This window comes from Biomphalaria glabrata, chromosome 4 (genome assembly GCF_947242115.1).
Source record: "Biomphalaria glabrata chromosome 4, xgBioGlab47.1, whole genome shotgun sequence".
NCBI classification, from domain to species: Eukaryota; Metazoa; Mollusca; class Gastropoda; family Planorbidae; genus Biomphalaria; species Biomphalaria glabrata.
The window spans coordinates 27,192,308-27,336,486 of record NC_074714.1 but is presented as its reverse complement, the minus strand read 5'-3'; the positions used below and the strand labels follow the sequence as shown (position 1 = coordinate 27,336,486).

Here is a 144,179-nt window from a genome sequence, read left to right as displayed (position 1 = left end):
TCTAGTCTATATGCCTATCTAGTCAAGTCACGTAACTGTAAACTAATACTTAGACTTAGGACTTTGGGCACTTTGGTATATTAATATAATAATTATTATACTCATAGTACTCATACTCATATAGATTTTAGTTCTATTCTAATTCAAATATTTTGAGGTTAGAAAAAATTGACCTAGACTTATAAGATATACTAAGACTTAGTAAACTTAGATCTAGATCTAATAAAAGATAGCCTAGAATAGTCTAGATTCTAAATCTAGAATAGATGTTAGTTGTTATTAGAAAATTTAGTAGATATAGAATAATATTTAATATATTGTTAATACAGACTAATCTTTAATTTTTTCATACTATAGGCACTATAAGCGATAGCCTCCGATAGGTCATTTAGATTAAATAATTCTAGATCTAGTAACTAGTTATAGTCATAGACCTATAGACTTATAAATCTTTTATAATATAGATATTTACTTTGTAGAGACTAATGTACAACATTAGGCCTACACTCCAGATCTTGACAATCTAGTCTAGAGTTTAGAATGTTTAAATTTACACAAATAAATAAAATCAAACGTTTATATTGGTTTTAAAATCAGATATTGAGATATGTCTAGAAAAATATGTATATACACATCTATATAGTATATCTATATAATAGACTAACGGCTAACCCTATAGCTGCTATAGACTATAGCCCTATATTGACATTGTTTTTTTGTTTTTTTTAATTGTTCCTTCAGAGTTGAAGATATCTACTTGGTAGTCTAAACCTCAAAGGAGCTTAGGGAAGTGATGGCAGTTGCAGGGTATGAACCAGACGACCATGCAGAGACCAACGAGGTGACCAAACAGTCCATCGTGCATACCCCATAACCAGGTCCAGGTAGCGTTAGATCTTTATTCACCAATACTCAATATAGGCCTATGTTAGATTTTATTTTTTTTAAATTTTAAAGACTCTAGGCTCTATGAACTCTATGTAATAGAATTAAATAGATCTATACAGATCTAGAAATTCTAGATCTATAAACTAGACATAGATCTAGATTATATTTAGATCTAGCTAGAATATCTAGAGGTCTTAATACTAATTATTATATTATACATTTTTCTACAATTTGATTTAGGATTCATTCTATAGGCTTAGCTAAGGCTTAGGCTTTTTAAAATTTCATTGTGTGGATACTGTTAAAGAAAAAATACAGAGTCTCATCATTAGGCTATAGCAACAGTTTTTCTTATACACCATACCATAAACATTTCAGGATTTGTCTTTATTGTAATTTTATTTTGTTTGTATTTTTTTTTTTTAGAATGTCAGTTTTCTTTAAGGGCAGCTGACAATAAGAATTGTCTATGTATGCACTACAGATGCTGTTCAATATCTTTTCATGAGGAAGCCTGCTCAAAAAGGTACGAAGAATAAATTTTTCTTTAAGATTACTGATCCCCCCGCATCCCCCAAACCAAATGAAAATTTTAATGAGATCAAATTGATTAAATAAAAAAAATGTAAAATAAATGTTAATCTTGTGAAACAATGTTCGAGATCAATATCTTCAGCTTTTTGTCATTTCACTGAGATTTAAGTTCATTATTAATTTGCATAAAAAATTATAATGAACATTTATACAATGAAAATAGGGCCTACATAGAATTGTTTTTGACCTAATGTCATTATATAGCAACAATCCTTCTTGTATACTTTACCTTAAACATTTTGTGTTTTGCCTCTATTGTAATATTATTTTTTTTTGCATTCTTTAAACATTTTTTATGTTTTTATTTTTATTATTTTTTTTTTTTAACAGATCGCCACATTTTCTTTAGGGGAAGTTGACATTAATCTTTTAGGTTAATAATAACCTATGCATGCAGTACAGATGCTGTTCATCATCTTTTCATAAGCAAGCCCGCTCAAGAAGGTAAGAATTAAATTTCGCTTTTAGATTACTGATCAGCAATCTGAAAGTAAATTGTTAATGGGATGGAATTGATTAAATGTAAATAAAGAAATGCTATCCTAATTTTGAAATATGCTGGTTGTGTTTTTTTTTTTTTTTTGTTATGTTTATGTGATAATTGTTTATTTTAATTCTAGAATAACTTTTCAGCCAACTTTTTTTTTAAATTACCATAGAACTCTAATTACAACAGAATATAGTTGTATTAGTAAGAGCCTGTGATAAAGTTAATATAAATAAATTGGACAAAATATAATATTGAATGAATTGAAGCCTAGCTCGATCTAGTCTGCCATTGCACTTTTAGCATAGTCAAATACCAGTGCCACATTTGCTGACACCAATTCATAACATTTAATTTAAGGAGAAGATTGAACTCCAAATTTTGAAATACCATTAATTTTTGTGTTGCTTAATAGGCTTTAGAAGCAACCTAATTTTTGAGCACCGTTTATCATCAAGGGCTGGAAATATAACCGTTAAATAGTATGTCCACATAGATAAATGTAAGGTCTTCTGATGTTTAATTGTTAGATTCTTTTTATTATTAATACAGCTTGAAGGTAGTTTTATTACATGACTATAATATTTATTTGTTTGTTTGTTCCAGCTGCTGCATGGAAGTCAAAATATGAATTATTGCCACCAGTCTTGAAGTCAGCTTGTAAAGAATGCTAAGAATTGAATGAAAATGCTGTCTTGATATCTTGTTTGTGCTGTTATATTTGTCTTTTGTGTTGGTTAATTATTCCATGAATAAAAAAAAAAAAAGTTAATTGTGTAAGATTGATTTAAGAATAAATGATCAGAGCATGCAAGTCTTATAGAGTATGTTACCAAAAATTGTATTGTTTGATAGTGTTCAAACCCAAAAATGTAATTTAACTTGTCCATTACTTTATAAATATGTTGACATTATAGCTAGATGTATATAGAAATCATGCACTGATTCAATTATTATAATTTCCAAACAATTATGTCAAATAATTCTATTGCTAGATCTAAATCATCAGTGTGAAAGTAGACCTATGTAAAAGGTTAAAAATCTCATACTAAACCATTGAGCTGCATTTGAACAAAAAGGGCATTATAAACAAAAAATCACTAATGAATTTGTTTTAAACTTCTACAGTATTGAAAAACATTAAAGATTATTCCTAATTAAGCCATAATAAAATTTAATGACTGAACCATCGGAGACAGTATTTGCATGATAATACCTAATTGAGCCCTAATAAATATTTCAGTTACTAAACCATTAGGGCCAGCATCGGACCGATAATGGCACAATAAGGGTTATCCCTAATTGAACCCTAATTAATATTTCAATTACTAAACCATTAGGGCCAGCATTGGACCGATAATGGCACAATAAGGGTTATCCCTAATTGAACCCTAATAAATATTTCAGTTACTAAACCATTCAGGCCAGCATCGGACCGATATTGGCACAATAAGGGTTATCCCTAATTAAACCCCAATGAAAATCTCAGTTACTAAACCATTGGGGCTTGATTAGGGCGCGATTCTGGAAATCCCCAATGAATCCGGAAGTAGGTTTACCCATTCTGGGCCGATATTGGCACGATTAGGGTAACCAGCCTAGCTAACTAGTTGTTTTTCTTGTGACTGCTGTCAATTACAGTCAATCAGCTTCGATCTGTTCTAACACTAGATAATTTTCAAACAAAAGAAAAAGCTTGTTCACAGATGAATGTGGTTCCAAATGATGTGAAAGTTTAGCAGCAAATTAAAAAAAAAAACGCGAAAGAACTGATTGGAACTTCTCTTTCATGCTTTGAGGTATTTCCTCTGGAGCTGATGCAGCTTCTGCACTACGTGTTGAGCTGAGGGTATTGAAAACTGGTTCCGATTTTTTGACGTCTAATAATTTGCTTTCGAATTCCACAATCAAGGAATCAAAATGAACTAGAAATAGTTTCACCTTTCACAAATGAAAATGACAAAACCTGATTCATGTGCGTAGCCGGGGGGGGGCGGGTTCAATTTCCCCCCCCCCCCCCCCGCTAGGGGTGTCGGAATTTAGTGACTGATTTTTTGCTTTGATTCTGTTTATTTTAGATGAGATTTTAATACTGAACCATCACTTACCCCAGCACAGCATAGTTTAAAACCCCCTACCAAGAGGGTTTGAGTTTCAAAACCCCTACCAGGGGTTTTTGCAGTTAAATGCCCCTCTTCTATGAAACAAAACAAAAAAATGCAAACGACAATCCCCAAATTCCTAGAGCACAGTTAAGGAAGATTTTGATTTTAAAACCTCCTCCAAAATTTACGATAACCTCCCCTCTTCAATATAAAAAAAGCAAATTACACACCACCAATTGGCTACGCTCAAATAATTTTAGTGTCTAATTTACTTTTTTTTTATATTGAAGAGGTATTTTTTAGCATCAAACCCCTCTGAAGGGATGTTTTTAAACTCAAAACCCCTTTTGGCAACGCTCATAGCATTTTGAGTGTAGGCCTATAATTTGCTTTTTTTCTTACATTGAAGATGTATTTTTTTAGCTTCAAACCCCGCTTGCGGGGGTTTTAAACTCAAAACCCCTCTGGCTACGCTCATAGAATTTTGATTGAGTAATTTTCTTTTTTCATATTGAAGAGGGGATTTATCATAAATTTTGGAAGGGGGTTAAAAATCAAAATCTTCCTTAACTGTGCTTGTGAAATTTGGGGGGTTGTCGTTTGCATTTTTTTTTTTTTGTTTTAAAGAAGAGGGGAATTTAACTGCAATAACCCCTGGTAGGGGGGTTTTAAACTTAAACCCCCCTGGTAGGGGTTGTAAACTCAAAAACCCTTGTAGGGGGGTTTGAAACTCAAAACCTCCCTTGCTGTAATGGGGCAAGTGATAGTTTAGTATTAAAATCTCACCTAAAATAAACAAAATGAAAGCAAAAAATCAGTCACTAAATTCCGGACCCTCCTCCCCCCCACTGCGTGGGGGATTTCATTTCTGGGGGGGGGGGGGGGGTAAACCGGCTACGCCCATGCATGGGGTGACACCCAAGTCGGAAAAATTTACTTTTCCAAAATACAACTTTTAAAAACAAAAATGTACTAACTCAAATGTCTCTGACAGTTCAGCATGAAAATGTCCCAAACCTTCTTAATTTAATTCTGTCTGACATCTTCCATTATGAGGAAAATAATACGTTGTAGACGCCAGGAGAAAAGAGTTTCTGAAGCTCAGAAATGAAGAAAAACGCTTGGCTTCGCCCCGGACAACTCTGAGTAAGCTTAAGACGCTTCTCGAAACATCTTATTTGATCAGTTGAGTGGCGAACATTACATTTATTTTTTTTTTGTTGTAAAATACCTTTGCGGGAAAAGATTTCTCTACTGATAACATTATCTCGGTATGTTATTCGTAAGATTCTTTTCAGTCATCACTGCTCAGCCTCTTTTCAACTTCCACGTCTTGAAGTGTAAGTGACCGTTGGGACAATGTTTGTATTGAGTAGTGTAGCAGTGGCGCCACTAGGGTCGGTGTCACCAAGTGCAGTAACCTCAGGTCAGGGTGTCATCCCCCCCCCCCCCAGGGAAAAATAATCTCCGTCTAAAAAAAAAAAAAAACACAACTCTTGTTTATTTTGTTTATGTTGAACAATAAAACTCTAATAAGCTAATGAATTGATTTGTTACACCCAAAAAATGTTTTTTTTATTCTATTTTAAAATGTTTTTAGCATTTTACCAAAAGTTATTACATAAATTTAAACTGCACAATTATTAAACTGAGAAACATTGAGTTGAGCATTTTTTATTAGAGATTACTTAAAAGCTCCCTATGGAAAAGGTTTTAAATTATACACGTGTTTATCAGCTTCCGAAAATGCAAATCAAGAACTGAACAGGTTACGTCCTGTGAAACATCATCGAGCAAAGCATGGAATACAAACCTGCTGTAGGTCAACTATTATGTCTATTTGTGTGTTCGGTACCATAGCCTTTCTATGCGAAGTTTCTTCGTTGCTGTTTCCCATAAAATAAATTTGTAGAAATTGGGCTCGCTCATTTGTAATAGCAACGTTAATGATCCGATAGAATGATAGACCTGACCTTGCACTTTAAAAGTTGGCATAAACTATTCAAAACTAAAAGTCAGAGTAAAACATAGTCATATTTTGGACATAGGGCCGGCCTCAGGCATTGACAAACTATGCAGCTGCCTAGGGCCTACGATTGTTGCACTGGGGCCTTGTACAGGACTTATATTCTATTATGTAACATAAGAAATAGCAAAAATAATCCTCAAAGTTATTGTAATAAATCGCATATTTTAGTTTTTTCGCTGTTAATTTATATTTTTCTATTTTATTTGGGCTACCAAATTCACTTTGCCTAGGGCCTCCAATCTAAGGCCGGCCCTGACTGGTTATTCCGAAAAGTAATTGAAGATTTGGAAACAAAACATTCCGGTGTTCGGTAACGTAGTATATACACACACACATAAATATATTTTTTTTCGCCTGGGGGGGGGGGGTAAGTTAAAAAAAAAATCCTGGCTACGCCCATGACCCTATGGTGGGTGTCACCCAGTGCGGGCCGAACCCCCCCCCCCGTGACGTCACTGAGTATGTGGATTTTGTTTGTTCAGATAGGCCTTACTTTTGGAAAGACTGCTCCTGCTTTCCAATCCGACATGCAACCCCATGATATGCAACTCAAATCACTTTTGATAACACTGCCTAAATAGGCATTTCTATTTGTTCAAGATCTGTATGACCAATGTTGATGGGGGTACTGGGTAACCTACACCCAATATGCACAACTTTATTTGAGGGCGTCTTTTTCCGTCATCTTGTGTATACATTTAATTGTATTTCAAAATAATGCTGTGTCGTCTCCAAAATCCAACTCGGTTTGGTTTACACCATGGGAACCCGAATGCAGCCTGTTTAATGTATTTCTTTGACAACTGCAAGAAAGAGAAATGGGGATAAGATAAATCATAATCTCATATCCGTCTCAAAGAATTCCACCATCTGTTGTGACACAACAGCTTGGTTTGCTTTAGACATGTCGCTGAATCTGAACATATTGTTGCAAGATACTCTTTTCTCTTGCATTTATACAGAGAAATTGAAAATACAGCATGATCTAAGAAAAAATAAAAAATATGCAAAATTAGGGGGGAAAAAAAGAAAGACAATATGCTTTGAAAATATGTGTCATTTATGCTTTTTACTGAGTATGTCGAGTGCAGCCTTTAAGGAAAATAGCAAAAAATAGAAAGGTTTTTCACAAAGTGGGTCGTTCAGGATTCCTCCAATCCAAGTCTTAGCAAGTAACCTGTCTGCTAAATTTCATTTAATTCCGTACAGCAGTTGAGATCGATTGGTACCGGTACATCAATCAGTGAGTTATTTTGCGCTTTTAATATAGATAATAAGACTGCAATATTTAGGCATTGTCTTTGATTCAGAAAATGAGTGCAGTGTTTCATTAGACCAAGATTCAAATATACAGCTTATAGATGTATGAGCTGTCACAAAAAGAGTCATTTACTAATTACCATACAGCATAAATGCCTAAAACACCACAATTCCCAATCAATTAAATATAGAGAAACAAATTATACTTTTCTTCCCTTCAAGTACCGGTACCTATATAAAAGTATAAAAAGTTAAAAGGAGGAGGATCTAGGTAGTCATTGATAAGTGATAATTATAATAAGTGCATATACCATGACAATGGCGTGTTAATTCATTAAACTTGATTCTATATTAGATATTGTAATTCAATGTCAAAAGTCATCCTTCAAGGTTCCGTGGATGGAAGCTGATTTGTCAATGGCCCAGCCTCTTCTTAATATCCTGCTAAGAACAGCTGCTGACAGGAAAGTCAAGGAACAGATGATGATGAATTCAATGACTTTACTGCACCTGCTCAATTAATTAAAGTTATTATTTTATCCCGTGTTCACTGGATCTATTGCATGTGCTCAACTGTGACTAAGGAAAGTACTACATTCAGATGGTTTTCATCACACATTAAAAAGTACAAGTACATTGGAAAATAAAACAAAACAGCTATTTATTATCACCATTTAATTTTTTTTCCAACTTTTTTTTTAGACCTTGCCAGTTTTGCTTTGTGTTTTTTAACAGCTCTTTGATTCATCCAGTCAGGGTAGTGACCATGTTCATTTTGCTTGGTTTTATTATTATAGGAAACAACAGGCTTATCAACATCCATAGTAGTACCTAAAAATACAGTTAAATATTCAGTCAACAAAACTGAATTACTAAAGTACACATTAGTAGCATTTTATTAGATTTTTTTTTAAAGATGTTAATTCAATTATATTTGTATAATAATCTGTTCAATGTTATACAAAACTAGTTTTACACAATCTATTAATGAAGTTATAAAAACATGCAAATAAATTGTATTGCGAAAAATTTGGGAGACAGCCTAAGATGCTAATATAGTTGTGTTGTCTTTATATGAGAAACGAGTCCTTGTAATCACAACAAATTTCCGTAAGGATCAATAAAGCAGTCTTAGTCTTACATTGTTTTGCATTTTAGAGTCACAATAAGAAGAAAACAGTTTGTATGTTTATTTTTACTATGCTACACAATAAACTCAAAATATCTTTTTCAATTGTAATGACGAACAGTCTAAGTATGAAGAACAGTACTGGTATCTGGTAGGGTACTTAATTTTTTCTTTTACAAACTAGGCATTAGGGGTTAGGTGGTTATAAGTCTAGGTATTTTACAAATTAAATTTGCGAACCCAATTTCAAAGTATTGGCGGCACAAAAGGGTTAACTGTAGGTTCACTTGACACACGTGAACTCAGGCGATGGACAAGGGACAGTACTACTATTACAAGCAAATATGAACAATGTTATGGTCATGTGATCGAAAGTCTGTGTGGACCAGAGACACAGTGTGTAAGAAAGCAGAGTTCAAGAGAGGACACAGAGGAGACCCGAGACTGTCAGTCTGGCTATGAAGTCGGTCCTGTTTGGGTCCTCAAGTGTTAGACACGAGTCCAGAAAGAGATAGAGACAGTAGAGTTTTGTACGGTGATGTACTGAGTAACATTTTAGTTGTTGTGTTTGTTGCCAATTGTCTAGTGCAGTGATGCCCAAAGTACGGCCCGCGGGCCAGAACCGGCCCGCGTCGTGGTTGCATCCGGCCCGCCGAAAAGTCGGCACATAAAGTAATAAATTCTCTCCCCTTCAAAAAAAAGTTTAAAATATATCTTTACCTTTGTTAGGGCCCTCACTTGTTTCTCTGATGGATTGGTACCATGACCTTTAACGAGTATGAGTTTGTGCAATGGAACTCTGAATGTAGAATCTACCCGGATAAGTGAATGGATCTTTTTTGTGGAACATGATAATAAGCCAACATAGTTTGTTTTGTAAAGAAAGTCTGGATGTTTAAAAAAAACAACATATACAGTGGCATTATAAAACAAATATTAAGGCCTTCTTGGTTTGAGCCTTCTTGGTTTGAGCTGCGTATAAAAGATTGGTTAAACTACGCCTAGAGATTTGACCAAAAAGAGACAAGAAAATAGTTGGTGGTAAAAGTAGCTACAATGCTGCTCTCATTTAAAGTAGAAATGAAGCAACATTTTTTAGACGCGTAAAAAATGATAGACTTTAACTATCCCATTAATTAATGTAAGAACTAGATCCAATAGTTTCAAATGGTTTCAAGTGAATTTTGATTTCATATTTTACCATTATGTTGATGTGGCCCGCAACACGCGTGTCGAAAGTTAAAATGGCCCGCAGGTCAAATTAGGTTGAGCATCACTGGTCTAGTGTTATCTACTTATCCATTCATTAAAATACCAGATTATTGTGGAGCTCTTGTTGTCAGGTTATTGATGTGTTTAACAGTGTTTACAGAAGGCCTGATTAGGAGAGATCGTAACAGTATGCTGAAGAATCATGTTTAAGTGAAGCAATAACAGAAAAAAACATTTTTATTCTCCAAGTAGAAATTATGAAAAGATTGAATATATGCTTAGCACACAATATAACTTAATTTCAATAATAGATTCAAAAGTAGACTTAATATGTACGGCAGCTTAAAATTTATTGACAGACTCCACTTATTGTCTTCTCTTGTAAAATAAGCTTATCCAATAGTCAAGAAAGATACACAACCTTCTATTGGAAAGATCCCTGCTTATTTTTTTTTAGTACCATTAGAAAATTTTCTCATAATGTTAACATGGTCTTTATTGTAGACCAAAGATGCATCATTCTTTGTACAGCAATTGAAACAGACTGAGTAACCAGCGTGACAGTTTACTCACTTAAACTAAGCCATGCAGCTTTTATGCTTGTGACCCTCCCCACCACATATAGCCTATACAATAATACTTCTGCTTCATATCCCTAGTACTTAAAGCACCTCATTGGATTAGGGATGTAGAGCCTCATGCCTTAACATACTCTGGTGGTGTCCTAGTTTCAAAATGTGAAAATAATGACGGTTTTGACCTTGTCACCATCCCTAAGCAAGGTAATGAGTCAGGCATGGAAGACTCCTTCAATTCCCTCCACTACCCTTCTCTGAACGTTCCAGAAGGTCTCTTGCACTGTTTACATCCCTGCTGGTACTCAGATTCTTGTGGGGCATGATTTCCACTTCGGGATTGTACAAGGTTTTTGCATCGCACGAGTCCATCAGCATGCAGCTTTCTATCCACCCTCAACAAGTAGTTTGGCTGATCTGTGCATCTCTCCGACTGTAGTTTCTGGAATCCTATGTAACACAAAAAGGTTTAACCTTTACACTCAGATCCTTTACCATTTTGTGCATTCAGGACAAATATTTTGGAGGGGGGGGGGGTAATGGATCTATAGAAAATATTTTATATATTCAGTTCCTCTGATCACCACCAGCTAATGAATCCAACAATGGGATAAGCCTCTCAGAAGCTCACCCGGGCTACACAGGTGCTATACTCTGACTGGCAGCTGTTGCATTTCATGAGTCCTGTACAGCATACCCTCTAGCCATGACCCTTCAGCATAGGTTGACGAGCCATGCTGGTACCAAGTGTATGCAGCCAGTTTGGCCTGGGCCATCATCTCATCTCATCATCTTTCCTTGAGTTCCACTCATGGAACTCCTTTGAGTTCCTCATGGAACATAGGGCCTCAGTAAAAACACGCCACTATCCACTGTCTCTTGCTAGTTTTTTTTTTATGGCTTTCCAGCTCTTTCCTGTCCTCTCGGCTTCATCTAGTCACCATGTTCTTTTTGGTCTTCCTCTACATCATGTTCCCTGGGGGGTCCACTCTAGGCCAAACTAGCTCTCTTGTTGGTATCTTTCTAAGGGTGTGACCAATCCATCTCTACTTTCACTCTAAGATCTGCACCTCTATATTTTTCTACACACTCATCTCCCAGTGTATTTTAAAGATATTTCTCGGACATCTAGGCCTCATGCAGTAACCAATTGCCAGATAGGCACCCACTCAAATCAAATACCAGGATCTCTTTATCCCTCCTTAACTATTGCAGTCCATGGCAAACGTACTGGTCTCTCGACAGAGGGAGTTTTTTTAAGAAAAGGAGAAAGATTGAAGAGAAAGGTGAGAAGAATAAAGTAGAGAGGAGTTTCCACGACTCCCCTTCAAAACTTTTAATATAAAAGATGAGGGGGGGCATAGGTCAGGAGTACTATTTTTCTCTACCTATCTCCATGTCACCTGACATTTATGAAATGGGGGAGGAGTCTCATTTATTTGCCTTTCACTGTGTTCTCTTGTAACACTCCAGGGCTATAAGCACTGCTCTCTCTCTCTCTCTCTCTCCTCAAGCTGAGAGGAGTCACATTCTACATTATCTCTTTAGCGCATGTTGGGCTCATCCTTTAAGTGCCAAAAAACAACTAAACAATGTACTAAATGAAACTGGCACTAAAACTGGCATTGCCAAAACATCACATACCCACACTATGTCTCCAGGCATAAGCAATCATAATGTCAATAAGAAGATTAGGGAGTTCTTGACCTAAAGAAAGTGTTTTTTATTCAAACTCTTATAATTATAAATGTTTTAAAATTATTTTTCTAATGACATTACATAAAACTTGCCTTCATGTTTATTACTGTCTTGTTCAACTTTTAAGTCTTTAACAGTTCTTGCTATAAAATAAGAAATAACTTAAAATAAAATAATTATTGGCTTCTAAAAAAAACAAAAACAAAACATCAGGTACTCAAATTTTTTCAAAACAATTATTTGTATACTCTAAAATCTAAAAAGCTAAGTAAAATAAGAAAACAAAATTTTTTTTGTATTAAACAAAGCTTATGTGTAGTTGTATAAATGAGTTTGGATCAATTATGTAATTAAATTTGTAATAGATCTAGACAAACAATAATAAATCTGTGCAATTACAAATATTTTCACTATTTCATCCTTTTAGCTTTCTCAATACGCTATGATCCTACGAATTGTCTTGACCCCTTGAATAGGGGTGAGGATAGAAAGATGAGGGTATCTGGGTGATTGCTTTTTAAATGCATTTATAAAAAAAAAAAACGACCTGAATTTGAAAGAGGGCTAAAGCCTCCTCCAGCCAGTACACTAACCACTGTGCCAGGGAAGTGCTTATAAAAATTGTATCTATTGTTAGTTTTTAACTTTTTCAACTTATAAAACCTTATCAGTCAAGTACAATTTCTTTCCCTTGTCACACACATTTTGGCTTCTTAATTGTAAAATGATCTATAAGCCCTTAAGGATAAAACACTTCTGCCCAGAGTAATTGATATTTCATGTTTAGAACTTGAATACCAGTTTTAACTGAAAATTTTGTTGCAAGGAAAAAGTGTGCATTGTTGTGCTTTTTTTTCTTAAAAGTTTCCTTCAGCAAAAATCCTCTATTAAACTCATTTAAGGACTTTAAACTTCATTAGTACGGTACTCTAAACTTCAACTTAAAGGAATATTGCTTTTTATAATGCTACAAAATGACTATTTTTTCATGAATTTCAGAGGTTAGAATGTAAACCTATCAAAACCATTTCTTAGTGAGCACTTAGGAGTTAGGGCAAATATTATAATACTATTATTATTACTATAGATCTTGTTACATTTTTAAAGGATCAATAATTAGTATTACTTGTCTATCTTTGATTAATCTTCTCTCTCCTCCATTTCTGGTAGCTGGTCGAATTTCAATAATAATAATGTCTAGTTTTACTGCTTTGTCAGCATCTAAATTTTGTTGCTTTTCAACTAATTCATAAAAGACGTGAAATGTAAATAAATAAGAAATCATATTTTTAAAAAAACTTACTTGTCACTAACTCATCGAGAACTGAAGAATGAGAAACTACTTTTTTTAATTTTTCAAGATCTTTTTTTGCATAAAACTGCCTTTTCACATTTCTCATTTTCCTTCTATGTTTGCTTCGAATGCTTTTTGCCATGGTATCTGAAGTAAAATGAACACATTTTTTTTTTCACCCTTCAATCATGATAAGGCAAGCAATTTATACAGAATATAACAGAGAAAACATTTCTTTAGACCATCACTTTCAGACCAAGGGAAAAAAAATTCACCAAAGTCCTCAATCAAATGCTCCTTTCCTGTTCCTCGCCCATTTTGTTTTTGGCATATACATGAATTTGTTTTCATTAATTAATATATTATAACCAACCTATGTTCTGGATCTATTCTTCCTAGTCAAGTCTAATGACATACTGATCTATCTAGAATCCAGTTTAAACAAGCAACACCATGTTTCACCTAATCACCTCACGGACGAACTTATAGATCTAGATTCAGCCACTACCATCTCTTCAAACTCTCATGCTCATATAGGCACTCAGATGCATCCTTCCACTCACTGAAGCATTCTCCACTCAGATAAATTTTTTGAGTGGACATTAATTAATTTGCATGCATTGCAATATATTATATAGTAAATATATATATTAATATAAGTTTGCCCGTAGTTGGAGAAAAACAAAGCCAGAATCTTGATTTTGATTGCTAGATCTATAAATCTAGTCTATATTTAATATTATAATATACTAGATTGACTATCTTATCTTATATAATACAGACGTTACTTCAAAACTTAAATTCAGCCAAGTCACTGGTTTTCCTGGCTAGCTCAGGCAACCCATCCCATGCTCTAATAGCACTAGGGAAGAAGGAGTGTTTGTACAAATTTGTCCTAGCATATGGGACAAGGAATGTGCCTTTATCTTTGTGTCTTTCAGAGTATTTTATTAAATTTTGTTTTTGTATTTGAAGATTATGATTCAGTGTTTTATGTATGATTGCTACTTTACTTTTGAGCCTTCTGTCCTGAAGGCTTTCTAAATTTAGTGATTTTACTAAAGGTGTTACTCTAGTCAAATGTGAATATTCATTTGTTATGAATCTCACTGCTCTATTTTGTGTCTGTTCCAGTTTTTTAATGTTTTCTTGAGTTGAGGGGTCCCAAACGGAGGATGCATATTCTATTATTGGCCTAACCAAGGTTAAATAACATTTTAGTTTTATGTTCTTATTTGATTTATAGAAATTTCTTTTAATAAATCCTAATGCTTTGTTTGATTTTTTTGTAGTTTCATCAATATGTGGATTCCATGACAGTTTTTCATTTATTATAACACCTAGGTATTTTGCGTTTTTAGTCTGTGTTACTGGTTTGCCATGAATAAGATAAGTGGAATTAATTTGTTTTAGTTTTTTTGTTACTCTTAACAACTGACATTTTTCTGGGTGGAAAGACATGCTCCAATTTGATTCACATTTCTGTAATTCATCTAATTCTCTTTGTAAAATATCTGTGTCTTGTGTTGTTTTTATTGTTCTATATATTATGCAATCGTCTGCAAATAATCTGACTTTTGTTCCTGAAGTAATGCAATTTGGTAAATCATTTATGTAAATTAAAAATAGTAGTGGACCCAAGACTGTTCCTTGAGGTACACCTGAGTTTACAGTTATCGGTGTTGATTTAGAGCCATTTATTATTACAGTTTGTTCTCTCCCTATCAGAAAATCTTTAATCCACTGATGCAGTGGACCATTAATGCCGAAATATTTTAATTTTTTAAGCAATCTATGGTGGTGAACTTTGTCAAAAGCCTTAGAAAAATCTAGTAAGATAGCATCTATTTGTTCACTATTATCTAAACCTTTTGAAAAATCATCAATTAGTCCTATTAGTTGTGTTTCACATGATCTATATTTCCTAAAGCCATGTTGGTATGGTGTGAGGACATTATGTTTGTCTAAGTGGTTTATGATGTTGCTACATATTATGTGTTCTAGGATTTTACATGTGATGCTGGTAAGTGATACTGGTCTGTAGTTTCCTGGGTCAGATTTTTCTCCTTTTTTAAATAGGGGGGTGACATTAGCTTCTTTCCAGTCCTTTGGTACTCTGCCCTGGTTAAGTGAAGCCTGAAAGAGTATTTTGAACACTGGGGCTAGCTCATTGCTTAGTTCTTTGAGTAATCTAGCTGGAATACCATCAGGTCCAGAAGCTTTATTTGGTTTGGTGTTGGCTAATAGTTTTTGAATTCCATTTTCTTGTACTACTATATCTTCTATGTTGTTTACTTGGTTCAAATTCAGTAATATGTCTTTGTCTCCTGGGGCTGAGAATGCTGATGCAAAGTATTTGTTTAGGATGTTTGCTTTAGTTTCATTATCATTATGTATTATGTTATGTTCATCTTTTAATGGCACTATGCCTGTTGTTTCCATTTTCTTAGACTTAATGTATGACCATAGGTTTTTGTTGTTATCTTTAGATATTACATTGTTTATGTATTCGCTCTGCAGCTGTCTGCTTACTTTTTGGGTTAAGTGTTTAATTTTTATATACTTTTTGTAAACTCTTTCTGCATTAGTTTCTTTAAATTTTTTATATAGGTTTTCCTTCTGTTTACAAAGCTTCTTTAGTCTATTATTAAACCAGCATTTATTTATTTTGTTTGATGTGTATTTAGTTGGTATATGATTTTCTATAATGCTAGTCGAGATTTAGATAGTAGATCATTCAATTCTAGTGGATATAACTACTATTTACTATCTTTCTATATACTATATCTATCTATATATATGTGTTTAAGTTTACTGTAATCTATATTATATATAATTCTCTTCGGCGCTCAAGAGTTTTGACGAGAAAAAGAAGGAAAGATCACTCTCTTATTTCTGCAGATAGTCACCCCACGAAAACAAGAAGGGAGAGGAGAACAAGTATTCACTGGTCACTACTAATGGCTGCCTGGTCGTGCGGTTTGCACACTGGACTGTCATTTGGATTTATCAAACCCTGCCCACTCCCATCCCCCTTTGTCCTTCAACTCACATAGGTTGCAGTGGCCTAAGGCCGGCCCTGCAAAATAGCGGCGTATGCTAGGCCGCCAGTCAGCTAGTACTTACAATATATGTCCCAACAAAGTCTATATTCTAGATCTATAAAGAATCTGTCTATAATCTATTTAGTAAAGTTAGTCTATAAATATAGATCTGTGGATCTGTCTATAGATACTATTTAATACTAGAGAGAATCTTACTAGATTGAATAGATTTAGATCTTGTAGTAGTAATCTAAAATATTCTAAAATATCTAGATTTAGTTGATAGATGATTAGTAGAGACCTTTTCTAGTAGCTATGTAATTATCTCTAATAGTCTGGTTATAACTAGGTGTTGGTTCACTAAAAAGTACGTTTTTCATAAGATTGTTATTTAAATGTGACAATTTACATTACATTGCATTAAGAAATGGCTAAAAATTTTGATATTTTGAGCTCATAAGGTGCTAAGGAAATATTGAAATTGTAAAAAATGTGTGAAATTACTACACAAAATGGAGGCTTTTGATGTAACACGGAACACCATGGTTTGATTGAATTAATATCATTCTAAAACCAAGAGGCATAAAACTTCCATCTTTGTTGGGATATGTTAACAAGATCCTCATATTTCAATGTCATTATTTAGTTTTTCTTAAGGTTATCAAAATATTGATTAAACATGGCCACAAAAATGTGTTTGAGGCGCATCGCGATGTGTCCCACTTTATACGGAATTACAATCCTCTATGAATTGTAAACAAGAAATAAATAATATGCTCAACATTGCATTTCTGTTACAACAAACATGCATAACGAGCTTAAAATAGGTCGAGGTGTCCCAAAATGAAGCGCCTCTGCTGCATGTGTTAAGAATGGGATTATTTTTCCAACGACACTACTTTTTATGAATGAGAGTTCTTTTGAGCATCACAGGTATTGTGTAGAACAAAAGAGTGCCGTTTCCGCTGGAAATACTAGCGTAGTAATTAACAGGAGTACTTAAATAATAGCATGTCCCACAATTAACTCTTAACAGACTGCAGGTTTTTCTAGAAATTTGTCAGCGACTGGGGGTCTGTTACTTGGCAGGGCATAACTTTGTTAAATTACAGTTTTATATTGAGTGTTATACATCAATTTGTTTGAAATTGAAAGCTCTTTCAATTTATCTATGTTTGAAATCATTTTAAAATATATTTTTTCTTTTTAAAGAAATAATTATGTCATAAATTTTTTTTCGATAATTAATTTTTTTTTAAAATTCACATTCACAAAGAAGACAAAAAATAAATAAATAAATATATGATAATGATATTTACATTTTATTAAAATACATTCAATTCTGTATACAACTGACAAAAATGAAGTTAATTCATTGACAAATAAATTTTTTACAAATTTTTGAAAACAATAATCATTTTCTAGAAAAATGATGACATCGACATGATTTTTTACTAGTTAGAAAATTATTATTTTTTATTTACTTAAACATCAAAATTATATTATAAACTATCCAAAAATAGAGTAAAACTTGTTAGTTACACATCTTATTATATAGTACAGTGAGAAATAGAACAAAAAAACAGGATTTTATAGTAATTTGTGGTACTGAGACAAACAGTTTCTTTCTTTTTGAAAACATAAAAACACATCACACACCTTGCATTTAACACTAGTTCTTCTAACTATTTTTTCATTACTGTAACATAATTTACAGTTCCCTCTCTTATCCATAAACTGTGGATCCATTGCATGCTTAAAATGAACAGAGGGCTTAGACGCGATTGGTACAGGATCATCAATACCTATATCTCCTAACTCTCTAATTAATTCTTCAGTAAAATTAAGTTGGCCATATCTTGTGGGTCTATTCAGCTCAGGTACATCTTTATTTTTATCCCTCCAGTCTTGAAAAAGAATATAGGAATTAACCCTAGCTATATCTAACATATGAAAAAAAATAGTCTTCCAATATTTATTTGTTTTACGAAGTACATTATATTTATTAATTAGCTGGTCACTTTTGTCAACACCTCCCATGTATTTATTATAGTCATGTACAATAGTTGGTTGATTCACAGTCAAATTTTCAAACTGTCCATTCGTTTTAGTCCGTCGTTTAGCTGTTACACTGTCATTGGCATCATGAATAGTCGACATTAATGATATGGTCTTATTGTCTCTCCACTAAACTGTCAATAACTGTCCATCCCTGATCCATCTCATGTCTCCCCTTTTAGATTTTTTTTCAAAATTTTTAACATCTTTTATAGCATTAGGAAAACCTTTTCTGGTCCTAAGAACAGTTCCACATGCTCCAATCCCTATAAACCAAAGATCTTTTAATAATTGGACACTAGTATAAAAGTTATCAAAAAAAAGCCTATACCCTTGCCTAGATATAGATTTAGTTAACTTCATCACCACCCCATAAGCTAATCCAAAAGGGCCATTATCCTGTTGCTTTCCTAAATATATATCAAAATCATAGGTATACCCACTTAAAGAATCAGCAAGGATCCACAGTTTCATGCCCCACTTTGTTGGCTTGTCTCGAATGTATTGTCGAAATGCATATTTACCTTTATTCCGAACCATTCTTTCATCAATAGAGACATTTTGATGAGGTTGGTAAAGCTTTATACATTTCATTCTAATGTATGTCGTTAACATTCTCACTTTACAGAGTTTATCATTGGGATCCTCTGTAAGTGGATTTGACACTTTAATAAAACACATTATTGCCTTGAATCTGTCACGTGACATAAAGGCTCTTGCCCAAAGTCCATTGTATAGAGATTTGGTTGACCAGAATCGCTCAATGTTGGGGACCTGAACAATGCCAGCATACATGATAAGTCCACAGAATCTGTAGAATTCGTCAGGGCTTAGTTCATACCAACTCTGGAACACACTTGGTTTCTGCAGTCCATGTTCAGTTGCATAGGTGTTGGTGTACTGACAGATTTGCAAAACAATATCCATTGTAAAATAAAGTTTAAAAAAGTCAATAGCTCTGAAAAATTGTTTAGCAGAGTCTCGTGTCCTAACTTGGTCAAGCTGTATACCAGGGACCCTTTCTGGAAGAAAGCTTGCTGGGGCCTCTGGCATAGTGTCCAGCACATCATAGCCATAGTTTCTGTTGATATACAAAAAAAAAAAAAAATGAGAAAAATTGACAAATGTACTTTGAAAATACAAAATTAAAAAACTTGAGGACTAGATTTCTAAATATAAAATTATTTACATTTGTATAATTATTAGATATCAACAGCTGACAAGCTACAAAGTGTAACAAAGGCTTGAATCAGCTGATCATGTAAACAAAGATGACTAGCATAGATGAGCTTATCAGAAGGCTTGATATTTTTCAAACTAAATATTTTTTTATGAAATAAAACAATGGGATTAACTAATAATTATTAAAAGAACAGAACAATTTCAATTACACATTGAAACGTTTTAGATATCTAGATCAGTAGATCTAGATCTAGACGATCGGTCTTGCTCTAGCCTAGGTCTAAAAATAATAATGGTTACTTACACGTTTGGCTGTGTCGCATTCAGAGTGCTGTTGGGAGGAATATTCTCTTCATCTGAATCATCTGAAGAGTCAATGAGTTCCCAGACTTCATCATCACTTGAATCTACATCAGTTTCAGGCTGATAATCCGAATCTGAGTCCATTTTCGGCTTAGTTTTAGCGAGCGTCAACAAGCGTGTGGCTTTCTAAAATCCAAAATGGCGTCGTGCCATCGTTCTCGTATTTACGTTTTTATAATGAACGAGAAATAATATATAAATAGAATTTGCAAATTTTTTTTGCACCAAACTATTTTATCTTCATTATATTTCATAGGGAAGCATATTTCATTTAAAAAAAATAATTTTTAAATAGTTTTATTTGTTGTCAAAAGTATGGTACACCAGAGTACCATTTCTTTGTTAGCCGTCTGCAGGGAGTTAACCATTGATGCGCCTGAAGCGTCGATACTATCAATTGCCGGCAATCTTGCACAAAAATCTCATTTAATCTGTTTTTTATGATCTTTTGTGAATCAACAACCCATCAGGTACGTAGATATTTCATTATTCTACTGAAATATAAGCTTATTACAAATACGTTTGATTGCAATATCCTAATCGAAGTGCTTTTTTATTACGAGGTTACTAAATTTAACCATTCAATCATGACGTCACGTGAAGCGTCTTGAATACAATTTAGTCTTAAATAGTAAAGTTAATCAATTTTAAAGCCTGTTACTAAACAAAAAGTTTATATTTTTAAAACAATTATGTTAATGTAATAGTAAACGTGTGTAGGGATTTTAAATAATTAATTTTTTTTTATTTTGAGAAGTAAATTGGATTAGGCGTTGAGGCGCTCCATGGGACCCCGTGTTGGTGTTTTCCATGCATAAATTATGGCGTCACATGTAGCGTCTAATACGAGTTCAGGATTTATTAAGTTTTCTGTATTCATGGAAAGTTTCAATTAAGATTAAATGATTTTAATATATTGTTATAACTCTGCCATGCGCACTGCCATCCAGGCTAGTGCTAGAAGGTGCGCACTGTGATAGACTAGACCTAAAAGGATGTCAACATTAGGAAGACACTAGAACGGAGAGAAGAACAGTACATCAGGGATTGTGAAGAGTCTGAATGTGTGGGAAACTAAGAGGCCAACTTTAGTGCTGCCTGAAGGTTGTAGTAGGGACCTGGAGCAAAGCGGGGAAGGCTGTCGTTGGTCCACATTCGGGTTAAGTAGCAAAGGACTATACTTAGTAATAAGACTTTGAGGAAGCTGAAGGATGTTATGTGTTTACCCTAGTGAATAAACACAACTATTTATTTCCTGTTAAACTGTGTTGAGTTGCATGCCTATTCGTTAAGTGCCTAGCTGAGAGTTGCAACAATTGGTGTCAGAAGTGGGATTATAGACAACTCAACAAGAGGAGGTAGGCTTTGATTACAATGACATATTTGAAGCTATTACATCAGCTCTCAATTAAAGAGATAAGACGAGCTTCGGGACCGAGGTTTAAAATCCCTAGGTAGCAGGGAAACGCTCACGGCTCATCTGCGGCAAGCCCTGATCAATGAAGAAGAAGATCCGGAGACCTACACAATTGAAATTGAACTTGGGATTGTTGAGTTCATTGGCAAGATCCAGGACTTTGTGGATGCATTTGATGAACAACTGAACATGATTGGGAACATGATGAGAAACATGAGCAGGAACATAATGTTGAACAAAGTTGATAAAAGTGTATTGCAAGTAGAAGGCCAAATAGACCAAAGTGATAAAATTGTGTCGCAAGCAAAAGGAGGAATAAACTCGTTAGGGAAGGAGCAGTTACCTGGTCAGGACTGTGGCTGCACAAACAGTGGTGATGGAGGCGCTGGGGATTGGAGCGCTGTCTGTGACTGTGTTGTGGGCAAGTCTGATGGGGATGACTTTCAGGGTGAGAAACGTCACAACGATTGCTGCAACGATCTCAATGGGATGTGCCAATTCGAAAGGAGAGAGACAAATGAAGAAACAAGAGAAGTCTGTTATGTGCCTGAAACTTTTGTTCCAGGTATACCTGCAACGAGCAGGACAGATCAAGACAACGTTGGGTCTGCGACCAAGCTGGCTGCTATGGACCTTAAAGGCCTCTGTTTATCTGTCAGTATCTTTGATGAGAACTCATACCATGAAAGCCTCAAGACCGTTTCTGATTCCTTGCCTTGGATGTCGGGTGATATTGCGAATACGGGCCCCAACAATGGCCGAGGCAGAAACAACGAATTGGACTTTGGCAGCGGCATAAGAGAGAACTCCTTACTTGGCAACTGCATCCAGGCGATTGACATGAACTGTATATGCGGCGTCCTGCGGGGACAGTGCCCATGCCAAGAAACCCAGCTACAAGACCTGAACTTGACAGAAATGTGTACTTCTGCACACATCAGTGAGAGTGACTTGAACGGTGGTGAATTAATCCCAACGAAACCTGATGTAGCGGTGGATGAACATTACAAGGATGCTTCATGGGCATACCTTACAGATGAAGCTGAGAAAGACTATGTGCTTGAAACCATGGCTAGCTGTGAGCCTACAGCTGTGTCACGACACGTCCATGGAAAAGGTCCGCTGACTCAGCGTCTTAGAACAACAACCCTGGAATCTACGGTGATTGCCACAACCTCCATTTGTGTTACGTGGCTGGCAACCCTAACCTCCAGTAACTCTCCCTGTGTCAGCCGGCTGGCATCAGTGACTATCATCATGAGATCGAAGCAGCGACCACAATATCGTCTCAAGCATAGACTGGCCAACTGGAAGAAGAGGAAGCGACGACCATGGAAAACCGTGCAGATGGCTTCAATGGCAACAGGCACCCTACCGTCTGTGGTTCCCACCAATCGACCTCCACCTAAACTGTCAACCCTCCACTGCACTGTTTCTTTTTGGGACGAAAAGCTCTAAGAAGGGGGCAATGTTATAACTCTGCCATGCGCGCCGCCATCCAGGCTAGTGCTAGAAGGTGCGCACTGTGATAGACTAGACCTAAAAGGATGTCAACAATAGAGAGGAGAACGATTTCCGCCGAAGTTGAGAGCCGAAGTGAAAAGACTGTGCCTAAGAAAGATGATGTTTTATGAACTTGTGATGTCGTGTAAATAAAGATATATGTGCCTCGTTGAGTTGGCTCAGTTAAGTTATTACAATATAATATGTAATAAACTATTTTCATAATTAATCATTTTAAATGAACATTTTTTTACATCTTTCATTTTATAATTTTTGTAATTTTACTTTTGAGGCATTTCAGTGGACAATACTCCGTTTGTTTACAAATGGTGTCCTAGTTTGCGTCTGTTAAGTCCAAAAAGATTTTAGTGATATTTTGTTAAAGATTTTACAGTGTCAGATAATATTAGCTACATCTAAAAGAAATAAAGCGGTACTGTTTAAGAAATATTAAATAATTAAAATTTACTTATTACAGTAAATAAGATTTAGATCTATTTGATTTTTCGTTTGAGGCGCATCTCGGACACTTGTCTTTAAAACTTTTAAGAACTAAACTATAGATCTAGACCTCTAGATTTACTCTAGGACTAGATCTAGATCTAATTATGTAATTCATTATCTAGATTTACTCTAGATCTAGACCTAGAGTAGAGTACAAGAGTCTTGGAAGGTGTTCAAACTTCAGAAACAAAATGGTAAGTACTAGTATTTATTTATTTTTAAATAGCACTTTACAATTATCTGAGAAAAAACATTATTCATTTTAAAATTACTTAATTGCATGGTTCATACAGCTTAAGTAAAATTAAATTCCAGACATTTTCCAGCCTTTCAAAAAAAATTTCCTGACTCAAAAAATTCATCAAATGGTACCAATTTTTAAAAGACAAATAATATATGATTAAATAAAAAACATTTTCTTTACTTACATAAAGAGATTAATATATACATATATTATATACAGATGATGAGAAACTCAACAGTCTAAAAGCTCCTGGAGCTTTGACTGTATTGTTCTTTCTAGAACAACCAGTTCAGCTAACTTGACTTTAGCCTCGTGGCGCATGTCATTAGACTTTGACAAAAGCTTGAAATTTTGTTTTGCTTCTGCCTCATCTGCATATTTGTCAGCCAATGACCTTAAAAATTTTTCTTCTTCCATGAGCTTTTCCCGTTTTGCTTTTAAGTCTGACAGCTCATCATCATGTCTTTTCCTTTTCAAATTTTTGGCCATCTCAGCTTTTTTTTAGTCTTCTCTTTTCACAAATATTGATGATAGTTCTGACGTCCAGAGGCAGCAGCTGTCAGTAAAGGTTTGGTAATGGCTACATCTAAAACACCACCATTTACTTTCAAAAAGTCACATATTCTTCTCTGTGCAACTAAAGTTTCCTTATGCATATTTTCAATCATGACTTCTTTGTTATACGAAAACCCTCTTTCAACTGTCGCCTGGCCATGAGATAGCAAAAGTAAGGGTCTCAAAATATCCCAGAGAGCTGCATCAAGTGGTTTAAAATTGTTGTATAAAAAATCATCTAAACGCTCTGTTGCTGGATGAAACAATTCAAACTTTGGTTTCACATTGTTTTCTTCCAAAGCTTCCAGGCATTTGATGAATTTGTTGTAAATCTGGTCACAGTCATTTAAAGAAATCCTTCCAGAATCTGCCAGAATTGTTAACAAATCCCTAAATCAGGAAGCTGCTAGTTGGGGAGATGATGCAATCAATGATGGATTCAGACAGGACAGTTTCTGTACCAAACGAATCATAACTGGTGATTTGTCTAGTAATTTAGCCACTAGACTTGAAATAAATTGCCTGCACTCATTTTTTAGAGTCATTATTTGCAGATCTGTTGCCTTAATCTTCTGCAACACCTTAGACGAAGCAATTCCTATTTCAATTTTTGAATAGGCCAAAAAGATGTCCTTACTTTTAAGATCAAGAGCAATAAGATCATGTGGACTTTTTAATTTGCTCAGTGTTTCAGCCTGAAGTATCCTTCTTAGCAAAGATTTAATTGTGGTGAACAAATCTTCAGCAATGAATGGCATCATAGGTGAATCCGTCTGATATTTAGTCAGAAAAGGCTGGAGTTCTTGTGCAATGGACAAAAAAATTTGAGCCTTGGCTTCTAGCAGAGCATCAGCAGCAAAGTCCACAAGATTTTTGAATGACTTACATGTGGGTTCTTTAGATTTATCACCCTTTATTTACACTTTCACTGCTGGCCATATTTGTAGAGCTCTCTGAATAGTAGGAACATTCTCCAGCCATCTGTGTCCACAAAATCTCAAAGCAAATGTACTTGTCCCTGTAAGATTAATAAAATCTTCCCGTCTAGCTGGACTGTCTTTAAACAACCAGTGTAATGCTGACAGCCAGGATCCAATATCCCAGGATGTGGCAGAATGGCCTGCTTTAAATGAGTTGTGAACAATGTGAAGTCCACAAGATCCCACATTCAAAAGTTTTACAGAAGACTCTTGCATACGCTCTGCCTGAAAGATGTCAAAAACTTTCCAGTTGACGTTTGGACCATCCATGGAAAGCTGTAGCAGTCCACCTCTATTAAAGAATCTGCTAGATTCTCTTAATTTATCTAGGAGGTCATCAGCCCTTGAATGGCCTAGAAAATATGACAAGTGGTATCTTGTTGTTATACTACTGCCATTCCAATAACGCACATGAATATCTAGCTGCCTTGATTGTAGTGGGCCATTTAGTGTCTCATCAAACAAAAGCACAATCTTTTTCAGAGATGACAGCCTTTCATTGTAATTCAGCCAAGTATGGGGATATGCCAAACGTTGACATATATGCTGCCTTCCTTTCTGAGCAGGAAAAAACAGAAACTATTGCTGAGTCAGGAAACATTTTTTTGTACAGATCCGAACTACTGTTGCTACTATTAAAAGAATGGTGCTTTTCCACCAAGTTCAAAGAGTGAAGCACTTAAACAGTCAAAACACTATCTCCAGTGGCAAGGAGTGGTTTTTTAGAAGATGAAGTTGTGGGTGAGTTGGCTAAAGAAGATGGTTCAGTAGATGCATGCGAGGATGTTGCTTTTCTGAAACGATGAAAAAAAAAAAGTAAATACAAGCTAAATTTTTAAAAAGTAAATTTGTACACATCTTGGTTATATTATTGAATTTAGAAACTACCAGATCTATTCAAGTTCCAAAATTTAGATGAATAAATAATAAGAATCACTATACTAGATCTAGAGTCCCCCTTTTTTTTTCATAATCTCACTACAATCACAATGTGACTACTGTCATAGAATAATACTCTTTTAAGTTTACTAAACTACATTCTAGATCAGAAGATCTAATATATCTACTAGATCTAGGATAGATCTATAGCTTTTCTAGAGATCTATTTGAGTTCTTAGAATGTCTTAGATGAAATGACTAGGTCTAGATCAAGAATAAAATAAATCTATAATAAATTTTAATGTAAGATTTAGACTTGACCTAGATTTTTTAGATTGAGACTTTTAATTAATTCAAGTCTAATAAGTAATATACATCTAGATCTACAACTTAAACTAGGTTACATGTAGATCTATATGTTACAATATGTAACATTAGTACATAGATCTAGAATCTACTAACAGATTCTAATTCAATTGTAAATAAATATATAGATCTAGATTATCTAGATCTAATATATAGCTCTAGTTGATAAAAAATACTCACCTGAATGTAGTAAAATAGTCAACCATCACAGGTATCTTTCCTTCTTCAACCCTCTGAATGTGATCAACTTCTCGTTTGTGGTTTAGACCTTTTGCATGGCTTTTTAAAACATGTTCACCCATATTAGAAACATCAAAGGTTTTTTTTACAAATATGGCAGACAGCATTGTGAATATTTTTAGGATCACTTTGTAACCATAGTTTATATTCTATTTTTTCAAGCCACTGATTCGAAAAATAACATTTTCCCATTTTCACACAAGTCACAGAAAAAACAAAATAGGCTGTGTCTAAGAGTTACGATGTTATCAACTGACAAGACAATGCAGGAATCATCAATGATAGGGATTCAAATAAACGGATGTTTTAGTAGATCTAGTCATGCGCAGAACGCGCCTTTCCGCCGGATGCATTACTACATTTAAATATAGATTTCTAAGCTAGCCGCTATCATAAAACGAAATCGACTTTTTTTTTTTGCGAGAAATATTTTTTCTTTTTTTTTTCAATTCCAGACTTTTTCCAGACATTTTTGTTCAGTCGGAGTGAAAAGTACTGATTTTCCAGACTTTTTTCAGACTGAAATTCATTTTTTAAAATTCCAGACTTTCCAGACCCCGTACGAACCCTGTAATTGATTTCTAAATGAAATTGTTTCTTTTTCTTCAGTAGTGCAATCTCAGTCAAATCTTGAAGACTCTTTGGATGTCAGTCCCATATAAATATGCTCTAATTCAAAGGTAAAGAGCTTTTACATATAAGCATTTAAAAAATTTTCATTGAATCTTATGTTACCTGTATTGTATAAGTTGTTTTTTAATAATATACCCTGCTAAATAATTTTAGACTCATTTTAGAAATTAAGTATTTCAGCCCCATGTTGTTGTTTTTTCAGGCCCAAACAATTTCCTTCACTAATCAAAAGTACATTTTAAATAGCTTTGAGGTTGTCAAGTATGGGTAAATATTCTATTCAGGTATAATTTTTTGCACTGTGTACTTTTTACTTTCAATAAACAAGTTCAAAGTATGTTTTAGATTGAAGTATTAACTTTTCAACATTGCTGGTAATTTTTTCTAACAGGAGTTGTGATAGAAGTCCTCGATGATCAGCGCAGAAATAATTTTTTAAAAAGTCATAGAAATAAAAGAAATATAATATTTGTATATCCAGAAGTGCAGGACATACAGTTAGTGTATGCAGACATAATTGTTACTGAAGTGATGTTGATACCAAATGGCAATAGTTTGAGAGTGGAAGGTTTTGATTTCTGAATTTGTCAAATAAAATTTTTGTAGTTTTTATGCGTTTTCTTTTTTTTTTAAAAACCTTTTTCTGTGTGTTAGACTAACAAAAGATATAAAATATATATTTGTCAATAATTAAAAATAATAATGATCATTCACTTGTGCACAGATAAGACAAAAATGTAAACTTATAAACATTATTTTTAAAAATGTTGTCCCATGAAGCACCCGCGACATTTTGTGAAATTAAAGCAGCATTTTTACAAATGGGTACTTTTTGACTAGAATAGTGAACTGAATAATAAGTCTAATGGATCACTTTAGTGCAAAAATAAAATAATTTCTATATTCTCACAGAATATCTTTAAAAAAAAACTTTAACTTGTAGTGTCACAGGTCCCAATTTTTGAATTGAGCTCAAATCCACTTTTTCTATGCAAAAGCATAAATTTCAGTATCTAAAGACTAATAACAATAAAGACAGTTATATTATGCTAAAATACAATGAATTTATCAATTGGTCGTTGTTAAATTATCAAGTGGTGTCCCGGTGATGCACCTGTGACGCAAAAGGGGTACCCCTTGAATAGACACTGCTGTCAAAATCTACATCTTGCAATTCATTTTCTATTGATAAATTTTTATTCTTAAAGTGAACTGGTTGAAGAAGTGAATACAGTTGAAATGAAACCAAAAACTTCAACTTTAATTTTTAGCATAATGTGACACTTTTTGGCACCAGTACTGGAGAAACACTTATATACTAATATATCTTACGATGAGTATGACTATACTATAGCAACTTATAGTATTTATCTAGTGAGTCTAGTCTATAATTATAATCTAGATTTAGATCTAGACAATCAATCACAATCTACTAAATCTAGTTCTGCTTCTAGTCTAGTCAGTAGACTAGTCTGTTAAAGTGTTATGACTTAATTGACTTAAATCGACTTAAGACATTATGTAGTCATTGATTTGATTGATTATTAAATTATAATAGAATTAAATAGATCTATATTGTATAGTAGATTCTTATAACTGAACACCGACTTTCGGGAACCATGTCAATTTTTTATTTTATTTTTTCTATTTGGTGAAGGTTTAACTTACAAAAAAACTGAAAGCAGCATGTAGTGTCACAAACTATACAACAGGCAGTGGAGGGTGGGAGAGTCATGAAAAGAATTTATAAGCATCTATCGGGGGGAGGGGATAATAAAGGTGTCACAAAACGAATATCCAAATTATGAAAACAAGAAGAGGGTCCTTGGATAGGAATTAAAAGAAAGACAGAGAGAAAATACAAGTAGCCTAGTTGAAAATATCATGTTTATTAAATTAAAATAATTAATTTATATATCTCTCTCTCTTTTCTATATATATATTATATATATATATATTATTATATATAGATTTCTATATCTATATATATATATAAAGTATAAAAAGAGAGAGAGAGAGTATTTGAAGAAATAGACTACAAATACATATTGCAAAAGTGAATCTACTTCTTTTACTACAATCTAAATATTTTTTAAGTAACACAGATATAATATTATAATTTATTAGCAATTACATCTAGTGGTGTTCAACACCGGTGCCCACTGTTCAACTAAAGGTAGGTACTTCGATAAACTGACCTAGTTCCATTTTTTTTATCTCCCAAAAAATGGCTGAAAAGTGTGTCAGCACATTTTACCCCTTTTTTAGGGGTGGTCATTTCCATCAGAGTTTTAGCACATTGTATTTTATTTAAGGACTAACTATGATTACTTTTTGTAAACATAAGATATCAGAGATCATTTTTATTTGCTTTTGAAGCCAATCTGTTAAATTTTTCTTAACAAAACTTTTTTCCTATAAAAGTTACAACAATGCTGTTTGCTACAATAATTTATCACATTATGAAATGTGTATATTTCAAATTTCATTAAATTCTCTTAGCGCACTTTAAAGATATTTGATATTAAAATTAACAAAGACAAAGAAGGGCAAAAATTATTTTTTTTAATAAAATAAAAGTGTTTATGGTTACAACAATCTCACTAATTCTATTGAATTTAGCATGTTAATATATATCTGTGTGCTAAGTTTGAACTTTGTAGCTTGGCGCACTCTTTAGATATTAATTTTCAAAGTTGATGGTTAACATCTATTTTTAGTAACAACCAACACTGTGATTTACTGGAAATGGTCAATTTCTGTCTATCCAGAGCTATTTTTAGAAGCACACATAAGAATTTTTCATTTAGATTAACTTTTATAGTGTTTGAATGCTAGATTATGGAGAGGGAATGTGTCTTTATTATAATGACTTTGTAATCTGCAAATTTTAAAGTAAAAGTTTAATTACTTTAAAAAATAATATTAAATATTTTTTTTAAAAATTCATATTTTTAGCTCAGCGAACTAATACTTAGTTAATTTTTTCTTCTGTGTGTTGTTTTTTTCTATTAATATACATGTAAATTAATAGTTAATAAATGAGTATATTATATTTTTAAAATAATGAGCTATTATTGCACAAAAATTCAAGTAAAAAATCTTTTAATAACTTCTAAAAAAAATCGCAAGGTTTCTTGTTTATTTTATTGTCTGATGCAAGAAATTTTTCATTTACAATCTAATTTTTAAAGCATTTAAATTAAGGCATTTTAAAAAGATTAATTGCCAGTGCTCTACAAAAAGGTTAAAACTGTTTTTTTATGAAGTTTATGAAACTTATAGTCATTAAATTTTAGGAAATATTTTTCTGTGCAGTGCTATTTTCATTTAGAACTTATAAGAATTATCTATTCTATCTGATGCACATAAATAGCTATTTAAATACAGTATTATTATAATTAAACAAAATAAAACACAATACAGATCTCTGATTGGTTTTATTTGTAATTTTTGGGCTCATATGATGACAAAATCACATATATTTTTATTTTTTGTCGAACGCTTCTTTTATATTATATATATATTAATTCACTTTTTTCAAAGATTGTATTGCTTGGTCTTATTTTTTAAATTTATTTTAACAGAATACTGGTTAATGTAAAAGAGTGTGAAGTTTCAACCCCATATCTTTAAGACTTTTTATAATACAGTTAATTTAAGTTCAACTGTCATTTGTTTCGGTCACAGATTTTTTTTTGCTTTACAAAGGCTAAAGAAGGCTAATTTTTGGCCACTAAAAATTTAATAACTTCCCTCACAATTAACTCAACAATATACAATTGGTATCATTGGAAAGCATTTCTCAAGGTCTATCTAACTAAATAGGTTCCGACCATTGCATTGTGATCATTTTGAAATTTTTATCGAAGTACCTACTAAAGGAGAAAGCCCAAAAACTGCGTTCAAAATAGGAGCATGAAGTGACCCAATTTACTTTAAAATAAAATCTTGACTATGGGTGGTAATACAAAGGAACACAGTACACAGCCATTTTTATAGTCCTTTAGTTGCAGAATAAGAATCTGCTAAAATCTGCTTTCAGTTTTTTTGTAAGTTGAACCTTCACCAAATAAAAAATTGACCTAGTTGAAGTTCCCGAAAGTCGGTGTTTAGTCTCTACTACTAGTCTAGTTTAGTTATAGAATCTACCATAGTTCCCGAACACGGTGTGCCTAATATAAGAATCTACTGTCTTTAGATCTAAATTATAAGTCTAAATTCTAGATCATCTAGTCTAGATCTCTAGGGAAAAAAAATCTCACACTAGATCTAATCGACTAATGATTCACTAATCAATTACTAACAGTAACATTACAGTAACACACTAACACTGTAACTGTAACTGTAACACAATACTTACAAAGCGGCGAGCGTTACCGTTATAATGATAATAATGCGACGTTATTAGATCAATTACTTGAATTACCGATCTGGATTAGATTGAGATTTAAAAAAAAGAACGAATGTAGACCAGATCTAGAGTCTAGGGCCTAAATCTACTAGATTTAAATTTAGATGATTTCCTAATTATAATTAGATCTAGATCTAGTATCTAGGCTATCCAGAATCTGAGTAAGTAGATCTAGGTATAAGACGAGATTTATCAATCTATCTAGACTTTAGATCTCGATGGATTGTCTGGGTTTTTATTATTTTATTGGTGATTCTGAAGGACAGCATGGCTGGACTATTTTTGTTTAGTTTTTTACTATGTTTCCGAAGCGCGGGTTTTTCTCTTAGATTTTTATGTTTTTAAGAAAAATAAATCTACTAGATCTCGAAATTAAGTAGGAAAGGCCCATCAGCGAAGTGGCATTAGAACGTAGAGTCACTATTGCGGAACAGTTTGCAGCTACTTTTAGTTTTCAATTTTTTGCTCCGTAATTGTTAGACCTATGGAAAAACTAAAAGTATCTAGGCATTGCCCATCCATTTTCCGATAAAAATAGACGCTTTGTTTAGTTTTTCAACAGATATTTAAATTTTACATTCAATTCGACTAAGATATGGGTAGTCACAATTACGGAACAGGATTTTTAAAGAAGTCACAATTGCGGAACACGGTAAAAATGTCGGAACAAAGCCTACATCAAGCATATATTTTATTACTCTAATACTTGAACTCCTTATCCTTTACATTAATTTTATTTTATTAATGCTTAAGGCAACACATTGTCACTTTTAGATTCTCTACCTCTTCTTTAATTGTATTTGACGTCACACTACCCTGATTTTCCTTACGAGTTTTTTTTTCCAACTATCCTTTTATTCTTTTTTGTTATATTAATATCTATATTATAAAGTAGAATGTGAGGGGTATGTATGTATGTATGTATGTATGTATGTTACTTATAGACATCAAAACCGCTTGGCCAATCTTGATAAAACTAGGCAGGAATGTTCCTTGGGTACCAACTTAGACCGTAGTGTATGTATTGTAGCCCTAAAACAAACTTAAGACCCTCAAAAAAAATAAAGTTGTCCGACTCTATTACAGCTGTAGTATTTTATGGATCTAGGCCATGTCTACAATGTTGACATGAGAAAAGATAGAAAGGATTTAGACCTAGATCTAATTTTAAGAAATACACTTTGCGCAGATAGTTTTTTACTTTGACACATGAAAATACAAAAGAAGATCCATTGATTTCATTATATAATAAAAGTAACCTTCATCAAAAGCATTTTTTACATTAATTAGTTCCTTATATCTGTGATTACAGATTTCCTGACGAACATTCTTTCATTAGACAATTCCGTAATGAATCGCGTACTAAATATTAATTCGTTTAATTGTTTACTTTATAATCCCATCCCTAGATCTAAAACTCTAATTCAACTCTAAGATGATAAAACTTCTCTTCGAACAGATAGTTTTATACTTTAACACATAAACATATTAATTAAAGTCCATTCATTTCATATTTTGATCAAATAAACATTCAAATTTGGTTTTCTAAAGCTACATTCGTTTACGAAAGCTGCGAAGCCGAGTAGAGATAGGCCTAGATCTATATTCATTCATGAATCGCGTACTAAACATTATTTCGTTTAATTGTTCACTTTATAATCCCATTCATTTAACAAAGCTATCGCTCTTTTCGTTTTTAATAGATAAGAATGTATCGACTTCCTTCGGGTAAACCCATTTTCTCAAAACTAATTTTATTTTCGTAGCGAAACAGAAATAACGTGAAAGGATCATTAGCTACGTTTAACATACATCTAAATCCAATCCACTAGATTATCCAAAAGCATTTTTTACATAAATTAGTTCCTGATATCTACAGATTTCCTGGCGAACATTCTTTCATTAGACATTACCAAATGGTTACACATTAACACATCTCTCTTCTGAGGTCTGAGTCTATTCCTAGGCCTAGGTCTAAAACTCTTACTGAACTCTAAGATGATAAAACTTCTTTTCGCAAAGATAGTTTTATGCTTTAACACATAAACATACTAATTATTGTCCATTCGTTTGATATTTTAATCAAATTAACATTCAAATTTGTTTTTCTAAAGCATTTTTAATACATTCGTTCGCTGTTCGCTAAAGCTGCGTAGCCGTGTTAAGATAGGCCTATATTCATTCATGAAAAAAAGTTCACGCATGCGCAGCACAGAACTCTAGATTAGTGTAGATCTAGATCTACGTCTACCTCAAGATCTACTTTATACTTTATACACATGAACATACAAAATTTAGTCTATTCATCTCAAATTTTAATCAAATATATGTAGGCCTACAAGCAAATGTTTTAATTTGAAAAAAAAATGGATTTAAGCCTATTAGCTATTTTGATTTGATAGCTTCATTCACACTATTTTTACATTGACACATTCGCTTTACTTATTACATTATTATTTCGTTTTATTGTTTACAAAACACTCTCAGTGACTATATCAAAAGTAATGCGCAAATAAAGACCCGCGGGTCGCGGGTAACATATGTCTAGTTATCTATATTATAAAGTAGAATGTGAGGGGTATGTATGTATGTATGTATGTATGTATGTATGTATGTTACTTATAGACATCAAAACCGCTAGACCAATCTTGATAAAACTAGGCAGGAATGTTCCTTGGGTACCAACTTAGACCGTAGTGTATGTATTGTAGCCCTAAAACAAACTTAAGACCCTCAAAAAAAATAAAGTTGTCCGACTCTATTACAGCTATAGTATTTTATGGATCTAGGCCATGTCTACAATGTTGACATGAGAAAAGATAGAAAGGATTTAGACCTAGATCTAATTTTAAGAAATACACTTTGCGCAGATAGTTTTTTACTTTGACACATGAAAAGACAAAAGAAGATCCATTGATTTCATTATATAATAAAATTAACCTTCAATTTTGTGTTTCAAAAGCATTTTTTACATTAATTAGTTCCTTATATCTGTGATTACAGATTTCCTGACGAACATTCTTTCATTAGACAATTCAGTAATGAATCGCGTACTAAAAATTAATTCGTTTAATTGTTTACTTTATAATCCCATCCCTAGATCTAAAACTCTAATTCAACTCTAAGATGATAAAACTTCTCTTCGCACGGATAGTTTTATACTTTAACACATAAACATATTAATTAAAGTCCATTCATTTCATATTTTGATCAAATAAACATTCAAATTTGGTTTTCTAAAGCTACATTCGCTTACGACAGCTGCGAAGCCGAGTTGAGATAGGCCTAGATCTATATTCATTCATGAATCGCGTACTAAAAATTATTTCGTTTAATTGTTCACTTTATAATACCATCCCTAGATCTAAAACTCTAATCCAACTATTTTAACGTATAAATATATTAATTAAAGTCCATTCATTTCATATTTTGATCAAATAAACATTCAAATTTGGTTTTCTAAAGCTACATTCGTTTACGAAAGCTGTGAAGCCGAGGTGAGATAGGCCTAGATCTATATTCATTCATGAATCGCGTACTAAAAATTATTTCGTTTAATTGTTCACTTTATAATCCCATTCATTTAACAAAGCTATCGCTCTTTTCGTTTTTAATAGATAAGAATGTATCGACTTCGGGTAAACCATTTTCGCAAAACTAATTTTATTTTCGTAGCGAAAGAGAAATAACGTGAAAGGATCATTAGCTACGTTTAACATACATCTAAATCCAATCCACTAGATTATTCAAAAGCAAATGTTTTAATTTAAAAAAAAATGGATTTTCCCCTATTAGCTATTTTGATCTGATAGCTTCATTCACACTATTTTTACATTGACACATTCGCTTTACTTATTACATTATTATTTCGTTTAATTGTTTACAAACACTCTCAGTGACTATATCGACAGTAATGCGCAAATAAAGACCCGCGGGTCGCGGGTAACATATGTCTAGTTATTATATATATAAAAAATGGTATTATGATTTGTCTTCTTTTTGATGGACGTATGGTAATCATAAATTATATATTATATGTTATATTATTCTCTAAATGTTTTTAAATTTATGTATACCATGGGCGTAGCCAGGATTTTTTTCGGGGGGGGGGGGGGTTTGGGGAGGGGGTGAATTTTTTTCTCCCCCCCCCCCCGGCGAAAAAAAATTATATCTATTTATGTGTGTGTGTGTGCGTACAAAATCTTTATTACATTCTGACCCTTCATTCTTTCGGAAGACGTTTATTGTGCCCTAGAATAGGTTCTTCTATGAGTTAGTGGAAAAATTGTAGATTCTCCGCCATTACTAGCAAAGGGGTCTGGGGGAGCGCTAGGAGCTCCCCCAGCTCGGCCCCGCCGCCAAGCACTATTTCTGATATTGAAAACCAAGCATATTCTGAGGTATCTACAGCGCATTTTCCTGCTATTAAAAAGTTCTATTTCAAAAACCTAATGTGTTATTCTTACTGACTTAGACCCTCCTTCGTCGTTCGGCGCATTTACCATCAAGCTGTTTTCATAAAATAGGAGACTCCCCGCCATTACTAGCAAGGGGGTCTGGGGGAATGCTAGGAGCTCCCCATCGCGGGGCGAAGCCCCGCCGCCAATCACTATTTCTGGTATTGAAAGCCAACAAAATGCATATTCTGAGGTATCTACACTACATTTTCCTGCTATTAATAAGTTTTATTTCAAAAACCTAATGTGATATTCTTACTGACTTAGACCCTCCTACGCCGTTCGGAGCATTTGACGTGAAGCTGTTTCCATAAAAATCTGTCACTGGTAATGTCTGAAGCCTCTTCCCACCTACTATGAGGACCTCCATGAATGAGTGGCGTCAAGTTGTACTAGGATATCATTGCAACTCTTCTTATGCTTAATTCATTTTGTCGGAGAACATGTCCCGCAAACCTCATGCGTCGTTCTCTTACAATCTTACTAAGGGGTCGACTCCCAGTCGGCATAGGATTTCCTTGATTTAGATCCGATCTCTATAACTGTCTCTGTCAGGACTGAGTTCTGGTCAGCCTGGGTCTCCTGTTTACTGTAGAGGAGAAGGGGGGCAATTCAGGTGGTTGATTTCAAAACTGTTATTGTTTTGGGTTGTTTTTGTTTGGTGAGATGTTTTGTTGAACAATGTAACTCATGATAAAGCAGTGTGTTTTTGTTCCTAGTCCAGGACAGTTGGACTTTTTGGATATATATAGTCTAAGTGTAGACTCTAACTATTTTTCTGTATTATAGTGAAAATAATGTAATTAAACATGTTATATGTCGGTAAAGTGGCATTCTGAATCTTATTTTGTCACTGTACGTGTCATTATGGTATTATCCAGGACTTGGGTACATTTAGCATGACACATACAGATATTAGTGGAAGTAGGCTTTGACATTTTGGGGGCCCGTCCAAAACAACTACATGTGATGGCTGCATCAATCTCCAGTGAAGTATCTGCTGTATCCAGACAGCATATATCTCTCAGTACTGCAACCTGAAGTATCTACTGCACCCAGGCAACGCATATCGCTGAGTACAGTAACCTGAAGTATCTGCTGCACCCAGACAACGCATATCTCTGAGTACAGTAACCTGAAGTATCTGCTGCACCCAGACAGCGCATATCTCCAAGTGTGTACTAATGAAAGAGCTCAAGTCCATAAGGAGCGGAAACTCGTCGTCTGTATTTTAAGCTGTTACTATCTAATAATAATGATTTAACATGCCGAATGTGTTCACTATTAGCAAGTAATAGTAGCACCCCCTCGTACGTCTAAACATAAGTGTATATGCATGGCCAATTTCGTTCCTCATAATTGGATTACCAATACGCTCATTCCTTGGATTATACTGAAGAAGCTGCTGCTGGATCTCATACTTATATGAATTTAACTTTTGTGGTACATTCTATTTGGATTATACTGAAGAAGCTACTGCTGGATATAATACTTATATGAATTTAACTTTTGTGATACATTCCAAGTACCGGTACCGCGCGTAGGTATAAAGCCATGTTGGGATTACCTGTTGGATTATCTACCTGAAATAGACTAAGAGAAATCACATTATTGGATAACCTTGGACTATTGTCTTTAACCTGTTGGAGTACCAGTTGAACAACATAAGTATGAGCAGAGGTATTAGTATTATTTTAATTTTGCTTTAATTGTTTTTGTATGTATATCATTTTGTGAGGTAATATTGTAATAAAGGACACTGCTGTAGGAAAATGTCAGAGTTTATACCTCGTCCATTTGAGGAGATAGTAGCCCAGGCTCAGATGTTGGGGTTTAAGGGCAAAACGTTAAAGAAATTTATAGAGGCCCAACAGAAAATTGACTTAGATAGACTGACAAGGGAAGCGGAGGAGAGAAGACATATAAGAGAGATGGAGGACAAACAACTAGCAAGACAACATGAAATGGATAAGAAAGACATGACAGTTAACGACAACCCCCAACAGAGTAAACAGTTAGACAAAAACCTAAAATGCATGACAGACAACGAGGACTTGTTATTCTACTTAGAACTGTTTGAAACGACTGCTACTGCTAACGACATACCCAAGACAAGATGGCCACTTGTCCTCACTCACAAGTTAAATGAAAAACTAAAATTGTTTATGATACAAACAAAACTGATACATAACACTGACTATGATTTTGTTAAGGGGGAGCTCCTAAAACAAGCCCAACTCACAGAAGAAGCCTGCCGAACACTGTGGCATGAACTTTCCCCAAAGACGGACGACATGAAAGATTTTTATGTCCATTTGAAAAGGACATTTGACAACTGGCTTAAAACATCACAAACCCCAATGACAGTAGACGGTATAATTGACCTTATAATGAGAGACAGACTTTACAGTGTGCTATCTTCTGAGGCCCTGAAAGATATTTTGCTACGAAAGCCTACTTCAGCCCAAGAGGTCTTAGACTGTATTGATCAATTTAGAGATGCCACGAAAGGCTCCACACATATTGTAAAGGGAAGTAACAAAGTAACTAGCAACGATATCCCATATGTAGCTTTTGGTGCCACTGGTCAATCTAACAGTCGTCGCCCGAATAATATAAACACAGAGGGTACACAAGTGATATGCTATAGATGTGGAAAGGGCGGACACATTGCTCGATGGTGTCGGGTAAAGATAAATGAGAATAGAGGTCCAACACAGCAATGACTAAGAGTATTACCAGAAAGGGGGCAACAAGTGGGATTGTTTGCATGTCACACTGATACATTTAATGTTTTGGATTATAAAGATAAATCAGTTGGTGGATTGAAAATAGTGGAGGGATTTTTAGGAGATCGAAGGGTATCTGTCCTACGAGATACGGGGGCGAGCATAATTGGGGTCCGAGAAAGTTTGATAGAAGAAAGTCAGAAGATAGATGGGTTTTTCACTTTAAAATTAATAGATGGACAAACTTTTCAGTATCCACTTGCTTGGATAGACATTGATACTCCATTTTTAAAAGGAGTCTTTGTAGCGGCCATGTTCAAGGACCCAATAGCAGATATTATTATTGGAAATGTTGATCAGGCTAAAGCATTTTTATATGGGAATGCTGTTACTAGGGCAATGGCGAAAGCAGAAGACAATAGGGTCAAATCGGAAGATAATGACAGGATTGGTTTAAGTAAATGGATGGAATTGGACAGTGATTTTAGAGAGGATCAAAGAAATGATAGTTCGTTAGTTAGATTATGGGAAAAAGCGAAAGCAGGAACGGTCGAAGATAAGAAAAAGGGATTGGTATCATTTATAGTGGAAGAAGGTCTACTTTACAAAGAATTTGAGAGAAAAGATACCCCTGGGGTAATAGAACGACAACTTGTAATCCCTACGAATAGACGTGAACTAATATTAGAAATAGCACACTCTACACCTTTAGCGGGACATATGTCTATAAATAGAACCAGGTATCGGGTATATTCGCATTTCTTTTGGCCTGGGGTAGATAAAGATATAAAAACATACATTAAATGTTGTGACCTTTGTCAAAGAGGTAGACACCCAGGAAAAGCTGGAAAGGTAGAACTAGGGCGCATGAATATTATTTCCACTCCATTTGCTAAAGTTGCTATTGATATCATAGGACCACTCCAAATGACAGATCGGAAGAATAGATTCATTTTAACGTTGGTTGATTTGGCAACAAGATGGCCGGAAGCTGTACCACTACCTAATACAACAACACCAGTAGTAATAGAAGCTCTAAGTGCTATTTTTACTAGAATAGGATTCCCGGAACAGATACTCTCTGATAATGGATCTCAATTCAGATCCGAATTATACAAAGAAATATGTCAGTTTTTTAAAATAAAGATTGTTAAATCAACACCATTTCACGCCATGTCAAATGGGGGCGTAGAACGCTTTAACGGGACTTTGAAGTGCATGCTGAGAAAGACGGCCGAAGCAGAACCTAAGAATTGGGATAGAGTTATAAATGCACTTCTGTTTGCGTACAGAGAGGTACCAAATGAGTCTACTAACATTTCCCCTTATGAAATGTTGTATGGAAGGAAAGTCAGGGGGCCTATGTCAATTCTAAAGGATCTTTTTACTAATCAACAGGTAGAACCAGAAATAAAGAATGTGTTTGACTATTTATTAGACCTAAAAAGTAGGCTGGCTGTGGCTTGTCAAATAGCTCAGAATAATAGCTCAAAACGTAAGGAAAATTATAAAAGGTATTATGATAGAAATAGCAAAGAAAAAGATATTCAAACAGGTGATTCTGTCCTTTTACTGAAACCACAGAGACAGAATAAGTTAGCCTTGCACTGGGAGGGGCCTTATAAAGTAGAAAAAAGAATTAACAAGTTTAATGTAAAAATAAAGAAAGGCAATCGAGTAAAAATTCTTCATGTTAACAGATTAGTAAAATATCACGAAAAAAACAACACGGAATGTACGGGTAAGGAAAATAGTGATCTACAACTCTCGGGAAGTGCGTCTCATGTATTGTATGGGGGTCAAGGGGAAGAATTATTACATGCGTGCATAGCGTCCCTTGTAACCGACCAGGAAGATGATAACCAAGAGGATGAAGTTACTGAGTTACCTACTCTTGAGAGTACAAATTCCAGGGAACATATTAGTATCAATACTGAATTAACCGAATCCCAAAGAGAACAGATTCAGACGCTAGTTGAGAAGTATAAAGATATAATTACTGATATACCGGGTAAAGCGAAGGTTAAATCATTCAACATTGAGCTCACAACAGAAAAGCCTATTACACTGAGGCCATACGCAGTTCCTATTCATATGAGAGATGTCTTAGACAAGGAGATAGAGAACATGATTGAAATGGACATTATTGAAGAGTCTCAATCGCCCTATGCCTTTCCTGTCGTTTTGGTTAAGAAAAAAGATTCAACAGTACGTACTTGCATAGATTTTCGGAAATTAAACGCGGTTACCAAATTTGACGCGGAGGCTATTCCAGACCAAGAAGATCTTTTCTTACAACTTAATAGTTCCAAATTTTTTACAAAGATAGATCTAACAAAAGGCTTCTGGCAAATACCAATAGAAGAGAATAGTAGGAAGTACACTGCATTCAGGGTACCAAGTGGTCACTTTCAATTTAAATATCTACCGTTTGGTCTGCTTAATTCTCCTAGTTTTTTTAATCGGACTGTTAGGACCATTCTTAAAGGACTGGAAAATGTTGTGTTTTATTTTGATGACATTTGTGTATTCGGGCATGACTGGTCATCACACTTAATAGCACTAGAGAAAGTGTTGTCCAGGCTAAAAGAATATGGGTTTACTATCAAGCCAAGCAAACTCGAAATCGCGTATCCTAAAATAACTTTCTTGGGTAATATTGTAGGTGAAGGAAACATATACCCAGAACCCAATAACAGAGACAAGGTATTAAATATAAAAGCACCAAAAACGAAAAAAGAGGTTCGATGTTTGCTAGGTATTGCTAATTTTTATAGCAGATTTATTCCAGCGTTCGCGGAAACAGTATTTCCAATTACTGGATTGTTAAAAAAAGGGACACCGACGAGGGTCAATTGGACTCCAGAATGTGACCGGGCATTAAGAAAAATTCAAATGTGCATGACACGAGATCCTATACTGAAATTACCAGACGTTAATAGACCATTTATTGTGAAAACAGACGCGTCGGACATAGCCATATCATGTTGCCTTTTGCAGGAAGTAAAAGGAATATTCCATCCTGTTAAGTTCTTGAGCAGAAAACTGTTGCCCAGAGAACAACGGTATTCTGTAATAGAGAGAGAATGCCTTGCCATTGTTTGGGGGGTGCAACGCTTGTCCAGATATTTATATGGCGCTAAATTCACAATTCAGTGTGACCATAGACCACTGGCCTTTTTGAAGAGCGCAACATATGGGAATAATAGAATTTGTCGTTGGGCTCTATTATTACAATCATTTAACTTTAATGTAGAACATCTAAAGGGCAAACTAAATGTAATTGCTGACTTTCTATCTAGACTAACAGAAGAGACCAACATGACATTGATTACAGATAACTGACATTTAATAGTTATTCATTTCAAAGTTATTTGTTTGCTAGGATTGGGGATGTGTAATTAACCGCCTTTTACAAAAGGTAGAATATATGTTTGCATACTATTTTTTGTTTACATGTTGATATATATATATAATTATAATTGCTTAGTATGTTGTATATAACATTTACATTTCGGAAAATATGCTTGTTCACTGACTATTTTTTTTGTTTACATGTTGATATATATGTATATATATATTTATACATATAATTATTATTGCCTAGCAGGTTGTGTATAGTATTGACATTTCATGTGGATACATCGTTTTTTTTTGTGTTTTTTTTTTACAAACTGTAGGCTATGTTTTAGTACCAAGATTACTTTTGTTTGCATGTTGATATATGTACATTTGGAAAATCTCTTTATTGGAAGTTTGTCTGTTTTAAATGAACCCAGAAACAGACAAAAATTAAAGGGGGGAGAAATGTCAGGACTGAGTTCTGGTCAGCCTGGGTCTCCTGTTTACTGTAGAGGAGAAGGGGGGCAATTCAGGTGGTTGATTTCAAAACTGTTATTGTTTTGGGTTGTTTTTGTTTGGTGAGATGTTTTGTTGAACAATGTAACTCATGATAAAGCAGTGTGTTTTTGTTCCTAGTCCAGGACAGTTGGACTTTTTGGATATATATAGTCTAAGTGTAGACTCTAACTATTTTTCTGTATTATAGTGAAAATAATGTAATTAAACATGTTATATGTCGGTAAAGTGGCATTCTGAATCTTATTTTGTCATTGTACGTGTCATTATGGTATTATCCAGGACTTGGGTACATTTAGCATGACACATACAGATATTAGTGGAAGTAGGCTTTGACAGTCTCCTAAAATCTGTCTTAGCCATTTTTGTTGAGCTTGAACCCCAACCCCCCCCCCTGGCTACGCCCATGATGTATACTAATACAAACTCATATTTAAATTCCGATATCTAAATCAATATGTAAATATTAAGCTAAATGATAGTAAATGCGCAGGTCAAATAAATAACATCTATAGTGTTCCACAATTGTGACTATCTTCAAAAAGGTAAAAACAGGATAAACACCTCCTAATTTTTTTAAAATTGAATTCCTGGTAGATAGCTATGAAATGATTTTTTTTTCTCATCCATTTATAAACCGAAAAATATGTGTATCATGCAGATGATGTGTCCTTATCATTTTTAAAAAGCCTTAAGCCATGACCTATGCAGTTCTCCTGGTACGTGAAAAATAATGGACGATTCCACACCTGTCAACTTTAACCTGGAGTCAAAATTAATTTTCTGCTGTGAAAGAAAAACCCTTATATTGGAAATGTAGAGAAATGGACCATGCGCAGTACCATTACAGTAGTTAAGCAGAAAATTTCAAAATAAAATAGATTTTAACTAATTTCGACGAGCTGTTCCGCAAACATGCCTGCTCCGCAATAGTGACTCTACTAGCGAACACCTCACCGTAATTTGTATCCATTCTTATTTATTTCAAAAGTAACTGCAGAACTAATAAAATGGTATTACAAAGATTTCATTTTTCTACATTTCCCACATATTCACTTTCGTTTTCGCTCATACATAAAGCATTACTGAAGGTCAAAGTTGACATATATGGAAATTTCATTGTCAAAACGTTTCCGGATAAACGAGAATATATAGGTCCCAACTTTAAGCGATTTTAAAGCACCAATGGACATCGGCCGAAAAAAAAAAAAGCATATTATGCTTCTAAATCAATGAGGAAATAGTTAGCTAGAATAGCTAAGGCTATTCATTCCGTTGAAAAAAAAATATTATGGGGTGTTCGCTCAAAATGACCTTTTTAACTGAAAACCTATTCAGCGAAACCCTTATTATAAGCTTAAAAATCCATTAATAATAATTTAGTTACTGATTTAATCTGTTTTTCTTTTTGTCTTATCTATTGTTATTGTTTGTAAACTGAAATATTAAAATAATAGGCCTATTTTTAACCTTAACCCAATGTCTTCGATTTCGAAGATTAAGGATGAGTGCATTACGTGTTTCACTTGACTACGCCCAGTTACGACAAGCTTATTTTCCCGCATTTTCTTTCCGTCTAAAATGTTTGACTCGCAGCTCTCCAACAGGCATATATGCTGGCAGTTACTTTCCTCTATGCCACTGAGGGTGAAATGACGCTTCAGTTGATCTTAACAGCTTTATACGGTGGATGGGGGGGGGCGCTCTGTTTTGTCGCTCTCCTTTTTTTTAAAACTGGCTGGTTAACCTCTTGTTATTAATAAATGATATTAATATGTGTATAAATGTTTAAAAGAAGTGCAGAATTCATTTTCACAGGGCTCCCCCACCATTCTGAGATTAGGATTTCAGAAGATTTCCAATAGTTTTTCAGGAGAAAATATTCGATTTCAGGATCGGAAAAAACGCGAACTATATATTTAGTAATAAATATAAGAATTACCATATAATATACATGTATAAAATTACAAGATCTCCCCTAAGCCTTTCGTCTCCATGCCCGAAACCCAAGCTGTTGTAGATCTGTCTCCGTACATCATTAATCCATCGCATTCGGGATCTGCCTTTGGGCCAATCAGTGTGTGTGTGTGTGTGGGGGGGGGGAGATCTTAATATCTTATCTTATATAATACAGACGTTACTTCAAAAAAAGAAGATGATTACGTCCTACGCGTCATGCATATGACTTAAATTCTGCCAAGTCACTGGTTTTCCTGGCTAGCTCAGGCAACCCATTCCATGCTCTAATAGCACTAGGGAAGAAGGAGTATTTGTACAAATTTGTCCTAGCATATGGGACGAGGAACGTGCCTTTATCTTTGTGTCTTTCAGAGTATTTTATTAAACTTTGTTTTTGTATTTGAAGGTTATGGTTCAGTGTTTTATGTATGATTAAATTGCTACTTTACTTTTGAGCCTTCTGTCCTGAAGGCTTTCTAAATTTAGTGATTTTACTAAAGGTGTTACTCTAGTCAAATATGAATATTCGTTTGTTATGAATCTCACTGCTCTATTTTGTGTCTGTTCCAGTTTCTTAATGTTTTCTTGAGTTGAGGGGTCCCAAACGGAGGATGCATATTCTATTTTTGGCCTAACCAAGGTTAAATAACATTTTAGTTTTATGTTCTTATTTGATTTATAGAAATTTCTTTTAATAAATCCTAATGCTTTGTTTGATTTTTTTGTAGTTTCATCAATATGTGGATTCCATGACAGTTTTTCATTTATTATAACACCTAGGTATTTTGCGTTTTTAGTCTGTGTTACTGGTTTGCCATGAATAAGATAAGTGGAATTAATTTGTTTTAGTGTTTTTTTTTTGTTACTCTTAACAACTGACATTTTTCTGGGTGGAAAGACATGCTCCAATTTGATTCACATTTCTGTAATTCATCTAATTGTCTTTGTAAAATATCTGTGTCTTGTGTTGTTTTTATTGTTCTATATATTATGCAATCGTCTGCAAATAATCTGACTTTTGTTCCTGAAGTAATGCAATTTGGTAAATCATTTATGTAAATTAAAAATAGTAGTGGACCCAAGACTGTTCCTTGAGGTACACCTGAGTTTACTGTTATCGGTGTTGATTTAGAGCCATTTATTATTACAGTTTGTTCTCTCCCTATCAGAAAATCTTTAATCCACTGATGCTGTGGACCATTAATGCCAAAATATTTTAATTTTTTAAGCAAACTATGGTGGTGAACTTTGTCAAAAGCCTTAGAAAAATCTAGTAAGATAGCATCTATTTTTTCACTATTATCTAAACCCTTTGAAAAATCATCAATTAGTCCTATTAGTTGTGTTTCACATGATCTATATTTCCTAAAGCCATGTTGGTATGGTGTGGGGACATTATGTTTGTCTAAGTGGTTTATGATGTTGCTACATATTATGTGTTCTAGGATTTTACATGTGATGCTGGTAAGTGATACTGGCCACCAGAAATGATAGCCTGATAGAGTTTCTTGTGCCCTCCTTCTTTCTTTCTTCCATTCTTCCTTTCTTGCTCAGACATAAATCTGGGGCAAGTAGTTGTTTTTTTTCTGTTGTCCATAGACAATTGTGGCTGTTCATTACTTGCGCTCCCCACCCGCCATCTAGTCCAACAAGGGTCGAGCCATTCGGGTGTCCAGAATGAACCCACCAGGGCTATACCGGTGCTTTACCCAGTCAGCTGCTGCATCCGACATGTGTCTGTAGCTGTACGAGGTCACCCTGATCGACCTTTATGCACATCACACACTGTTCCGTGAATTTCAAATTTGTCTCGTAGACGTTTAATTGTTAACCTTGAAGGTGGTTCTGTACCAGACTCACGTCTCCAGTATCTTCGAACCGCAGCAACATTCTCAAACTTCCAGTACCACTTTATTATCTGCTTCCGCTCTTCAAAACTCAAACGCACGTCCGCCATGTTGCAGTTACTTCCTTGCCACTCCGGTACTGTGTGTGGTACAGAACCACCTTCACATTTATTTTTCTAATTAGACATTAAGCTTTCCATGTGCTGAAATTTAGCATTATTGGTTCTCAATACTTTGTTCTATGATATTTCTATTTCTATGCCATAAAGAAGGGGATGCAAAAGAAAGCAGCCCTGTTAGATAGCCCTAATGAAGTTGCCATAAAGAAGGGGATGCAAAAGAAAGCAGCCCTGTTAGATAGCCCTAATGAAGTTGCCATCAAGAAGGGGATGCAAAAGAAAGCAGCCCTGTTAGATAGCCTAAATGAAGTTGCCATAAAGAAGGGGATGCAAAAGAAAGCAGCCCTGTTAGATAGCCCTAATGAAGCTGTCATAAAGAAGGGGATGCAAAAGAAAGCAGCCCTGTTAGATAGCCCTAAAACAGGAGCATTCAGATACACGAACAGTGGCTAACTTTGCCGCTTCGGAATCCGATTGTTCGCGGACTCAAAAAGAAACCAAACTAGTTTTTCATGTAACTACATTATTTACATCCTTTGTCTTTCAAGACAGAAGGAGACAGTCGGCAACCTCGTCATGGTTAACCAAAATGTCCATTTGTAGCGTACGTACTCGTTATTTAAACATCCAGTTACGGATTTACGGCAGTGCGTCGACCCTGTGCATATATTTCCGCAAACCTAAAAATATACAAAATACACATTTTTTTGTTTGCATATTTAATAATTATCTATATTATAAAGTAGAATGTGAGGGGTATGTATGTATGTATGTTACTTATAGACATCAAAACCGCTTGACCAATCTTGATAAAACTAGGCAGGAATGTTCCTTGGGTACCAACTTAGACCTTAGTGTATGTATTGTAGCCCTAAAACAAACGTAAGACCCTCAAAAAAAAATAAAGTTGTCCGACTCTATTACAGCTATAGTATTTTATGGATCTAGGCCATGTCTACAATGTTGACATGAGAAAAGATAGAAAGGATTTAGACCTAGATCTAATTTTAAGAAATACACTTTGCGCAGATAGTTTTTTACTTTGACACATGAAAATACAAAAGAAGATCCATTGATTTCATTATATAATAAAATTAACCTTCAATTTTGTGTTTCAAAAGCATTTTTTACATTAATTAGTTCCTTATATCTATGATTACAGATTTCCTGACGAACATTCTTTCATTAGACAATTCCGTAATGAATCGCGTACTAAATATTAATTCGTTTAATTGTTTACTTTATAATCCCATCCCTAGATCTAAAACTCTAATTCAACTCTAAGATGATAAAACTTCTCTTCGAACAGACAGTTTTATACTTTAACACATAAACATATTAATTAAAGTCCATTCATTTCATATTTTGATCAAATAAACATTCAAATTTGGTTTTCTAAAGCTACATTCGTTTACGAAAGCTGCGAAGCCGAGTTGAGATAGGCCTAGATCTATATTCATTCATGAATCGCGTACTAAAAATTATTTCGTTTAATTGTTTACTTTATAATCCCATCCCTAGATCTAAAACTCTAATCCAACTCTAAGATGATAAAACTTCTCTTCGCACAGATAGTTTTATACTTTAACACATAAACATATTAATTAAAGTCAATTCATTTCATATTTTGATCAAATAAACATTCAAATTTGGTTTTCTAAAGCTACATTCGTCTACGAAAGCTGCGAAGCCGAGTTAAAGGCCTAGATCTATATTCATTCATGAATCGCGTACTAAAAATTATTTCGTTTAATTGTTCATTTTATTGTCCCATTTATTCAACAAAGCTATCGCTCTTTTCGTTTTTAATAGATAAGAATGTATCGACTTCGGGTAAATCATTTTCGCAAAACTAATTTTATTTTCGTAGCGAAAGAGAAATAACGTGAATGGATCATTAGCTACGTTTAACATACATCTAAATCCAATCCACTAGATTATTCAAAAGCAAATGTTTTAATTTTAAAAAATGGATTTAAGCCTATTAGCTATTTTGATTTGATAGCTTCATTCACACTATTTTTACATTGACACTTTCGCTTTACTTATTACATTATTATTTCGTTTAATTGTTTACAAAACACTCTCAGTGACTATATCGAAAGTAATGCGCAAATAAAGACCCGCGGGTCGCGGGTAACATATGTCTAGTAATCTATATTATAAAGTAGAATGTGAGGGGTATGTATGTATGTATGTATGTATGTATGTATGTATGTATGTATGTATGTTACTTATAGACATCAAAACCGCTTGACCAATCTTGATAAAACTAGGCAGGAATGTTCCTTGGGTACCAACTTAGACCGTAGTGTATGTATTGTAGCCCTAAAACAAACTTAAGACCCTCAAAAAAAATATAGTTGTCCGACTCTATTACAGCTATAGTATTTTATGGATCTAGGCCATGTCTACAATGTTGACATGAGAAAAGATAGAAAGGATTTAGACCTAGATCTAATTTTAAGAAATACACTTTGCGCAGATAGTTTTTTTACTTTGACACATGAAAATACAAAAGAAGATCCATTGATTTCATTATATAATAAAATTAACCTTCAATTTTGTGTTTCAAAAGCATTTTTTACATTAATTAGTTCCTTATATCTGTGATTACAGATTTCCTGACGAACATTCTTTCATTAGACAATTCCGTAATGAATCGCGTACTAAATATTAATTCGTTTAATTGTTTACTTTATAATCCCATCCCTAGATCTAAAACTCTAATTCAACTCTAAGATGATAAAACTTCTCTTCGCACAGATAGTTTTATACTTTAACACATAAACATATTAATTAAAGTCCATTCATTTCATATTTTGATCAAATAAACATTCAAATTTGGTTTTCTAAAGCTCCATTAATTTACGAAAGCTGCGAAGCCGAGTTAAAGGCCTAGATCTATATTCATTCATGAATCGCGTACTAAAAATTATTTCGTTTAATTGTTCACTTTATAATCCCATTCATTTAACAAAGCTATCGCTCTTTTCGTTTTTAATAGATAAGAATGTATCGACTTCGGGTAAACCCATTTTCTCAAAACTAATTTTATTTTCGTAGCGAAAGAGAAATAACGTGAAAGGATCATTAGCTACGTTTAACATACATCTAAATCCAATCCACTAGATTACCCAAAAGCATTTTTTACATAAATTAGTTCCTGATATCTGTGACTACAGATTTCCTGGCGAACATTATTTCATTAGACATTACATAATGGTTACACATTAACACATCTCTCTACTGAGTCTATTCCTAGGCCTAGGTCTAAAACTCTTATTGAACTCTAAGTCTAAGATGATAAAACTTCTTTTCGCAAAGATAGTTTTATGCTTTAACACATAAACATACTAATTATTGTCCATTCATTTCATATTTTAATCAAATTAACATTCAAATTTGTTTTTCTAAAGCATTTTAATACATTCGTTCGCTGTTCGCTAAAGCTGCGTAGCCGTGTTGAGATAGGCCTATATTCATTCATGAAATAAGGTCACGCATGCGCAACACATTTAACTCTAGATTAGTGTAGATTTAGATCAATGTCTACCTCAAGATCTACTTTATACACATGAACATACAAAATTTAGTCTATTCATCTCAAATTTTAATCAAATATATGTAGGCCTACAAGCAAATGTTTTAATTTGAAAAAAAAAAATGGATTTAAGCCTATTAGTTATTTTGATTTGATAGCTTCATTCACGCCATTTTTACATTGACACATTCGCTTTACTTATTACATTATTATTTCGTTTAATTGTTACAAAACACTCTCAGTGACTACATCGACAGTAATGCGCAAATAAAGACCCGCGGGTCGCGGGTAACATATGTCTAGTTATTATTAAAGTAGAAAAATAAGATTACATCTTTCTTCTAAAATATGGCATATTATCTTTCATGGGCGTAGCCAGGGGGGGGGGTTCTTGGGGTTCAACCCCCCCCCCCCCCGAAATGAAATCCCCCCCGCAGGGGGGGGGGGGAACGGAATTAAGTGACTGATTTTTGCTTTCATTTTGTTTATTTTAGGTGAGATTTTAATACTAAATCATCACTTACCACAGCACAGCCGAGGCAGTTTTGAGTTAAAAACCCTCTACCTGGGGGTTTTGAGTTTAAATCCCCCTACCAGGGGATTTTGAGATTTAAAAAACCCTATCAGGGGGTTTTGAGATACAAATCCTTCTACCAGGGGGCTTTGAGTTTAAAAACCCCTACAGGGGGTTTTGAATTTTAAACCCCCTACCAGAGGTTTTTGCAGTTTAATCCCCCTCTTCTCTAAAGCAAAAAAAAAAAATGCAAACAACAATCCCCAAATTCCAACAGCACAGATGAGGAGGGTTTTGAGTTTCAACCCCCCCCCCCCCCTCCAGTTGGGGTTTGAAGCTAAAAAGTAGCCTACCTCTTCAATATAAAAAAAAAGCAAATTACACACTATAAAATCTATGAGCGTAGCCAAAGGGGTTTTGAGTGTAAATCCCCCTCCTCCAGATGGCTTTTTCTTTAAAGTTTAAAACCCCTCCAGATGGTTTTGAGTTTAAAATTCCCTTACAGAGCGTTTAGAGTTGAAAACCTCTCTCTTCAATATTATTTTAAAGCAAACTACAGTCACCAAATTCTAAGATCGTAGCTAAATGGGGTTTTGAATTAAAAACAAAACAAAAAAACTCCAGAGATTTCTTAGTTCAAAACCCCTCAACAGATGATTTGACGAAAAAACTTTCCTTTTCGATATAAAATCTAAAGCGAAATACAGGCATGTAATTCCAAGAGCGTAGTCAAGAAAGGTTACAAATTTCTACCAGTGGCTTGGGCTCCATTAATAAAGTGTGAATAGTCTTCTGCCGAAATTGAAAATCATTAAATGTGTCTCAACAAAGATGGTTAAAACAGATTTTAGGAGTCAGTCATAGAGATCGGGTCTAAATCAAAGAAATCATATGCCGAACTGGGAGTCGAAACCTTAGTAAGGTTGTGACAGAGCGTCGCATGAGGTTTTGCGGGACATGTTCTCCGACAAAATGAATTACGCAAAATAAGAGTTGCGGAAACAGCTTGTCGGAAAATGCGCCGAACGGCGCGAGAGGGTCTAAGTCAGTAAGAATAGCACATTAGGTTTTTTGAAATAAAACTTTTTAATAGCAAGATAATGCACTGTAGCTACCTCAGAATATGTATTTTGTTGGCTTTAATTACCAGAAATAGTGCTCGGCGGCGGGGCTTCGCCCCGCTTTGGGGAAGCACTGCGAACTCCCCCAGACCCCCTTGCGAGCAAGGGCGGGGAGTCTACAATAAACAATAAACGTCTTCCGAAAGGGTCAGAATGTAATAAAGATTAATTATGTACACACACACACACATATTTTTTTTTTCGCCGGGACCCCCCCCCCCAAAACCCTCCCCGAAAAAAAATCCTGGCTACGCCCATGTTATCTTTAGATATTATTTTTTTTAAAAGGTATGCTTTGCTGTTAAAATGATTCAATCGGAGAGTCATACTCTAAAAAAAAAAAAAACGAGGGCAGAAACAAATGTATTTCAATACGTATTTAAAAGAAACAAAACAGTTAACACACGATTAGATTTATTTTTTTTAGCAAAGATACGTAGGTCTATAATTAATTAATAATATATTAATTAAAATTCCCCAATTAAAAACATAAAATACCATCTAAACATTAATATTATTCCAAGACTAATTTGTACAAAAAAATATAAATCTATATTACATAGATCTAAGATTTGCCGTACTAAAAGAGGAGAGAGAGAGAGAGGGTGGGGGGGGCAGTGACCGGGCGCGCTCTGCTAGTAGAGCGCGCGCGAGCAGGTGAGGTCACGTCAGTACGTCATCATACGTGCCGATAGACAGCTGCCAAATAACTGACCTGAAAAACTAGGGTCCTTCGATGTAAAGTTTTACCGCACTTTTCCATGACAAAATTTTAGGAGGATTTTAAGGATGAAATTTATGATGCATATAGCCTTTGGATGGGGCGTAAACCCCTTTGGATGGGGTTGAAGATTAGTCCATATATATTATATAATACTATGGCGTAACTATGGGCAAATGAATTATTGACCCAGATACCTCAGAGGGTTAGGGTTAATAATGTAATATCAAATGCACGCATAGTTAACACAGTGGCGTCCCAGGGGGCTGTGACATCGCCATGGTATACCAACAGTACACCAATGATTTTCAATCTGATAGTCCTTTTTGCTCCATCACAAAATTCACTGATGATGCGGCTTTTCTTGCCCTGCTCTCAGATAGCTCAGATGTAAATAAATTTTTCAGAGAAATAGGACATCTTGAAAAATACTATGAAGATAATTTTTTATTATTAAATGTAAAAAAAAAAACACAACAACAACAAAGAAATGATAATCGAATTTCGTAGGAAAAAGAAGGAAAATGATATTGTTTCTGTAGCTGGAGAGACTATTGAAATAGTGCAAACTTTTAAATACCTTGGTACTACCCTAGATAATAAACTAAATTTTACTGCAAATACAGATTATATCAGCAAAAAGGGGCAACAAAGATTAGGATTACTGAGAAAACTGTCCTTGTTTAATACCCTTCAGGTATTTTTGCCGATTCGGTGGGGTAAAGGGGGGGGGGCGATTGCATGTACTGCCTTCCCCACTCTATCCCTCTGAGTGGGGGGCGGTCATATTTTTATGGAGAAATCATTGTATGTGAACAAAATTAGTCGAATATCTATATAATATAAACTACGTATTGATATGTGAACCCATTGTACATTATGTCGCACCACACTCTAATCTCAAATTTTATGATTAGTAAATATAAAATGAAAAATGGTTGTACCAGGTGGGAGGGGCGATACATGCAATTGTTATGACATGATTAGGATTAAGTTATTTGTTTTGGGAATAAGGGGAAAGTTTTACTTAGCGACAAGTGACGTGATAGATCTTTAAAAAAACAAGAACGCTCTAAGTGACGCTAAAAAGAAGACGCTTCGTGTAGAGCAGTAGAAAGAACAAAGAATAGAAATACGGATTTACGGAAAGACACTGGACGGATCCCTTCTTAAGTATTAAAGTATTTATGATTGTTTTGATACTAGCGTCGACTACTATTTGTTGATTGTTTGGCATTTCGCCGGTGTTCCTGATTTGGTTGAAGATTACCTCATGATCATTGCATTGATTACATTCAACACGCGGAAGAGCCATAACACAATCACCTTCCCCCCATGGGACAAACCAATACTTGTTCTTTTTGTATTATAGTTAAGAAATTACAAAATAAAAAAAATCTTTCACTAATATAATTTATACATGCTATAAAATTAAACTTTTATATCGAGTCAACCCACTCCTATTATTTAATGCCAAATGCAATCATTAGCAGAAATTATAAAAAGGAGTGAGGATTAATCATTTTCACTCTATCGCCCCTCCCCTTTCCAGACAGAGTTTATGTAACTTCACATGAATTTATCTTAATTATTTTAAGAAAGACTTTGCTTTGGAAAAGTTAGAATTCAAACGAAATTTTTCAGTATAAGAGTCACGATTGAGATGAGTTCTAAACCCAGATAATTAATTCCTAGTCGCCTTTTTCCAACCTTTACTCAATCTGATATTTTTCTGGTTAAAAAATTTTGGACTATAACTCACAATTTATACTTGAATTTTATTGAATATTATTTATCGAATAATTTTTTTTCGGCGGCGATCCTCAAAGCCTTAATCTTAAGATGTGGGGTATCTTATCTTTTCAAGGAACAAATCGGTTTTATTTGCAATGTATTAGGCCTAAGGGCCTAAAAATTCATATTAAAATATTTTTCAACATTATTCAAAAGGTCCTTTATAATAGGATGAATCCTGAGCTTTAGGTCAGGAGAATGCGTTTCTTCAGTGAAGAATGCAAGAAAACGCTTTTCGTGTCGGGACTTCGACCCAGTGGCGTAGCTACCAATGTGCGGGTGGTGCGGACCAAGTGGAGAGGGGCACCAAAATTCCCCCAGTGTGTATTAATTTCCTATTTCCCTGAGCTTTTCAGTAAAAACGACTAATTGAATGGACACGAACAAACATAAACTACTGTATTTTAAACATGAACTAACGATTTATAAACTAGTCATGTCGCTATTTTTTTCATCTCCTTGACTATTTCAATGTAAGCTATAGAATAGTTTGATTCTAATTTACCAGATTTATTTCGGACACACGGTTCATGATGTTACTACACTGATCAATGCTCTGTAATATAAAGAAGAAGATATGCCAATCCTTTTTTTTTACTTCATTGATTAGTCCACTAGATATTGAGTTTACAAATATATTACTAAACTCTAGTTGTAAACAATTGTCTTAGTTTATTCATTACTTTATGATTTTTATAGTTTAATTAATTTTGGAAATAATTCTATTGTAATGTCAATATTTTGAAATAAGCTAAACTTTGTTTTCTACCATTTTTTAAATAACTAACTAGTTAATTATAATACTGTAACGTAAACAAAATGATGAACAGTGCTCAAGGCTGACTAGTCTGGCTGGTGCCTCAAAACCATTTTAAGCTCAGACGGAGAAATCGGGATCTCTGAAACGGCTGACGGCATGGATCAAAGAGTCTAGAGGGTGAAAATCTGTTACTTATTGCGCATGCGCCACTTATCTTTTGTTGAAAATAATGAAAAGTAACCATTCAGAATTCAGAAAGGTAAAATGTCAACATCTCAACTGATGAATAGAATGACACTTGAGGAGCATCAAAGTTCTATTAAAATTTCATTATTAACTTTGAATAAATATAATTGTATGGAGCTGAAACCGAGAAAGTAAGTTTATTTCTTTAAAACTTTTAATTACAAGAAAAAGATATAGGCCTAAGTGCTTATCGTATTTTTATGATAAAATCGTTTGCCTTTTTTTCTCCTTTTTATTAAATTATTAGATACTTATTTACTTTATTTAGTTCCAGATTACTAAAAAGCCGAAAATTCTAAAGCATTTTTAGTTTATATTCTGTTATATTTTTAAAAAAAACTTATTTTTCTCTCTTTGAACAAGTGCTCTGTAAAAAATTAAAATAAACTAAAATATAATTTTTATAGATGAAAAGACAACAACCAAGCGGAGCTGAAAAGAGGACGAAGAAACCGGCAAGAAAAGAAGAACAAAAAAAAAAAAAAAAAACAGGAAGGTGCGTTTCTGAAATTTCTTAAGCCTAAAGAAGTATCGAGACAATTTCAAGTCACATCATTACCAGAGACCACCGACTATAGGCGAGCTGTTATTGGGTATGAATTAATTGAACAATTAAAAGCAACAAAGCAAGATGAGACGGTTATAATTGAATCCAGAAAAAATGATGAGGCCGACATCCTGAATGATGAAAAAGAAGAAAATACTTCAATACCGCAGGCTAAAGGACAGCACACAAGCATGTCTTTAGTACTCTCCTCAAAAATTCATACTGAAGAAGCTGAACAGTGTAAACAATATAGAAACAATATAGAAAGCAGGATAATAAACTCTTGACTGAACGACATTGGAGATCGGCCTGATGTCATTACAGGTAATATTCGCATACACCTTGTCACTCAAGGTTCTGAAACAGTTTAGCGTATGGACAGTCAATTCAGAGAGGTGTATAGACATCAAGAATCAGCAAAAGGAAAGGCTAGAAAGCTTTCAAAGGCTTGGTTTTTCCGGCAAATGTCAAACGGCGAGAAAGTTCTTAGAAAGTGGATGTGTTATTCGCCAAAAAAAGAATCCTTATTTTGCGTCCTCTGCATACACTTCTCAACAAGATCAAGTACCAAATCTTCATTTAAATCCAAAGATGGATTCAAAGATTGGTGGAGGTTATCCCCGAAAATAGAAAAGCATGAGACCAGCAGAGCTCACATTTAGTCATCGCTTGCTTGGAGGGAACTTGAAGCTCGCCTGAGAGTAGGGAACAGTATTGACAACAAGGCCCAAGATTTGATTATACAAGAGACGAAAACCTGGAGAGACTACCTGAAGAGAATCTTGGACATCATTCGTTTTCTCTCAAAGCGAAATCTGGCACTACGTGGGCATCGCGAGCGAGCTGAAGAAGTGTTGGAAGGGCAAAATCAAGGCAATTTCTTGGAGTTAGTAAAATTACTATCAAAGTACGGTCCACTATTGAGGGAGCATGTGCTTCGAACTAAGCTTTGTTCCAGACCGAATACATACATGTCTCCACAAATACAAAATGAATTTATTACAATATTGGGGGATCACGTTAAAAAACATATCATACAGCAAGTAAAACAAGCCAAATATTTCTCTATTATTTTTTACAGTAGCCTACGCCTGACATCTCAAAGCTGGATCAAACTTCCCAAATTTTACGGTACGTTGTCATGGATAATGACGGGGTGCAAGTTCGTGAGTCTTTTATTGACTTCATCGACACAAAGGACAAGCATGCTGCTGGAACCGCTGAGATGATTCTAGAGAAATTGCGTTCGGATGGCTTAGATATAATGGACTGCAGGGGTCAAGGCTATGATAATGTTGCGGTCATGAAAGTCAAAACTACGGTCTCCGAAAACGTAGAAGTCAATCCCAAAGCGCCATTCATTGCCTGCTCAAACCATTCTCTTAATTTTGCAGGAATTCGAGATGCTGAAGCTGAAGTCAATTCGGTAACATTTTTTGGTACATTGGACTGTTTACACGCCTTTTTCTCAACTTCAACACACCGCTGGGATATCCTCATCAAAATAACCGGAACTAGCCTTAAACGTTTAGTTGAGACCCGCTGGAGCGCCAGAGGAGAAGCCGTCAAGATGGTTAGGGATAAATTTTCTAAAATTATAGAAACTCTGGAGACATTAACTAGCAGAGATGAAAATTCATCGACTAGATCTGAAACAGGTGGATTATTAGTTGCTATTCAGTTTTTTAATTTTCTCACCTATCTTGGATTTTGGGCTCCTGTATTAACTGAAATTAATGATGCGCAAGTCTACCTTCAAAAAAAAAAAGGATTGTCTTTTCGAGACTGCTCACTCAAGCTAAAAACATTAGAGACATTTTAAGTAGTAATCGAGAGGACATCGCTGAAGCCAGCATTACCTTTACCGAAAGCGTGTGTTCAGATCTGAGAATCAGTACAGAACCTCAAAAACGTATTGGCCATAAGAAAAAGATGCCTGGTGAGAAAAGCGACTACTCTGTACTTACACACAAAGAAGAGCTACGAAGGGAAAGTTATTCTACCTTGGATAGGATTGTTCAAGAAATAATCACCCGATTCGAGCAACTTCATGATGTAGCAGATAGATATGAATTTTTGTCGCCTTCCCAGCTATTAAATCCTCAGGTCGAAATCAATCTCGATAGTACTCCTAACGACATTGATAAAAACGAATTTCTGCTGGAGCGAAAGAGGCTTCAACGGTTTGTCACAGTTTCATCAGAAGCCTCTGAACTTCCAAAACAGGGCCCTGTTGAGCTCTTGAAATAAAAAAAAATATCAGCTAGATGATTCAGTCCCGAATATCGTCATCATGATTCGCATATTTTTTACTATTGCGGTAAACGTCGCTACATGCGAGAGAAGATTTTCCAAACTTAAACTGATCGAGAAATACTTGCGATCAACGATGACAAATTTACGACTCACTAATTTGGCCATTTTGTCCCTTGAACAAGAGCTGGTGGAAAAAATTGATTTCGATAAAATTATTGATACTTTTGCCAGCAAGAAAGCGCGTAGTATGTTTATGTAAAAGTGATTTTTTGAATTAACAATATAGTTCGTCCATCGTGGTTCGATGATGACCACTTTATCATCCAGGGGGCTGAGGGCTTTGCACTGGGGTTTTATGCCTCCTCATGTGGCTGGTGAGACCTATGTGAGCCCGGAATGTTCGACCGCACACTGGGCAGGTTATTCCAGCTGGAGCTAGTGTCGTTTGTCTTGCTTTTCTTTTCTACCTTTTTTCTTCTGCCAGCGTTGTTCTTTTTTCCTCAGCAACCTGTGCGCCAGTTTTCACAGCGCGACGCCATGATGCTCTGTCATGTGCCTCTGTCTCCCAGGTGTCTGGGTCTATGCTGAACGCCTTCAGAGAAGCTTTGAGGGTGTCCCTGAAGCGCTTTCTTTGACCACCTTGCAAGCGCTTTCCTTCGCTTAGTTGGCCATACAAGAGTTGTTTAGGGATGAAGTGGTCTTCCATTCTGTAGACGTGACCTGCCTATCGCAGCTGGGACTGCATCAGGATTGTGTGGATGCTTTGCAGACACGCTCTTTGAAGGACTTCTGTATCTGGTATTTTGTCTTGCCATTTGACATTCAGTATTTTTCTCAGACATGTCATGTGGAAGTGGTTTAGTTTCTTTGCATGTTTATTGTACACTGTCCATGTTTCTGAGGCATAGAGCAATGTAGGGAGGATGACGGCTCTATAGACCCCTAGCTTTGTGTTTGTGGTGATACCACGTCTGTTCCAGACATTTGTAGACAGTCTGCCATAGGATGCACTGGCCTTGGTGATACCCAGGTCGATTTCACTATCGATTTTTCCATTTCTGGAGATTGTGCTGCCAAGATATGTGAATTTGTCCACTGCGTTTATATCCTGTCCATTTATAGTGATGCTTGGATCCGAGTAGGCTTTCCCAGGAGCAGGTAGATATAAGACTTCAAAAACAAATGCAGCAGTAATCAGAGACTTGCTATTTGCTGACGACTGTGCCCTAAATGCCTGCTCTGAAAACGATCTGCAGAGCATCATCAGTGACTTCTCAAGAGCATGCTCAGACTTTGGCCTTACCAATTAACAATATTTTATTACTGAATACATTTTATTTTGAACAAAAAAGTAAGGTTTTGCAATGTTATTATTTAGTTGTTTTTTTTTTGGGGGGGGGGGGCATCAAGGTAAGGTACCACACCAGGCATCATATACTCTAGCTACGCCACTGCTTCGACCCGAACCCAACTGATGAATATAGAGCTATAAATGTCAGGAGAATACGTTTCTGCGGTGAAGAATGCAAGAAATCGCTTTTGGCGTCGGGGCTTTGACACGAACCCCAGTGATAAATTATGATCTGTAGATGTCAGAAGGATGCGTTTCTGCAGTGAAAAATGCAAAAAAAAAAAACGCTTTAAGCGAACCCCACTGGCGAAGCTTACAGCGCTTCCCCAGACCCCAAGCTTGCAAGAGAAAGGTCTCAACATAACTTGTTTTTTCGCCGAAGGTTGGGAAACACGTCTTTATTTTATTCTCATATATATTTTTTTTTCTCCCCCCCCCCCAAGCGAAATTTTCTTTTTATATGTGTCACAACACTGCACATGCAAGATGTCACAATGTGTTGTGATGCCGGGGATTTTACTTGAATTAAAATTAGTTAAATAAATGACGATCTAGAATCACAATAAAAGATTCTTTGTTAAAACAAAATTCTGGAACTTTATTTAAATATAAAACGTAAGTACAGCTTATGTACAAATTACAGATCAATCAACACAAAATATCACAAAGGCTTTTAAAACAGAGCTCTTAGAAGACCGACTGACTACTAGGAAAATATTTTATCGACTGGCGTTCTTTCTACTCTCGCCAATTCTCTGGCGCTAACTCTTTTAAAAAAATGTCTTTGTTTAATTTCAAATCAACCAATAGATTTGCAACATCATAATCACGTCTTGGGTAAAACCTGAGGTGCTGTCAAGGGTCTAGATTTGTGGGGTAATTCCTGAGGCTCAGTAAGGGTTTATATTTCTTTTAAATGTGAAATGTACAAATAATTCTATAATGGCATCTGTGACATATTACCCCCCCCCTCCATTTAGCATTTGTATGGTAATAGAAATGCTCATATGTATTAAAAATATTTAAATATACACAAAATACCATACATGAAATTATAGAAAAATGGTTGAGGTAACATATGACAATGCTCTGAAAAATAAAGTCAACTTGGAGATAACAATAAAAAAAATGTAAATGCAGTGTCAGGTATATGAGAATAGAATTATTGATGACTTTGAACACCTGTTTCACTATTCAAGTGGTTATGAAAATGAGACAATGCTTGTCATGAACAATATCAAAAGTTGTATAAAGCATAATACTTGAATAAGTTATGAAGCTTCATGATGAAATTAAAATATGACAATACAAAACTGATATACTACACCTGTGGAAGAAAAATATATACACAATTATGTAAAGAATTAAATACATCTGGAAAGTGTGTCAGCGAAGACATTCTCACGTCCAGGAATTGTCTTGACCTCAAATTGGTAGTCTGTGAGTTGTAGACTCCAACGAGTTAAACGACTGTTCGCTAACTTCTTTGAGTTCAGAAATGCTAGTGGTGCATGATCAGTTAGGAGTGTGAAATGAGCACCTAGTAGATATCTGGAGAACTTGGCTATGGCCCATACAATGGCTAGACATTCACGTTCGATGGTAGAGTATCTGGTTTCAGCTGGTGACAACTTCCTGCTGATGAAAAATACTGGGTGCAAAGTCTCTTGGCATTTCTGTGAAGTGTCTTGGTATTTCTGCATTAGGCATGCACCTATAGCTGAAGATGAAGCATCTGTGGCGAGGTAAAATTGCTTCTCTGGATTCGGAAGTTTGAGAATAGTGTCTCTTGAGAATTCAGCTTTAATGTTCTCAATAGTGGTATGTAACTCTGTAGACCATGGAATCTTCGTTGGCTGTCCTTTCTTAGTGAGTTCAATCAATGGAGCTATGAGTGCTGTGTAACCTGGTATGAAATGTCTGTAGAAATTACACAGACCGAAAATACTTCTCACTTGCTTTTTACTGGTGGGGACTTTGATGTCTAGTATGCGTTGAATAGCTCTATTAAAGGTGCTGCTGGCGTTGACTAGACCAAATGGCATGAAGTTGAAATGGAATAGTCCATAAGCTGTGGTGAATGCCGTAAACTGTTTGCATTCTTGTCTGACTGGTATTTGGTAATAACCTCTGGACAGGTCTATTTTGGTGAAGAACTTTGCCTCTGAAAATTTGGTCATAAGATCTTCAGGATTTGGCATAGGATATGAGTCGAGTTGGGTTATTCTATTCAACTGTCTGAAGTCGACACACATTCTTGGAGTTGTCGTTTGCTTTCGTTTGACAAGAACTATTGGTGCAGCATATGGAGAGTTGGAATGTTCAATGATTCCTTGCTCTAATAGTTGGTTAATTTCTTGTTTAAGAAAGTCTCTGTAGTGTACTGGTAATGGGTAAGGTCTTGCTTTTGTAGGCTTGGAATCAGTAAGTATTATATTGTGTTCCGCAATTGACGTTTTGCCTGGAACATCTGTAAATATGTCTGAATTTTCTTTGAGAATGGTAGTCAGTAATTCTGCTTTTGCGGTGTCATTGAATTGAGTTTGATGTCTTGCCAAAATTCAGTTTGTTTGGTAGTTGTTTGTGGCATATTGATGTCGTCAAATTCAGACGTGTCATTTTCATCTTCTTCTGGTATGACTGCAAGACATGATATGGCTCTTTCATTTTGTTCTGGGCTTGTGGTACCTTCTGTTATTGTGTTATATTTTTGTAACATGTTGACGTGATAGATTTTCTTTTTGTTGTGTATGTCTATCTCATAATCAACATCTGTTATCTTTCTGAGTATGGAGAATGGACCTTGCCATTTGATGAATCGTCTGTTGCTTTTGTCTGGTAATAACAGACATACTTGATCTCCTGGTTCAAATTGTTTCAGTGTTCTGTTTCTATTGACTCTCATTCTGGTATTGGAGTTTGCTATGGCTGTGGCTTCATTTGCTTTTTCACATGCAGATATGACTATGTTTCTGGTATCTTTGAAGTCATCATATGCGAAATATGACTTGTCTTGATGGACTTCGGTTTGACCAATTGGAGTTCTTGTATCGTTGTTAGAGACTCTGGGCATGTAGTCTTGTTCTACAAAGTTCAACAATGGACATTCGGGAATTGGAGGTGGACTTATGACCGGTAGGGATGGGCTTGATGTAACTGGGGTTGTCCATGTTGAATGTTCTTGATTGTTGCTGGCTACTGGACTAGTAACTGGTTCTGTTGCATTCTGCATAACTTGAGTAACTGAGGTAGCCATGTGATTATTTTGGCTAACTTGTTCAGGTGCCAAATGTTCTTGTTGTCTGGACATGGATCTTGTCATTACTGCCAAACATTTTTGACCTTGCTGTATGGCATTTGTCCATTCAGTAAGTTCTTGAGGAGTGCATTCTTTAACTCCTTCTATGTTTCCAATGATTAGGTCCACTGGTAGATTGGGTGTTACTAAAGCTTTTGTTTGACCACTGAAGAATGGTGTAGTAACATAAATGATGGCTTCAGGTAATTTGCTGACAGTTCCGTTGAATGCAGTGGCTTGGACGTGGTTGCCTGTGAAACGGTTTGCGTGTACGAAGCGTTCATGTACTAATGTGGACGTGCTTCCGGTGTCACGAAGAACTTCCACCTTCTTGTCTCCTACAAAGCCTGGATAAAATTTGAGACCATTGGACTTTGCAATGACTGTCATAGTTGAATGCTCATTGTAATAGCTTCTGTTATATGAGCTTCTGTTTGGCATATATTGTGGTCTGGAGTCCTGTGAATGACTTCTGTAGCGGGGTTTGTTATCTGGTTTATTATTTCCAGGTGCTTTGTTGAGATTGTATTGCTCTCTATTGCTGTATCTTTGAGTTGGTGATGTGGGTCTATCAAAATTTTGATTTTTGGAGACTGCCTGTTTTTTCCAACATTCATGAGTTTGGTGACCCTTTTTATGGCAATATGAACATTCTGTGGTTCTGCTGCGGCATTGTGACGTGAAATGCCCTAGTTTATGACATTTGTTGCATTTGATTTTGTCATCTGACTTATATCTTGCATTTTTGTCTTGAGCAAAACAGACAAAATTTTCTTCAACAGATGGTTTGACTGATTTGTTTGGATAGGCTGCTTTATATTGTCTGATGATCTTGGTTAATGTCTGGATATCAGTAGGATTTCTCTCTATAATGTAGGATTGAATATCTTCTGAGTGAGCATGGGTAATGTTGTCGATAATAATATGTTGACGAAGAGCTTGGTAACTTTCTTCTATTTTGGCCATCGATACCCATCTATCAAACCACATTGACATATTAGCTACAAAAATTTGAGGATCATCATTTTGCTGTGGCCTTTCATTATAGAATTTCTTTCTATAGTTGTCTGAAGTTGCTCCGTATTGGCGCAGTAGAGCTTCCTTGATATCAGAGTAAGTGCTGCGTTCATTGATGGACAGTTGTGAGCAAATGTTGACAGCTTTGCCAGTCAAAAGGGTGAGGAGTGAGCTCGACCAATGTGCTTCAGGTAGACCGGATGTTGTAGCTATTTCTTCAAATCTTATGAGATACGAGTCCATATTGTCAATGTTTTCGTTGAAAGCCGATATTTTGTTCATTAATCTGTATTTGTCAAACATATTTGAGTGACCTTGAGTTGGAATGCTTTCTTTATTTTCTTTCTTTTGTTTCTCGAATTCCATTTTTTCTTTTTCATGTTGCCTTTGTTTTTCGGCGTCTTGCCTTTGTTTTTCAGCTTCTTGCCTTTGTTTTTCAGCTTATTGCCTTTGTTTTTCGGCGTCTTGTAATTTTTTTTCTTCTAATTGCATGCGTTTTTCAGATTCTTGCCCTTGATATTCTTTCTCTTCTTGTTTCTCTGCCCACTGGTCTGGCTTTGGAATTTGCTTTTCTTTGGCTAATTCTATCAATTCGAAGAGTCGTTGTGTTCTAGAACCGGAAGCCATATTTAATTTTTTTGCTAGTTTCTTGTATTGGAGCAAAATGTTCAATATCTGGATTTTGGCTTTATCTCAGATATAATAATAATATAGTGACAAAGTTCTTGAAGCCTCAATTTGCTAATAAATTCTTGACAGTAGACTTGTAGTTTCTGGAGTCGTATGATTGAATATATAGATCTATTGAGCCGAATACTTTTTACTGGTTTAACAGTTGGTTAAATCTGGTCTTCTGTTTACTTTGTGCCAGACAAATGATTATTTACTGGTCTTCTTTATAATGACTATAATGCCAGTTATTTGCTTTACTGGTCTTTTATATTGCCAGTTATTTGCTTTACTGGTCTTTTTTATAATGCCAGTTATTTGCTTTACTGGTCTTTTAATAATGCCAGTTATTATGTATATTGGTCTTATTCCTTTTGCCAATTACATATAATAATAGATTTTGTGAGTTAGAAGTAACTCTAACGAAAATCTTTATAAAAGAATTATCGATAACCAACTGACCTGTTAAACACAGAAATTCTGTCCTCCGTTAAATAAGAATGAAGTTCCTTTGAAGAGTTTTGAAATTGGTCCTAGATCTTGAATAAATTTCGTTACAAGTTGTCCATAAACTTTTATTAGTCGGAGAGTGCCAGATATGTCACAACACTGCACATGCAAGATGTCACAATGTGTTGTGATGCCGGGGATTTTACTTGAATTAAAATTAGTTAAATAAATGACGATCTAGAATCACAATAAAAGATTCTTTGTTAAAACAAAATTCTGGAACTTTATTTAAATATAAAACGTAAGTACAGCTTATGTACAAATTACAGATCAATCAACACAAAATATCACAAAGGCTTTTAAAACAGAGCTCTTAGAAGACCGACTGACTACTAGGAAAATATTTTATCGACTGGCGTTCTTTCTACTCTCGCCAATTCTCTGGCGCTAACTCTTTTAAAAAAATGTCTTTGTTTAATTTCAAATCAACCAATAGATTTGCAACATCATAATCACGTCTTGGGTAAAACCTAAGGTGCTGTCAAGGGTCTAGATTTGTGGGGTAATTCCTGAGGCTCAGTAAGGGTTTATATTTCTTTTAAATGTGAAATGTACAAATAATTCTATAATGGCATCTGTGACAATATGTATTTATGTGTGTGTGTGTGTGTGTGTACATAATCTTTATTGCATTCTGACTCTTCATTCTTTCGGAAGACGTTTATTGTGCCCTAGAATAGGTTCTTCCATGAGTTAGTGGAAAAATTGTAGATTCCCCGCAAATACTAGCAAGGGGGTCTGGGGGAGCGCCAGGAGCTCCCCCAGCTCGGGGCGAAGCCCCGCCGCCAAGCACTATTTCTGATATTGAAAGCCAACAAAATGCATATTCTGAAATATCTACAGTGCATTTTCCTGCTATTAAAAAGTTTTATTTCAAAAACCTAATGTGCTATTCTTACTGACTTAGACCCTACCGCGCCGTTCGGAGCATTTGACGTCAAGCTGTTTCCATAAAAATCGGTCACTGGTAATGTCTAAAGCCTCTTCCCACCTGCCATGAGGACCTCAATGAATGAGTGGCGTCAAGTTGTACTAGGATATCATTGCAACTCTTCTTATGCGTAATCCATTTTGTCGGAGAAGATGTCCCACAAACCTCATGCGTCGCTCTCTCACAATCTTACTAAAGGGTCGACTCCCAGTTCGGCATGGGATTTCCTTGATTTAAACCCGATCTCTATAACGGACTTCTAAAATCTGTCTTAGCCATCTTTGTTGAGACACTGTACATTTAGTATTATTCAATTTCGGCAGATGACTATTCACTGCAGTTTATTAAGGGAGCCCTGTCACATAATTATAATTATATCTAGATCTGGTCTCTATTTAGTCTTATTTAGTCTGTCAAGTGTATGCCCTTATAATAAGGATATGCTAAAACTGCGCGATATAAAAGTACTTCGTTATTTTTTAAACTTATAACTTAAATTAAGTTCGTATCAAAGTTCTTTTTTAAAATCAACATTTGAATCAGTATTCTATTCAATGTTCTATTCAAGTTAATAAATGGAAATATATTTTATAATGATCCACTGTGATACTTTTCCCATTGTGACCTTAGATGCGCGAATCTAGCTTGATTTATTAATGAAGAACTCTGTGACCTTTTTAAAAACTTACATCCCCTGAAGTTTTTCATTGAAAAGTGGTGTATTTTTTTTTTAATCTGCTTACATAGATAATTGTAAAAATTAGATGGTTCACTTTCGGAAAAGAAAAATGTAGCCGTTGCATCAGAACTTTGAATGATCTAAAATATGATGTCCGATTTTCGTTTTCTCTTCTAGTTTCTGAGATCTAAATGGAACGGACGGACAGACAGGTCACATGAAACTTATAGCGTCTTTTCCTCTTTCGGGGGCCGCTAAAAAATCACCCTTTGGGTCAGGATTTTGTGATCTTACCATCACAAAAGAGATACAAGACCCCGATAGCAAATACAAACAGACACACACACTCTTTTGTTTCCCTTGCAATCAAATCATTAAATCATTGCACCAAGATACCTGTTGGATGATGACACGCTTATGACAAAATGTGTTACTTTTTCCTGTTTCTATGATGAAATACGTGGCAAATCGCTTGTTCAATGATGTCATTGATGCACGAGCACTTTTCATCAACAAACCAGTAATACAATGACCAATAGACATATTGCGGAAACAGGCTTTGTACGGTAATTACGTGTGCTCAAACCTTGCAACCTCCTCCGAAAACCACTAACTCAGGCCATTTGAGATAATTCTCAAAGCTCAAGTTTATCAAAAACTATCTGAAGAGCACAATGACACAAGAAAGCTTATCATGGCTATGATGTCAGTGAAGTCACAAATACTAGAAAGTATCGATGTACATGATGTTATAGATATCTTTGCTGCACAGAATGCACGACGTTAAGCGATATGAATTGAGATTTTCCACTTGTACATTATTTAGCTAATAAATAATAAACAACAGTATTATTCATTAAAAGAGTCTTAATGATTATTTTTTGTTAAGTTTACTGATATACTGAACCAATTTGATTTTGGGCTTATATATTTTTGCGTAGGCCTACATTATCTCATGTCATATGTCGAATGTCAAAATGCAAGGGGCCCCCAAAGAGATCAACCCCCGGGCCCCCAAATCCATAGCTACGCCATTGTATTATATATATATATATAAAATATAATATAATATATATATATATGTGAGTGTGTGTGTGTGTGTGTACAGGACTTTTTTTTTGACGGTACGCACCGGTATATAGGCTATATTACTTTTCTTGTATTTTAACGTAGGCTATATTATTAATTTTTAGTAGTTAAAATTTAAGTTAGGAAATCTACTACTGAATACCGGCACCTATTTTTTTTAACCAAAAAAAAAAAAAAAAAAAAAAAAGCACTGTATATATATTTAAATTTTAGTTGACATTTGCTTTCTAAATAACGGCTTTTGGATTGCAAAAAGAAAAAGGGGGGGGGGGTTAGACCTATTAGCGTTTTTTTTTTCAAGCACAATTAATTTGTTTTTCAACAAGACAATGTAGTTTTCCTGTTTTTTACCACCGAAACATGGGCGTAGCCAGGGTGGGGTGGGGTTTCAAACCCCTCCCGAAATGAAATACCCCCCGTAAGGGGGGGGGGACGGAATTTAGTGACTGATTTTTTGCTTTGATTTTGTTTATTTTAGGTGAGATTTTAATACTAAACCATCACTTGCCCCAACGCAGCCAAGGGGGATTTGAGTTTAAAACCCCCCTACCAGGATTTTTTTTGCAGTTAAACCTCCCTCTTCCATAAATCAAAACCAAAAAAAAAAAAATAATAATGCAAACGACAATCCCCAAATTCCAAAAGCATAGAATATTTTGATTTCAAAACCCCCTTCGAAGTTTACGATAAAACCTCCCTTCAATATAAGACTATCCTTACATCTTTCATCAGATTCTATGAACGTAGCCAAGAGGGGTTTTGTGTTTAAAACCCCCCTCCAGCAGGGTTTGAAGCTGAAAACCACTTCGTCAATATACAAAAAAGCAAATTACACACTCAAAATGGTATGATCGAAGCCAAGAGGGGTTTTGAGTTTAAACCCCCCTTCAAGAGGTTTTTGATGCTAAAAACCACCTATTCAATATAAAAAAAGAAGCAAATTACACACTCAAAATGCTATGATTGAAGCCAAGAGGGGTTTTGAGTTTAAACCCCCCTTACCGCCGTTATTGAAGCTTAAAACCACCTCTTCAATATAAAGAAAAGCAAATTACACACTCAAAATGCTATGATCGTAGCCAAAGGGGTTTTGAGTTTGATGCTAAAAAAATACCTCTTCAATATAAAAAAAAAAGTAAATTAAACACTAAAAATTCTATGAGCGTAGTCACGCCAAGTTTGTTTTTTTTATATAGTTTAAGCCTTCATCCTCCCTTTAAAACACCTCCAGATTGTTTTGAGTTTAAAATCCCCCATACAGAGAGTTTTGGGGTTGAAAACATCTCTTTTCAATTTTATACTAAAGGGGAAGTTATCTGCTGAAATTGAAAAATACTAAATGTGGCTCAAAAGAGATGGCTAAGACAGAGTCAGTTATAGAAAGTACCGGAAAAAGGGCTTGGCGGCTGGGCTCCGCCCCGAACCCAATAACACCAGGAAGATCTTATTCTAGGGTACAATAAAGGACATCTGGAAGAATGAAGGGTCAGAATGTAATAAAGATTAAATATGTATTTAGTTCCCCTTTCAGACCTTGCGATCTATAGGGCAGATGATGTTAAGGTCATCTGTTTCATTGTCTAACGGTTAACGAGCAGGATGTCATGTGGCCAGCACAGCGACCTTCCCTTACTAAATTCAGGCACTCATTAGAGTTGATTGGACTCAGGGTTGCCCTGAAGATCCCGAAAATCAAAATCCCAGCCTTCAACGAGATTCGAACCCAGGACCCCAGATTCGGAAGCCAAGCGCTTAACCGCTCAGCCACCGCGCCTCCCCCCCCACATGTATATACAAATATAAATGGCAGGTAAAGAAAAAAAACACAAAAATAATAATAAAAAAAAAACCCCACCTGGCTACGCCCATGGGTGCCTATACTGCGCACATGAAATTTGGTTACTGTAGTTTGCTTTAGTTTCTTTTTTATTGAAGAGGGTATTTTAACTTAACTCGCTCTTGACAATGCAGTTGTAAGTGATGGTAAAATCTCCACTTTAATATAAAAAATGAAAACAAAACAACTGTCATCAAATTCTCGGGGGGGGGGGGGCGATGAGCCACATGCTACGGTGTATATAAATCTATGGTTTGTAGTTTATTAATTAGTTTATTTATTAGTTGCTGTCAGTTGCTTAACTATGATTTTAAGATTCTACATGGAGTTACTGTGTGGTGAATTGGCGAGAACGAAACACAATTTACTAGTACAAAAGAAATAATAACCATAATAACAATTTCCTAATTTCCGAAATATTTAATTGCAGTTGCGTCAGGCAAATTTACTATTGTAGTTTATTAATTAGTTTATTTATTAGTTGCTGTCAGTTGCTTAACTATGATTTTAAGATTCTACATGGAGTTACTGTGTGGTGAATTGGCGAGAACGAAACACAATTTACTAGTACAAAAGAAATAATAACCATAATAACAATTTCCTAATTTGCGAAATATTTAATTGCAGTTGCGTCAGGCAAATTTACTATGGGCGGGGTATGGGTAGACTACTCCCGTCTAAACCACAGTTTCACTAGTCCTTGGTTGATACTATCGATAGTCAATGTTGACAATTTTTTAGACTCACTAACTCAACTAACTGATTAAGTCTACTAGAGATCTAAAATAGAGTACGCAATGGATAACAATGACAGTTTAACTGTGACGCCAGAAAAGATAAAAGATCTTTTATTATCTTTTCTTGTAAAGCCAAATAAAATGAAAGAATCAGGAAAGTAGGTTAAATTGTTAAATTAACATTAATTAAGTTTATTAAGACTAAGATCTAGATCTAGACTCTAGATCTAAGTAATTTAATCTAAGTTATTTAAGGTTTATTACTATTAGTTTATAGATCTAATACTTTATACTTATAGTTTATATATAAAGTTTATTTTTGTGGTAATAGTTTGGTCATTAGTCAGTTTAGATGCCCAGATTAGTATGTATACGACACTAGAAACGGTACGCTAAATAATAATTTAGGTTTCTGTTAGTGTTATATTTTCAGAATATGCAGAAAAAAATGCAGATTACAAATATGTAATTTGATTTCCTCGGAGATAAATAGTTTTTAAAATATATATTTTTAAGTTTTATTTCTTATTACCATATATTCAATATTGTAATTGGAAATACGCCATTTTGGTTTTAAGGCTTAGTACTAGACTATCTCCCTTGAATTACTTGCCAACTTTTTTCTGTTGCTGCTTTGTCTTTCTTTCTAGCAGCTATTAGATCTAATATTAAAATTCATTTAAAATGCAAACAATCTTTTGTACTTTGAAAAATAACTAAAAATCGAAATTAAAATCATGTAGTTAAAGTAATAACAACAGACAAAAAAATTAATAGAAAAATAAAAAAATAACTCTAAGCCTAATAAAATATCTTTTATTGGCAAAATAAAAGTAACTAAATAAATATATACCGGTACCCTGACTTTAAATACATGAAAATAATAGACATTAAATGTTATTTAAGATATTAAAAACATGCAAGAAAAAATCAAATAGCCAAATAGATCTAATCTGAATAGATTGTAAGATGAAATATTAATCAACACTTAAAAATTTAGGCTAAAGCATCATACTCCAAGCAGTGGATTTTGGCAAAAAACAGTTACATGTGGCCTCTTGTGGTACAACCACATCAAAGTGATTACCATTTGTATGCAATATTGTTATGTTGCAGCATATAGCATAACATATGGTTGTCTGTGTGAGATAGTATGTATGTGTTTGCATCATGAAATAAAGGTTTTAATAATAGCCATGAGTATTTTGTTTTGTTGTGGTTTGGTGAGAATGTATAGGTGTCTCTTAGCAGTAGTGTAGCAGCTGCAAGCATTTCTGCAGTTGTGGCCCATGTTGTATCTTTTTTCATCAGCTCCATATGCTGCTGTTAAAAAAAAAATATGGTAGCTATAAGTACAAGTTCTTTATCCTTCTCTTATTATGTACGGTAACTTATAATCATATTGAATGAAAAACAATGCACAATATAAGAATAAACAATATCTACAACAAGGTAGAGAAAGTAATGATAGGACTGAAGAGTGGAAGGGAACTCCTTTTATAACAGATTCGGGAAATGTTACAATGGCATCACAGTTAGTAACCTTGTGATGGCTCCAAATAGGGATGGGGCGATGAAAATCAAAGGCTTTATCAAATCTCTGTAATGAGATGAAAGAGCTTCAAGATAAAAATACTATGTCACTACTTCTGTGGACCAAATAGGGGAGGGGGACTAGACTCTATGACAATCAGAGTGTATTTGTCAAACGTAACTACTTCTTGATGTAACTACTTATAGACTGCCGGCCGACACGATATGATCCAACCACAGGAGTTTTTGTCGTACATAACTATCTGTAGAAGCTGGCCGACATTATAGGGTACAACCAAGAGAGTTTTGATCGTGACATCGTTTATGTTGCATCACGTTTCAGTCTTAGTCTCATCCGACTAGACCTCAGTTGAACTGCATGTCGGTGAAACGAACCGACAAAGAAAGCGAAGAAGGATAAATTTTGACCAAGTAAAACACCGTACCTTGCCCTTCTCCCTTTATGAGCATACCAGCGATCCTAGCAGTAGATGACCTAATATGACCACGGCGCCGGCGAAGCTCCGAGCAGGGTAAGGTGATGTTACATCACACCTAGTTCTGCCGTAAAGACAAAGATCGCGTGTGACGGCCGGCGCAGCGAGGGTTTAAAGGTACGTACCTTACGGTACGGCGGGAGAGAAAAACTTGCTTTGGACTCCGTAACGGAATGTAATACATGGGCGCTAGTGGATCCATGTGAAGAGAAGGGTTGGTAGGTGGAGTCGCTAACCCCCCCCCCCCCCCCCCCCCCCCAAACTACACATCTTAAACAAATTTAGTGTAATAGGTGAGGAGTTGTTGTTTTTTAATGAACTCCGAAAGTAAAGATGCATAAATTATCTAAATAGTAGTGTATATGCTTCTTATCTGTTTCTTTATACATTGGCTTTTGTTCCCCACTCTACGCAAAGTAAATTTCAGATTGTGAAACATGATAGTTTAACAGGTGCTACGTTACGTTTAACAAAGACGTTCGTGATCTAGTTACATTCGACCTATCCTCCCTCCAAGAGAGGTGGAGCCAGGGGTAGTGGTTAGAGTTATAAACACAGACATTAGTCCTATCTGATCATAAAACACATGCCAAACAATCTCTGGTAGACAGTAGACTCTACTCAGAAGACCTCACGGCGAAAGAGAAAGGGACACTGATCTGTGTCAGCTTCATAAAATTCTTTCTCTTCGTGGTGTGATTTTACGAAAATAGAGAGTGCTCAAAATTCGTTAGAAATGTATAGATCTAACTGTAGTCTTAATCATCAACAGATAAACATAAAAGTATTATTTCTTATAGTAATAAGTTTCCCGTACTAGATCTATATCATTTATTGTCATTGCTCTAAAAATATCACTAAGTCATAATGCATAATTTTGTTCAAAAAATAATAATAATTAAACATAACATGTATATATAGATGCGTGTTTCATTTAATTCATGCATATTGGTTTTTTATTTTATCATTATTTCGCTTTGCTTGGTGAGTTAATATATTAATTATAGATCTAATTGTTAACATATATTTTTTAATTAATAATTTCATAAGTAGAAAAAAAAAGAAGAAACAACAAGTTCATCAATTTATTAATAACATTTTATTTAGACCTTCATTTCAGTAAATACACTTAAAAAATCATAAGTTGACAGCATAAGAACAAAAACTCTCTTTAAAAAAAGTTATTGAAAGTTCAATATAGGTAAGGGAGATAAATATGCTTAACAAACAACACGGTGGTCGGCAAAGGTATCTGCGTATCTAAACTATTACCGATGCCCAGATACCTTTACTGACCACCATGTTGTTTTTAAGCATATTTATCTCCCTTATCTAGGGAGGCGAAAAAAAAAAAAATTTGAAAAAACAATTTTTCGTTAGTACATCATTAAAATACTTTAAAAGAACTTTCTAATGGTGTATAAATTATGACTGTATGTTTAACAGTAAGAAAGTTATGATTTTTTTTTTGTGCCGTTTTGACCTAACATTGGTTGACATGGAAAAGGTGACGAGAGAGCTTGTCGGCGAGACACACCCCCAAGGTCAAAAGTTAAAAAGTTGGAATTGAGTTTCGTAGACGATAGATCTACTTATTAAATAAGAAATTTAATAGTAGATCTAGTATTTGTAGTAAACAAATTATCGGGTCTAGATCTACAAGAAATGTCAGAGAGGTGGGAACAAAATGGCGGCATTGTGATGGCAGAAAATAACAAAATATTAAAAAATTGGGATCAAAATCGCCTGAAACAATTTTTTTTCAAATGCGTTTTTAAAAAAATTGCAAGGTAAAAAATCTTTCAAAAGTATCTAGATCCGTAGCTAATAATATCTGCCACAAGATTATAATTTCATTTGTTGGTGACAAACAATATCTTCTATAAAAAAAAATAAAACCTGAAAAGTCCATTGAGGTCAATGTTATTTTTTTTTTCAAGTTTGTTCGATGTTCACAATAGATCGATCTGAAAATTGGGAGGAATATAGCCAGACACATGTACTCTTAGCAGGAAAAAAATCAACAGGGTACGACTTTTCTGTGATGAGTATCAGCAAAAATAAAAATGTATATACTTTCAATGCAAAATATTAAAAAAAAAATATTTTTTTTCAAAAACTTGTCAAAGACAAAAATGTTCTCCATCATCAAAAGTAATCGAATTCACTCTTTTTAGCAATGATATCTTTGTATATAGTGAGCATAATCGATTTTAAACAAAGACCTATGTAGCAGTATGGAAAACTCTTGTTTCAAGTTTTTACGTCATGTTTTGGACACCTGAAGTTCCCGAATTTCAGCTCCCTACCTTATGTATATTAAACTTTCAATAACTTTTTTAAAAGAGATTTTTGTTCTTATGCTGTCAACTTATGAATTTTTAAGTGTATTTTCTGAAATGAAGGTCTAAAAAAATGTTAATAATAAATTGATGAAGTTGTTTCTTCTTTTTTTCAATAACTTTTTTAAAGAGAGTTTTTTGTTTTTATATAAATGCTATCATTTTAAATGAATTTTAATATTAGATCTAATATCTGCTAGAAAGAAAGACTAAACGGCAACAGAAAAATGTTGGCAAGTAATTCAAGGGAGATATTCTAATATTAAGCCTTAAAACCAAAAATGGCGTATTTCCAATGACAATAAAAACCAAAAATGGCGTATTTTCAATGACAATATATGGTAATAAGAAATAAAACTTAAAAATAAATATTTTAAAAATATTTTATCTCCGAGAAAATCAAATTACATATTTGTAATCTGCATTTTTTTCTGCATATTCTTGAAATATAAGAGAAACCTGATTTAGCATTTCTAGTCACATAAACTAATACCATTTTAATTTCTAGACTCTTGACTAGTCACTAGATAGTAAGACACTAGACTAGATCTAGTAGATCTACTAGATCTAGTCACTAACTAGTGATTTCTACTCAATTTTATTATTTAAATAAAAATTATTTTTATTAGCGGCCCACGAAAGGGGAAAAGACGCTATTAGTTTTGTGTAAAATGTCTGTCTGTCTGTCCGTCCGTCCCGTTTAGATCTCGTAAACTAGAAAAGATAGTGAAAATCCAACATCACCCTATTTTAGACCATTCAAAGTTCTGATGCAACGGCTACTTTTTTTTTCTGAAAGCGAAAAATCAAATTTTTAAAATCACTTATGCAAGCATTTTGTTAAAGTAAAAAAGCTAATTAGTATACATTATAAGTTAGACCTAATTTAAAACAAATAGTAATCTTGTAAACTGCATTTTCTTGAACATTTTTTTGTTAGCCAAATTTTTTATATTTTTTTTTTATTCGAATAAGAGATTGAGCCTTTTTAAAACAATTACACCAATTATAAGACTTCAGTTAGGCCAGGAGAGGCGCGGTAGCTGATCGGTAAAGTGCTTGGCTTCCAAACAGGGGCTCCCTGGTTCGAATCTTGGTGAAGACTGTAATTTTCAATTTCGGAATACTTGGGCGCCTCTGAGTCCACTCAGCTGTAATGGGTACCTGACATTAGTTGGGGAAAAGTAAAGGCGGTTGGTCGTTGTGCTGGCTACATGACACTCTCGTTAACCGTAGGCCACAAAAACAGATGAACTATACATAATCTGCCCTATAGACCACAAGGTCTGAAAGGGGAACTTGTTAGGCCAGGTTCACATCTAACTTTGCATTCACTTGCACCTATCCTTTGATCTGCTGGACCATTGGGACACTACACAATATCTGTCAACCTTCCTTCTCCATTCTTATCTCTCATTTGTCTTTGATATAATTTCATTCGGATGTTCTTTCTGAAAATATTGAAGCTTGCCTAGGTGGACCACTTCTGGGGCCAATTTTGAGTTTGTATTTCCACACAAACTGTTTTTGTAACCTTGTTATTTATTTAATAGTTTAGAGTTTAGGTCTTAGGTGCCCAGATACCTTTCCCATTACCGGCCACCATGTTGTTTTTAAGCATCATATTCATCATATTGATCTCCCTTAATAAGGGCCTTATCTAGATCTATATTGAACTTTTAATAACTTTTTAGAGAGAGTTCTTTTGCTCTTATGCTGTCAACTTATGTTTTTTTACGTTTATTTACTGAAATGAAGAAATTGAATCAATGATTGAAGGTCTAAATAAAATGTTGACAATAATTTGAACTTATTATTTCTTTTTTTTCTTCTTCTTATCAAATTATTAATTTACAAAAAATACCTGGTTAACAGTTACAATTAGATCTATAATGATCTATTACGTCATCAAGAAAAGCGAAATATTGATAAAATAAATAAGACATGCATGCATAGCTACATGATTAATATTTTTCTTGTGAACAAAATTATTCTTTATGACTTAGAGATCTATATAGAGCAATGACTTGTATTACTATATATATTATATATATATATATATATATGAAATAAAATATTTTATTTTAGAAGTGTAGCAGTATCTTAATACTTTTATTTTTATCTGTTGATGATTATGACTGCAGTTAGATATATACATTTCTAATGAATTTCAAGTGCCCTCCGTTTCCGTAAAATCACATCACAAAGAGAAAGATTGATTTAATTAAGCTGACACAGGATCTAGTGATGACGTAATCCCCTTTCTCCTAGCCAGCAGTCCTCAGTGGAGTCTACTATCTACAAGCTGGGCCTGCCTTACGTAATTGGAAGTAAAACGAATAGAGAGGCCCAATGTGAAGTGAATAGTGTGGCCTCAAATGAAATAGGAAAGCAAAAAAATTAAGACCTAAAATATGCATTGAATTATAAACTGTCCTATATCACCTGTATCAAAATCAAAAAATAAGTTAAATTCGCAGACGGCACTAATGTTCTTCATGGACGATTCATGATCACCAGATCAGAAATAATGTTTCCACATGCCAACACAAGGAAGAAACAAATAGATCTTAAAATTTGTAAATAAATCTTGAATCATAGTAGAGACTTAAAATTAGAGCTAGGTGAGAAGACATACAGTTCTGCTTGAGATTTAATTCACGTTTAACAATTTTTTCTCTAAAATTCTGTGAGTCCTTTGTGAGACCCCACCAATCAGAACCCAAGGCGGCTGCCTAGTTTGCCTGTGACTAAGGACAGTCCAGCTATAAGATTGGAGGGGGTATAGGTCGAGTGTAACTTGATCAAGAAAAAAAACTGCTCCTCTATTACACTAAATTTGTTTAACAATGTTTGGTTGGGGGTGGGTAGTGATTCCACCTACCGCCTCCCCCTCTTTTCATAAATCCACTAGTATTACATTCTGTTACGGAGTCCCGAGCCAGTTTTTCTCTCCTAATATACCGGTGGCTATATGCTCCCTTTCTTCTTCCATACCTGTCAACACGTGCCGACACATGATCGTCGTCTTCACGGCAAAACTAGGTGTGATGTAATCACATCTCCCTGTTCGGAGCTTCGCCGACGCCTTATTACATCATCTACTGTTAGCATCACCGGTATGCTTGTAAAGGGGAAGGGCAAGGTACGGTGAGCTACCTTGGTCAATACCGATCTCGTCATTCACTTTCTTTGATCACTGACATACAGTTCAACTGAGGTCTAAGTCGAGACTGGGACTAAAATGTAACATAAACGATGTCCTGATCAAAACTCTTGGTTGTATCCTATATTGTTGGCCAGCTTCTATAAGCAGATATGTATGACGAATACACTTTGCTTGTCATAGTGTCTCCCCCCCCCCCTTCCCCTATTTGGTCCAGAGAAGTAGTAACACTCATACTATATCATCTTGCTGCTCTTTCATCTCATTGAAGAGATTTAATAAAGTCTTTGGTTTTTATCGGCCCTGTCTCTATTTGGAGCTATCACAAGGCTACTAATATAACATTTCCCATATCTTCCAATCCATTCCACAATCCAATCATGACTTTCTCTACTTTGTTGTGGATATTGCTTATTTTTATATTATTCATTGTTTTACATTCAATAGTTTTATTATTTCTATTTGTTCTATTACGGTTTGTGTGTGTCAGGCCTACCCGTATATGTAATTAACCCTGTGCATTAAGCAGTCCCCTAACAACGAAGATTAAATTACCTTATGGCTACAACATGTCAAGCTTAAAGCTAGAGGTCATATATTTAATGTGATTATTTTTTTTTCCTCTTTGTAGATCTATGTTATTACTTTTATTGCATAATTTGTATTTAGTCTTTAGTTATTGCTTAAAGTACAAAAGCTTGTTTGCATTCTAAATGACTTTCACTATTAGATCTAGATCTAATAGCTGTTAGAAACAAGGACTAAAAACCAACAAAAAAAAAGAAGTTGGCAATTAACTGAAGACTTAAGGGAGATAGTCTAGTGTTGAGCCTTAAAAACATAAATGGCATATTTCCAATGACAATATATGGAAATATGAAATAAAACTTAAAAATATATATTTTAAAAACTATTTATCTCCAGAGAAATCAAATTACATATTTGCAATCTGCATTTTTTCCCTGCATATTCTTAAATATAATAGAAACCTGATTCTGCGTATCTAGTCACATAAACTAATACTGTTATTTTTTATTATACTTTATTATAAACATCATGTTGGCATTAATTATTTCAATATTATATATTATACTAAACTTTATTATTTATAATAAATAGATCTAGGTCTAGTAACTTTATACTTAAAATTCTTAAGTAACAATTAAATCTACAATACTAACTTTACATAAGTCACATAAACCCTAAACTCCTAGTGCTAGGCTACTGCCTACTAGAGTAATTTATTTATTCCGGAACAAACAGCTTGATTTTTCCAATTTATAAAACCCATATTGAATTATTGTTTTCATCAAACTCTAGGCTGCAGGAGTACTGTAATAAACAAATCTAAATAATTGTTACAGGGTATTTTTATGTTATCTTCCCCCAGCCTCATCCTTTCAGTGTTAAAATATTGAAAAAGTTCTAATCTATTTACAATAAAGATTGGTTGTGAAAAATGTGTATATTTTATTAACAGAAATCCAGCTGAATCAAGAAACACAGAGAGCGATTCAGACTCACTTGGAACTACAAAAAGTTGTATTTCAAATACTCTACGGAGTCATGCTAGTTTTATTGAACGTCTTGAAAGTTTTTCAATATCCTTTTTATGCATTTCATGCAATTTCTAAACATTAGTACAATCTTCTAATCTTTTTTGCTTGAACTTTTGAAAAGTGAGGTGATTTGTGTGTGTATGTGTGTGTCCATAATGTATATATAATAACATTTTATAATAAATTATAAGATAATAATAATAGCTTAAACTTTTATTTGAAAATTAAAGGAATTTGTGCAGTGTTTTACATAAGTACATTTTAATAAATTAAATTACAGTTATTTTTCAAATGAAAATGATGATAGTCCAGCTAAATTGCTCTAAGTTAGAACTAAGCCACGAGCTAGCACCAGTGTTCAAAATATTTTTTCAGGCATCACTAAATCAGGTCAAGGTACCTAGGGACTGGAAAGAACCTAATGTCATTTCCCTAGTTTGAAAAGGAGAAAAATCTGATCTGTGGCACTACAGACCAGTATCACTCACCAGCATTACATGTAAAATACTAGAACATACAATGTATAGCAACATCATAAATCACTTAGATAAACATAATGTCCTCACTCCATACCAACATGCTTCAGGTTATATAGGAATTTTTTATGATTATTAAAGGGATTAAATAATTGTGAGCAAATAGATGCAATTTTAGTATACTTTTCTAAGGCATTCGACAAAGTTCATCACAATAGCCTGCTTAAAATACTAAAATACTTTGGCATTAATGGTTCATTACATCAATAAATTCAGGATTTTCTAATAGGAAGAGAACAAACTGTAATAATAAATGGCTCCAAATCAACACCAATAACAGTAAACTCAAGTGTACCTGAAGTAACAGTCTTATGCCCATTACTATTTCTAATTTTACATAAATGACCTACCAAATTGCATTAGTTCAGGAACAAATGTCAGATTATTTGCAGATGTTCACATAATATACAGAAGAATAAAAACAACACAAGAGACTGAAATTTTACAAAAAGAATTAGAAGAATTAGAGAAATGGGTCCATGGGAATCAAATTGGAGTATGTCTTTCCACCCAAAAAAATGCCAGATATTTAGAGTAACAAAAAAAAACCTACTTACTTTATTCATGGTAAACTAGTCACACAGACTAAAAACATCAAAATATGTATTTATAATAAATGAAAAGTTATCATGGAATCCCAATATTGATGAAATTATTAAAAAATCAAGCAAAACATTAGGGTTTATTAAAAAACAAAAACATAAAATTAAAATGTTATATTTAACTTTAGTTAGGCCAATATTAGAATATTCCTCCTCTGTTTTGGATCCCTCAACTCAAGAAAACATAAAGAAACTAGAACAAATACAAAATAGAGCAGTGAGATTTATAACAAAAAATATTCTAATTTGATTCGAGTAACACCATTATTAAATCACTTAACTTAGAGTCACTTTCGGACAGAAGAATAAAAAGTAAAGTAGCGATCTATCTATCTATGTATGTATATAATTTTCTTCATGGCTCAACCATTCCTGACAACACAAAAGTCATGGAAAGATCACTCTTTTATTTCGGATTAGAGTTACCCCACGTAACTTTAGCATCGAAAAAAAATTGAGGAGGAGGAGTACAAGTAGTATTTACCTGTCACTAAATAGCAGGGCTTGACTTAACCATTGTGGGGCCCTATGCGAAACGGATTTTGCGGGGCCCAGTTTGGGTAGAGATATGGATAAGTTCTTTACTGCGTACACAATTACTTTACGAACCTTGCTTGTAGCGAAGTCATACAGTATATCATAAAAATTCTGTTTCCTACATAGATCACGCTCAGTAGCAAGAATTACCAAAAGTTTTCAATCTATCTTTGAGAATTGTTGACATCAAGTAATTCTTCATTAGTTTGGGGCGCGAGAAGCTTATTTTACCAGATTCCACTATTACGGGTATTGCCATTTTTTTTTATTGCACATAGGATTGGCGTTTTCCATATTGAATGACGCCCCAAAATGACAATTTTTGTCAATATATTTCGGGAGATTTTTATGACTTTTCAAAAGATTTTAATAATTTTTGGAGATTTCCAGGACTTTTTTGTATATTTTGCAATTTCTGGAGATTTCCATGAGCTCCTGATAAATCAGGAGGCAGCGAGAGATCTGTTATAAAATGGTTTAATTTAATAATTTACACCTAGAATTATAAAAGTCCTATGAAAGTGCAGGGCCAACTGCGGTCGCATAGGTTGCAAAATAGCGGCGTATGCTACGTCTTGGGTCGACTAATAATACATAAAACACTAAACCATAACTTACAAATAGAAAAACAAAAGCAAATAAAATACTCAGAAAGCCACATTTCTTTTTCCATACACTAGAGCAAATTTATACAAGTGCTCTTTTTTTCTTGTGCCATTAAAGAGAGAATGGGTTGCCTGAATCAGCCAGGAAAATCATCGACTAGGTTGACACACAAAATATGTAGAACATAATTATCTTAATTTTATAATTATTTAATTATATATATATATACAGTGCTTTTTTTGTGCCGGTACGCACAGATACGGCGTACCAGCACGTTTTTGAAAAAATTATTACTTTTCTTGTATTTTAACCTGTATTATCAATTTTTAGTAGTTAAAAGTTAGGCAAATAACTACTGAGTACTGGCACCTATTTTTTTTTACAAAAAAAGCACTGTATATATATAAATATATATTTATTAACAGGTATTTCTTGTGATAATATTTGTCCTATTTAATGAGCCATATTCAGTTGGGTACTTTATAATGTACATACTTAAAACAAATTGTTGTATCAAAGTTTATTCTTTAACTTCCTAAGCCTTAACATGGTTTGGTAAACCATTAGATTTGAGTCCTTTGGTTTGTGCTCGTTATGGATGGGAAAATGTTGATACAGACATGTTGCGATGTGTTGGATGCAAAACATTTTTAAGTGGCCAGTTACCAAATAAATCAGATTATCTGGCATGTAAGTTTTATATTGAAATCAATTAGTTAAGAATTTAGGAGATATCTTAGTTATGTAAACATGTACTTATACTTTGCTTAATGGAGCATTTACAGCTTCATAAATTGCTTTGTCCGAGCACAATTTTTTTATGATAATATTTTTAATATATTACAGTATGGTTTTTATTTTAAAAATCTCTTTCATGTTCAAGTTAGTAAACAGTGAGGATTTAGGAAGAATAAGGATGGCAGATAAGATAAATGCTCCTGGGCATACACTTTAGAATAAAAGGCATTTATATGGGTGTCCATTGTATTTTCATAGTCCGTGTGTTTCGGGAATGAAGGCTTGGTGTAATAAGGCTTGTCTGCAAGGCCGATGATTAATGTAGAATGCAGTATTTCCCATGGCTATGCAGCCCCAACTTTGACTTACATATTTTGCCACATCCAGGCCAAGCATAACCATTGTCCACTGGTGGTTGATTAAGATTTTTTTTTTGCCATCTACGTCTGTCCTCAGCTGCAGATTTTCTCATGGTCTCAAATTTGTATCCTGTGGCCTTTGTAAGTGACCTCCAGCTGTTTTGTTCTGAAGTCGCATGCAACCGGGTGCTCTCTGCTATGTCAGCTAAGGCAAGTTGGCGCCTAAGCTGGTCTTTAAAGCGTTTCAATGGCCACCCCTGAGTTAGGGCATTATGAATATAAATGTTGGCATTATGGAAAAAAAAGGACTATGAACAGGACAGTTACATTTGTGAACAATGGAGGTGAAAGCAAAGAGAGTTGTCTTGTAATAACTGTTGAAATGGTTGTTACTGAATTTCAAAGAAGTTCAATGTATTAACAATTGTTTGTACCAATAGAGATTTCCTACAGCTGCTAAGTGTATCTACATATAGAAGTAACCTACGATATATCTGAATACATTTTTATGCTTGCGTTCACTATCTCACTATCAATGCATTATCAAAAACTTTAATTATTGTGATGGCAGGTAACAATAGATGTACATCATATGGCAACCAATTTGTGGGCTGAATGGTTTGACACCCAGTCTGACCCTGATTTTTACAAAATAAATCAAAATATATGTTATTTCTCCCGATTCCCATTCTTGGAACAAGTTGAAACTTATCTCAATTGTAATCACCCCAAAAAAAATATGAATCAATTGCAAAAGTTGACTAATTATTTTACCAATTAGTAATAATTATTTTTTTTTTAATATGGAAAATATAGTAAAAACAAAGTTCAGATGTTTGCTATCAAACGGATCTGCCTGTTTGCAAGGAATATTCAAGACGTGATTTTGTTTTCAATGTCAAAAGAATAATGTTTTGAAGACTCATTTTGCGTTTGAAAAAGTTGTTATTTTATGTAAAATATTTTACATGTTTCGTATATTCCTTTAAAGTTAAAGATAATCTAATTCCTAGTCCAAACCTCCCGCTGGACGACGGGAGCAGCTATGAACCTGAGACTGTCAGATAATCAGTCCAGTCCGCTAAAGAGATTACATTTTTCAGCATGACAACTACGAATATGTACAATATGTCAGACCAGCGATTTTTAGATAATCCTTTTGGTAATGATTTGTAATTGAAAAAAAAAAATAGAAAAGAACAGGTATCGAGCTTGTACTTCGGCAAAGTCTGCTTGATGGCCCAGCTCAGTTCCCAACAGAGCTATTGGCATGTAATAATGCAGTGGGTGCTGAGTAAGAGTGGGTGTGACTGGCAACACTGTTGCAGACTCCTTGGCTCACCGGGGAAGGCAAATTCCAGCCACCAAGTGGGCTGTAAGTTTTCAAATTGCTCTGGCTGTAGTTCGGGAAAGCAGAAGTGGAGGGGTGGTTTGGGTGCTGGGACAGGTCCCGGGGGGGGGGGGCGTGGAGTCTGGGAGTGCATGAGGTGCCCTGACCGCTTTTCCCCGTGGTGGAGACTTCCAGGCCTGAGCAAGCTATTATAGCACAGTGCAGGACAGGCCACTGTCGTGCTGGCTCATATTTCTCACGGATATGGCCAAATTTCAATTCGTGGTGCCCCCGCTGTGGGAAAGAAGAGGAAACCGTGCCTCATATACTGTTAGACTACCCCAGACTTGCTGATCTCCGCCTCGAGAGGTCTGGGAAACCAAAAATTCTCGGCATGTATGCACTACGCAAAACAGCAGAGTTTCTGTCCAGGGCTTTTGCAAGAGAGGATTTGAGCCTCTCAAGCCCTCACTCAAATGGAGTTTGATGATCATGATTGGCATTTAAATGGAACTAGAATAAGGATGTTATAAGGATGTTGATCTACCTAAACTAAACTTCTGATTTATTAAGATGTATATCTACTAGATCTAGATATAAAATCTAAATTCGGAATAATTTGGAATGTAATTTAGATAAGATTTACTTTAAAAAATGCCTAGATTGAAAGCAACATTAAATTGAAAAATAGTAGATTAGTTTTAATATTTTATAACATTGCACTAAACAAAAATAAATAAAATATGATTATTTAAACATTTTTGAGGGAATTAGTTTAGTACCATGTCTTGCCGTGGGTGTCGCGGTACTACGTTATAGCCTCTACATAAAAAGTACATTTTAAAAAATATGCATGATATTTACGTAAAAATTCTTAGCTTTTAAAAACAAACATAAATGTTTTCTTTTAATTTTAGCGGCTAATTGACCAGAAAAACACAATTTACAAATATTTATATTTGACTTAGTGATACTGAAAATACACAGTTTACTAATATTTTTATTTGACTTAGTGATACTGAAAATACTAAAAAAATTATCTTTATTTGTTAACATATTGAAACATTATCTCCCTTACATTTATGTATTGTTTTAGAATAGGTGTATTTTTATGAAAAATAACTTGCATAATTAATTTTACAAACCGTTTGCTTTTAGAAAACCAAAATTAGCCATTGCACCTAAACTTTGCAAGCCAAAACGCATGGTGAAATAATATTTTTCATTTCTCTTCTAGGTTTTGATATCTGAGTGTGACATACTGACATTTTGCGCAAACCTAATAGCGCCTTTACCCTCATGGGGGCCACTAAAAAAAAGTGGTTAAAAATTGAGTACAATATCAAGTTTTAGATGTTACAAAAAAACAAAAAATCCATATTTTTTATCATCTTAGGCATCCCTTGGCAGATCATCATTCGACCACCAAAGGGGTCTTGATCCACAGGTTGAAAACCCCTGCAATACATGAATCAATTTTAAAAATTAACCAATTAGTTAATCAATTAAAGTAAAAATATAAATAGTAAAGTTCCCTTTTCAGAGGTATTGGGCATATGATGTATAGCACAATGAACAACTATGTTAACTTTTCCCTAGTTAATGTCAGGTACCCAATTAGAGCTGGGTGGACTCAGGGGTGCCCTAAAGATATTGAAATTAAAAATCCCTGTCATCACCAGGATTTGAACCTAGGACCCCTAGATTCGGAAGTTACCCCGCCTCGTGTAAATCGATTAGTGGTAATTAATTAGTTTCAAATGTTTTACATAGAAAAAGAGAGTTAAACCTTGCAGTTTTGAGATTTTGCTATTTTTTTCCTTAGATAAACTTTTTTTTTTTTAAAGTATTAGTAAAATGTTTTAAATTCTTTCAATTTATTTTTTTTAGTTCAAGAAAGTTATAACAGGTTAAAAAAGAGTTTAATTTCTGCACATGATAAATTCTGCATTGTAGCAGCCAATCCTTGTCCAGGTTGGAATTTTTTTATATTTCTATTGTCATTTTTTAATTTACACATCAATCGTATACTATTTACATATCTTTATTTTAAGAACTTTAGCAAATTTGTGTATCATTTTCCACTGTCCTGTAAATAGGACTTGTTATTGTAGCACATATTTTGTCAAATATTAAAGCAAATATTGTTAATCATTTTTCCAGTGGCATAGCTAGGGTATACGATGCCCAGTGCAGAAGCTCCTCGTAATGCCCCCCCTTTCCAAAATATAACATATAAATATAAATAGAACAGCCAAATGATATTTTTTTCGACCTAATGTGTATTTATTGTATTTCTAATTTGCAAAAAAAAAATCAGTTTAACAAGATACTACAAAAACCTTAGCTGCTTTCTTGCTGGCAAAATTGAAATCTATTTTTTCCCAACAATTGTCAAATTAGTGAGTCGCACTTTTTTTCAGCGTTGACTGCCATTAAGTAATGATAAGCTTGAATCTAAAAAAAAACTGCTAGCATAGAAAGTCAATTACCACAATTGTCAGAAATAAGACAATATTTACAACTGAATTATCTAGCCAACATTAAAAAAAAATTAAAACTCAATATCTCAAACATTGTCCTTGTTGAAGTTCAAAGGCTTTTGAAGAAATTGTGACAAACTGTTGAAGTCTCTTTCGCACCAGATGAACTTAGTTTTTGTTTAAGTCGTTCTGAGCACTATCAAGATAGATTTCGATCTGTGGATTCAATAGTTGGGATGGTGACAAAAATTCATATTTACCTACCACATCGTGATATTGCTCATGTCAGGTTATTATTTCTTGAAATATCCCGTCCAAGGAAGAAAACATTTCCATCCGTAGCTCTTTCTTGTGTGTTAAAATGTTTGTTTGTAAAATGTTTTACATGTTTCGGATGTTCCTTCAGAGTTGAAGATAATTACTTCCTAATCCAAACCTCTCGCAGGATGACGGGGGATGGGAGCGGGCAGTGTTTGAACCCTGGACCATCGATAAATCTGAACGACAGTCCAGCGCTCGAACCGCACAACCAGGCAGCCATCCACAATTAGTTATGTTCACCTTTTTCATCTAGCATCTTGTGGCTAACACGTCTTTGAGGTTCTGTGCTAATCACCAAATCTGAGCACATGCATACTGTAAAGGTAACACTGGCTTCAGCGATGTTTTCCCAACTAGTAGTTAAGAATGTTTTTAATCTTTTCTGTTCAAGTGAGAATTCTCGAATTGACAGTCACTTGTTTTTTTATGCGTCCTTAATTCAGTTAATATAGGGGGCAAAAACCCAAGGTAGATGAAAAAATGAAGACTGCAAAGCAACTAATAATTCGCCTGCTTCAGACCTAGTAAAAGAGTTTTTATCTGTTCCTGTCAATGTCTTTAGAGTTTATATAATTTTAAAAAATGAATCCCTAACTATCTTAATGACTTCTCAAGCGCTCCAGGGCGCTTTAACCAAGTGCTTAAGGCTAGTTTCAGTTATTTTGTTGAGGACATCCTAGCGCTGTGCTGAAGTCGATAAAAGGTGTGTAAATGGTCCAGTGTACCGAAAAATGTTACTGAATAGATTTTAGCTTCAGCCCGAATTCCAGCCAATATCAAGCAGATAATAAATTAAGATGGTGTCAATGAATAACTACAGAATTTGTACCCCGTAATTATCCATGACAACGTAACCTGAACATTTGAAAAACGATTCAACCTGGTTAACAGCTTACATTTAATTTAAGAAAGAACATAGGAGATTAACAAATTAGCAAAGTCAATTAATTTCTAGTAAACATTTAAAATTCAGTACTTTCTCTTTGTTCATGTATGCACAATGCATTGATTTTATTGAGAAAATTTATCCTTAAGTTTGATGCCCCGCTATGCCACTGCCATTTTCATAGTTGAAGAATTTTTAAAAAAGTTTATTACTTTGGAGGAAGTGTTATATCTTCTTTGTGAGATGTGGGTGCTACAGCTAAATTCTGTTGAATGATGTTGCAGATCTCCTGAACATAGATCTACTTTCTTAAGTTTTTTTTTTTAATGCACTACAACACATGATCTTGCCAGATTTCGTTTGTTAACTTCATGAATAATATCAACTGGCAGATAAAGTATTTTGAGTTTCTGACACCACTAGAATAAATTGGGATGTATACAACATGCCTAATCAAGTTATGAATAGAGAGAAGAAACTTGATCTTAGAGGCCACTTCTACATTCTCTACATATTGTTGTAACCCCGCTCCCGCGCTACACTAATGGTGCGCATCTGAGCACTACTGAACACGACTAGTGAAAGACATATAGAGACAGGAAGAAAGACTGTTGTGAGCCGGCTAAAAGTCATGGGAGTTTGAACAGTCTGGTGCTGAGTGCTGTCCTGTGTGATACTAGGAAACTGTGTGGGAGACCTGGAGCGACACTGGGAAGTGTGTCGGTGGTCTGTTCTGTGTTCTGGTATAAAGTAGGACTCTTAGAACTTAGACATATTACTCCCTGTGATTTTATAGCAGAAGTCCAAGTCTAACTAGTTACTATTACCCGTACCATTTGTCGATGCTTCACTTGCATTTATCATAAATAAATACATCGTTTACTCTTGTCAACCTGTCTTTCGTTGAGTGCCTGCCTTAGAGAGTTACAACAATATCTTTAGAGTTACTTGTGCATCATATAGTGCATTATATAGTGATACTTTCATGCTATGGTCCAATCTCAATTTGTGGACCAGTGGGGGGAAGGAGGGGGTATCTGGGAGAAGGTTTTCTGTGCTGCCTATATGCGCTCAGTAAACACAACTCTGCTCAAGTTAGGTGTCGAACCTTGAGCCCCCTTCATAGATAGCCAAGCCAAGCTCAAACATACTTAGCCTCTTGACCACGCTTACTACATGCAACAGCATAGCAAAGTACCTTAGGCCAAGATTCAAGAACAAGAAGGGAACCGTCGAATGTCATCAAGCTAAATCTCTACTTCAGTTACTAAAGCTGACCTTACTCCATGGCTGCCAAAAGTCTTCTTTGCTTACTTCCTAAATCCTAGTCTTGTTTTTTAATTCATCATTTCATTTATCTCTAGATCAAAAATTTCCCTCTTTATGAAACATATAACTTTTCCTGCCAAATTCATTATCGTGCCATAACAACAGCTACTAATTTTTAAAATGACATTAAGAATTGATTATCTGTCTATAATAAAAGACTTTTTGGTTGAATCACCACAAATTATATCTGCTATCGCATTGGTCACTTTCAATCTTCTTAAATAGCAATTCAGTCATTTTGACATTTTTTGTTCTTATTTCTTATTCCTTTTTCAATTGAAATACCATGCTACTTTGATCTGAAGAGAGCTTGCTCAATAGCATTATCAGATTTCCATAGAGAAAAAGTTAAAGCACATGTAGCTTGGCCACCACTTTGTTAATAATTAGCTCTCTAGTTTCAAGATAATCTTTTTGCTATTGAATGAGTAGATTATTAAGAATAAAGTATTTTGTTTAAATCAGGTATAGTGTTATATCTTTTCTGACATCTGGTTCCCTTTAATTCTTGTCCTGAATGGTCCATTCTTGTTTTGAAAAGAAAGATTTCCAACTTTGATAATTTTCATTCAGAATTTATCAGCTACTGGCATGTGAAGAATCACGTAATAATTTAAATTTTTAATGTACTAGAGAAATGTGCAAGAAGGCCTATAACGTGTGTAGGTTGCCTGTGTGTGTTGGTAAGACAGAAATGAAAATTTTGTGATGGACAAACAGTTATCATACATTGAAATTTCTTGATAACAAGCAACTAATGGCAGGTGCAGACTTGATAACAAGGAGCAAATAGCAGGTGCAGACTTGATAACAAGGAGCAAATGGCAGGTGCAGACTTGATGACAAGGAACAAATAGCAGGTGCAGACTTGATAACAAGGAGCAAATGGCAGGTGCAGACTTGATAACAAGGAGCTAATGGCAGGTGCAGACTTGATAACAAGGAGCAAATGGCAGGTGCAGACTTGATAACAAGGAACAAATGGCAGGTGCAGACTTGATGACAAGGAACAAATAGCAGGTGCAGACTTGATGACAAGGAACAAATGGCAGGTGCAGACTTGATGACAAGGAACAAATAGCAGGTGCAGACTTGATGACAAGGAACAAATAGCAGGTGCAGACTTGATGACAAGGAACAAATAGCAGGTGCAGACTTGATGACAAGGAACAAATAGCAGGTGCAGACTTGATGACAAGGAACAAATAGCAGGTGCAGACTTGATGACAAGGAGCAAATGGCAGGTGCAGACTTGATGACAAGGAACAAATGGCAGGTGCAGACTTGATGACAAGGAGCAAATGGCAGGTGCAGACTTGATGACAAGGAACAAATGGCAGGTGCAGACTTGATGACAAGGAACAAATGGCAGGTGCAGACTTGATGACAAGGAGCAAATGGCAGGTGCAGACTTGATGACAAGGAACAAATAGCAGGTGCAGACTTGATGACAAGGAACAAATAGCAGGTGCAGACTTGATGACAAGGAACAAATAGCAGGTGCAGACTTGATGACAAGGAACAAATAGCAGGTGCAGACTTGATGACAAGGAGCAAATAGCAGGTGCAGACTTGATGACAAGGAACAAATAGCAGGTGCAGACTTGATGACAAGGAACAATTAGCAGGTGCAGACTTGATGACATAAATTTTTTTATGTTGGAAGTAAATAAAAATAGGAAAAGTCATTGATAAGAATATTTTTCAGGGATGAAGAAAAAATAAAGATTCTGTCACCTAGAAAACATTTTGTTGGGAAATAACTAAAAACTTAACACCACTATTGCTTTGGATCATTTCATAATAAATAGTGATGCCATTTGGAAAAGATTCCTTTCATATTTTTTTATTTTATGCAATTATATATTATAAATAATCTTGAACGATGAATGCACATTTCATTACATAAGCACTCTTATATATCAAATCTTCCCAGTGTTCTAATTATTAGACAGATTGTATTTTCACATCTCAACAAAAAAAAAAAATCTATTGTGTCTTTTTGTCATCCAGGGAATTTACATATTTAAATTTAAATTAGTCCAATGAGAATACAATAATGGGTTAAAGCATGAGATTCGGAATGACTTTTTTTGTCTGTGTTGGATGTGCCCAGTGTCTTATGCATGCCTTTATTGTTAAAACAGTAATTGTCTATATTATTGAAAGCATAGTTTTATCTAAGTACTAAGCATTTGTATTGTGGTTGTTCAGTGTCATTCAATTTGTTATCTTCAGAGCATTTTTGTCATGTCCCAGTGGAAGATCCAACACTACTGATGGTTGGTTTTACTGAGAGGGTCAAAGCTTTAATGGTTGTCCAAGACAAACTTCCATGCATAGCATTATCTAAACTTCAAAGTCTTGTGAGTACACACAGTTTATACAAACTATTTGTCATTTATTTGTGATTAATATGACATTTGAAAATGTAAATATTTACTCAGTAACTTAGATTGGTGAAGATAAAGTGGTGTCTTGAGCACAGCATCTTTACATCAGCTCTCCCTTGGGCGAAATCGTTCTCTCTCTAATGTCAACATCCGACTTAGTCTTGTCACTAATAGTGCAAATCTTCATTCTGCACTAGCTTGGATTGCGGTGCGCATGGCAGAGTTATAACAATATTAAAAGATCTGGTTTAATGACAAATACTACTAATAATAATGTTAATGTCTTCAATTCTGAAGATTAGCAAGTTTCGACCTGCATATTTTTCAACATCTGATGCAGACAAAGCCAGGGGTCTATTTAAGTTTTTTTTTTACATCTTCTGTGCCTGTTCTTTGGGGTCTCAAATGTGTGTCCCGTGTCCTTTGTGAAAGTTCTCTAACTGTCTTTTTCAGAGGCCATCTGCTACCAGCTACTTTCTTCTTAGCCATTGCTTCTGTATTGTCCACACTGACCTCCAGCAGAACATTTGTAAGGTAGTCTTGCCATAGTATGCCCATTATGGAGTGAAGGCAACATTAATGGAAGTGTTGCAAGAGCTTTAGATGCCTTCTATAGAGCACCCAGGTCTTAGAATCATACCAAAGTTTGGTGAGCATATTGATTTTTGATGTTAGGTGAATAAACCTTTTTCACCATACTCTTAAATGGAGGTGACCTTTTGGCCTTAGCAAGATACTTGTCTATTTCTCTACTCAGCACTTTGCCTTATATGAAATTGGTTAGTCTGTCAACAAGTATTCTGCCATGAATTTCTTCCAGCTACTGACAGTAGCCACTTAATCGGAGCTATGAGATTTGTCACTCTTTTTGTACAGGGATATGATGGTGGCATTGCAAAGCTGAGGTGGGATAGTACATTTGTTAACCTTTCCATGAGAGAAACACCACTCATGAGATATTCTAATGGCACTAGAAAAGGGAAAAAAAAATCATTCTGAGACATCCTTTCACCTTTTGGAAAAGTGGAAATTTGGTTGAAAACATTTGTAGAATGGTGTAAATCGCATATCAAATATATGTAAAGTAAGATAGGTGTCTATAACCCTTAATTATCCCTGATCATATTTTAAAAATTCTCCACAATGAACTTATATCAGTATCCCATATTAAATGCTGTTTATCATCTCTATGAGGATATATTTTTGTTATAAGATCATCGCTGATCAGATTTAGAATAGAGTAACATAAAAACAAGAGTTTAAGTATTAATCTAAGTAATTCTTGTAAGTAGGTCTTAATGTTCTTCTTGAATGCAGTGAAGCATGTGGTTTGTCTGAGCTGAATGGGGAGAGAGCTCCAACTTTTTGGTCCTTGTACAGCCCATAAACCATACCTTGAGGAAAAAAACAGCACAACTATAATCATTGAGTTTGAGTCTAGGAGTGCAGGGCTCAGTTTACTAAGGTACGAGGGCATTTCTTAGCTGTAGATACACTGATGATGAAGTGTTCTGAATTTACCACAGCTTAGCAACTTTATCATCAGGTATATATGCCGGCATGGCATTGCAGTAGTCAAGTTGGGAGAGTATGATTGTCACAGCTAACTTTTGTGTTAAATTTATTTTTAAATATGGTCAGATCTGACCTAATCTGTGCAGCTGCAGATAGAGACACGTGCAGTGTTGAGTCAAAGAAAATTCCAAACTATATTGACAGTGGAAACCTGGCAGTTAGTGATGATATAATTGAAATGGGTTAATCAGTTCAATTGTTGCTCTAATTTTAATGTACATTCGATACATAAATTTAAATTCTACATTGTATTTAAACTAATGAAAGTTCACTCTGTCATTTTATTGATTCAAGATGGAAACAAGTTGCTCATTGTGACATCTCATTGAATGTAAAACCAGCATTAAACTGGCTGCTTGGTTCAGCTTTTGAACCCAATAATATTTAGTTAAAATCACTATGAAGACTAAGATATAAATTGTATGAATTTAAAGATATCCCTGATTAAACACTAATCACCATATTTGCTGTTTATTTGTTGTTTTTTTAAATATTTTTACTACATTTAAAAATTATTTTTAATTGCTGTTATAAAGTTTTTTTATTTTTCAAATCAACAAAGGTATTTTTAACTAAATATTGATATTATTAATAGGCTGTTAAATAAAAAATAAACAATAAGTTTTTTGCTGTAATATTGTTTATTTTAAACTGACAGTAATTTAAATAAAAAAAAATTAGAGTCGAATATAAAGTCTCACGTACTGTAATCAAATTGCCAGCTCATTCATTTCTCCTTGAAACACAGCTCTGATAAAATTAAACTGGTGGCCATTTTCTTCCAAAATTATTGAGCTTCTCTATGAGTGATTTCTTCACTAGTTCAAAATTTCAGCTGCATCTGGTGTTACTTCATTCATTCCTTTTCTGGCTGAGTGAAAGTATTAATAAGATACCAACACACCTGAGTGAGATACTTTTATGGCTGTTAATAAGTTGGTAGAGTAAATAGCAAATGTTCCTTTCTCAAGTTCAGAAACTTTATTTTAAATTAATTATTAAGTAGCCACAAAATTTATGACTGCATTATGATTGTACTATTAGTTGGGATCAATCACTGTCAGTGTATTTTATGTTTGTAGATTGTTTGCCATAGGCAGTGTTTAGATGATAAATTCTTTTTCACTTGAAGGGTTATGATGAAGGTCAAGCTGGAGCTTACTGTAAGCGAAATTTACTGCCTGACTATGATTCTACAGCCCAAGTTGTAACTCTTGCTTTTGCTGGCTGGACTTGTTGGTAAATATCAATTATTTCACTTAGTTAAAAATTACTTTAGTAAAAATATAATTAGCAATGAAAAATTTTATGCTCAGCTAAAGATCTGTGTTTTAATGTGTATGTATCAGGCGTTCACAATATTGCATTCATCATTAATCTTTGGACTCGAAGAGAAGCCTTATTATTATTATTATTATTATTATTATCAGGTGTTCACATACCCATAAAAGGAAAGGTTTGTAACAAATTTTACTTGTGAGACTTTCATTGACTTTTGCAAGGAAAAGTTCAACTTTCAGCATGTTTTTTGAATAGTATTGTAATGAATTTCACTATTCAGGCTCTCTGCAATCTGCTCCACATGACACCACTAACTTAAAGAACTTGACAATTCAGGGCTCAAAAGAAACGTAACAGTTTAATGTCAAATAAATCACAGCCAATACTGTATAATTGGCAGCACGTAACATAGACTATACAAATATATCTCCGTGAACAAACTTACCGCATATCAACTCTTGCACTGCCTCTCCCCCTTGTCCCAGACTTACACTGAGTTCAACTGTTCTGTATTCGTGAGGTGTCTTGACTTTACATTACAGTACGCCACACCAAACCACTGTAATGCACTGCACAGAACCACACCGCTGAACCAAGTCATCTGTAGTGAACCAGGCTGTAGTGAATCCTTTGATTGGGACACCTCTGCTCTCTATATAGGGTCCCCACTGGCCTTCCAGAAACAGATGGAACGTTGCTCGACCATTCTGATTGAACACCTCCAGCCGATTATCACTGCAGGATAGTTGGCCAGACAGCAAATAGTACACTGTAATGTCAACATTTGTATTAATATGTATAAAGTGGACACAATTCTATTAATGTCTGTTTTAAGATGCATTGTTGTAACTCTGAATTTGTACCTCTGTGATGTGCACCAACATCTCGTTCTGTGAAAGGTGCACTGCTAAGAACTAACCAAGAGATGAATGTTGACATTAAAGAAGATAACGGAGTTCTGCACAACTGCGCTCCTCTTTCCTTAGCACTTTTGGAGCTCAAAAGTGCCCTTCTTCTTTTCTATCATTGTGTCTGCCTCCTCTTTACCTATATCTGCCTTCATTGATCATCACACTGTCTCCTTAACTTTAAATTCTAACTACGTCCTAGACCAGTCCGTTTGCCGTGGACTTCGACGGGTAAGGGGGGGATAAAGAGATCCTGGTGTTTGATGGCTATCTGAGGATAAACCACAACAACACAATACTTTGGCTCCAAGTTCCCCTAGACCTGAGGCCCAGATGGCCCGCTCTGGGTCAACCGGCTGGTCATGCCGAGCTACCAGCATAGGTCGTCGACCTATGCCGGAGGGTGATGGCTGGAGGGTCAATCAGGGAGCTGCTGTATCGGACACATGTCCGATGCAGCAGCTGACTGAATATAGCACCTGTGTAGCCCTGGTGGGCTCATTCTGGACATCTGAATTGCCCGTCGCCTTGTTGGACTCGATGGCGGGTGGGGAGCACAGGTGCCGAACTAACAAGAAAAGATATATGGATTAAAAAAAAACCAATAAACTACTTGCCCCAGATTTAAGTCTGGGCAAGAGACGCCGTATTGAGGCTAAAAAGGCCACAAAAAGCTGTACTACCTGGCCATCATTTTTGGTGGAGGAGGGGAAAAGCCTGACAAAGCTGAGTCCTTTCCTTATCTATAAGGGACTCAAGTCAGTAGTGGGAGAGCCCAAGAGTGTGTCTAAGCTACACAAATCAATGGAACTTCTTGTAGAAGTAGATGTCAAGACACACTCTGATGGGCTTTTAAGATGCAGAAGACTCTGTGATCTCCAAGTGGAAGTCATGCCACACAAGAGTCTGAACACCAGCAGAGGTGTAATCAGCTCTAGGGACCTAGTGGAATGTTCCGAGAAAGAAATAGTGGAGGGCATTGAAGGAGTCACCCATGCCCGGCGCATTACCAGGCACAGGGATGGTGAGGAGGTCAAAACCGCCACTATTATCCTCACATTCGGAACTAGGACACCGCCAGAGTATGTGAAGGCAGGATACCTATGAGTTCCAGTGAGGCCCTACATACCTAACCCCATGAGGTGCTTCAAGTGCCAGGGTTATGGACACGGCGCGGCAGTCTGCAAGAGGAACACTGTGTGTGCCAGATGTGCTGGAGAAAGTCATGAGGACAAGGGCTGCACAGCCCAGTTCAAATGCCCAAACTGTCATGCTGGCCACTCAGCCTACTCCAAGGACTGCCCTGTGTGGAAACAAGAGGTTGCCGTGCAGGAGTACAAGGCAAGAAATAGATGTACCTTCAGCCAGGCAAAATCGGCTGTATTGGCCCTACCCAAGGGCCAATTCGGCTTGACAAAGACCTATGCCCAGGCTGTTGCTAAGATAGGAAGATCCATAGCCACACAGACGGACACACTGACCCCACCACCCCCTCCTCCTCCTCCAACTCAGAAGAAAACACCGCCAAAGAACACACCTCTGAAGAAACAAGAAAGCCCTGTTGTCATGCTAAAGAACAGGTTCTCTGTGCTGCTGATGAGAGCATGGAGACTGAGGAGCATGTCAAAACCAATACTCCGGGAGAACCCGGAGACATTATGTCTGACACAGGTTCTCCTCAGAGAACCCAGCCAGACACCCCAACCTCTACCGAATTAGAGGGAGAAATCAAAGCGGAGAGGATGCCTGAGGTGAGAGAGGAGAAAATAACCTCCGCTCTAACCAGAGGGATCTCCCCTCTCCAGAGAGAAAGACTTCCCCCAAAAGGGGGTTGTACTTCTCTCCATCCAAACCCAAGAATAAAAATACCAAGGTCACTGGAATAAAGGGAAACCCCTCCGGGGGCCTCCCAAGGCCAAATAGCTTCAAGTAGGTCATCTAGAATAAGCCATGGATTCCAGAATTGTACAGTGGAATTGTAGAGGCCTCAAGGCCAATTACGAGGAAATGCAGCTACTGATGGACTCTGAGACTCCTGTAGCTTTCTGCTTACAGGAAACATTTCTGAAAGATAGCATCAGCTTCCGAAGCTACCGTGCTTACAGCAAGAATGTTGAGGATGCGGAGAGAGCATCAGGTGGAGTCTGTATCCTTGTGAAGGATAGCATCCCCCATGAGAGGGTAGAACTACAGACCACACTACAGGCCGTAGCAGCTAGGATAACCCTTCACAAGGTTATCACTTGCTGCAGCCTGTATCTACCACCAGGCGCTCCATTAAACCCAACAGACATGGAGGACCTATTGAAACAACTCCCCCGGCCTTATTTAATCCTTGGGGATTTCAATGCCCATAACACGATGTGGGGATCCAACAATACCGACACTAGAGGTCGTATGCTGGAGGATATCTTCCTCCAACATGATTTATATGCATACTTAGTGATGCATCACCGACCTACTTGCACCCAGGAACTGGATCACTCACATGCATTGACCTCACCGTATGCGTCCCCGGACTTCTAGACGACTTTAAATGGTCAGTTAGCAATGATCTACGGGGAAGTGATCACTTCCCAATCATCATTACTAACAATCTCCCTTCATTGGGACGACCTCAGCGGTGGAAACTGAATAAGGCCGATTGGGAACAATTCCAAAAAAGATGCTCCGAGGATATCACAGAAAATATCCTCGATGAACAGAACCCAGCTGATACCTTTGCTAGCAAGCTACTAAGTATAGCCAGGAAAGTTGTACCTCTAACCTCTGCAAATCTAAAACGGCCTAGCAAACCATGGTTTGATACAGCTTGCAAAAGTGCTATTGGCAATAGGAAAAAACGACTGGCTGCATTTATAAAGAATCCTCCCCAGGAAAACCTAAAGCTATTCAGGATAGCTAGAGCAAAGGCTAGACAAACCATACGGTCAGCCAAAAGGAATTCCTGGAGTTTTGTCGGCAGTCTGGATGCCAAAACTTCTGCTAGAGCGGTTTGGAAGGCAGTAAGGCGACTCAAAGGGAAAGAATCAAATGCAATAGGGCATTTGAAAAACCAAGGACGAACTGTCACGTCCCCCAGAGAAATAGCTGACTGCCTTGCATCCTCAATAGCAGAAAAGTCATCCACTGCACACTACACACCAGAGTTCCAAAAAGTCAAAACCAGGGAGGAAAGACACCCCATTGATTTCAGGTCAGAGAACAATGAAGACTACAACAAACCGTTCTCCCTTGAGGAACTGAGGGAATCGCTGGACAAGTCACATGACACAGCGCCTGGAGAAGACGAAATCCATTACCAGTTCCTCAAGCACCTTCCCGAATCCTCATTGGCAGTCCTGCTAGGGGTCTATAACTGTGTGTGGCAAACAGGCGCTTTCCCAAACAGCTGGAGGAAAGCCACAGTTATACCGATACCTAAACCGGGAAGAGACGGCTCTGACCCAGCTAACTATCAACCAATAGCACTAACAAGCTGCATCTGCAAAACCATGGAAAGAATGATTAACAGTAGGCTGGTCTGGTACCTGGAGAGGAATAAAGTGATCTCCAACTACCAGTGCAGATTCAGGCAGGGGCGGACAACAACTGACCACCTGGTAAGGCTGGAAGCTTATATTAGAAATGCATTACTCAGAAGAGAACATCTAGTAGCTGTATTCTTCGATATAGAAAAGGCCTATGACACAACCTGGAAACATGGCATTCTACGTGACCTGGAGCTTATGGGGCTTAAGGGACACCTCCCCTGTTTTGTGGGGGAATTCCTGAAAGATCGAAAATTTCAGGTTTGAGTGGGCAACTCCGCTTCTGACACTCATGACCAGGAAATGGGTGTACCCCAGGGCAGCATTCTGTCAGTCACCCTGTTCAACATTAAAATAAATAGCATCCTAAATGCGCTGTCCCCTGGCATAGAGTGCTCTTTGTATATTGATGACTGTCATTTTTACTTATGGGAAAAACATGAACACCTTAGAACACCTTAGAACTATTTATACACAAAAAGAAGATCCCTGTCGTGAAAACTACAAAATTTTTAGGCCTCACCCTAGATTTCAAATTTAATTTTCTCCCCCACAGTAAGAAGAAATGCCAAAAGTCATTAAACATACTTAGAGTACTCAGCCATACGGACTGGGGAGCTGACAGAGATACCTTGCTGCTGCTATATCGGAGTCTAATTCGATCCAAGCTAGACTACGGATCCATAATATATGGAACAGCAAGGAAGTCTTATCTAAAAATACTGGAACCAATACAAAATGCTGCCCTGCGTCTCTGTCTCTGTGCGTTTCGTACATCACCTATCCCAATTCTCCATGTGGAGGCTGGAGAACTCCCCATGGATATAAGAATGAAAAAGCTTGCAATGCAGTATATAGTCAAACTAAAATCCAACCCCACGAACCCTGCTTTCGACTCCATATTTAACCCCACAGAGGTAGAATTATACTATTGAAGGCCTAACGTCATACAGCCTTTGGGCCTTCGAATGAGAGAACCCATCCAAAATTTAACCCCACCCATTGACCAAATCTCTAAAATAGAAACCCCTCAGAATCCTCCTTGGCTAATGAATAAACCCAAATTAAATTTATCCCTCCTTAATTTCAAAAAAGAAAATACAGACCCAAGCATACTACAAGTCCACTTTAGGGAACTGCAGGAGAGCTATGGAGATTGTGGCACCATCTACATAGACGGATCCAAAATGTATGGAAAGGTCGCTTGTGCCTGCTCCTTTCGGAACAAAACAATGTCCCGTAGACTCCCCGATGGCTGCTCCATTTTTACGGCCGAATTGCATGCAATATCGCTTGTACTTATGGCCGTTAAAGCATCAGAAAGGAGGAAATTTATAATCTGCTCCGACTCCAAATCTGCAGTGCAAGCTTTGGGGCGGATGAAGACTGACATCCCATTGGTACATAAGAGCCTGAAGCTGTTGGACCAAATAACAGCCGACCGTAGGGATGTCACCTTCAACTGGGTCCCCTCCCATGTTGGCAGTGAGGGAAACGAAGCCACAGAGAAGCAAAGAGAGCCCTAAATCATGCGGTGTCAGGAACCCAGGTTCCCTGCTTGGACCTGAGACAAAGTATTGCCTCTGCCACCTATCGAGAGTGGCAGAACCGATGGGAGGCTGAGACTCTCAGTAAACTCAGGCAGATTGTGGCGGATGTCAGGTGGCGGCCCACATCTAAGGGTCTGACAAGGCGTGGTAGCACGACCATGTCCAGACTTAGGATTGGCCACACCTACATCACGCACTCTTTTGTGTTGAAGAGAGACGAGCCCCCACTTTGTGAGTACTGTGACTCTCGCCTCACCGTGGAACATATCCTCGTTGATTGCCCCACATACCAGGATGTCAGGGAGAGGTGTTTTGGAGCCACTAGCTTAAAGACACTGTTTGATAATGTCGACCCTGGGAAGGTACTGGGCTTTATCCGGGAAGTGGGGTTGTCTAAGAAGATCTGATTTATGAATTTGTGAACATGTACTATTTACATTAGATTTTTACCAAATAATTAAATTTTTACTACCTTTACTATTTTAACTGTGAATAGACCTTGATTTAAATGATAGGACTGTATAGAATTTGGCCCTTGTTGTTTAGAGAGAGAGTGGTCCTTGAGGGACTGCGGGCACGACATGGCCTAAATTTTGCCGATGTGCCTAAAATCAAAATCAAATCAAATAATATATAGATTAGGAGAAGTTCTTATGTTTCTTTTTTACAATTCATCTTATCAGCTTGCAATTCTTCATAAGTTCAAAAAAACAAAAATGAAAACCTGGAATCTGCATGGACTTATTTTCCTAGAAATTTGATAATATATGTATAATTTTGGGAAAAAAATTACTAGCTAATTGGCCACAATGAAAATTCTGGTTTGACCAGTATACTTTTTCAAAATATAATCTTCTAAAATTAAATTTGGTCAACTACACAATCTTTTTACCAGAAAACACATATGTCAGCGGGTATTCCCACATGTATTCTTTAAATAAGTAAATAAATAAGTAGAAAATTATGCACACCATCTTCTAGGTCTATAGGCCTATCACCAAACTAGAATGTTCTATACCATGCATCTATATCCAGTATTCTTGTCTAGACTACACTCCTTTAATGTTGCCATGTCTGAATCTTTATCTTCAAACTAGAATTTTACATACTTTGAGTAGATTTATACATGGGCGAAACCAGGATTTTTTTTTTTGGTTGGGGGTAAAAATGTCCCTTTTTTTCCCAATCATTCATTAGTTATTAAGAGTAAACTAATAGATCTTACCAAAAGTCACCAGCTTCATAAAAGAAGAATTGTCTTTTTAAAGAAACCTTTTTTTTTAGTTTACCAGTATCTGTTTAAGGAACAACAAATTAATGCCAATTGATTGCTTTAAATCGCTCTTCTGAATTATATTACATTTAATTAAGGTCCAAAAGTTCTATTGTTTTTTGTTTATAAAGGCTACAAATGCAAATATTATGAACATATCATGCATATTTTTTTAGAATCCAATTGTGGTTCACAATATTAACGATCTAGGAATATGTCTGTTGTCTTTTCATTGTGATATTACTTTTTCAAGATGAACAAGAGCATAGCTGGAATATTTTCTCTTTCAATGAACAGATCTGTTGGGGGCCACCTCTTTAAAAGCTTCTTAAATCTACTCTCTGAACCTGTTATATAAAAGCATTGATGTGTTGACATTTATGTACATTAATATTGTTAAAACATCTTTTTTGTTTTCATTAATTTGTATTCTCTTTAGTTAAGATCTTGCATTTATGGTGTGCAGTTATTGATGCTGTTTATCGTGAGCTTTGAAAAGCATCCAATTATTATAATAGGGATCCTTTTTTTGGTACTTGGTGCTACCAAATGCTTTTTTTTTTTTTAAATGAGTACATATTTCAAAAGTAAAAATGTATTTCTATAGTTAAAGTGTTATAAGTGTTTACCACCAACATATAATATTGAAAAATTGTTGGACCTCAGAATGTATCTGTTGGTCACAAAAGCATGTTCAAAAAAGTATTGACACTTGTCTATAGAAATCTTATTTTATCTTGATTTCAGTGAACATGTTCATGAAGTAATTATAATATTTATTGTTTAAATTAAATTTCAATCAATTTTTAATTATTTATTGAATTATTTATATAAACACTTAAATAGTTTTCAAAAAATATATTTTGTTTTGTGTCTAGCTTATCAAAAAAAGATGTCCTACAGTGCTGCATGTGTCTAAGACAGATTGGTATTTGGAATTACCTTCCTATGTCCCATTGTTCCTATAGCTCAGAGCATGTAACAGAGCATGAAGATCAGGAGGGAGAGCCCACTGTTAAGAAAAGAAAAATTGCCAAAGTAAGCCTTTTTGTTCTTGCTGTTCAAATTTTATTCACTAAAAAGAATCAGAATGTTTCCATGGTGGCTGCTTAATAATGAACTTTTCACTAATATGTCTCAATTCATCAATTTACTGTTACTTAGAATGTTGACTTTGGTATATGGAATCATTTTTTTTTAATACAAAATTCTGGTGGGAAAGCATGAGGCATAAGTGTGATTAAATATCATCCAAGAGAAATACAACAAAGATACAAAGCTATAGTAAATGAAAAAGCCTGTTATAACTATCTTCCTAGCATGGCTAGACAATAGGATTTTAACTTTAATGAAGTAGCCTTCCTAAAATGGTTTTTGGTCACTTCAGCCCTGGTTATTTCATCCTCTGAGCTTTTTATCCAACAAGAGTAATTGTAAAAATTATGAAATCAGGAATATTTCATATATTTACTTATTGACAAAAGTGTGATTCATATTGCTATACTATGCTGACAAAAAGTGTGATTCATATTGCTATACTATGCTGCTCTGTATGTGACCAAGTACATATGTATGCTTGAAGTAGAAAGAAATATGAAATATAAACACAAATACAGATGAAAGTCCAATAACATAGTTCATAACTTAAATGTTAAAATAGGGATTAAAACAAAGCTAATATAAGCGCTATGAACAGGTGCTATGAATCAGCTCCAGAGGATGGGTGACATTAGCATTTATTCAAGTAAACAAAATGTTATCTCGTTAACCGTTGGCTAAAGAAACATATGACCTTATTATCATCTGCCCTATAGATCACAAGGTCTGAAAGGGGGAACTACTTTATTTCAAGGTTAAAAATGAAACACCCATAATCAAGATAGGTTGATTGACAAAAAAAAGTTAAAGTGAAAGATGGAGGTCAGGAGATAAGTTAACAGTGGCATAAGTATTCTAATCATTCTTATCTTTCAAAAGATTGATGATAAGCTATCAGCAGCATGATCATTATTATTCTAATCAGTCTAATTGTTCTTTATCTCTCAAAAGATTTTCACTACTTCCACCACACCTTAGCCTTAGATCATTACATCATGTGGAATACGCATGATACTGTAGGCATGAAATAGAAGCACTATAACACACCCAGATATATATCTACTTATTTACATATATATTTAGATTTCTCAGCAAGAAGGAAGGAGGAAAACTTTCAACACTCTAACATGTCAAAAATATCCAAAAACCATTCTAAACTATTTATATATTAGATGAAATTAGTGCTTTAAGTCAAAGCCTTAACATCACAACTAAGGAAAAATATTTAATTAAGAATGAAATGATCGGGGATGAAGTAACCAAAGATGAAAAGTCAGAGGATGAAGTGACCAGGGATGAAATGGCCGGTCACCCCCAAATTAATTAAGGGTTTATATAGTGTGTGCCAGAAAATCATTAATATTTCTAGATAAGGGGGTGGGCAACCTTTTTTTCCTTCGAGGGCCACATTTACAAAAATTTGGGAATGGGGGGCCACATATATGTATAGGAAATATCATGTAATTACAAATCAGAAAAATATGCTAGCTAACTGTGTATAATATCTTTTAATTCACATGTATTCTACATTTACATTTCATTTTTTACTCTTCCAATTGAGGAATTACAACAAGAGCCATTTCTGAAACTAATTTTACGAATATTTTTTTTTTAATTTTCATAAAGTCTTTTTTTACATCACCACAAGTGTAAACTTGTAGGCCCTACTATATGTGAGGTATTGAACTGTTAACATTCGTGCTTCGTGATCCGAAATTTACACTTGTTTATTTTCAAACAAAAAAAAACAAAAAAACTTGTTCACAGGTGTATATGGACCCTATTATTGTGAAAGTTTTTTTTTTAAGTGTGGAAATACAGCTTCTGGCACCCATAAAACTCCTGCGGAAGAACTGATTGGAACTTCTCTTTTAGGTCGTAATTTGCTTTGAGGTAGGTCCTCTGGAGCTGAATCAGCTTCTGTACTAAATAGTGAGCTGAGGGTAATGAGAACTGGTTCCAAGCTCTTTACGTCTTAAAATTTGCTTTTGAATTCACAATCAAGGAATCCAAATAAGTCTTATACTTTTCAACATTTCACTTGAAAAAGTTTCACCTTTCAACAAAGGAAAATGACAAAATATGTTTTCACTTGCTTGCCTGGAGAAATGGGAAAGCTTTGTTTAAAAAGATTTAACATGCACATACATTGCATTACTTCCGATGTAAAAAGTGAATTCTGTCTTCCACTCTTTATTAGAATTATTAGTCAAAGTCAATGTCTTTCAATGAACATAATTTCTTCCTTAAGGTACCAAGATACCATATTCTGCTTAATACCATCTTGCCCATGCTAGGCCAGCGGATACTACTGTGGTTCCGAACATAGGAATGTTTTGTTTTCAAATCTTAAGTACTTCTACAAATTACCTGTGATGAAATCCCTTAGCTCTGATAGGTTTGATTTCTGGTATAGTTGGGTCAATAATATGTTTGATATCCTATGCAGCTTTGCGCAAACTTTCCCGTTTATGGTTGTGATATTGTTCTATTTTTCTCAGTCAAAGCACGGGCTCCATCAGTTGTTACACATGCTATCTTGTTACAAGCTAACCCTACACTTTCAACACAGTTCTTCTTAACATTGAATAAATGCTGACCTGAGTTGTGTCTTTTGACTGGGTGTCTTGATTGCGAAGAAAAATGATCTGCGTTTACTTTAAACTTTTTAGAATGACATGTAGCAACAATGTTTCATTAGACTCTTCATCATAAGTGATAAGAATCTGAGATGAACTCCAATTGGTGGCAAGGCTGGAAGGATCAGTCCTCCCGTAGAGCCTTGGAGTGATAAGAATCAGAAGTTTCAATAATTTATTTAGATTTTAGAATTATTAATTTTTAAATATATTTGCATTTTTATATGTATTACCTGTGGGCACACCTGATTGCACAGTTTTTTAAAACAATTGAAAACATTTAATATTGATCAGATTAAAAACTTGTTTATAGTACAGTTGGTATATTCATGTGTTTGCGTGTTTAATGTTTTTTTATTTAAGACTTTAAATGGGAAAAATGAATAAGGATTGATAATTTTCAAGTACCGGTAATCTAAAAAAAATAAATTTTTAAGGTAAAATAAGTTTTGAGTCTTTGGCAGCAACGAACATATCAGGAAAGGAGTAATGGGCAAATGAATGGTCAGTGTAACAGCAACAGACATCACTATATGTGTTGACACAACGTTCTTATATTAACACAATATTTAGGCTTGTGAGAAAACGAATTTCCTGGATGCTTTCCCACTCAAAACAGTGATAACATTGATTTATGCCATTACCATAAATAGTGACTGCTAGATTAACCAAATCTTGCTGTGGTGCAAAAAGCAGAACATTACATGTCTTTATCATTGCAAAACATAAGATCTAACTAAAGAAAGGATTATAAACAAATAAAGAGACTGGAAAGCAGTGATTCTAAAAAACTACTTTCTGATATGTTAGATAAATGTCTTAAATTTACACCACATTGAACATTCAATTTTTCCAAATAGAACCACAGATCTGGACAAAAATGATATGTACATGTTTCCAACATTATCTGCTTTTTATGAGGAAAACGACATAGAAGCTGATAAAAGGCTACATATTTTGCGGACAAAATTTCATCATACCGGTACTTTCCAAATTTACCTGACATCCTGTTTGCACTTGCCATAAATCCATTTACATTCATAGATAAAGATGTTATCGGAGATCACAAAATGAGCTGGCTATTGGCTATGCAATATCAGTTACACAAATCTGGATCAAGTGTTTGCAATCATTTCCAATTTTTCTGTGTTGCACCATCTTCTGCCATTTCCAATAATATATATTTGTGAAATATGGTTTTCCACCCTGTTAATTATTAAATTAAAATACAGAGTTAGACTTAATGCAGAAGATGACATTCACTGTGATCTTGCAAAGTCTGCCCCAAGAATTCCTGATCTGGTGAAACAGAAAAAAGCTTAACCTTTGCAAGGACTGTCACAATAATATTGTAGTAATACAGTTCATTATCTTTAGAACAGTTCACCATACATTTCAAATGAAGGAACCAGACCTGAATTGCCAGCCAGAAATGCACTGTCCACATTAGCTGAAGTCCATTTGGAAAGACAAAGGCATAACTCTTGACAAAAAAATCAAGGTAACATGGTGACATTCCTGTATGCTTTTTAATCTTGCAATCAAACAGCAGAGCATCTTAGTCATGGAAATGAGATGCTTGAACAAGATTCTAGGCATCATTTATAGAGATGGCATCACTAATGAAGTAATCCAGAACACGATCACAGTGGCAGTCTGGCCCCAAAATGACCTTCTGACCATTGGCAAAGAATGATATAACTTAACTATCATATCAGGGCTCATAAAGATCTTTTTGAAGGGAAAAAAGAAAGGCTGACAAAAGAAGCAAGAGACTCTTCTCCTAGTCAAAGATAGTCTAAAGGACAGGTCAAAACAGAGTTTGTGCCTGTTCATTTTAAAAATTAAGTTTAATTAAAGCATTATAATTTCATGGATTAACAGGGTTCGTACGCGGTCTGGAAAGTCTGGAAAAAGTCTGGAATTTCAAAATTCAGATTTCAGTCTTAAAAAAGTCTGGAAAATTGCTACTTTTCGAGGCAATTTTGTTAAATGTCTGGAAAAAGTCTGGAATTTGAAAAAAAAAAAATTAATCCGATGTCATTCAGGCGCCGTAACCGGTAAAACGCTAGGCTGCTAGATCTAGTTGGGCATAGAGGCTTCCATTAGGCCTACTAGATCTATTAGTATTTTGGAAGCACGCGCAATCCACGGCATGTCGGTGAAACGCCAGCCAGTTTCTAGACGGTGTACTAGACTTAAATCAAAATTAGTTATAGATCTAGCCCTAGACTAGTAGGCCTAACTAGTTTATTATGACTGCTGTTAGTCTATATTATCTAGATGGTCGATCAAATTTCAGTTAGGCTACCAAAGGTCGGGAAGTTTTTGGCCTAGATTTATTTATGCATGCGCGAAACTCCCCCCACCCCCCCCCCCTTTTAAATAAAGAAAACAAATATATCTCGTCAATGACGTCAACATAGAATATCTAGATCTTGAGTCTAAACTAAAGAATGACTTACTAGATCTAGGTCTACTACTAGATGCTCAGGTAGCCATCCTTTTTACTGTTAGTAAGTCTGGAAAACATAAGATAAATGTCTGGAAAAAGTCTGGAAAATGTCTGGAATTCATTTTCACAAAAGTTGTATGAACCATGATTAAGTTTCTTTGCTTTATTTATTGCTTAGTAAGTAAAATTCATTTACTCATTGGAAAGATGAAAGCGTTGCAGATTAGTCCATACATAATACTATGGGCTAATGAATTTTTGACCCAGAGAGCTCAGAGGGTTAGGGTAAACAATGTTATATCTAATGAACGCATAGTTAACACAGGGGCGCCTCAGGGGGCTGTGACATCGCCATTGTGGTTCATTTTGTACACCAATGATTTTCAATCCGATAGTTCTTGTTGCTCCTTCACAAAATTCGCTGATAATTTTTTATTATTAAATGTAAAAAAAAAACAAAGAAATGATAATCGATTTTCGTAGGGAAAAGAAGGAAAATGATATTGTTTCTGTAGCTGGAGAGACTATTGAACTTGTGCAAACCTTTAAATACCTTGGTACTATCCTAGACAATAAACTAAATTTTACTGCAAATACTGATTATATCAGCAAAAAAGGGCAGCAAAGATTACTATTACTAAGAAAACTGTCCTCGTTTAATGTTAGCGAAAAGGCCTTGGCTATGTTTTATCACGCTCACATCTGCAATATTTTAAGTTTCAATATCACTGCCTGGTATGGCAATCTGAGCATTAAAAATAAAAATAAACTTTATAGAATCCTTAATGCTGCTGGCAAAATCATTGGCAAAAAACAAACCCCATTTGGGCAGTTGTTTGAGACAAACATCTATAAAAAAGCTAACAAGATCCTCGAAATAAAGAATCACCCTTTGTGTCAGGATTTTGTGATTTTACCATCACAAAAGAGATACAAGACACCGATAGCAAAGACAAACAGACACAAACACTCTTTTGTTCCCCTGGCAATGAAATCATTAAATAAGAACAATCTGGTATAAACTTTGTCACATGTAAATTATGAGTGAGTGTGGTGTGAATGTACACTTTGGTTTCTTATAGTTATAATGTTTTTTGTTTGGTGTAATGCACAAATTGTAAGACAAATTTCCTTACAGATAATAAAGATTATTATTATTATTATTATTATTAGTAAGCTAGCTACATGGCTCTGTAAAAAAAATAAAAATTCACAAACTCAACATAAAGAGAGACTTCTATGCCATCCACGAGGAAAATGGGCCTTTGTAATTAGGCTTACCTCTTCTACTAAAGGTTCAAGCAAGTGCCAATAAATATGAAAATGGATGATCCCTAACACTGACGGAAACTGATCTTAGCATTATAATAACAAGGACAGAAAATGTGTGATGATAACAGCTTTCATATTTTGATAGAGGAAACATCAGACATGAAATAAAATTGCCAAGGCCACTGAATCCTATAATGTATGGAACAGACATAGCATCACCAAATAAATAAAGCTAACGGTCTATCTAGCTTTTATCCTCTAAACATTACATAATACCGCTGAGACGTTGATATTATACAGATAAAAAAGCAGTAAGGTCAAACACTTTCACATGATCTGCAGTAGGCTATTCCAAATGACAGGAAAGGATATCCAACACAGAAGAGCAGGTCTGCAAAAAATATGCATAGCCACATTGATGCTGTGATAACTTTGGTGGCCACATCTGCAGAATGAAAGACATCCTAGAATAATTCTTTTTACAAAGCTTAAATTAACTCACTCTGCAGTCTCAGATCAAGCTGAAATTTTGTACATTTATTTCTTCTGCTAACAACAGAAGAATCAAATAAAAATAATTAATTAGTTAATTAACTATTGGTAATCAATTATATTGTTTGGTATCTCAAACAAGGGAAAGAAATTGTACTTGACTGAAATGATGGTATAATCTGAATTAGCCCCATTTATAGGTTGCCACTTCAAAGATAACTATACAATCTTCTATGTTCCAATATCCTCACTAGCAAAGTGGTTAGGATGTTGGAGGCGGCTTGAGCCATGAGTTCCAACCCAGGCTGTTCACCCCCCCCTTTTTTTTTGTAAATGCTTTTAACAAGCCAATATGGTATTATTCACTCAGATATCCCTTTTTTTCTCCTCCCTCCCCCCCCACCTCCAATTTTCCCCAACTGATCAAGATAAGTGATAGGATCACAGAATATTGTGAAAGCTTAAAGCATAAAATTGTGCTAAACAAAAACAATAGGTAAAAATATTTCTAGTTGCATAGATTTATTGTTGTTGGTCTAGAATCCCTAGATCTATTACAGATTTAATGACTTGACTGATCCAAATGAATTGATGCAATTACTTTATATAAACTTTGTTTTTTACTACAGTATTTTTTATGTTTTTCTTGTTAAGAATGGATAGTGATGATAGGGCAAAGCAAACAATCAAGGACAAATCTTAGGATATTTCATAATGTTAATAGTAATAAATAATTATAGGCACAGAGTCAAAATTTATTTATATGAAGTTGTTATAACTGTACAGAACAGAAGGAATTAGTTTATACAGTATCCAACACAATAAAATACAGTGGACTCATTTATTTTGGATGTAAGGAATTGAAACTACCATGCCATTGTTTTTCCAAATTTAGGTAATATAATCAGAGTATTTCATTTTGAAAACTCATTTAAACTATATGATATTGTTTTGTTTTTTTTCAACAGGCCTTTGATCCTATTGAAGAACATAATCATTGGTGCCCTTGGATACAACCATCATCTTTACCAGTTTTAGCTATGGCCACAAATGAATCTGGGCAGACAAATCCACATTCTTATCTTGCTTGGATAGCTGCTATCAAAGTTATTGCCCCTGGCTTAATGGACAAAAATGCAGGCTTAGCATGCTCAATGAAAACAGTAAAATAGATATTTTTTAAAAATAAAGTACTATATCATTAAATGTGTGACCCCTCACCATGAGTCAGTTTTCAATAACCCTAGCACTTAAATAAAGGCAGACATGAAATGTAGTACAGCAAATGGTCTGTCTGACCTCAATAGGGAGCATACTTTATCATTATTTTGAATGGCTAACTTTCAGATGAGTTTCAAGTAGCCTTTGCTGCATCAATTGAAGCATGTTGAAGACAATATTAAAATTAGTATTTTAGAACTCTGGTAATCTTTAAGACAAAACTGTGCCATAAACTGCCTTTTTCCATCTTGTAATAAAATTGGTTTATTTTTATGTGCATACTATTGGCATGCTTTTGAAATAGCCATTGCATCTATTTCAAGCAGCAAAAACCAATGATTTTTTTTCTTTTAAATATTTCAATAGCATGACAAAACTTTACTTTCTATAATACATGTAAAGAGACCTTAAAACAACTTACAATTAAAAGTAATTTAATTTAATCACATTTTCATTTACCTCTACTTTATCTTATTTTTTTCTCAGAGTCCAATGGTGGAAGGTTTGCGATGCTTCCGTAAAGTCATTAAGTCATGGTCATCAAAGAAATCTGGTCACCAACCATTTCTTCAATCCACTGAACAGTTGTAAATTAATGTCAAAATAAAGTGTCATGTTTTTTAATTGTAAATCAGCATGAGTTTATTATAATAAATTTTTATTTAAAGACTTTATTCAGTTCCTGATTGGACTGAATGAAAGTCATTAAGAGATTTTTAAAATTACATAAACCTTATTAAAGAGATTAGAATATCTCTCTAGAAAAGGTCACATGAAAAAGTGTTCTACAAGATGAACCAGTCTTTCTATGACTGAAGGAGGCCAACAAACAACATTAGCTTGTTTCATCAAGCAGAAGCCTTTTTAGTTTTCAGAACCTTCAAAAATGTAACAGATTTGTGTGTATGGTACCAGTATTTGACATTGTTTTAGAACATATTAAATACTAGATAATATTAGCATTTTTCAATCTAAATTATATTTCCTAATGTTTCATATTTCCATGTAAACTACAATAAACAACTTCACCTATCCTATCCGTTGTGGCGCAACAAAAGATCTGAAGATAGTGAATTGAGGCCATTCCTGTCTTTTCCTTTGATAGAATCTCTTTCAATGACAGGCCAATCCATTCTTTTGTTTTCTGATCACATCAGGTCTATCTTCTTTTTCCTGATACTGTTTTCTGTGCGCCCTGTGGACCTTGTGATAAGGCCATAAAGTTGACAATAGTTAGTAGGTTATCTTAGGATCCGATTGCTGAACAAATCCAACATCTAATCTCTTTGTCTTTGTAGTATGTGATGCCTATGATCTTTCTGTTGCTTCCCAGTTCCAATGGTAGGATCCTCCTCTCTAGTTCTGCAGTCAGTGTCCAAGATTCACAAGCATATAAAAATGTGATCATGATCAGGGATCCGTCTGATTTTAGTGTTGAGGGATATGCAAAATTTTTACTTTTAATTGAGACCATAAACTTACAACATTCTGTATTATGACTGGGATAATACCTGAAAGGTCTGTCGTGAAACAACAATGGACTATCTCATTATAGTTCGTCCATCATGGCTCGAAGATGACCACTATGTCATCCAGGGGGCTGAGGGCTTTGAACTGGGGTTTTATGCCTCCTCTTGTAGCTGGTGAGCCCGGAATGTTTGGCTGCACACTGGGCAGGTTATTCCAGCTGGAGCTAGTGTCATTGGCCTCGCTTTTCTTTGTCGTTTTTCTTCTGCCAGCGTTGCTCTCTTTTCCTCAGCATCCTGTGCGCCAGTTTTTACACCGCGACTCCATGATGCTCTGTCATGTGCCTCTATCTCCCAGGTGGTTGGCTCTATGCTGAACGCCTTCAGAGAAGCTTTGAGGGTGTCCCTGAAGCGCTTTGCGAGTGCTTTCCTTCGCTTAGTTGGCCATACAAGAGTCGTTTAGAGATGCGGCAGTCTTCCTTTCTGCAGACGTATACTGCCCATCGCAGCTGGGACTGCGTCAGGATTGTGTGGATGCTTTGCAGACCAGCTCTTCGAAGGACTTCAGTATCTTGTATATTGTCTTGCCATTTGACATTCAGTATTTTTCTTAGACATGTCATGTGGAAGTGGTTCAGTTTCTTAGCATGTTTTCTGTACACTGTTCACGTTTCTGAGGCATAGAGCAATGTAGGGAGGATGACAGCTCGATAGATCCCTAGCTTTGTATTTGTGGTGATAACACATCTGTTCCAGACGTTTTTAGACAGTCTGACATACAATGCACTGGCTTTGGCGATCTTTCCGTTTCTGTAGAGTGTGCTGCTAAGATATGTGAATCTGTCCACTGCGTTTATATCATGTCATATCATACCATTTATCTTTATGCCTTGATCCGAGTAGGCTTTACCTGAAGCAGGCAAATATAAGACTTCAGTCTTTTTTGTGTTTATGGTCAGGCCAAAGTCTGAGCATGCTCTTAAGAAGTCACTAACGATGCTCTGCATATCATTTTCAGAGCAGGCATTTAGGGCACAGTCGTCAGCAAATAGCAAGTCTCTACTGCTGATTTTATTTTTGACTTTGCTTTGAGCCGCCTCGGGTTGAATAGGCCACCATCAAATCTGTATGTTATATTTATCCCGCTGTTTTCTCTATTTGTGAATGCATATGTCAGCATAGCAGAGAACATGATACTGAACAGTGTAGGTGCTAGGACACAGCCTTGTTTTACCCCGTTTGATACTTCGAAGGGCTCTGATGGTTCTCCGCTTTCCTGGACACGAGCCATCATGAAATAGTCTCACCATGGTTATGAATTTTTGTGGACACCCATACTTTGACATAATCTTCCAGAGTCCTTCTCTGCTAATAGAGATGAATGCCTGGTCATTATGATCTGAACAATGTTGCCTACGCAGCCGTTCTCCCCACAGTTGATTTGTTCAAAGGAATAGCAAGTGCCAATACAGTTTGGGATCAGCTGCATTGCAGGCTCTGCCAGGGTGCAGTGTGTTGCAAGCTGCCCAAGGGTCACTGGCTCCGGATGTAAATTCTGAGTTTTGCCATCTTTTTTTTTTTGGGGGGGGGGGGGGGGGGAAGAGGGTGAGTGTAATAAAATGAATTTGTATCATTCATGGGCGTAGCCAGGATTTTTTTTTCTCCCCCCCCCCCGCGAGAAAAAAAATTATATGTATGTGTGTGTGTGTGTACATAATCTTTATTACATTCTGACCCTTCATTCTTTCGGAAGACGTTTATTGTGCCCTAGAATAGGTTCTTCCTGGTGTTAGTGGAAAAATTGTAGACCTCCGCCATTGCCAGCAAGGGGGTTGGGGCTCTATTTCTGGTATTGAAAGCCAACAAAATGCATATTCTGAGGTATCTACAGTGCATTTTCCTGCTATTAAAAAGTTTTATTTCAAAAACCTATGTGCTATTCTTACTGACTTAGACTCTCCCACGCCGTTCGGCGCATTTGCATTCAAGCTGTTTCCACAAAAATCTGTCTCGGTGCATTTGCCGTCAAGCTGTTTCCACACAAATCTGTCACTGGTAATTTCTGAAGCCTCTTCCCACCTGCTCTGAGGACCTCCATGAATGTGTGGTGCCAAGTTGTACTAGGATGTCATCACAACTCTTATTATGCGTAATTCATTTTGTCGGAGAACATGTCCCGCAAACCTCATGCGACGCTGTCACAATCTTACTAAGGGGTCGACTCCCAGTTCGGCATAGGATTTCCTTGAATTAGACCCGATCTCTATAACTGACTCCTAAAATCTCTTAGCCATCTTTGTTGAGCCACATTTAGTGTTTTTCAATTTCGGCAGATGACTATTCACTGCACTTTATTAATGGAGCCCCGCCACTGGTAGAAATGTGTAACCTCTCTTGAATAAGCTCTTGGAATTAGGTGACTGTAGTTTGCTTTAGATTTTATATCGAAAATGGAAGTTTTATCGTCAAAATCATCTGTTGGGTGTTTTTTTTTTTAATTTAGCTACGGTCACTGAACTTGGTAACTGTAGTTTACTTTAGAATAATATTGAAGATAGAGGTTTTCCACATCAAAACTCTCTGTAGGGGAATTTTAATCTCAAAACCATCTCTAGGGGTTTTAAATTTTTTAAAACAGTCATCTGTAGGAGAGGGGTTTAAACTCAAAACCCCTCCATTGGCTTGGCTATGAAGAAGTATTTTTTAGCATTAAACCCCTCTGAAGTGGGGTTTAAACTCAAAACCCCTTTTGGCAACGCTCATAGCATATTGAGTGCGTAATTTGCTTTTTTTTTTAAATTGAAGATGTATTTTTTAGCTTCAAACCCTGATGGCGGTGGGTTTAAACTAAAAACCCCTTTGGCTACACTCATAGACTTTAGAGTGTGTAATTTGCTTTTTTTTTCAAATTGAAGAGGTATTTTTAGCTTCAAACCCCGCTGAATGATAGTTTAAACTCGAAACTGAGTCAAAACCCATTTAGCTACGCTCATAACATTTTGAGTGCGTAATTTGCTTTTTTTTTTATACTGAAGAGGGGGTTTAAAATCATAATCTTCCTTAACTGTGCTCTTGGAATTTGGGGATAGTCATTTGCATTTTCTTTTTTTTGTTTTTGTTTTATAGAAGAGGGGGATTTAACTGCAAAAACCCCTAGTAGGGGGTTATAAACTCAAAAACCCCTGGTAGGGTGTTGTAAACTCAAACCCCCTGGGAGGGGGTTTTAAACTTAAAAACCTAAAATAAACAAAATCAAAGCAAAAATTCTGTCACTAAATTCCGACCCCCCCCCCCCCCACCTGGCTACGCCCATCATTCATTATCACATGGTTATTAAAAAGGAGAAATAAGAAGGAAATGGCATCTTGTTGGTCTACTAACAGTTAGTAAAAATTAGGGATGTTTTTATATTGATTTTAAATTGTAAAAATATTAGAAGCAATGTAAGTGAAAGACAAATCAACATACTTAAGACCATAAAAGTTACTTTCCACCAACTTAAAGTCAGGTACCCATCAGAGTTGAGTGGACTAAGGAGTGCCCTGAAAATCCAAAACCTGACTTCACAAGAGATGTGAAGCCACTCAGCGCTCCCCCCCCCCCCCCCCCCAGTATTATATTAAAATTTGACACCATTATTTTTTCCACACTCACTAAATTGTGCAGGTGAATGTTATCAGTATTTTTTTGTTTTTAATTTGGAGTCCTAAGTTCATCAAGGTTAGAGTTGAACTACATCCTGACCATGGGTATAGTATAACAAGTGTATAGTATAACAATTTCTGCAAACTGAAAAAAGTTATAAAAGTTTTTAATTCCTGAAAAGTTTATTTGGATCTTCAGGTGCATAATTATATAGACTTTGTTTCTATGAAGATGATGAAAATGTCCATGACATATTAAAGACAATGAAATGTGCATGAAAACAAAATGTCAAATATATATATTGATGTAATAAGACATTGCTTTCTTTAAAATTAAAAAAGGGTTTAAAAAATTTAAGGAGTTTAAAAATAAATAAAAACAAAAAAAAACTAATAAGGCTAAAAAGAAAATAAAACAAAACAAAAAGAACATAGAAATTACTTATAGAATAATTTCTTCTTTATAAAAAAAATAGTATCATTTCTAACAGATTTACATGAGTGTTTTCAGCTTGTGAACTATGGAACAGCTACAAAAATAGTGCCAATATTAGTTTAGAAAAAGGAGATGGGGTTTCTGTGAATTACCTAAATGGATTTTTTCTTAGTATTGTCATCTTATAATCAAATACAAATATCATTACACATGTTGATGCTATGTTGAGTTAGGTTCATGCAAAAAGAAAAAGTAGGCAAATGTGTGAAACATCTGAATGAATTATGCCATTGAACTATGTGACACTGGCAGCCTGTTGTAGGAATACAGACACACTTCAAAGGCAATTACAATGATGACCTTTGAAAAATACAGACAAAATTAAAACAGAGCACATGTACTATGACTCTTGATTAAAATAGCTATGGATGTGAAATGGCTCCTAAATGAAATATCCTTATTGAACTAATTTGATCTTTCAATGAAACAAATCAAAACTAGTTTGGGTTTCTTTTTACTATCCATTTCTCAAATGAAGAAAAGTCATAGGGAATTCTTTTGTAATAGTTAATACTGAAATAAATTCCTTTTTAAATGAATTATGTATAATAAAAAAAAAAGATGTATTTGGATTTAAAACTTAAGGCCTCTATTTAAAGTCTGATAAAGTATACTAAACCTTTAACTCAAAAATAAAATGATACAAAAATCAATGTAAGAGTGGCCATTCAACATCCTTCAGCGTCCACTTAATGGAGCAAGAGAAAGCTCTAACAAAAAATGAAAGACATATCAGGCAAACCAATGGTATTGAAGGACATATTGACACTCAACTAGATGGGGTGAATACATACAGATACTGGTTGACATGAGAACAATGAAAAACAAATACATTTTAAACACAACTATTGATCAAAAGTGACAGACATGTAGCATCATAAACTCAGAACTAGCTACTCTTTTTTGCTGATTTATAAAGTTAAAACATTGAAAAGTTACAATGAAGAAATATAAATACACAATTAGTGTTAAGATATAGAGACAATGTAAATAAAGTGAAAAGAAAAAAAAACAAAACAAATGTCATACTTCATGGTCAATATATTTTCAGTCTACTACTGATAAGCAAGAAAAAATAAGATGTGATGTGAAAACAACAATCAATAAGATCTATAATCTTGTTTACTGCATCATTCAGTAAAAACTGAGAGAACAACATTGAACTACTATACAAGGCCCAATGTCTCACTATTACACAAGTCATAGGGGTAAATAAAGCTTCATTTCCAGCATTGTTCACAAAGCAATGATTGACAATGTTACTGTTGGAGGGAGTCACCTACAACCCACAGACAACAACAAAATCTAACAGACACATTGTTTGAAATAAAAACTTAGCAAAAAAAAAAACAAAAAAAAACTCCTTAAACTGCAACAATTTAACTTTTTAAAATTTGCTTGAATTTTTTTTTTTAAACAAACGTGACCAATCATTATGTACAGTTCAGTACCATCTGTGACAATAGATACAACTTATATCTTTCATGGCTCATTATTTTCTAAGAAAGAAATCAATTATTTAAAACTTTCCCATTTATAATGCCCTTAAAATTAATTAACAAGTTTCATATTTTTTGTATACATTTAAAAATACTAGTATTATAGATAAAAATAAATAATTAATATTCTTAAAAGGGATACATTTCAATCAATTTAATGTTTCCACTGTCACAGATGGACAAACCCTCAATGTTATTTTTGGGACACAAGCCTATATACATTATGAGTTTTAAGGGATTGTACAATTTAACAAAAAAAAAAAAAAAAAAAAAGGCTAAGTGAAAGGACCCCCACACAAGGGTCACAGTCCCACTATTATAATTCCATGTCTTGAGCTTCATCTTCTGAAAAGTCACTCATAGATGATTCGCTGGAAGAAGAGGCATGTTCAGCTTCCCTAAGAGCTTCTTCTGTAGCATACCGCTGTACATAGTCTATAGAGAAAAATATGTTTGGAATGAATATAAGCTAAGTATAGACTAAATAGAGTTGTGCGTTTTTTTTACATTTCGAGCAACTTGAAATTTTTAAGCTTTATTTTTTATCCAGTCAATAATGCAATGAAATAAATCATCTTTAAAAATAAATTTATTTCCTATATTTAGTCAGGTATCATGACTAGTATTAAAAAGGGTGGCTATTTATGCCTACATGTCACATAAAGATGGAGTAACCTATTTAAAAAAATGTGTTCTTTTATAGAAAGGCATTAACAAATTCTGTATACAAAACAAAAAGGCGAAACATCACACCATTTACTGTATGGTCAACCTAATTTATACAAATTCATTTCTATTATTTATCACTTAAAAATAAAGTTCATTTAAAACAATCTTAAATAAGATTTTGCTTTAACTTAATAATTAACTTATGACTCTTCAGGTGAAGACTTTTGGCAACCCAATGCTTTATGAAGTCTATTTTTTTAGACTTACAACATGTTATATGCGCAAAGAAACTCTAAATCATAAAACATAAGAAACTGTGCTATCTTAATATACAGAAATGCTTATTTCTGTTCATTTGACTCTGACATTGTCAGTTAAAGATGGAGAAACAAAATGAAAGAATTATTTTTAACATTAGATCAGTAAGAAAGAAACTATAAGCTGGTCAAATTTGTTAATTTAACTTGTTTTCCAATAGTTTTTTTCAAAAGTAAAATTAAAGTAAAGCTTAAAAATGAGACTTAATAAACTAATTCTAAATGTCATGTTTGAATTACTTGAAATACACACATTAAGATTACTTATCTGGTGCTTTAATCCTATAAAAGGTACTTATTTTTTTAGCACAGTTTAGATCTCATGAGCTAAGATAAGGAAACCATTAGTTCTAGAAATTACAAAAGTTTGCCGATAACATGGTTAAAAGCTCTATCTGAACACACTGGATTTGGTTGGATATTCTGCTGGAGCCAGATACCATACCCACATGTCTATTACATAGCTATATAGTGTACATTTTGCAAAACTACTAAATAGCTTATTGTATATTTCTTTATTTTTCACCTTATTGTTTTTTAAACTCATTGATGAATTAAAGTTGATCCACATTTATTAACATATTACAAATTAATCTGATTAACTTGTTTAACTGAGAGATGTATATTGTACTAATGTAACACTCTCAAAGGTAAAGTGCAATATGGGTTGTATAGTGGGTAGTTGTACAAGTTCATATATTTCAGACCATCAACTGGTCATCAGGCTTGTGTTTTTAAGGCCACAAACAGCTTCTGGTACTGGCATCTAGGATCTGATAGTGATAGTGGCTAAGTACATATCTTAAGTAATAACAGTAATAACAAGGAGTTACCTGACACTCCTAAATTATTAAGAATATGGTTATCAAGACACTCAATGCAGGATTAAGATTTGAAGTTAACACATTAACACGTTAAGAAAAGTAATTCAACATTTACAATGTCAATATGTTGTCTTAGCAAGTTGCTTTCATCCATCCATAGGCTAAAGAAATAAAGCCCCCTAATTGAGATTTATCTTAAAGTAAGTAAACTCATTACCCAGTTGAAGTCCAGCCCCCTAATTAAGATTTTTCTTCAAGATCAAAATCAGTTTCCTCACAAGACATGACCACTAGACAGTGTCAACATATTGACATTACATCCATCCTATTTCTTAATGTGGTCACCTGTCTATCTATGAACTCAATGTGATGGACAAAACAAATAATAGGGGTGGGAGTTGTTCATCTCTACCTTTGGAAATAAATCCACACAGCTAGATAGACGTTTGGTCAGCGTGACGTAGTTGAAGAATAGAACATGTTAACTGACCCACTCAAAGGTTAAGACAAACAAAGTAAATAAATGTTACAGTCATTGCTGTTATGTATGTTAATGCCCATTTATAATGTAAAGTTTCATTTCTATTTATATTAACACACCTTGTCTTTGTAATAAAAGATGTTTGGTTCATACTTATATATTTTTAAGCACATTATTTTTTAAAAAGATAAACGTTAATAACAGATATTAACCCTTAAAGTGTTGATCTATTTTACAATCTTCGACGTCTACTATCCCATACAAAAACAAAAGAAAGGGTCATAACAGCTTCTCTATGACAATGATTGCGACCTGCTAGCTCACAATGAACATGATCTCCATATTGCAGTCAACGAATTCGCGTACGCTGCCGCCTCTTTTGGTTTATCTATAAACCTTGGGAAAACAGAAATCATATTCCAGAAGTCACCCAATAAAACCTACTTAGCCCCAAAGATCACTGTTAAATGGACAGCCCCCTAACGTGGTAGACCACTTCATATGCGGCTCTTCTTGCCCTGCTCTCAGAGAGCTCAGACGTAAATGAGTATTTCAAAGAATTAGAACACATTGAAAAATACTGTAAAGATAATTTTTTATTATTAAATGTAAAAAAAAACAAAGAAATGATAATCAATTTTCACAGGGACAAGAAGGAAAATGATATTGTTTCTGTAGCTGGAGACACTATTGAACTTGTGCAAACCTTTAAATACCTTGGTACTATCCTAGACAATAAACTAAATTTTACTGCAAATACTGATTATATCAGCAAAAAAGGGCAGCAAAGATTACGACTACTAAGAAAACTGTCCTCGTTTAATGTTAGCGAAAAGGCTTTGGCTATGTTTTATCACGCTCACATCTGCAATATTTTCAGTTTCAATATCACTGCCTGGTATGGCAATCTGAGCATTAAAAATAGGAATAAACTTAATAGAATCCTCAATGCTGCTGGCAAAATCATTGGCAAAAAACAAACCCCATTTGGGCAGTTGTTTGAGACAAACATCTCTAAAAAAGCTAACAAGATCCCCGAAATAAAGAATCACCCTTTGTGTCAGGATTTTGTGATTTTACCATCACAAAAGAGATACAAGACACTGATAGCAAAGACAAACAGACACAAACACTCTTTTGTTCCCCTGGCAATCAAATCATTAAATAAGAACAATCTGGTATAAACTTTGTCACATGTAAATTATGAGTGAGTGTGGTGAGAATGTACACTTTGGTTTCTTATAATTATGTTTTTTGTTTGGTGTAATGCACAAATTGTAAGACAAATTTCCTTACGGATAATAAAGATTATTATTATATTATTATTATTATTATTATATATCTAGGAAGTATAGTATCAAATGACGCCTCGCTATAAAGGGAAGTTGATAACCATCTGGCCAGGGCCAGTAGTGCTTTTGGATGCCTTCAGGCGAGAGTTTGGCGGAATAAATTGCTCTGCCTGCCTACAAAAATCAACGTCTATCAAGCGGTGGTAGACTCAGCCCTTCTATATGGATCTGAGACATGGGTATTATACAGAAAGCAAATAAGACTACTTGAGCGCTTCTACCAAAGATGCTTGCGCTCCATTATGGACATACGGTGGCAAGACCGCACTACAAACAGCGATGTCCTTGCGAACGCCGGTATGGACAGTATAGAGGGACTTCTTATGGTCTGGGCAAGGCACATATCCCGTATGGGGGACGAACGTATGCCAAAAGTAGTCTTTTTTGGTGAGCTAAAAGGTGGTTGATGCAACAGAGGTGCCCCACAGAAATGCCATCTTAGGCGCCAACTTGATTTAGCTGACACAGAAGAGAGCATCTGGTTGCATGTGACCTCAGAACGAGACAGCTGGAGGTCACTCACAAAGGCCGCGGGATACACATTTGAGACCAAAGGAAAATCCGCTGCAGAGGATAGACGCAGATGGTGGACAATGGTTAGCCCTGGATGTGGCTAAATATGTAGGTCTCAGCTGGAGCTGCGTAGCATTCCTCATTAATCTTCGGACTCGAAAGCAAGCCTTATTATTATACAAAATGGAATTACTATTCTGATGTTTAGATGCTAAACTACCACACGCGTATTAAGGGTTAATGGATCATTTTATACATATTAATAGAAATGTAAGTACTAAATTTTTACTATTCGGCCGGATCAAAATATGACCTGATAACATTTAAATAGCTGGGTCAATGAACAAATAATTTAAAGAACAAACTAAAGTTTTTTTTAAGAAAGAACAGAAAATGGATTTAGAAAAGTGCCATGTGATCAAGCTCCACTTGGTTGAATGATTCCTGCCCCCAATGAAGAGATGCACTTTAGGTGACTGATAGTGAACGCATAAGTGTGACGACATTAATCCAAAGCTAGACTGTAGCTTTAGATAGATTAAACACACAGTTGAGACTAGGCTTTCATAGAGATAACATTGTACGTGATAGTGACTGAGACTAGACTGCTCCCGTTGTGAATTAAACAATTATACTTCTTTATATGCTTGTTGGTTGTTCACTCTTTTTGTGGAGTTTTATGTTAATTGTCTGCATGTCTGTAGCCATGAGCTCGCAAGTAATCTGACGCGTACAGAAACACACAACCTATTTGCTGAACAGTACAAATCATACAGACGCAGATTAGACATTACATCTCTACAAATTATCACTCAACTATTTAGATTTCTAGCATTTAGTTTCTAACTTATACAGCCAGTATGGTTAAAGATAAGTTTTGTTTTATTTTTAGGATATTATCTAGACATTTTTAGAAATATGATTTGGTGTCATTTAGGGGACTATCTAGAAATTAAGGACTTGAAGTTTTTTTTTTTGTTTCAAATAATTATCATTTCGAATCTTGATAGTTGCTATTTGTTTAATTTTACTTTCTTTTCAAAGGCACATACATATTCTCCAAATAGTGAACATTATAATTTTTAAATTCTAACTTTAGTTCCAGGCCATAATTTTTTTCTCATTCTGCCGGAATTAATATTTTTTCACACAATTTTTATCACATATGCCTATTTATAAATGTCATACTGTTTTTTCTGTTTATTACTACATAGAATTGTTAAATAAATTTATTTGGGAAATTAAATGTACAAGATAATTTATACTTCAGTCTTAGTCACTGGAAAAAAAAATATTTATTATTATTATATCAGAGATGAAAAAAGACAATGATATTTGATTTCTTTTAATAAATTGACTTACCCATGAAAAAAAGATTATGGCAACCATTGATGTGCACTAATACAAGCACTAAATATTTTACTTGTAAATGAAAGTTACCTCGAACCCTCTTTTTGTATTCTTCAGGCTTGTGAAGGTATAAAGCTGCAGCATCACCATTGAGTGGGTCTATTGGATTTGGGTAGGTGAGCAGTTGTGGCAGAAAAGATTCAAAAATATTGGACAGATCTGAGAATAAAAGAGTAATTTTAGATGAAATCATCTGCTTTTCATAAGTGTATAACTATTTTTTAAAAATAAAATTACATTTAAGTCTTGGTCTGTGTAACAATTCTCCTTGAGTTGATTAGACCTGGCCTTAATATGCAAATCAAAGATGGCTTATTTGGTGCTATAAAATTATTGTTTTCTTCCCTATATACGTTTTTAATTGCATTCAAGTCTAACTTTAATAGTTTCCCTTTGCCAGACATTTCAGTGGTTTTACAGACAAAGATGTTTTTAAAGAGTGGGAGCTTGAAAAGGCTCTTAGACTGATGTTTCGAATGGTAGCGACATGGAATAATGAATGCAAGACTATCATTTTATGTGTTTTTAAATGTTTTAAACATAAAATTTTGTGATAATATGAATAAATATTGTAAAAAATAATATTTTTTATATGGATCACAATATATTTCCAACATCTAGTCTATAGCTAGAGGTGTTGACTTGTCCACATTTGGTTAGTTTTCATTTTTCCAATGGTAGTGACATATAATTAGGTAAAGACTTCCATTGTATGTTTTAAATGTGTTATATATATAGATATATTTACTTAGCTCTAGTCTAGTTGTTAAGACTTGTCCACAGCCAGAAGTTGACATTTTCAATTTTCATAAACTAATATTAGAATTTAAAATAAAAAGTGTGTACACATTATTTCTCCCAACACGATTCTCGGATAAAGTTGAAACTTTGCACAATTATTGATTGGCATAAACAAGACATGAATCAAAAAAATAAAAAGTAACCAATTAGTCAATTAATTAATGGTAATTAATTATTTTATTTGATACCAACAAGGAAAACTAATCCTTCACTATTCACAGATATGGATAAATTTGTTGGGTTTAGACCCATTAACTCTTTGACTCCGGAATTACTTCGGAATTATTCTCCACCTTTGGACGGAATTAATTTTTCCGCCATTTCAGAGTGCACTACTTTGCTTTGATATAACTTGTATAACTTTTTTATTTATTATTGGAAAATAATAAATTTGATATAGAATTAAAGAGAAATGGATGTTGTTTTTGTAATTTTGGGTTTTGAATATAAAAATTAAAAATGAAAAACTCACCAACTGACATTGAAAATATCCATCCATGTGCATGTTACAAGTAATTTATTGTTTAAATTGAATCCAAATAGCTTTTTTTTTTTCATTTTTATCCATTTGTTTACTGAACACCATAGAAGAAACAGCAATAGATGCAAAAAATAATAAACTGGAACTAATAATCCAATGTCACTACTTTAATGAAAAAGCCCATAAAAAAAGCAACACTCTTGGAACAAAAAACTTTTACCCTAAAACTAGTCCAACTGTACAGCATATATATTTATTAAATTTTCTTCTTAAGTTCTTCATGTACTTAGTATATAAATATTCCTTCTAGTTGCGATATTCATGGAAGCAGTCAATATGAATGTGTGGGTTCGACTCCCATCCAGCGCAAACATAAACCGTTCTCCCTGACCTACAGTGTTTACATACTCTGTCTTTCTTTATAGTTATATGTCTCCATTCTGTGAAAATGGATCTTATTCTAGCAGGGCTGTTCAATTTAATGAAATGGTCAGCATAGCTATTTATTTTGCTGACAAGACTATCAACAATGTGATTGTCAATGAAAAAAAACACAACATTCCAGCTCAATAGTGCTGACTAAGTTTAGGTTGACAACCCAATTTCTTGATGTAACAAATCTGAAATTGATCTGTTTCAGTGCCTAGAAGATAGATCTAGAGATCTACCTCTATCTGAAAAGATTTAGATCTAGATGATGTAGAGACAGCTAAACTAGTTCTAGATCTACATTGAACATAGCTGGGGGTGGAGCTGCTTCATCAGCTGATAAACGTCATCATTACTAGATCTAGACCTAGGGTAGATCTATAAATTAATTTTGTTAGATCTAGACTATATAGAGTAACTTACATCTATCGAACACCTTCGTTTTAAGGTACTTATCGAACACCCCAATGTATTTTTTAAAATTCTCCTTTATTTTGATGATTATGACGAAACTAGTCCATTCCTATTGTGCATCGTCCATTACTTTATAGTTAAGTTATATTTAGTTTCATTTTCACCCGAGGATCATTTTTTTTACTTATATTCAAAGTGCATTGGTAATATTGGTATAAAAATTTCACTTTTTTTGACCTCTTGGAAAGAGTGAAGTGAGTCTCAGGTTAAGGGTATTTTTTAATGTCAATGATGCTTCAGCTCAACAAAACGTATATAATACGCTTCTAATCAGGCTGAGAAATATTTGCAACTATTTTTTTTAAAGTGTCCTTTGCTACCTAAACATGAAAATTGAGGTTTAAAAAGGGGGTGTTCGATAATAGCTGTTTTTATATAAGCAATCTCAGCTTCGTAAGATATCGAACACCATTTTAATGTTAAAAATAAACATCAAAGGGATATAACCCAAAGAAGACAAAAATATTTAAATTATATATTTTTTAATTGTTATTTTTTTAAATAATGTAATGCAAAGTATATATATAAATTACCCATGTGTTACAATTTGTATCAGCTTTTTGTGGTTTACCGTAAATGTGCTACATTTTTCTAATTAAATAGATTTACATCGATATGCACTAATTGTACCCATTTTAAAAGCTTGATTTTATGACAGATATAGTTTGATGCTATTATCATCGTTGTGATATCACTGGCACAATAAATTCAGAATATAACACAGGAACAATGAATTTAGAATATATCCAGTTGTGTTTTTTTTTCAGATGCCCCATTCTATTAATTTCTGAATTAATGTGTTATAAACAAATACCTATAGCGCATGTGCTTGATGTGAAGAGATAATAAAACGAAAGGGCTAAGGGGGAGGTATAAAATGTAGATTTGGTATTTTGAAATAAAAATGTCTTTGGTAGGTAAAAAAAAAAAGGGGGGGGGGGGGGAGAGAAACAGTCAAGACACTGTATCAAGAGATCAATAATTGATCGACCATTAAAATGTGACGTCAGCCTCAAATACAAAGTTAGTTGTGCTTCTCGATCTAGACGTGTGGCGCAGGGTCTATATATATATATTACCATAAAGTATGATAAAGCTCATAATGACCTGCAAAGACACTCCTTTGAAACATCACAAATACTCAAAATAATAACAATAACACATTTGACCACTCTCTTATTCTGCCTACACCCCCTTACCCGCGCTTTCTTCTTACGCAATTCCACTCTCCAACATTCACACTTTTTCAGTGCAAAGTAACAACGTAAATTTCAAGACTCAATCCAAACGCAGCCACCAGACTAACACACAACAAAAAAAAAAAAATGGTCAGTGATAGCCCAACACACAGGTGTAAACCAGGCCACCAACACAGCCCCAAAACATTGTTCAAGTTGTAGTAAGAACAATGTTGAGGGGAAAGGGGGAGGGGCCATCAGTCGAGTACCTACGGTCAAGCCGCTAATTAGGTCACAAACACTAGGCATGATAGATATATAGATATGTTGTTTGTGTGTGTGTGACAAATACTAAGCATGCTCTAAAATATGGTGTTTTTTTTTTGGTCAACCAGGTGGTTTAGGGAGGGCGGATCTATCTACATCTATAGGTAACACAGCTCGCAAGCTACCATAGCTTTTCAGCACCCCTCTTCCCCGCCCAGATCGAAAAATATCTAGCACTGACTTTTGGGCTGTTACATACACTGAGCGTGCTAGATCGGCGGCTAGTTATGTAGGGCCGCGTACCGTATGTTTTGTTTTTAGGTCAACCAAGTAAACTGTTGTGTCCTGCAATGACTTGGGGAGGGCGGGATTATCTATTGGCTACCAAAGCTTATTAGGCTCTCCCTCAAATAAATAATATCTGGATTTAATTTATTAATGGCCTTATTATATATGTCTCAAAATAGCTTAGACCTAAATAAGTACTACGGTAATGCGTTACTGGGCTTAGCACCGTCAGTTTCTAAGCAGAGCTGATCAGTGATAGATTCCTTAGATGTGGACCATGTGAAAATGACTAAAATCTGTCTGTCTTGACATGGCGTAAAAAGAACATCATATAAATAAAAAAAAAAATAGATTATAACACTTTTGAAACACCATACTTTTCACAAAATTTTAAGATTATAACACTTTTAAAACACCATACTTCTCGTATGTTCGATAAGTTCTTAATATGTTCGATAAGATAAGATAAAGGTAAAAAAGTGTTAGATAATTTAAGCTTTTGAAATCATCAACCTGACCCACTTTAACATCAAATATAAGTTTAACTATGAGTAGTAATAGAATAAAACATGTCTACTTTTTAAGAAAAATGGATGAGGAGTTCACAGATACAATCAGTTTTTTTCTAGGTCTAATTTTTACGGAGATACACAAATTCAAACATAAAAAATGTCGGTGAATGAGCTTAACTTGTTCGATATACGTACGTTACTCTAATTAGATTTATCAATATCACCATCAGATGAAACAAAATCACTATCATCTGAATTATTATACTTCTTCATCAAAGAAATATTTAGATCTACAAATGTTATATGGCCTTGGTTGAAGCTCCATGTTAAAAAAACACGGACACAGAAAAAATAAATGTAATCTCTTTACAAACTTCGTACAAAATAAAAACATGTTAAATGAAGGAATTTCTGGATGTTTAGCAAAGGGAAACTATTCTAGATAAAAAATTAAGCAATAAAAAACATGAATTGGAGAAATATAAACGAAAAAAATAAATTTTAAACAGGCATTGCCCCCAGTGTTGGTTCGACTTTTTCCCCCTTTTTTAAAATCAATGTCCTGTGTGTTGTTGCAGAGCCAAAAAGTTAAATAATTGTTAATGCTCTGTCTCCACTCAAGTTAATACTTTAAAAATTATTTATTTTATCTAACAAAACATGCATCAATACAAAAATATTCCATCAGTCAATTAAATATTGGTAATTAATTATTTTGTTTGATATTAAATAAGGGAAATAGCTTGTACATTATTGATATAGTTTTAAGGGTCAGAGTTTTTCCCCTTTCGATAAGCTTTTTTTTTTTTTTTTTTTAAAAAAAAGGCTTATTTATATTTTTTGGTTTCATAAACATTTATTTGTCATACGAAAAGGGCATGCATTCTCCTTTGCTTCTATAAAATCTTTGCATTTTCTAATAACAATAAAAAAAGTTATAAGTTTAATCAAAGCATGGTAGCTCACTGAGAAAGGGTGGAAAAATTAATAACGCCCATATGTGGAAAATAATAATGGAGATAAAAAGTTAAATCAAAACTAAGATATACATATTCACATTACCATATAGAGCAGTCCAAGCCTGGTTTATGACATCTAAGCAAACTGTACCAGATCTGAAGACAAAAAGATAAGAAGAATTGATTAGAAATGGACAAACTTAGTATTATAACAAGCATGCTCATTCAAAACCAGTGCAGCAATGACAAGAAATGCATTCTAAGTTTACAAAAATGTGCTAAAGTTTTTTAAAAAGTAGGTACTGTAATATGCTCTTTAAAAGTTGTTGATTTTTTAGTTTTTCTTAACAACTTGACAACCAATGTCAGCACCTGGCCTGCTTAAGTTTTATGTCATGGAAACCTTCAGTGGGATGGCTCATAAACCTAATAAAGAATTCATCTAGGACAGGGGTCACTCTGATTCAAAAGTCCTAACGCACAGCAATGCAAAAGGTTTAGGAGAAAAAACATATGTTGTTTTTTTTCTTTCAGCAGTTCTTGCAACTGAGTTGATGAAAACATTCCTTGGAATATTGATAGCTAGGCAGAGAGAGGGACCACTATTAAAGTGCATACTAAATGTCACTTAGTTACTTGATTCAGAAGATGTATATAAATATACACAAATATAAATACTTGTAGCATGGCAGTAAGGAAAAAATATGTTCCATTCTTATTTTTTAAAAAGCTAAATTAATAAAAACTTGGTTTGGTACATTCATATTTTATTTCCTGCTTTATTACATTTCGGAATACTGTTTTGCCTTTAAAAAAAAAAGCTCTTCACAATTGATTTTTTTGTAAAGCAAACCTTTTAAAAAAAGTTTTGAAGTACTTTACTGTGTCTTTCAATGGAAATAAAGAGTGACAAGAAAACTAGTTATTTGACTGAAGAGTAAATGTTGATACAAATAAGTTAAATCATGGCATGGTAAAGGTATGAAGTAATTTTCATTTAATGATTTATGCTCAATAGATTTCATATTAAAAAAAAACAACTCATTATTTCATCAATATGCATACTTATTCTGATTTGTGAGTTAACAGATGATACTGTAATAACTTAAGGGTGGCAACTCAATGAATATAACATGTTTATTCACAGGACATCACAAACACATAATAACAATGTCTGCCTTGAGCATAGTTTCATCAGTTAAACTTCGTTATCTTCTTCCTAATGTAAACATCCTTTCTTAGTCTAGACTCTATCAGTGTGTGTTAAACTAGGAACTCTATACTAACTAAACAACGCCAACACTATAAGGACAGATTCATGAGTGAATTTATTTACACACTTTGTTAACACATGACAAGCTACTCATATTGTAATAACTTAATGAAAGCAACTCAAAGAGAGATGGATGTTTATTTACATGGAGACATGACAAACACATAGGACATCTGCCTTGAACACAGCATCTTCATATTGGTTCTAGACTTAGGCAGAAATTGTTCTCTTCTTCCTAATGTAAACATCCTTCCTAGTCTGGTTTCTAGAAGTGCGCAGCTTCTGCATAAGCCTGGATGGCGGTGCGCATGGCAGAGTTATAACAATATAAACAATGTCAATAGAGCACACCAACTACACTAGCTTGGATGGTGGTGGGCATTGCAAGGTTATAACAATACTCTTAGTGTCCCATTTCTTACAATAATAAAATGAAAAATGATTTAAGATATTTTTTTAAATATTAAGATCACATATAATGTCAATAGACCTAAAATATTGTTATAAACTTGGTGGTGGCACAGAGAGGGGTAGTGGTGTGTGTGTAGTCAGCCGACGCAAATCGCCCCAGGCCAGCGCTAGACGAGCGGTCAACCGTGACGAGCTACGACGGTCAGCCGAGTCGAGTGTCAACAGGACAGTTCGGGAAAGATCGCCGTCGTGAACAAGAGCTCAGGAGCGTCACGAGAGTTGTAGTCATCTGACCACCTAGAAACGTCGAGCGGCGTTCTGTCCGGTTCGAGAAGGCCAGTAGGGACCCTATATAAGAGCGGAGGCGACGCAGTCAAGACGGTTCAGAAAAGAGGTTCACGACAGAAGGTTCACTACAGCACAGTTCAACGGTGTGGTTCTGTACGGAGCATTACGACGGTTCAGTGCGGAGTACTGTCAAGTACAGTTGAGATGACTGGCGTCTTGATCTTGGTCTGTGATCGAGTCCGACACAACGAAGATAGTGTGTGAAGTCAGTCCGGAACTGTTGAACCCAGAGCCAGCCCGGAACGAGACGGAGAGGCCAGTGCAAGAATTGATACGGCGGAACGGTGTTATCGGAGAGATATTTGTACAGTGTACGTGTTGCCAATTGGACAGTATTGGCTGTTATTTATCCAACTATTAAAGTGTTACGTTACTTTGGAGCCCTGAGTTGTCAAGTTCTTTAAATTGGTGGTGTCTGGTGCAGTTTGCAGAGAGCCTGTTTAGTGAGATTCGTAACAATATAAACAAGATATAAAACAAACAAAATGACTTACACTTCGTCGATGTTGGGATGGTATACACGATTCATAAATCCTTAAGATAAAAACAAAACCAAAAATTGACATTAAAAGTAGAGGCATATAAATAGTTTTTAAGAAATAATTATTTACATTCTAACTTTTTAAAGATAGACCTATTGACATTTGTTTCCCCTAAAGAATGCATACTGCCACAAAATGAAAAAAAAATTTAACTCCTAATAAGTCAGATTATTTTTCTGCTGTTCTTCTAAGAACACTGCCTTTGGATAGCTTAATGTTAGTTTTTTTCAGATTCTTCTAGTGCATTATCTGCTTCCTTCACTTTCTTAAGCAAGGTAATTGTTTCAGATTTTGAGTTGACATAAATAATAATAATTAATATGCTTATAGCATGCTCAGAGCACTATGGTCCAATCTCAGTTGTGGACCAGTGGGGAAGAGGGGGTATCTGGGAGAAGGTTTTCATGCTGCCTTTAGACGCTCAGCAAACAACTCGAGTCGGGTGTCAAACCTTGAGCCCCCTTCATAGATTGCCAAGCCAAGCTCAAACATACTTAGCCTCTCGACCACGCTTACTACATGCAGCAGCATAGCAAAGTACCTTAGGCCAAGATTCAAAAATAAGAAGGAAACCATCGAATGTCATCAAGCTAAATCTCTACTTCAGTTACTAAAGCTGACCTTACTCCATGGCTGCCAAAAGTCTTCTTTGCTTACTTCCTAAATCCTAATCTTGTTTTTTAATTCATCATTTCATTTATCTCTAGATCAAAAATTTCCCTCTTTATGAAACATATAACTTTTCCTGCCAAATTCATTATCGTGCCATAACAACAGCTACTAATTTTTAAAATGACATTAAGAATTGATTATCTGTCTATAATAAAAGACTTTTTGGTTGAATCACCACAAATTATATCTGCTATCGCATTGGTCACTTTCAATCTTCTTAAATAGCAATTCAGTCATTTTGACATTTTTTGTTCTTATTTCTTATTCCTTTTTCAATTGAAATACCATGCTACTTTGATCTGAAGAGAGCTTGCTCAATAGCATTATCAGATTTCCATAGAGAAAAAGTTAAAGCACATGTAGCTTGGCCACCACTTTGTTAATAATTAGCTCTCTAGTTTCAAGATAATCTTCTTGCTATTGAATGAGTAGATTATTAAGAATAAAGTATTTTGTTTAAATCAGGTATAGTGTTATATCTTTTCTGACATCTGGTTCCCTTTAATTCTTGTCCTGAATGGTCCATTCTTGTTTTGAAAAGAAAGATTTCCAACTTTGATAATTTTCATTCAGAATTTATTAGCTACTGGCATGTGAAGAATCACTTAATAATTTAATTTTTTCTCCTTGTTGGACTGTCTTGCATCATTTCCTTTGTCTTGGCTAAAGCAGGTTTTACAGTGAACTTCATTGTTTGCAATTGTAAAATATGCTATTTTTAACTGTTCTCTTTAAAACATACTATGATAATTTGTTTTGCTTTATATAAATGTTTATAGTGTTAAAAAGGATGCTATTTTTTTCATTAATTAAGTTAACACAGATTTAGATGTGATTTCTATTTGTAGCAAAATAAAAGAAAATATATGTATATAGATCTGTATATTAAGTCACTCATTGTAACATTTCTATGTGTATTTATGTTTATGTATGTTGAGTGTGTGTTTGTTTGTTTTCCTGTAGTCTCCCTTGTTCTACTGTTCAGTATGTTCACATGTTCAAAGTTTACTCTTAAGTGTGTCAGTAGTGTGTATTCACTGTGTATTAGTCTCTGCTGATTGTTCTCTCCTTGTTAATAAAAAATGGAGTGTAACTTTTAAACATCAGTATTGTTAGTGTATTGTGATAATATAACACTCATAAACATGTTTGGGTACCAAGAAGCCTGCTTTGGTAATATTACAATTTTTAAATATTGCAATATAAAATATAGTATAAGATATAGTACTGAGAAACCAAAGAATAATCAGAAATTGTTTATGGGAAGTTTTTTTTTGCTTTTTGGTGGGGAGGTGAGCAATTAAATGATGGCCATTGTATTGGGGGGGGGGGGGCAGGGGATTCAGGCAAAAATACTTTGAGGGAGAACTTTAAGATGCACAAGATGTAATTTTAAAAAGGGTTACAGCCAAAAAGCAGCACAAAGCCTACCAAATACTTCTGGATAGAACTTATAAACAGAAGGATGAATTGAATGTAGGAAAAGGAATTTGGAAAAGGAGATAAGAAATACTAGAATTTCCAGGAGAAAAGAACCTTTATGTCTAAAGGGGTGGGAGAGTTTTCAAATGTTTTATTGGAAGTTTTGAAAAATGAGAGGGGGCGGGGGAATAGTCTGGGAATTCACTGATGGGAAAAAAAACACCTGTAATTACAAGAAAAGATATGATAAACTGTTAAAAAGAAATTGGTTTATAAAATTAAAAATGTGCAAAAGTGATTAATTCAGTAGTTTTTAAAGATATATGCTTATCACTGGCATAGAGAAAGTAGCTGGCAGCAGATGACACACAGAGGCCAAAAGAAAAGCTATTGTAGAAGATAGGGGCAGAAGACAACAAGAAAACTTATTTAGACCTCTGGCAGACAAAGGCTTTGTCTGCATAAGTTGTGAAAAAATATGCATATCGCATGGTATCTGAAACACTGCACTCATTCTTAATTTTCATAATCAAAGACATTGCCATTTTTATTATTATGCTTATCAGAACCAGAAAATCTATAATTGTCATTTTTTAGACAGTCTATGCATTTGTAAGCAATTATTGTTAATTAAGTTTACTTGGAATTATCATAGGAAACAAGAAAAATATAAAAAGACTTTTTTTTTTAAAAAAAAAGCTTATACTAAGCTTAGTTGTATCAATTAGTTTGGATCAGTCATCTAATTAAATGTGTGATATATCTAGACTTATAATAATAAGAAATCTGTGCGATTAAAAATATTTTTACCAATTGATTTTGTTTAGCGCTATTTCATGCTTTTAGTTTTCTCAATAAGCTATGATCCTATCACTTGCCTAAACCTGTTGGGAAAAGAGTGGGGGAGAAAGAGAGAGGGTATTTGGGTGATCACATTTTTAATACATTTATAATTAAATAATTTTTAAAAAAAAGTGGAATGGCCTGAAGTCAGACTCAGTGCATAAGCCTCCACAAGCTAAAACTCTACCACAGTGCTAGCAAAGTGCTTATGATAGTGGAAGATTTTATAGTTATTTAATTTAAGCTTCAAACTCTAAAGTGTCGACCTATAATTCAGCTTATACCATCACATTAGGATGGCTGCCTGGTCGTGCGGTTTGCACGCTGGACTGTCGTTCAGATTTATCGATGGTCCCGGGTTCAAACCCTGCCCGCTCCCATCCCCCGTCGTCCTGCGGGAGGTTTGGACTAGGAAGTAATTATCTTCAACTCTGAAGGAACATCCGAAACATGTAAAACATTTTACAAACAAACATTAGTCAAGTACGATTTCTTTCCTAGTTCAAGATACCAAACAAAATAATTAATTACCAATAGTTAATTAACTAATTTGTCAATTTTTTTATTGATTCTTGTGTTGTCAGGTAAAAGAAATAATTGTGCGAAATTTCAGCGTCAACCTATAAAGGGGACTAATTCAGCTTATACCATCACATCATTCAAGTACAATTTCTTTCACCTGTTTGAGACATTAAACAAAATAATTAATTACCAATAGTTAATTAACAAATTGTTAATTTTTTATTGATTCTTGTCTGCAAAATTTCATCTTGATCTAATAACAATGTGACACTTACCTATGGAAGGTGATTTAAAAGGATATTTATCGGGTAGATCTACTCGAACTTTCCATACCCCTCCTTCATATGGAGCTGAAATGATCAAATTTATAACTACAAATTAAACAAACTTTATAAATATTATATATCATCTAAGGCAAGCAACTCAATGAAAGGGACACACTGAAGATGCTTAATTACAAATGTGAGTGACTAGATTATTGAACATACATACTGGTTTACTTTCAACACTTGTATACTTAGGCAGAGCTCCATAGCAATGTCTTTTGGCACAGATTTGAATTGTGTGCAAGAGCACAGTTCTTCTTTGTTCTCATTTATAAGTTGGAGGGTTCAATGAGTAGTCCTATATCTGCTTTGATCTGTGCAGTAGTTCCCAAATATGGCATATAGTTTTTGCTCTATGGGGAGTTTGTTTTGGTGCCAGTGTCTTATTCAGACCTCTGGATAGAGTATCCAGCTTAGAAAGACATAGTTGGTCGTATCTTACTAGTCCCTATTTTTAGCTTCCATAACATATTTTGTCTTGTTCTGAGATAAGATAATACATGTTAATTATGACAGGACAACTTGTAATAGGTATAGTTTTTCTTTAAATTTGGTTGGTGCATACTAAGTGCATTAAGAATATTAGTATACAGAGTAGTGTTTCAACACTTAAGTATATTTATTCCTATTAGATGTTCTCTCCAACATTTTTGGTGGAAGTATATATCTTTGCAAATGTTGGGTGAAATATTGCTAGGAATTTGCATTCTTTGGAGCTATTCAAACTGTTCTCTGCAGGCATATTTTTCCTCCCAGTTGATGATGTGACTGTTGTGTGACCTTAGCTGTTGTAGTTGTCAACTAATTTGCATGTAGAGAAAGAGAGCCCTCTATATAGACACTGTTAATGTCATAGCAATAGGCTTGAACTTAGTCTCAAGCTGATTCTTCCATAGGGAAACCTAAATATCTACAACTGCTACTGCCCCTAGACAAGGAACTTAATAAAAAATGCATACAAATCAACAACCATGAAGAATTACTGGTTATAGGGGATAAGAACAGTCACTCTCCGAGCTGGAGCTACCCAGATCTCAATGCCAAGGGAGAAGAAATAGAAGAATGGAAAGCAGAAAACAGTCTTATCTTGTCAAATAAGCCTGATGATAAACCAACCTTCTTTTCAAGAGCCTGGTTAACATCTTCCACTCCAGATCTAGACTTTGCAATCAACAATATCTAAAAAAAAATGCACAAGAGATGTAGCTGACCAGCAAGCCACAAGTGACCACAGGCCTATACTTATCTGTATTGATACTGCCTACAAAACACAAAACTCCATTATCACCAGATGGAACTACAAAACAGCAAACTAGAGCCTATTCATCTAATCAATAAACTGTAAATCAAACCAGGTGAACGAATCATACTCAGCTTTCGTCAAAGGAATCGTTCTAGCAGCTAAGGAGGAGCAAAAAAAGATTATATTCGCAACTGGTTATTACCTACAACTCCACAATGCCCTTGTAGAAGCCAGAAACGCAGTAGAAAATAACCCTAGCTTAAAAAATTATATAACACTAAAAGAAGCTCATGTTATTAGGAGAAGTTGGCATGAAAAAACTGAACAACTAATTGTAGGTGTAGATAGCAACAAGCTCTGGCACATTGAAAATTCCTAAACCAAGAAGAAAACAGATCAACTCCCATACTTATAGAAACTGACAACCAACCCCTGAAAGGTCAAGAAAGCAGCAAAATAAAATAAAATATTTTCAAAGTGTGGGTCATAAAAAAAATCAATGAAAGCAGAATTAAAGATGTCCAAGCAAAAATCCAGGAAAACAGCAAATCTGAAAATGAAAGAATTAGATGAAGCTCTAAAGGACCTCAAACCAAAACAAGCCCCAGTAACTAAGCTCATCCAATTCCTTGAGTATGGTTTCCTCTTTTGTTGAGCTACCAAAATCTCCACTTTGGTCACTATTTGTAGTAAAAATGTCTAGGCAAGCAACTCAGCTAAAAGGAATCAGAGAACATGAGGATGTTTAACAACACAATATGAGTGATGATTGGACAAAGAGTTCAATCTTTGACAAACAGATCTACTACTGTCAGCTTCCATACTTGGAAAGAGCTATGTTATCACTTCAAAACAATGTCTGGTTCTGAGTGGTGTGCTGTGGCACACTATGATTAATAGTAATATTGGTGCATAAAACAGATTACAACTGTATGTACAGGCTAAACACTAAGTCTAGTCTAAGCTGATTAAAATAAGAAAAAAAAACTTACTTCCTGAAGGGCCATAAAATTTAACCATGAATTCATTGAGACCACCAAGAATAGTGACCTCATGTTTACTTTCTATGCTGAATTAAGTCAAGGAATGAGCTTTCTAATGATATCAATAACATAATATAATAGTAAATAATTTGTAGGCATCTCATATAGATCTAGATCTATTTAATTTTGGGCAATCTATACTGTGTAGCAACTGTATATTTATAGTTAGCAACCATACTCAGCCAACATTCACATTTGACTTGAAAAATCTTGATCTATAACCTGGACCTGGAGGTCCAGAATCCTGAATTAAATTTTTTAAATGATTTAAGGTCTAGATCTAGTTTTAGATATTTTGGTATAGATTTACATTATAATTTTTACCATCAATTTTTATTACTCAATGTCTAGTCTAGGTTCAGTAACTGAGTAAATGCACATTTTAAAAGATCTTTACTATCTAAAATCTAGTTGATGCAGAAACTAGAACTAGTCTAATATTTGTATTTTCCTGTATGTAATATAAAGAAAGCTTTAGTAAATTTTAATGTTTAGCTAACAAAGAAGAAAAGTCCAATGTTGTTTTTTAAGAGTGATGGCGGAAAAGGTTGGGGGGGGGGGTAAGTCTGGTGAGTAAAGGCAAAGGGTGGAAATTGCGTCTTGATTAGAAAGATCTAGATATATAGTAGGACTGATATTTTTTTAACATGTTTTTTTAGGTTCTGGATCATTTGATAAACAATGAAATTATTAATACCAAACTCTACACTAATTTAGACCTACAAGTACAAGCTAAGAACTAACTCTCAATCTTGTTTAAATTCTGAAATAAGATCCGAGTCCTACAAACAAGCAGCTGCTACAGTGCTAGGGCTAGATCATAGTTTGTTATTGTAGATCTTCTATCTAGTCACTAGTCTAGATAGAACTAAGAATCAAGAATGATTATGAATTATGCCAATAACTAAGTCATCATAAGATCTTTTAGAGTACTCTAGTAATTAAAGAGGTTCATTGATCTAGATTTGATCATCAAGTATATGTAACAGAAAAAAAAAAAAGGATACAGTTTAACTACGTCTGTGTCCATTCGACGCTTCCCAGGACTTGGGGACGACATCTTAAAACTTTTTTATCTTCACTACTAGACGGACTTTCCAAAACAACAACAGCAGCTATGGCGGAGCTCTTCTGCTAAGGGATTACGTTATGTCACGTGACAAATTTAAGCCCTCCCCCTTATCATTTTTCATAACATTATTTGCAGGATATTTTTTAAATTTAATAATTAAATACGATTCGCTTTTGCTAAATTTTCAGATTATTTTAAAGATATATAATAAGGTCGAAATAGTTGATTTAGAAAAAAAAAAAAAAAAGAAGACTTAGTAAAGATATAGGTCAAATAGGTCACAGTTCAACCAATTGATTGACAGCTGTTCCTTAAGAGGAAATACGATGGCAAGGGTCTAGTCAGCTGTTCGATGTAAACAAACAAGCATGCTGAACGTTGCATTTCACCCGTTGCAGGTGACGATTAAAGTGCTAATTATTTCAACTCATTTTTTTCTAATGTTTAAAGCGATTAGGTTATGCATTGCAAGCAACGTGGAGAGAAATTAGAAATGACTATTGTTATAAGTTACATTTTATTATTTAAAAAAAAAAGGGGGGGGGGTGAAGATAATTATTTATTGTTAATGGACTCCTTCAGTCACGAAGCGACTATGGATCATCGCATAGAAATTAGATGAATGCTTGAGCATTAGCTGTAGTCGGAACGATGTCGCCCACTCATCAGCTCCCCTTCTCCATGCAGCTTATGTATCCAAAGGAACAGCAAGTGCCGATACAGTTTGGGAGGTCAGCGGCGTTGCATTTTCTGCTAGGGTGTAGCACTGAGTGCTGCAAACTGTCTAAGGGTTGTCTGTTCCTGATTGTTCCTCAGCCTGGACTCCCGATGCCTTTTTCATGATTGCATGCTGCATGGCAGCAGAGGTTTGTATTCAGAGTTTTCATTCTCCATCAGTCTCCGTGGCTAACGATTCCAGCTCCTCCTGCCAGAAGCTTACTGGTTTAGTTACCAGTTACTCATCTTCGACCCTTTTCCTGTTAGTGAAAACAGTTCTGCCGGACTCAACCACACGTGAAAGCCAGTCCAACTCCAGGCTATTTGAGACGAATGCCATTAGGAAACATTGCTCGAGTGCATTAACACTTCTGGCAATGACAACCTTGTGACCGATTTAATTTTACCGTATATAGGCTATCTTTCTTCCACTAAATTATAGCACATAGTAATTTTTATTATTTTGTTGACATCGGTGATCTTAAATATGGCGTCGTCCTTGGCATTGTCTGTTTTGTTTATTTATTTCAACATCTTGTCCTGATCTTTTCATTTTCTTTCAGTTTTGTCATATCGTTACCACATTTCTTCCTATCACTTTGTCTTCTTTTTCTCTCTGACTTTATTCTATTGCGTCAAGAATATAAAGGGTATCTTACACACAAAGGTTTCAACAAAGAGCAGATAAGCAACTTCTAGTGAAAAATACACAACGGTACTAAAAGAAGGTAAAAAAAAAAAATGCATGGAATACAGTTTTAAAAAAATAAATGAGGACAACTGTGTAGGATTACATTGCATTTTCTAAAAAACAACAACAACAACAAAAAAGCCAGGGCTAGAATAGGTTGTTCCTGAGGGGGTCTGGGGAAACGCTGGGAGCTCTCTTGTGACCTTTCTTGACCACGCTCTTGGAATTAGGTGACTATAGTTTGCTTTAGATTTTATATCGAAAAGGGAAGTTTTATCGTAGAAATCATCTGGAGGGATTTTAAACTTAAAAAAAAAAGCCCTTTGGAGGAAGAGGATTAAACTCACCCCCCCCCCAATTGGCTTGGCTACGCTTATAGAATTTTTAGTGTGTAATTTGCTTATTTTTATATTGAAGAGGTATGTTTTAGCATCATACCCTTCTGAAAGGGAGAGGTTAAACTCAAAACCCCCTCGGCTACGCTCATAGCATTTTGAGTGCGTAATTTGCTTTTTTTTATTTTGAAGAGATATTTTTTTTATGCTTTAAACCCCGCTGAAGGGGGTTTAAACTAAAACCCCCCTTTGGCTACGCTCATAGAATTTTGAGCGTGTAATACTCTTTTTATTATATTGAAGAGGTATTTGTTAACCTCAAACTCGCTGAAAGGGGGGGGGGTAAACTCAAAACCCCTTTGGTTACGCTCATAGCATTTTGAGTGCGTAATTTGCTTTTTATTATATTGAAGAGGTAGCCTATTTGTTAACCTCAAACCCCGCTGAAGGGGGGGGGGGGGTTAAAATCAAAACCCCTTTGGCTACGCTCATAGCATTTTGAGTGCGTAATTTGCTTTTTTTTATATTGAAGATGTATTTTCTAGATTCAAACCGCGCTGAAGGGGAGTTTAAACTCAAACCCCCTTTGGCTACTCTCATAGTATTTTGAGTGCGTAATTCGCTTTTTTTTATATTGAAGATGTATTATTTAGCTTCAAACCGCGCTGAAAGGAGTTTTAAACTCAAAACCCCTTTGGCTACGCTCATAGCATTTTGAGTGCGTAATTTGCTTTTTTATATTGAAGAGGTGGTTTTTAGCTGCATACCCCGCTGGAAGGGGGGTTTTAAACACAAAACCCCTCTTGCCTACGCTTATAGAATATGGTGCTGTTGAATGGATAGTCATATATTGAAGAGGGGGTTTTATCGTTAATTTCGGAGGGGGTTTTAAAATCAAAGTCTTCCTTAGCTGTTCTCTGGGAATTAGGGGATTGTCGTTTGCATTATTTTTTTTTATTGTTTCATAGAAGAGGGGAATTTAACTGCAAAACCACCTTGGCTGCGCTGGGTCAACAGATGGTTTAGTATTAAAATCTCACCTAAAATAAACAAAATCATAGCAAAAAATCAGTCAATAACCCCCGACTTCCCCCCCCTTTACGGAGGGGGATTTCATTTCGGGGGGGGGGGGGTTGAACCCCACCCCCTGGCTACGCCCATGATATATATATATATATATATATATATATATATATATATATATATATATATATATATATATATATATATATATATATATTTATTTATTTATATATATATATAAATTATGGCTTTTATATAGCGCTACTTTCATGCTTATAGCATGCTCAGAGCGCTTTGGTCCAATCTCATTTGTGGACCAGAGGGCTGAGGGGGTATCTAGGAGAAGGTTTTTCCGTTCTGCCTTTAGGCGCTCAGTAAACATAACTCTGCCAGCGCACTTAGCCTCTCGACCACGCTATATATATATATATTTGTTTTTTTTTAAATTCTAATATAAAAAAAAACAGTGTTTCTCAACCTTTGGCGCAAAAAAAAAAAAAAGACATGTTGAGCCCTTTCTCTCAACAGCTAGGGGGTCTGGAGGTTCGCTGTTAGCTCCCTCAGTGGGGTTTAGGGCGATGCCAAAAGCAATTTTTAGCATTCTTCACAGCAGAAACGTATTCTCCTGACATCTACAGCTCATTATTCATTCTATTCAAAAAGGACCTTTTCAACATGTTTTTCAGATAAGATACCCCACATATTTAGATTAAGGCTTTGAGGATCGTCGCCGAAAAAAAAAACATTTTCGAAAAATAATTAAAAAAAACAAAAAAAAAAAACCAGCCATGTTGAGGCCTTTCTCTGGACAGCAAGATGGTCTGGGGGAGCGCTGTAAGCTCCTCCATTGGGGTCCGGAGAGAAGCCCCGACGCAAAAAGCGTTTTCTTGCATTCTTCACTGCAGAGGCGCATTCATCCGATTAAAAATGGACCTTTTGAATAATGTTTTACTTGAAAAATATTCTAATATGAATTTACAGGCCCTTACTACATTGCAAATACAACCGATTTGTTCCTTGAAAAGATACCCCACATATTTAGTTTAAGACTTTGAGGATTGACGCCGAAAAAAAATATTCGAAAAATAATATTTTAAAAAAAGCTCATTTGTACTTGATACATTTTATTCAATAGGCATGTTTGTAACTTTGTTTTTTTACAGAACTATAATTCAAATCTCTAAACAAAAATTTCGGAAGTGGGAGGAGAAATTAAGTGGGCCAATTAGATTCGACTCTAAATTTTTTGCATTTTTAGGATTCAAGTATATATTGTGAGTTATAGTCTCAAAATTTTTTATACCATAGAAAAATATCAGTATGAGTCACTGTGACAAGTCAAAAACTCGCTGTCAGAGTCACTCAAATTTATCACAGCATTAATTATTATTTTTCATTATTTATTTATTTTATTTTAATTATTTCCCCATCCTACCCCTAAATCATTCACCCGCCCCACCTTTTCCTCTCTACCAGGTCTACCACCTTGGAGAAAACTAGGCCAGTCCTTTCATTTATCTGCCCTTGATCGGGGAAAGATAATCTCTTTAATCTTATCCGCGGATGTCCGCCGCAGTTGACACACCCCTTGGGTGGAATGCAAGTCACCCCCCCCCCTTTTCTCCCACGTCTCTCTTTGATCTAGGAGACCACGAGGACAAACACGCCCATTGACATTCCCAATGTGCAACTCCCATCTCAAGTCTGCCTCACCCACGTGTAAGATAATTCTAAGCCTAGGGCATTTCCTGTTTCCGCTCGCATTTTCCAGGCCTATATAAAGTAGATCCAAATAAAATCAGACTCTTTCATTTCTCATTCGAGCTGAGCTATCGAGTCTGGACTACTTCATTTATTCTCACTCCTAGAGGAATACCTGGTGGTAAGCCGAACTTAATCACAAGTTCCATCTTAATTACTTTTGTGCTATTTCCATTGGATATTATCATGTGTATTTTGCTTAGTTCATTTATATTTAATTAGTGCATTGTGTATTTCTCACTGGCGTAAGTAGAAAACATAAACATGCCCTATGTATTTATTTATGTATTGCATTAATCTATTAATGCTACGTTGCTCAATTGATCGTTGATGCAACCATGTATATATTTGTACATCTTGTTTTATTTCCTTTATCTCGGCTGTCCGCCTTGATAATTTTACTAGCGCACTAATACTGCGTCTAGAAAAGAGTTATGAATTATCTCCCCTTTACTCATTTTACTCTAATGAGAGTTGCGCCGCTTGAACGGACACCCTCTCCATTCAAGCGCGCTCCATTGTTCTCGACCCACTGTCATATGTAAACAAATCGTCTGGGTCGCTGACCACCGCCCATTTCCCCCCCCTCTCTCTTTCTCTATCCACCTGTGTTGTTTATGTGAGATTATTATCTCCCCTTCTATGTACATTCTTATATTATTATTTCCCCTTTTATGTACATTTCTATATTGCTACTATCTGCCATCTATTCTCTAAATCCCATTTGTCATCATCTCCCCATTGTGCTCTAAAGCAATTTTACCAATCTGACGAATGCATCTCAGTCGAGGGCATCGATAAGATGCATGAGAGACATGTCCTAACTTGTCTTTATTTATCCGCAGCCTCCCTCAGGTGTCTGCCTATTTATCGGATTATTTACCTTCCTATTTACCTGCCTATTTATTTATTGGATCAACGATCTATTTACCTGCATCTGTGCTTAGTGCTATTCAGCACTGCACTTGCCTACTGAGATCTACTCAACTCTACCACTTGGCGCTATCGGCATTGCCCGCCTATTCGACAGCCCACCTGTCAAGCTATTAGGTGCGACGTCCCTATAGATTCAGATCTGTGTGAGACGTCATAGCTACGCCAACCCTCTGCAACTCACTGGA

The 144,179-nt window shown here is 35.0% G+C and overlaps 5 protein-coding genes and 1 long non-coding RNA gene across 11 annotated transcripts in view; 3 read left to right on the top strand and 3 right to left on the bottom strand.

Annotated features, from left to right (window-relative positions):
• LOC129925663 (uncharacterized) overlaps positions 1 to 2,750 on the top strand; it is a 3,530-nt gene extending 780 nt beyond the window's left edge. For 2 of the 4 annotated variants that reach the window (XR_008777357.1, XR_008777358.1), the window contains exons 2-5: positions 742 to 884; positions 1,315 to 1,414; positions 1,813 to 1,926; positions 2,576 to 2,749. This is a non-coding gene — a long non-coding RNA (uncharacterized LOC129925663). Of the gene's footprint in view, positions 1 to 741; positions 885 to 1,314; positions 1,415 to 1,812; positions 1,927 to 2,575 lie in introns of all 4 variants that reach the window. The other 2 variants (XR_008777360.1, XR_008777359.1) reach the window with 2 other exon arrangements.
• A 5,273-nt stretch (positions 2,751 to 8,023) lies between these two features.
• LOC106054053 (protein LLP-like) lies at positions 8,024 to 31,850 on the bottom strand. The gene is made up of 4 exons (XM_056025493.1): positions 31,603 to 31,850; positions 13,281 to 13,418; positions 12,070 to 12,120; positions 8,024 to 8,194 (listed from the first exon to the last, which is right to left on the bottom strand). Exons 2-4 carry the CDS (start codon positions 13,411 to 13,413, stop codon positions 8,031 to 8,033), a joined length of 348 nt encoding a protein of 115 aa, XP_055881468.1. The 5' UTR covers positions 13,414 to 13,418; positions 31,603 to 31,850; the 3' UTR covers positions 8,024 to 8,030.
• LOC129925662 (piggyBac transposable element-derived protein 4-like) lies at positions 17,830 to 20,206 on the bottom strand. The gene is made up of 2 exons (XM_056025491.1): positions 19,860 to 20,206; positions 17,830 to 19,454 (listed from the first exon to the last, which is right to left on the bottom strand). Exons 1-2 carry the CDS (start codon positions 20,000 to 20,002, stop codon positions 18,503 to 18,505), a joined length of 1,095 nt encoding a protein of 364 aa, XP_055881466.1. The 5' UTR covers positions 20,003 to 20,206; the 3' UTR covers positions 17,830 to 18,502.
• Positions 20,299 to 27,849, top strand: LOC129925661 (uncharacterized). The gene is made up of 4 exons (XM_056025486.1): positions 20,299 to 23,536; positions 27,216 to 27,286; positions 27,442 to 27,523; positions 27,631 to 27,849. Exon 1 carries the CDS (start codon positions 21,525 to 21,527, stop codon positions 22,791 to 22,793), a length of 1,269 nt encoding a protein of 422 aa, XP_055881461.1. The 5' UTR covers positions 20,299 to 21,524; the 3' UTR covers positions 22,794 to 23,536; positions 27,216 to 27,286; positions 27,442 to 27,523; positions 27,631 to 27,849.
• Positions 31,851 to 70,178: 38,328 nt separating the features above from the next.
• Positions 70,179 to 111,385, top strand: LOC106066404 (zinc finger C3HC-type protein 1-like). 3 transcript variants are annotated; one of them, XM_056025488.1, is made up of 10 exons: positions 73,780 to 74,063; positions 74,214 to 74,301; positions 79,262 to 79,382; positions 82,161 to 82,311; positions 85,939 to 86,022; positions 91,306 to 91,433; positions 94,168 to 94,274; positions 102,456 to 102,615; positions 110,502 to 110,696; positions 111,241 to 111,385. In XM_056025488.1, the coding sequence occupies exons 2-10, from the start codon at positions 74,222 to 74,224 to the stop codon at positions 111,343 to 111,345; spliced, it is 1,131 nt and encodes a 376-aa protein (XP_055881463.1). In that variant the 5' UTR covers positions 73,780 to 74,063; positions 74,214 to 74,221; the 3' UTR covers positions 111,346 to 111,385. The 3 variants fall into 3 exon arrangements, with proteins under 3 accessions (XP_055881462.1, XP_055881463.1, XP_055881464.1); XM_056025487.1 differs by lacking the exons at positions 73,780 to 74,063; positions 74,214 to 74,301 and adding an exon at positions 70,179 to 70,401; XM_056025489.1 differs by lacking the exons at positions 73,780 to 74,063; positions 74,214 to 74,301 and adding an exon at positions 74,891 to 75,029.
• A 4,643-nt stretch (positions 111,386 to 116,028) lies between these two features.
• On the bottom strand, positions 116,029 to 138,609 carry LOC106066001 (ubiquitin-conjugating enzyme E2 H). Its single transcript, XM_013224947.2, has 7 exons — positions 138,467 to 138,609; positions 137,409 to 137,485; positions 135,123 to 135,197; positions 131,341 to 131,380; positions 128,918 to 128,970; positions 123,456 to 123,584; positions 116,029 to 118,294 (listed from the first exon to the last, which is right to left on the bottom strand). The coding sequence occupies exons 1-7, from the start codon at positions 138,517 to 138,519 to the stop codon at positions 118,176 to 118,178; spliced, it is 546 nt and encodes a 181-aa protein (XP_013080401.1). The 5' UTR covers positions 138,520 to 138,609; the 3' UTR covers positions 116,029 to 118,175.
• Positions 138,610 to 144,179: the final 5,570 nt, after the last annotated feature.

Bases quoted from the DNA above. Each gene is read 5' to 3' on its own strand.
- LOC106054053 (XM_056025493.1), bottom strand. From the start codon at position 13,413: ATGGCAAAAAGCATTCGAAGCAAACATAGAAGGAAAATGAGAAATGTG. The intron at 12,121-13,280 runs GTAAGTTTTTTT...CTTATTTTATAG, and splicing joins TCTCGATGAGTTAGTGACAA to CAAGAACTGTTAAAGACTTA. The intron at 8,195-12,069 runs GCAAGTTTTATG...CTGTATTTTTAG, and splicing joins AGACAGTAATAAACATGAAG to GTACTACTATGGATGTTGAT.
- LOC129925662 (XM_056025491.1), bottom strand. From the start codon at position 20,002: ATGGACTCAGATTCGGATTATCAGCCTGAAACTGATGTAGATTCAAGT. The intron at 19,455-19,859 runs GTAAGTAACCAT...GTATATCAACAG, and splicing joins AATGCGACACAGCCAAACGT to AAACTATGGCTATGATGTGC.
- LOC129925661 (XM_056025486.1), top strand. From the start codon at position 21,525: ATGATTGGGAACATGATGAGAAACATGAGCAGGAACATAATGTTGAAC.
- LOC106066001 (XM_013224947.2), bottom strand. From the start codon at position 138,519: ATGTCGTCCCCAAGTCCTGGGAAGCGTCGAATGGACACAGACGTAGTT. The intron at 131,381-135,122 runs GTAAGTGTCACA...TTTTATCTTAAG, and splicing joins TTTTAAATCACCTTCCATAG to GATTTATGAATCGTGTATAC. The intron at 128,971-131,340 runs GTAAGTCATTTT...TTTTGTCTTCAG, and splicing joins CATCCCAACATCGACGAAGT to ATCTGGTACAGTTTGCTTAG.
- LOC106066404 (XM_056025487.1), top strand. From the start codon at position 70,304: ATGGATAACAATGACAGTTTAACTGTGACGCCAGAAAAGATAAAAGAT. The intron at 70,402-79,261 runs GTAGGTTAAATT...TTTTATTAACAG, and splicing joins AAAATGAAAGAATCAGGAAA to AAATCCAGCTGAATCAAGAA. The intron at 102,616-110,501 runs GTAAGCCTTTTT...TTTTTTCAACAG, and splicing joins AGAAAAGAAAAATTGCCAAA to GCCTTTGATCCTATTGAAGA.